At 39.7% G+C, this 144,179-nt stretch overlaps 1 protein-coding gene and 1 pseudogene across 1 annotated transcript; both read right to left on the bottom strand.

The window, feature by feature from the left end:
- Nucleotides 1-10,962: 10,962 nt before the first annotated feature.
- Nucleotides 10,963-13,225, bottom strand: LOC101829128 (annotated as a pseudogene).
- A 1,561-nt stretch (nt 13,226-14,786) lies between these two features.
- Nucleotides 14,787-73,046, bottom strand: LOC101827110 (fibronectin type III domain containing protein 3C1-like). The gene is made up of 26 exons (XM_040744319.1): nt 72,980-73,046; nt 71,976-72,091; nt 71,152-71,268; nt 70,737-70,812; nt 44,372-44,448; nt 42,477-42,756; nt 40,244-40,960; nt 38,815-38,870; nt 38,358-38,500; nt 35,957-36,016; nt 35,399-35,537; nt 34,830-34,883; nt 34,062-34,183; nt 33,803-33,977; nt 32,534-32,620; nt 32,186-32,324; nt 31,494-31,565; nt 30,782-30,900; nt 30,554-30,659; nt 30,034-30,140; nt 28,336-28,485; nt 20,639-20,913; nt 20,157-20,369; nt 19,466-19,632; nt 16,261-16,382; nt 14,787-15,522 (listed from the first exon to the last, which is right to left on the bottom strand). The coding sequence occupies exons 2-26, from the start codon at nt 72,051-72,053 to the stop codon at nt 15,187-15,189; spliced, it is 3,987 nt and encodes a 1,328-aa protein (XP_040600253.1). The 5' UTR covers nt 72,054-72,091; nt 72,980-73,046; the 3' UTR covers nt 14,787-15,186.
- Between the last annotated feature and the right edge of the window lie 71,133 nt (nt 73,047-144,179).

Here is a 144,179-nt window from a genome sequence, read left to right on the forward strand (position 1 = left end):
ATGGACATTTGATTTTTCGACAAAGAAGCTAAAATTATACAATGGAAAAAAGATAGCATCTTCAACAAATGGTGCTGGCATAACTGGGTATTGGCATGCAGAAGACTCCAGATAGATCCATGTCTATCGCCTTGCACAAAACGTAAGTCCAAATGGACCAAAGATCTCAACATAAATCCAGCCACGATGAAACTCTTAGAAGAGAAAGTTGGAGATACTCTTCAACAAATTGGTACAGGAGACCACTTCCTGAACACAACACCAGTAGCACAGTCACTGGGATCGACAATTAAGAAGCTTCTGTAAGGCAAAGGACACAGTTAACAAGACAAAAAGGCAGCCCACAGAATGGGAAAAGTTATTTACTAACCCCATATCTGACAGAGGGCTAATATCCAAAATTTACAAAGACCTGAAGAAGCAAGTCTCCAAAACACTAAAGGATCCAATTAAAAAGTGGGGTACAGAACTAAATAGAGACTTCTCAATAGTGGAGTCTAAAATGGCTGAGAGACTTGAGAAAGTGCTCAACATCCTTAGCCATCAGGGAAATGTAAATCAAAATGACTCTGAGATTTTACTCTTGTCAGAATGGCTAAAATCAAAAACACCAAGGACAATTTATGCTGGAGAGGATGTTTAGAGAGGGGAACACTCCTCCACTGCTGGTGGGAGTGCCAACTCGTACAGCCACTTTGGAAATCAGTATGGAGATTCCTCTGGAAAATGGGAATCAACATACCACAAGATCCAGCAATTTCACTCTTTGGCATATATCCAAAAGATGCAAATTTATACAACAAGGACGTCTGTTCCACTATGTTCATAGCAGCATTATTTGTAATAGCCAGAACGTGGAAGCAACCTAGATGCCCCTCAAATGAAGAGTGGATAGAGAAAATGTGGTACATTTATGAAATGGAGTACTATTCAGCAGAAAAAAAATAGAAACTTGAAATTGCAGGCAAATGGATGGCACTAGAAGAAACCATCCTGAGTGAGGTAACCCAGTCACAAAAAGACACACATGGTATGTACTCACTCATATATGGATTTTAGACATGGATCAAGGGATTTCCAGTCTGCAATCCCACTGACAGAGAGTCTGGGAAACAGGAAAGAACCTAAGAGAGATATGCATGGTACCCCAGAGAAGAGGAATGAGGCAAGATCTCCTGAATAGATTGGGAACACGGCGGGAGGTGGGGGAGAGTGGGAGCTGTGAAGAAGAGATGGGGAGAAGAGGAGGAGAGAGTAGGTCATGGGGGAGCAGGAATGTTGAGTTGGGGGAAGAATAGGGGGAGAACAGGGTGAGAAATACCATAATAGTGGGAGTCATAGGTTTGAAGTTAGATCTGGCACCAATGAGACCTCTAGTGATCTACAAGGATGACACCAACTGGCAAGCTAAGCAATAGTGGAGAAACTACCTTAAATGTGCATTCCTGATAATGAATTTGACGACTACCTTATATGCCATCCTAGAACCTTCTTCCAGTGACTGATGGAAGCAGAGGCAAACACTCACAGCTAAACCCTGAACTCAACTCCTGGAACCCAGTGACAGAGAGAGAGGAGTGATGAGCAAATTGGCAAAAAATGGGCTGGTGAAACCAGCAGAGACAGCTGACCTGAACAAGGGGGAGCTCTTGGACCCCAGACCGACAGCTGGGAGGCCAGCATGGGACTGATCCAGACCCTCTGAGTGTGAGAATCAGTGAGGAGGTCTGGGCAACCTGTGGGGCCCTGGGCAGTAGATCAGTATTTATCCCTGGCATACAAATGGACTTCGTGTGTCCATAACACAAAGATGGATGCTCTCTCAGCCTGGACTCTTGGGGGAGTGCCTGGACCCTGCCCTGAGTGGAATGACAGACTCTGGATATCCCCTATGTGGAAGGAAGTGACGATAGGGTGGGAGCCTGGGGGGATGATGGGAGGATGCGGGAGGAGGGGAGGGAGAGGGAGCTGGGATTGACATGTGAAGCAAGCTCTTTTCTAAAAAAATGTAATAAAAATAATGAAAAAAAGAATCTTAAAATTTTTTCTATTTTGTATCATTTATCTATATGTCTATTCTTATGCCATCATTGAAGTGTCCTGATCAGCATAGCATTATAATCATTTTTGTTGAGACAAGATCTCACTAAGTAGCTCTAGATAGCCTTAAACTTATGGAAACCCACCTGCGTGTGGTACCCAAGTTTTGCTTAAATCTTGTGCCACTAACAGCTGGCTGTAATCTCTTTTGAAATTAAAAATGTGTAATCCTAACTTATTATTTTCTTATATTGTTTTATCTATTCTTTTTTCTTTTGTCACTTATTTAAATTTTTTAAAAATTAAAAACAATTTTATTTTGTTTTCTCTATTCTTTATCAATCGTGTTTTCATTAAATTACAGGAGCAGGTTACATTCAAAAGTAGCATGCTGGTTATGGGGTAACTAACTGCTTTCTGATTAAATATGAGTCTTGACTCATAGGATAGATTTCCTGCTTGCCACTGTAGACCTTGTTAAAAGCTCATGACTAGGAAGATCATAGACTTTGTGAGAGAACCTAATGTTGCTGTTAAATGATCATGCTATTAGACTGCTTTCTAAGTACCCATATTTATACCCATCAATGTGTGTTGCTCTCAGATTTGGCCAGAGAAGTTCATTTTGCAGCATAGACTCCTAACTGAGAAATCGTCATGTATAATCAACTGTGAATGAAATGTGAGTGATCCCAATTCAGGGTTCAAGGAATATCTTGGAATACTGTGTGGAAAGAATGTAAGAGCTGGGAGATGGGGAGAGCTGTGAAAAGTTGACCTCTGGACAGGACATGGCCACTGCACACGCCTACATCAAATACATCAGTTGTGCCTACCTGTATAAGATCAAGCCAGTTAAAAACTTCATGCTTGTTAGGAGAGGGGGTCTCAAGTCCCTTCTCCTATCGGAAGTGCTGTTGACAGTTGATGGCTGTTGAGGAAGAGAGAGTTTCTTTTGGGTAATGTGGCTGCTGGTAGGTTGTGTACCTGACATCAGCTGGTGCCACATCCATGCACATATGGGGAACACTAATTGGACTCAAGGAGCTATTAATAACAAAAAAGGAAGACATGATGTTGTGTGTGAGAAGGGGTAGTGGCACTAGGAGGAATTTAAGGAAGGTTGTAGTGGATGAATATGATCAAAATACACTGTTTTAAATTTAATAAATAATTTTAGGCATGCTTTATGACCCAGAGTGTCGTACACTTTAGTGAATGCTCTGTCTGAGCTCATAAAAATATATATATATGTATATATATATATTCTACTGCTCTTAGTTAAAGGTATCAATTGTGATGAATTGGCTGGTGGTACAGGTGAGTTCAGCTATGCTACATCCTTTATTTTCTGTCTGCTCTATCTTAGTAAAGGGTATTGATATTTCCAGGTAGAATAGCAGATTTCTTTATCTTTCATAGCTATTTTGTTAATGTTTGTTTCATGTATTTTGAAACTCTATCTGTTGTTACAGGTATAGAAATTAAGGATAAAGGATTATTATTATGTAATATCCTTTTTTATTGTTGACAATTTTCCTTATCCTAAAGCCTTCATTGCCTAAAATATAGGTAGCTGCTCCTGCCTTCTGTATGACCTCTCTCTGTGTGTATCTCTTTACTTTTATCTATGTCTTCATATTTAAACTGGGGTCTTATAGACAATATACAGTTGGAACTTATTTTTAATGCTTTTTGCTAATCTCTTAACATATTAATATAGCTGTTGTTTTTTTTCATTGATAGGAAATATATGAACAGTTTATAAATCAAGTTTATCACATTAGAACATTCTGAATTTGAATAGTTATCCATACAGGTGAATTTTATTCATCATAATATTTTCTTCTTGCTTGTTAGTTTTTACTTGCCTGAAGTAGGCCCTAAATTTTCTTGGTCTTTACTGTCTGGGAACCTTTATTTCTCCTTCATTTGTAGAGAATAGCTTTACTTCACTGGGTAATAGTATTCTGAATTGGTATGGTTTTTGTTGTTTGGTACTGTGAAAAGCTTTGTCTATTCTCCTTATCTTTAGTTTCTGCCAAGAATTTTGATTTATGTGAACTGCGTATCTTTAAATGTTATTTTTCTTCATTCATTGATAGTCATTTGCCTTTGGAACTGGATTATAGAATGCTTTGGGATAGATTCAGTTAAGTTGAACCTAACTGGTGAGCTTTGACCTTCCTGTGTGGTTAGTTGTATGCTTATTTTGAAAATCCCTCCTCTTCTTGATTTGTTTTGTGCTGCCCTGGTTAGCTTGGAACACGAAGAGATCTGCCTGCCTCTGCCCCCTGAGTGTCGGGATTAAAGGTTCATGGCACCACTCTGGGACTCTTTTTAGGAAAAATTTATTTTTTACTTTATGCGTGTGGGTGTTCTGCCTACATGTGTATCTGGGCACCATGTGTGTGCCATGCTGAGGAGGCCAGAAGAGGACATGGGATCCTCTGAAACTGGAGCTAACAGATTGCTGTGAGCAGCCATGTGGGTCCTCTGGAAGAACAGCAAAAACATTGAGCCATCTCTCTCTTTGCCACCCCCTCATCATCTCTTTGACATCCTTGTTTCTCTTTCCTTCATAGCTGACTTTTGCTCTTCTAGTGCTGTCTCCAAGTTCCCATGTGCTTTCTACATTTCTCTTGGTTTTCTTTCACACCTATTATGTATTTCCAAGTAGTCAGTCTTAAAGCTTCCTCATTTTGTTTCCTGTTTAATCTGTTATACCACCTACACTTTCTATCATGTTTTAAATTTCATGCAGTATAAATTTCGGCTCAAGAACCTGGGTGTGGCAGTACATACCCCATCTATACTCTCAGCACTCAGGAGGTAGTAGCCAGTAGATTTTGAGTGATTTCTCAGCCTGGGCACAAATAACGAAAAATAAAAAATTGTCTCTGATTAAAAAATCACCCTGTCTAAGTTACTCCATTATTTTATTGGATTATTTTTCTATACTCTTGAAGTCTGTTGAGTTTCTCAAAAGTATCTGCTTTGAACTTTTTGGTATGAAGCTTTTCAGGCATGGGTTTTTATGTAGTCAATTTCTAGAGCCTTATTTTGATCTGTAAGTGGAGCACTGGTTCCTGAATGTACTTGGTGCTTGTTTGTGTACAACAGTGTGTTCAATGAAGTATGCGGCACCTTTAATAAATATTCACCATCTGATTTTGTCAATCCAGAAATAGCAGGCTGTTTTTTTGAGTCTGTGCTCATTTCTGCTACTTAACCACTAGAGGGCACCTCAAGCTTGGTTTCGTTGGTGCTTTGCTGAGAACAAACTGGGTGTCTAAGAATGGTAGTCTATGGAATCATGAGATTCGCAGGCAAATGGATGACACTAGAAGAAACCATCCTGAGTGAGGTAACACACTCACAAAAAGAGAAACATGGCATGTACTCTCTCATATATGGATTTTAGACATAGATCTGGGGAGTGCCAGCCTACAATCCCATGGCCAAAGAGTCTGGGAAACAGAAACTTCATTTAGTGGCTGATCGAAGAAGAGGCAGACTCCCTCGGTTAAGTACTGAGCTGAACTCAAGAAAGCCAGTAACAGAGAGGGAGGACTGATGATCAAAGAGATTAAGACTGGGCTGGTTTAACCCCCAGAAACAGTTGACCTGACAAAGGTTAACTCTTGAATCCCAGGCATCAACCTGGGAATCCAGCATGGGACTGATCAAGACCCCCTGAATCTGGGTGTCAGTGAGGAGGCCTAGGTAATCTATTGAGCCTTGGGCAGCAGATCAGTACCCATCCCAAGTATACACACAGACTTTGGACTCCCATCCAACAGGGTGAGGTGCACTCTCACCCTGAACTCTTGGGGAAGGGTCTAGGCCCTGCCCTATATGAAATGACAGACTATGGACACCCCCATGGAGGGCCTCACCCTCCCTGGGGGAATGAGGGGATAACGGGGGGGGGTTGGGTGGAGGGCACGGGAGGAGGGAGGGAAAGGGAGAGGGACCTGGAACTGACTTGTGAAGCAACCTTGTTTCTTATCTAAATTTAAACTGGAAAAAAAGAATGGTAGTCTATCCTTGCAAGCTTCCACTCGAGTAATGGTGAACCCTGATCCATCTTTTCTGAAAACTGGCCCATAGTCAGTCATTGCTTAAGGATTCTGCTTACTCCTGGACGTCACTGTGGAGAGCTAGTCCTCCACTCCGTGCAGTGAGTTGGCACTCACATTTGCTCTGTGTTTGGCTTATGCTCATATCTCTTAGAAGTCAGTCTCACCAAAGACTAGGTCCCTTCCAGGTGCTGGGCATGTCTCAAGGTTCCATCTATAAATGTTGTCCTGGGAGATAGGGGCATATGGGCTCTGTCAAGTACCAGGTCTCGGTGTAATGGCCCATGCACCTCAGTGGGTGGGATGCTCTCACTGTTCTTGTACCTGTGGTTGGGAGGGGGCTGGTGCAGGTGGTCCCTTAGCTACCAGGCTAGAGAGGCGCCAGATGCTCAGTTTGAGGATACAGGTCTGGGGTCAGTGGGTATGGGGCCCTGCTTATCATTGTGTTTCAAGTCTAAAGTCTGGACCTAATTCTCTTTCCCAAATGGAAGTGTCTTTAGCTGAGCTGCGTAGAGGAGGGGGGGGGGACACCGCATGCAACTCTTTCCTTTTGGCTTCTTTCAGTGTTTCTTTTTTCCCCTCAATATATGTTTTTATTTGAATTAGAAACATGAAAGCTTCACATGTCAATCCCAGCTCCTTCTTCCACCTCTTCTCCTTTGTCTCTCCACCAGCCCCTCTCCAGCCCCCCACCCAATCCCCATATCATTCCCCAGGGAGGGTGAGGCCCTCCTTGCGGGGATCTCCAGAGTCTGTCATTTCATCCAGGGCAGAACCTAGGCCCTTCCCCATGTGTCCAGGCTGAGAGAGCCTCCATCCATGTGGAATGGGCTCCCTAAGTTCATTCATACACCATGGTAAACATCTACTACTCAAGGCCCCAGAGATTTCTGAGGCCTCCTCACTGACACTACATTCATGGAGTCTGGATCAGTCCCCTATTGGCCTCTCAGCCATCAGTCTGGGGTTCAAGAGCTCCCCTTTGTCCAGTCAGCTGTCTTTGTGGGTTTCACCAGCACAGTCTTGATGCCTTTGCTTATCACTCCTCCCTCTCTACAACTGGGTTCCAGGAGATCAGTTCAGTGTTTAGCTGTGGGTATCTATCTGTTTGTGCTTCCATCAGTCACTGGATGAATGTTCTAGGATGGCATATAAGGTAGTCATCAACCTTATCATCAAGGAGGGGCTATTAATGTAGTCTCTCCACTATTGCTTAGTTTGACAGGTGTTGTTATCCTTGTAGATCTCTGGAAATCTCACTAGTGTCAACTCTCTCCTCAAACCTATAATGACTCAATCTATTATGGTATCTTTCATCCTACTCTCCTCCATTCTTACCTCGACTCAACCTTCCTGCTCCCCCATGCCTTCTTCTCCCCTCTTCTTCTCCTCCTCTCCTTTTCCTGGTTCCCTTTTCCCTCCCCCGATGTCCCCAATCTGCTCAGGAGATCTTGGCTCATTCCACTTCTCTTGGGGAATCATGCATCTCTGTTGGGAACCTCCCTGTTTCCCAGACTTACAGGCACTGGGATTGTAGGCTGACACTCCCCTGATCCATATCTAAAATCCATATATGAGTGAGTGTTTGTCTTTTTGTGACTGCGTTACCTCACTCAGGATGGTTTCTTCTAGTGCCATTCATTTGCCTGCAAATTTCAAGATTCCATTGCTTTTTTCCACTGAGTAGTACTCCATTGTGTAAATGTGCCACATTTTCCCTATCCACTTTTAAGTTGTGGGGCATCTAGGTTACTTCCAGGATCTAGCTATTACATATAACGCTGCTATGAACATAAAGGAACAGACATCCTTGTTGTGTGAATGGGTATCTTTTGGGTATATGCCTAAGAGTGGAATTGCTGGGTTTTGTGGTAGACAGACTCCCATTTTCCTGAGGAATCTCCATACTGATTTCCAAAATGGCTGTACAAGTTTGCACTGCCAGCCGCAATGGATGAATGTTCCCCTTTCTCCACATCCTCTCTATAATAAAGCTTGAAGTCAGGGATAGTGATGCCTCCAGATGTTGCTTTGTTGAGCAGGGTTGTCTTGGCTATCCTGGGTTTTTTGTTTTTCCACGAATGCTTCACATGTCAACCCCAGCTCCCTCTCCAACCCCTCCTCCCTTGTCTCTCCACCAGCCACCCAGCACCCCACCCAATCTCCACATCATTCCCCAGGGAGGGTGAGGCCCTCCTTGGAGGCATCTCCAAGGTCTGTCGTTTCATCCAGGGAAGGACCTAGGCCCTTCCCCATGTGTCCAGGCTGAGAGAGCATCCCTCTATTTAGAATGGGCTCCCAAAGATCATTATTTACTTTTTTATTAAATTACATTGATGGATTTTTGTATGTTGAACCATCCCTGCATTCCTGGAATGAACCCTACTTGATCATGGTGGATGAGTTTTCTGATGTGTTCTTGGATCTGATTTGCTAGTATTTTATTGAGTATTTTTGCATCCATGTTCATGAGGGATATTGGTCTGGAGTTCTCTTTCTTAGTTGTGTCTTGTGTGGCTTGGGAATCAATGTGATTAAAGCTTGGTAAAAAGAGTTTGGCAAAGACCCTTCTACTTCTATTGCATGGAATACTTTGAGAAGAGTTAGTATAATCTGTTCTTTGAATTTCTGGTAAAATTCTTCACTGAAGCCATCTGGGTCTGGACTTTTTTTGATTGGGAGACTTTTGATGACTGCTTCTATTTCCTTAGGTGTTAATAGGACTATTTAAATTGCTTATCTGTTCTTGATTTAATTTTGGTAAGTGGTATCTATCCAGAAAATTGTCCATTTCCTTTAAATTTTCAAATTTTGTGGAGTACACCTTTTCAAAATATGATCTGATGATTCTCTGGATTTCCTCACTGTCCGTTGTTATTCCTCTCTTTTCATTTCTGATTTTGTTAATTTGCATGTCCATATTCTGCGGTTTGGTAAGTTTGGATAAAGGTTTATCTATCTTGTTGATTTTCTCAAAGAACCAACTCTTTGTTACACTGATTCTTTGTATTGTTTTCCTAGTTTCTACTTTATTGATTTCAGCACTCAATTTAATTATTTCCTGGTGTCTGCTCCTCTGGGGTTAGTTTGCTTCCTTTTGTTCTAGAGCTTTCAGTTGTGCTGTTAATTCTCTAGTGTGACTATTCTCCAGTTTCTTCATGTGGGCACTTAGTGCTATGGACTTTCCTCTTAGCACTGCTTTCAAAGTGTCCCATAGGTTTGGGTATGTTGTGTCTTCATTCTCATCAAATTCTAGGAAGTCTTTAATTTCTTTTTTATTTCTTGTTTGACACAGGAGTGGGGCAATTGTGCATTATTCAATTTCCATGAGTTTGTATGCTTTCTGCAATTTGTGTTGTTGTTGAATTCTAACCTTAATGCATGATGGTCTGATAAGATACATGGAGTTATTCCAATTTTTTGTATCTGTTGAGGTTTGCTGTGTTGCTAAGTATGTGGTCGATTTTTGAGAAGGTTCCGTGTGGACCTGAGAAGAAGGTATATTCTTTTGTGTTTGGATGGCGTGTTCTGTAGATGTATGGTAAACCCAGTTGGGTCATAACTTCTATTAGGTCCTTCGTATCCTTGTTAAGTTTCTGTCTTGTGGTTCTGTCTAGTGGCGAGAGTGGGGTGTTGAAGTCTCCCACTAAAAATGTGTGAAGTTTTATATGTGCTTTGAGTTTTAGTAATGTTTCTTTTATGAATGTGGATGGCTTTGTATTTGGGTCATAGATGTTCAGAAATGAGATTTCATCTTGGTGGATTTCTCCTGTGATGAGTATGAAATGACCTCCTTCATCTCTTTTGATTGATTTTAGTTTGAAGTCTAATTTGTTAGATATTAGGATTGCTACCCTCCGCTTGTTTCTTGGGTCCCATTTGATTGGAAAATCTATTCCCAACCCTTAACTCTGAAATAAGGTCTGTCTTTGAGGCTGAGGTGTGTTTCTTGTATGCAGCAGAAGGATGGGTTCTGTCTTCGAATCCATTCTGATAAACTGTGTCTTTTTATGGGCGAGTTGAGACCATTAATATTGAGGGAAATTAATGAACATTGATAGCTCATTCTCATTTGTTTTGGAATGGTTGTTGTGGTTGGAATTGTATGTGGATTTCCACCCCTTTTTTCACCTGTTGGTAAAGTGGGATTATTTATTGCCTATGTATTTATGGTTGTAGCTAACTCCCTTGAGTTGGAGTTTTCCTTCCAAAATTTTCTGTAGGGCTGGGTTAGTGGATATGTATTGTTTAAATCTGATTTTGTCATGAAATATCTTGTTTTCTCCATCTATAGTGATTGAAAGCTTTGCTGGGTATAGTAGTCTTGAGTGGCATCCGTGGTCTCTTAATGTTGTTAGGATATCTATCCAGGACCTTCTGGCTTTCATAGTTTCCATGGAGAAGTCAGGTGTAATTCTGATAGGTTTGCCTTTATATTTTACTTGGCCTTTTCCCCTAGCTGCTCTTAATGTTCTTTCTTTATTCTGTATGTTTGGGGTCTTGATTATTATGTGTTGAAGGGATTTTTTGGTTCACTCTATTTGGTGTTCTGTAAGCTTCTTGAAGATTCATTAGCTTATCTTTCTTTAGGTTGGGAAAGTTTTCTTCTATGATTTTGTTGAATATGTGTTCTGCCCCTTTGAGGTGGGTTTCTTCACCTTCTTCTATACCTATTATTCTTTTTTTTTGCTGTTTCAAAAAGCTTTATTTTCATTTGGTCCAAGACCTGGGAGGGTCCCCAGGGCAGTTACAAAGCTTCCTAGTGTCTTGAGAGGTTCAGGTGAAGGTCCTGAGGTTGGCTGGTTCAGAGCAGAGGGAGCCCCTTGGAAGGTGAGGCCTCCTAATCATGCTTGAGAGTGAGCTGCTCAAAGAGATACTTGCCCAGAGCCGGCTGGTCCATGCCAGTCTGTGCTGGCTGGGGGCCAGCCAGCCTACAGATGTTTATCAGGTGGTTGCCCATTTTCTTGAGGAGCTTCACCTTCTCATCCAGGAAGCAAGTCACAGAGATGAGGATCTGTGGGACCAGAACCCAGGGAATGAAGATCCAAGAGGGCCTGGTTCATATTCTTCTCCAGGGCCAAGACAGCTTCCATGGTTTCCTGGGTTTTACCCCACTCATCTTGAGATGGTTTCTGCACATCCTGGAAGAGTGGGTGGCTCCCGCGGTCATTCTGAAAGTTGAGGAGATACTAGGCACCCTCGTGCTTCTCCTTGGCCAATTCATAGAAGAAGTGACCTACACCCTCCAGAGCCATGTCATTCCAATAAAAATAGTAGCCCAGAGAGAGGTAGGTGTAGGAAGCCTGCAGGTGCAGGTTGACCAGGCGGTTCATGGCAGCTTCCACTTTGGTGGAGTAATTCTGAGGAATCTGGGAGGCAATGGCTGATCCACTGTATGGAGCTAACCTCAAAGTGACAGTGCTGACTGGTCCTAGGAGCCGATGGCTTTGAGGAGATGGTCCCAAAGGCTGCTGCTGGAAGCTAAGAGAGAGGGAGTCCCCGGGTCTGTTTCCTCCAAACACTGTTGAAGCAAGACACAGATCCACGGGACCTCCAAAGCCGCTCCTATACCTATCATTATTAAGTTTGGTCTTTTCACGGTGTCCCATATTTCCTGGATATTTTGTCTTAGGGAATTGTTGGACTTAAATTTTTCTTTGACCAATGAATCTAATTATCCTAGTGTATCTTCAACACCTGAGATTCTCTCTTCCATCTCTTGTATTTTATTGGTTATGCTTTCATCTGTAGTACCTGACCGTTATCCCAGCTTTTCTATTTCCAGCATTCCTTCAGACTGTGTTTTTTGTTATTGTTTCTATTTCAGATTTCAGCCCTTGCACTGTTTGAATTGTTTCTTGCAATTTTTGCTTTGTTTTTTCTTCCATTTCTTGCATTTTGGATTGATTTTTCTTCCATCTCTTTAAGGGATTTTATCATATCCTCTTTGAGGGCCTCTATCATTTTCATGAAGTTGTTTTTAAAGTCATTCTCTTCTGGTTCATTTATGTTGGGGTGTTCCAGACTTGCTGGTGTACGGTCTCTGGATTCTGGCTGTGTCATATTGGTTTTTCTGTTGCTCCTTATGTTTTTATATTATCTCCTTCCCATCTGTTCTTGCAGTGGGTTCCAGAAGGTGCCTCTTCCTCTCCTGGTGGATGTGGGACCAGGGTTCCCTTCTGGTGGGTGTAGGCAAGTCCAATGTTCTGGTAGCTCTCCACTTCCTGGTCTCGTGGGTGGAGAAATGGACTAGGATGCTGGGGTGCTTTGGATCCCACTGGGATGGATGGGAGCCCCAGTGGTAGACCCCAGGCACAGGGGTGTGGCCTGGAGACAGGCCCTGCCTGATAGTCTTAGTCACGTGGGTGGAGCAGGAGATTTAGATGCTGGAGTGCGTTGGCTCCTGCGGCAGGGATGGAGCCACAGTGGCAGACACCAAGCACTGGCAGGCATCAGGAGCAGGAGACTAGGGTACCTTGGCTCCCACCACAGTGGCAGAGTCCAAGAACAGCCAGTGTTTCTTTTATAGACCAGCAACACTGAGGCTTTCCCTGATCCCGCTGGGAGCCTGTGCAAACAGATAGGTGCATGGATCACTGTTTAACTTAGTGCCTGCGTAGGAGATGATCACTGGACCATCTCACTCAGTTATCTTTCTGTGGACCCTGTAATGTAATTCACTATTTCATTTGAATACTTTCAATTGCTATTTCACTTTATTAACACTTAATAATTGCATATATATTAAGGGGTACAGTGTAATATTTTAACACATGTATGCATCATGCACTGATCAACCTATGTCATTCTATTTAACGCTTATGTTTTGAGCCTCCTTATTGGCCTGATTTTTATGCTTATAGCCTTTGAGCATCTGTCTTGTAATTCTTCATAATGTTATGATTATCCACTATTCTGTAGAACACTATGAACTATTACTTTTGTCTGACTTCCAATACCCCTTAACCAACCTCTGTCCAGGAGTTCAGTTCAGTGTTTAGCTGTGGGTGTCTGCCTCTGCTTCCATCAGTCGCTATCAGCAACAATTTCTTAATCAATGGGCACTTACTGCAAATAGTGCTGCAATACTGTTTAATAGTCATTTCTTCTGTAATGTATAATCTATTGCAAGAGTTTGGGAAATCAAGGATGTGGAACTGGATTTGTAGTAATTTTCCTATGGACCAACAGTTACTTGCTTATTGAAAAAATACTACCTGTCACATGATGGCAGTCACAGTGCTTACAGATGAGCAAGACTGAACCAATGTCTAACAAAATGTACTGGTACTTTTATAATATCATTTATATCACTTATCAGTGCCAAGTAAAAGGATATGTCAGAATATGAAAAAATTGTCAGTGATGGGCATCTTCATACTGAATTTAAATATGTAGTTTTAAAACATTAATAAAAGCATTTAAACATTTTCAGTGAGTGTGGTGTTTTGAAAGAAGATGGTCCCCAAAGGGAGTGGCACTATTAGGAGGTGTGGCTTTGTTGGAGTAGGTGTGGCCTTGTGGAGGAAGTGTGTCACTGTGGAGGCAGGCTTTGAGAACTCATATATGCTCAAGCCATTCCCAGGTCTCGGTTCACCTCCCATTGCCTCTGGATCAAGACGTAAGGACTCTCAGCTCCTGTTCCAGTACTATCTGCTTGATGCTGTGACCCACTGGGGTGATAATGGACTTCTGAATTGTGAGCCACCTCCGCAATTAAACGTTTTCCTTTATAAGAGTTACCATGGTCATGTTGTCTCTTCACAGCAATAGAAATCCTAATCAAAACAGTGAGGGTAGTAAGTTTCTTGATAGATTTTGAGAAAGCTCCTAGAGCTTGAACTGTGGGAACTGAGGTGAGATGCTTCATGTGTAACCAGAAATGGATGTAACTCCATCTATTGTGAAAGAAAACAATCATAATATGCTGTGTACACGTGCATATAGATGATTGTGTATGTACACAATGTTTGACAATACCAGTGAGAGGGGTGTATTTTAAGGAGCTTAAAGTGCTATAGAATGGTTCTCCATATCCTTATTCCCATTTTCCTATTTCATATTACAGCAAAAAGCTTCAAATTACTATTTCCCCACTATCAAAGCATGATGGCTAATCTTGGTTGTCAACATGGCTGCACCTAAACTCAGCTAAAATCCATGCTCCAGGGCATTCCTGTGAGGGATTTTCTTAATTAGATTATTTGAAGCAGAAAGACCCACCATACATCTGAGCCCCACTTCCTGGTGGTAGCCCACATCAAAGGACACAGAAGAAGGAAGTGTTGCTTTTTGACTGCTTTCCCTCACTCTCCCTGGCAAGTTCATCTATCCTGTTGCTATGGCAGCTATGAAATCCAACTTCTTCAGGATTCCAATGTAGTTTGAAAACCAGCAGCTCTCTAGGACTTCAGCACCAGAATGGGGCTGATGAGACATCCAGCCTTGTGTATGAAACAGCTAATGATTCTGATTCTTGGCCTTTCTGTTGTGAGAAAGTCATTGCTGGACTATCCGGAGCACATTGTGTCAGGCCCCTTTAGTATGTATATTCACACTGTCTATTCTATTCCTTTAGAGAACCCTGACTAAATACACAAAGTATTTATCAGGGTAAAAAACAATCGCTGGTTACATTATTTTGAGCAAATTAGAGAAGAAACATTTGGTATATATGTTTTATTGCTTCATATGGATGTTAACTGGACACATAGAAGTGATTTTTCTCATTTTGTTCCAAATAGAATTCCAAAACACTGCTATTATCTCATAGTCCCAGAATTTTGGAAAGGTTTGACTTGAAAAGATTAAGAAGGAAATAGTTTCAACAAAATGGCCTTTGCTTTGTATAATAATGTAATCTTTTGTTGAAAAATGATGGAATTCAAAGTACACCTATTTCCTTAAAAATCTTTTCTACTGTCACATTAAAAGCTCTTGGATAGTAAGGCAGTTCTTTTACCGTTATTAGTTTCTGTCAGTAAGCTTTATTTTGAAGTATTAGTTTAGATGTATCTAAAGTTTTCTAAGTTTGATGTGCTTTCCTACTTCCTAAAAGAATAGACTAGTTAATCAGGAAGTACTGAATTGCAACAGCACACAAAATGGCAATAAGTGCAAATCCTATCAGAAGGATTAGAACAAAGGTATCATCACTCATTTCTGTCTTGTACTTTTCATCTTTGTCATTGTGGTTGCCTTTTCCTTTGCCTCCACCGCCTTTGCCATGCCCGGACTGATGTTTGTAAGTTGAGAAGAGTGTGCTGGGGCTATATGGCCCCCAGAGCTCTTGCACACCATCAGAATTTTCATATTGGCGTCCGGCACAGACTTTGAAGCGATATCTTGAATTTGCAAGATAGTTGGAAAAGGAAAAGGTGGTGTTCGGTCCTTTGTAAATCTAAAGGAGAAAGGATCAAATGAAAATGATAGTTTCTTTATAATTAAAACTATATTGTATAGTTTTTACAACAAAAGTAAAATTTTACTCAATATTTTTAATGTTCTGAGGGTATTCAGGATTGATTAGATAATTTTGTTCAATAAAGCATAGCAAAATCCTATGACATTCAAGTTTAAGTACTTTATGTATGCATTTGAATCATGGCCTGTGGCCAGTGGAATCAAGAAATACTAAACAATTCAATGGTAATTAGCCAATTAAATGAATAAGCTAGTTTCTCCAAATAAAGATTATGTACATAAATCTTACCAATGAGATGAAACTTTGGGCTAAGATTTAGTTACCTTAAACACATTTAAAAACAACACACTCTCTGCCCAAAGCACTCACCTCAGCTGGACATAGAACTACACATTTTTTTTGAGACAGGGTTTCTCTGCTTAGCCCTGGTTGTCCTAGAACTCGCTCTGTAGACCAGGGTGGCCTAGAACTCAGAGATCTGACTGTCTTTACCTCCCAGTTGCTGGGATTAAAGACATGTGCCCCCGCACTAGCATACTTTTTAAAAACAAATAAACAAAAAACAAGGCCACATAGAGCCCAGGTAACCCTTAAATCTGCTATGTAGCCAAAGAGTACTTTGATCCTCCTGCATTTGCTCCTCAAGTGCTGAGGCTACAGACAAGTGCCACCGTGTCTGGAAGAATGTTAAAGACTAAATTTGAAAGAATATACCTGTTCAGGTTTCTTTCCAGTGATGACTTGAAGACAGTAAATGATGGGATCACCTTTAACTGGTTCCAAGGAATCCCATTTGATCTCACAACTGTTGTTATTCAGTGGATGCAATTTAGGTGCTGGAAAAGGCAAATTACATTTTAGAAGGTTCTGTTTTTTCTCTAAATTATGCTGAATACATTGAAATAACTCATAACCACACAGTCATTACAAGCACATGTAGACCTAATGTGAGAAATATGTAACCATACTTAAAAAGCTATTTATGTATCTTGAGAGATGGTTTCCCCATGTAGTTGTGATAGGCTTGAAACTTGCTACGAAGATTAGACTGGCCTTGAAGTCACAGATATTCACCTGCCTCTGCCCACCTTGGGCTGGCATTAAAGGTGCACACTACCATACCCAACAGAACTATAATTATTATTGAAATTACTTTTGTTATACCATCAGGCCTCATTACTGTAGCAAAACCCTAATGAAGCTATAAATTAATAATGCATGTTTAGATTTTCTATTTATATTCTATACATTTTAATTTTGTTTTTTCCTTCTAGAATTATCTGCATTGTGTTTATATGGTGTGTTGTACATTTAGAAACAATTTCTTCTTTTTTTCCGAAAGAGAGTTGCTCTGGCTGTCCTGGAACTCGCTTTGTTTACCAGACTGGTCTCGAACTCACTGAGATCCGCCTACCTCTGCCTCCTGATTGCTTGGGATTAAAGGTGTGTGCCACTACCACCTGGCTAGAAACATTTTCATATGGATAAGCAATTTTATTTTAGGAGTTCAGCAACTGTTTCAGGTAGGAAGGATCAGGCTATTTCATATCATTAGTCTCTACATTTTAATAAAATGAGGCTTAAATATCAGGAAAAGAAAGCATATTGTCATCAAAGACAATTTGAATGTGGTTCAGTTAACTTTACACTGGAGAAGAATGATTTCATATTAGTGATTGAACTTGGAGCCTAGAGAGATGGCTCAGTTAAGAGCACTGGCTGCTCTTTCAGAGGACCCAGGTTCAATTCTTCGCACCTACATGGCAGCTCACAGCTGTCTGTTATTTTGGTTCCAGGGGTCTGACACCCTCACGCAGACATACATGCAGGCAAAACACCAGTGTACATAAAATAATAAAAATAGTGATTCATCTCATGTGGGAAGATTAGATCAACCAAACATCACAACTGGGAGAGGAAAAATAATCCTCAGACCTGAGGTTCTGAGACCTGCGAACTTATACTCATAGTATAATACATAACATTTTATTATTCCGATTGTAACAGACCCTGAGACCTTAGCATGATTAACTCGATGATGGAAGTACATTCAGGCTGTAAAACTCAGCACATAGATAGCACCACTTGCCCCTAAAACAAAGACCTAATCCACCAAAGCCCATAGTTCTGGGAAAGTCTCTAAAGGCACTAACCTTACTTTTTGGCTTATGTAGTTCTGCTTCTGGCTACTGTTATTTTTAAATGAAAATTGTCAACCCAGGACATGGTTTTTGTGCTTAAAATTCACCCTGAGAAAGGCTCAGTGCTCCTATGGGACCCTAAACACCCAGTGTAGTTTTGGGTCCACTAATAAAGACTTTCTATTGGCTTAAACCCTGTTTGAGCAGTCTTCTCTGATGGATACCCCACGACACTGATAAGGAGAGTAAATTCATAGTTTTAGAAATAAACTTTTTAAAATTTGCATATTAGTTTAGCTTTAATCATTATAGCTATACCTGTCAACTGACAACTTTTTCCATAACATCATTTGAGAAAATAAAATGTGTAGCAATGAATGGATATGACCATGTGGGAGGCATGTGTTTTGTCTACATGTATGTGTGGGCACCCGTGTGTGTGCTTAGTGCTCACGGAGGTCTGAGTGGGCATCAGATTGCCTGGAACTGGAGATCTGGATGGTTGTGAACCACCAAGTGAATGCTGGGAACATAACCTGGGTCCTCTGAAAGAACAACAAGTACTTTTTGAGGCATCTCTTCAGCTCCATGTGATAGTGGTGGAATTAGATGATCTCTAAGATATTTGAAAACATTGATCGTGGAAGTCTTATTAATCCTTTTTATACAATGGTTCTTTGAGATATGGTTTCTCTATGTAGTCCTGGCTGTTCTGGAACTCTCTCTGTAGATAAGGCTTGCTTTGAATTCAGAGATCTGCCTGCCTCTGCTTCCCAAGTGCTGGGACTAAAGGTGTGTGCTGCCACCACCAGGCTTGAAGTCTTAATAAATCTTTCCATTGCTTCTTAAATATACAATTAAGCACTACTTTTTTGGTATTCTACTAGTGAATTTTAAAAATTACAACTGCTATTTTTTTTTGGTTTTTCGAGACAGGGCTTCTCTGTGGCTTTGGAGGCTGTCCTGTAACTAGCTCTTTTAGACCAGGCTAGTCTTGAACTCTCAGAGATCCTCCTGCCTCTGCTTCCGGAGTGCTGGGATTAAAGGCATGCGTCATGAACGCCCAGCCTACTACTGCTATTTTATAAGATATAGTTTAATTTAAAATTTAAATTATTTATTTGTTTTATCTATATGAATGCTTTGCCTGTATATATGTATGTCTGCATTGTGTGTGTGTGCCTGGTACCTGTGGAGGCCAGAAGAGGGTATTGGATCCCCTGGACTGTAGTTAGGGATGGCTGTGAGTTGTCATGTAGGCACTGGGAATCCAACTCTGGTCATCTGGAAGAGCATCCAGTGCTCCTAACCACTGAGCCTTCTCTCTAGCTCCAAGATTTAATTTAATCTTTAAAATCAGCAAACAAAGTAACAGGTTTCCTTACATCATATATTTTTAGTTTTGGTTAATTCCCCATTTGCTGTTCATCTCAATTTCTGGCTCTCTCTTTCAACTTGTACTCACTCCTCAACCTCCAGTATTTTACCTTCCACTTTAATATTATGTGTGTTTTATGCCCTCTCTATCCCCTTCCTTAGAGTCTCTTCCTAGTCTCATGATTTCTACTTTCCTCACCTCTACCCATAATTACTCTCACCTAAATAAACTTGTATAAAAATTTAGAAGCAAGAACTTTCATATGAGAGAGGGAGGACATGTGGCATTTTTCTGAGCCCTGTTGCTTCTCCTGATATAGTATTTTCTAATTACTGCTCAATTTTCAGTATGTGCTGAGGAAGCTTTAATAAAACATTCAGTGTCTGTGTGCATCATTTACCTTTAAGCGCAGCAGGTGGGGTTTTTGTTGTAGTGAAAGTGTAGACATCAGACTGTGGTCCCTCACCAGCTTCATTACATGCCTGGATTTTAAACTTGTACTGTGTATATTCACTCAATTTTTGCACTTTGTGAGTGAGATCAGGCCCATGGTAAATGGCAGAAAATCTGAGAGGAAAAAGATAAAGATTAGGGAAGCAATATTATAATCAATAGTTGAGCCCAAGAAAGTAAAAATAAGACAGAGAGGGAAAACAAACAAAAAGGCAAAAAAGAAATCAAGTCATAAGATCATATACTGTCAAGGCGCTGGGCTTTCTCCTTTTTTCTCATAACTTCTATTCTCTGGTACATACAATGCACTAGGTAAAGGAAAAAGAGGTTAGGAAGAAGGCTTAACCATGGACAACAATTGAAAGTATTATGTCTCACCCAGCAATGGGCTGTTTTCATGCCTACTTAGTTCACTGAAACTACTTCAGATTAAGGTGTGTGTGTGTGTGTGTGTGTGTGTGTGTGTGTGTGTCAGAGAGAGAGAGAGAGAGAGAGAGAGAGAGAGAGAGAGAGAGAGAGAGAGAGAGAGAGAGAGAGAGAGAGAGAGAGAGAGAGAGAGAGAGAGACCATGCCTGGAAAGATACAACAATTTAAACTGGCTTTAATTGCAGTATATGTTAAATGGTAAAAGTAGTTACCTGCCAGATCGGTCTTCCATTAATAAGTTGTAGCTTATGAGGTTGGCAAGTGACTTTTTGCTTGAGGCATTGCCCCATTTGAGCCTGAGACTTTGGTGTCCATAGACTACACAATCAAGCAGTGGAGGCTCTGGTGGTAGTGGTTTGGTTTTACTTCTTATTGGTGGGCTAAAGGGGCTTAGTCCGTAATGATTAATAGCTTGAATTCTGATTCTAATGGTAAAATAAATTAAAATTATTAATTTATATTTAGTAAAGGAAATACGTTTCTTTATATAAACTAACCCACTATATCTCTCTCTATAGAAGTACTATTATATTAGTTATAAGACAGGTTTCCAAGATGGAACTGTTACTGAAAATTATTGATGAGAACAGAAATGGCTCTTACTAATATTCAATTTCACCAGTGAAACAGAACTTTCTGCTCAAAATTCTCAAACTTCCTTCCATTGACCCAAAATAAGATATGAGTGATTTACCTGTATGTAGTATTAGGCTGTAGATTTTTTAGAATACACTCTGTTACTCTATCAACAGTCAAGATTTTTTTATCTCCATATTCGATGTTATATCCGGTGATTGGAGAGCCATGACAGTCTGGTTCCTCCCATTGGATAGCTATGCAAGATGATGACAATTTGGCAGGCACTTTGTCTTCAACTTCTTGTAACATTGGAACGATGGCGGGTACGGTTCCTGGTGTAGTTACTTTTCCAGTTCCTCCAAACATTCCAACCCCAACTATATTTACAGCCTTCAAAAAGGTATGCTTTGTTAGCAATTCTTCTTAATGATTTTCTGTGCATGAACCATTTCGTTGTATACTAACGTGCATCCTCAACTCATAGTCTAACAATTTGGTTCTACGTTGCAGAAACACATGCTGAGACTAGCAGACTGCGTCTTTAGAAAAGTAAAGAGTGCACATGGGGGAAAGTCAGGAATGTTAATATGCGTATTTTAGGAAAATTACACCCCACAAAACTCATCAACTGCATCACTAAGCTTTCCTCCATTCTCCATGCTTGAGTTTCTATCTCTGTTACATTCCCATTCAGTTTCACTAATCTTGAGAAAGTATTATTTTTCATTTTGAGATCATTATAAATGCATACACACATATATATGTACATATATGCATATATATACATACACATATATACATGTGTACATACATACATATATATATATATGTATCTACTTTCTTCTGGAGACAATATTTTCAAAAGTTACAGCTCAGTCCTACAACCAGGAAACCACCACTGATAAAAGCCACTGATGTTACTCAGAATTGTGGGCACTTATTTGTGTGTGTACTTAAGTTTTAGTCAGTAACCATGGCCACTTCAATTCAAAGAAGTTTATCACAGGATTCCATGTACTCCTCTTACAGTCACAGTATCGTCTTACTCTGTCCATCTTCTAACTTCTGGAAACACTAACTGCTAGCCATCATTACTACAATTTTGTTGTTTCCAGAATATTATATAAATTGAATAATGCAACACATAATTGAGGCAGGCTCGGTTTTTAGTTACTGCAATTCTCTGAAGCGCTCTCAGCTATTGTATATAGTAATACTTAGTTACTGAACTGTGTGACACAGTATAGATGTATCATAGTTTATTTAACCACATATCTGTTGAAAGATATCTGAGCTGGTTTTTAGTTTTTGACTCCTACAAATAAACATAAGATGATACTGTGATCTTTTCTGGAAAGGCTATAATTCTCACCAGTAAAGCATGAGTGACCAGTTTCCTTAAGTCTTTGATATCTTTTGGTGTTACTATTATTCCTCAGCTTAGACATTCTAAAATATAGGGAATGGAATTTCCTTGTGTATTTCTCTAATAGTAAAGGATGCTAAACATCTTTGCACGTGCTCATTTGCCATCTGTTTATTCTCTTCAGTTACTAATCTACAAACTCTCGAACAGAGTTATCTGAAATAACTCCTGAATTTTGAAAGTTCTTTATATATTTTAGGTGCTAGTCATTTGCAAGGTATGTATATCGCAAATATTATCTTTCAGCCTGCAGGTTCACCTTTCATGCTTTTTAGAGGGTAGAAAAGCAAAAGTTTTAAACGTTGAGCAGGTCAAATTTACCACTATTTAATTTTGTTGGCTAGCATAGTCTACAGATCAAGTTCCATGCCAGTCAGCTTTACACAAACAAAAAATGCTCCCCTAAAATAAAACAGAAAAAGAAAGAAAAGGACAATGGTGTGACTGGCTGAAAATAAGACCCAGTTATAAGTTGCTTACAAGAAACTCACTTTTCTTCCCCTGAGTTACACACCCTCTTTGTCCAACTCAGCAATATTTAAAAATTGAGTTTTTATTTTTTTTCCTTCTGGGAAAAGGGTATCACTGTCTAGCCTAGGCTACCCTGGAACTTGTGTTTCTCCTGCCTCCATCTCCCCAGTGTTGGGATTCTAACTACCATGTTCAGCTTTGCCTGCTTTCTTTTTCTTTTTTCCTTTTGGTAGCACTGAGCAGAGTTGAGTATGTAACCCAGGGTTCTTTCCTAGGCTAGGCAAGTGGCCTACCATTAAGGCTCACATAAGCCCTATGGTATTGTGATGGCTTAAATTTTACATGGAGTACATTTCAGATTATTTTAAGTTTGTACTTCACCACAAACTTTTAAATTACATATATTATAATTCTAGTTGTTCAGAAAAAAAATCCAGATCACTTCTAGTTGGTATATGGGAAATATTTATGCAAGAACTGGCTTTGAGGAACAAGACAGGCAGAGGGACACAGTTTCTAGGTGGAGCCAATTTGTTCTAAATTAAGATTCTATATAGGTTTTCTTAACTGTAATAACTGTCACTTAGAGAGCAAAAGCACGGCCATCTTATTTTGAAGCAATCCCGTTCCAACCTGAAGAGACCCCTTCTATTTAATTAAAGTAGTCACATTTCCCCTCCATTCCCTCTCTCAAGCTGCTCCTATGCTTCATTCCTTTCAAATCCATGGCCTCTGATTGTTTATTATTGTTACAAACACACACAAACACAGAAATGCAACGTGTGAATCTATTTAGTGTTGCATATATTATATACGTGTGTGTGTGTGTGTGTGTGTGTGTGTGTGTGTGTGTGTTTAACGGTGACAATTTGAGATTGCATGACCTATTTGGGATCTCATCCCTGGAGAAGATGAGATCCCCTCTCACAGCAGTCTTTAATTGCCTGTAGCTCTTCATCTAGGAGTGGGGCCTACGGGATTTCCCTCATTTATGTTGGCAAGTCAACTGGTGTCATTGTGCAGGTCTTGTTTAAGCAACCATATTAGCTCCTTTCATGCCACTCACAGTTTTCGATTTCCCCAAAGTCAATTCTTACACATCCTAGTTGGACACAGCATCTCATCTAACTGATAAGCTATTCTGCCCCACCAGAAAATGCCCAGCCCACTGTCTATCCTGTCACCTATAAAACCTAACCTGTCTAAGAGAAGCTGGTTCTAACATTCTCTTCTTCTGACAAGAGCCCTTAGGTTTTACTGAAATGTATTCTTGTCTTTTCTTGTTTATCTTTTTCTCAGGCACACAAGTTGTCCAAATAATTGCTGGACACCATCAACTGGTGCATACCTCCCTTAAATACACTTCTTCAGTATATTTCAATATACCAATACCCATTTTTCTCCTGTAGGGCTATGGAGACTCAAACACATCATCTTTTGCTTCCTTGTGTTGGACAGCCTCATTCCCAGTATACCTTCCTGCCAAATACTATTATCCTTGTAGCCCTTAAATCCAAGGATTCCTATCACTTCACATAGGGCCTTCACATGGGGCAAGTGTTCAGTTGTTCCCAGTACCCAGTGGTCCTTATCCCTTATTCCCTCCTTTTTCACCATTCCAACACCATCAAAAACTCTCTTCACTTTCTTAATCTCAAGGGTGTTTTCTTTACCATGGGCTTTTCACCTTTACCCCACAGCATCTGTAATCAGGTCTTAGTTCTTCTAGAGCAATTGCTGTAATTAGTTCCAACCTGTAGCCTACTTCTCTAAACAAACTGATGCCATATAGCAGAGTTGGCGCCTTATGTCTCTAACTTAGGCAACTTCTGTTCTCCACAGCCTGAAAACCATGTTCCATTAGTCTGTTTTTTTCCTGTCCTCTCCTCTATTTCCTCCTCTTGCCTCCAGCCTTGTCACGTCAGCTTTCTCTATCTTGCAGTCTCTGTACAGCTCTGCCCTCCAGTATCCCTGACACTCTGCTCCCAGCTACAGACTACACCCTTTTTTGTGACTCACACACACCTCACAATTACTCCAAGACAGTAGATGAGGCCCTTAAGGTTTTTCAGCAGCTCAGTACCACTCCCATTCCTGGGACCCTGGATAAGTTGATTGATGGTAGCACCCTCAAGGACTCCCTTGTTGTGTTCCCATTGTTGAGTGCTATCCTGAGAATCTTAACTGCTTCCATTTTCAGTGAGTGGAGGAGGCAAGCTTCCTCCTTCCTAAGACCACTCCTTAGCAGGCAGAGCTCACTGCACTCACCAGGGTCCTACCCTAAGCCTGGAACACTACAGTCATCATCTATAACTATAGCATCATTCATCCCATCTCCCAGAATTGCGTTAGAATTGCATTTCTTTTTTTTTTTTATGAGACAGGGTTTCTTTGTATTGTTTTGGAGGCTTTCGGTCCAGCCCAGCCTCGAACTCACAGAGATCTGCCTGCCTCTGCCTCCTGAGTGCTGGGATTAAAGGCATGCGCCACCACCACCCGGCAGAATTGCATTTCTTTACACCAAGGCCACCACCAGCATCAATGAGAGGCTTTTCTCCCTTCTCCTCAAAGCATCCATATTTCCTCAAAGGGATGCTATCATTTACTGCAAAGGCAGTCAGACACACAAAGACTTTGTCACCCTGTGGAATTGAATGGCCCATTTCTGGGTTGTCCTAGCAGTCTAGGGTCAGGATAATCCCCACTATCTCTTTCCTTTGCACCTCCTCTCCCCACCTCACCCCATCACACAGGCAGAAATTCAACCAGAGCTTGAATTTCAGGAGCCCTACTGCTACCTCACCAAAATATCCAGCTTAGTATACCTCAGCTGCATCGTGGAGGACAAGAAGGGCTGATGGCATCCTCTCTGATCCACTTCCCAATCTGTCCCTCCTCTTACTAGTCTCCCTCCCCCTCAGACAGGAGTCCTTACTTCCATAGCTTAACCAGATTGTCTTACTACCCACCAGCCACATGAAATCCCATAACTCCTCCATGTTCTCCTCATGTTGGACTATGTTCATCTGTTCCTGGTTGCAGGTAGGGCTTTCCTGTGCCACACCCACTTGCCTTTCCTCAACAGGGAAACTGCACCCCGCCAAGCAGAAAACCCCTGAAATTGATTTTGTGCATAGGATAGCTGGAGTTCAGCAATCAGGCCACTATAATTTCCAGAGATTTCTTACCTGCCTACAACCTCCTCAACATCCCTTCGGGAGGCCATACCAAAGGCCCTCTGCCTGGCTTTCCAAGTCACCCCTGGTGGCCTCTACTCCTCTTTCTATAACTACACCCTCAGTATGCTTGCTCCCTTCCACTGCATTAACCTCCCCTGTCTGTTTAAATTCAGGGTCTCTCTATGTAGTCCTGGCTGTCCTAGAACTCACTATGTAGACCAGGCTGCCACTGAACTCACAGAGATCCAGTTGCCTCTGCCTCCAGAGTGCTAGGATTAAACATGTGCTCTGCCAAGCCCAGCCAATCAACACCTTCAGTCTGGTGAACTCCTTAGACTATCCAAACTGCCAAACCTTAAAACAATCAGAGAACAAAGCCTGATCCCTCAGTTTCCAGGGAACAGGTCACTGTCCTGACTTTCTTTCCCCATGCCCTACTTTTCCCACCCCAGTCCTCCTCTGTCCCTCTCTAACTCCATCTCCACCTGATGTTTGATTCTTAAGCACATTTTCATTAAAATCCTAAAATCCAATACCTTCAACTTTACCTTGGAGGAGTCCCCTCCAGAATGTCAAGCCACCCCTGTGCAGTCTGTCACATTATTAGCTTTTGGGCACTACATTTCCCTTAGAGACACACATTCAATCACCAAATGCAGACATTCCCTCCAGATATCCTGCTTTGATCTTTCCCCTGCCTGGCATACACCATGGGCCTCTTCTGAATTTTCACCCAATCCCACATTTGCCTCCTCTTAATTGGATGGGCAAATGTACTGTTTCCTTTTTGTTCCTCACAAAGTCACTTCTCCCCTATGACGTACCCATGCTGGTCTCAGTCTCCATCAGGGTCTCTTAACAACCTTGGAGTCATGATGGAGTTGGGTAAGGGGAGCTCCATCCTGTGAGAAACTTTGCACTAGTTAAACCTTCTTTCTAAAGAAGTTTTAAAGAGCAACAACAATGTCACACATTAGCTCCTAACAATCCAAGACCAGAGCTGTTCCCTAGCTGCTGTAATCGTGAAGAACCGCCAGGCTTTCCCTGTCTTCTAGAGGCCACCCATGTGGCCTGTGTGTGCACTTCTGAATGAACAGAGCTATTTATTTACCAGTAAGTCATCTCTGGTAGAAATGGTGCACAAAGGTTAAAGGATAGTGGGCTGGAGAGGATGTTTGACAACTAAGAGCACTTGCTGCTCTTCCAGAAGCCCTGTTCCAGGGGATCTGCTGCCCTCTCTTCTGGCCTTTGTGGCTGCCAGGCATGTTTATAAAGTTAGATTAAAATAACTAAAGGAAGCCGGGCGTTGGTGGTGCACGCCTTTAATCCCAGCACTCGGAAGCCAGAGGCAGGCGGATCTCTGTGAGTTCGAGGCCAGCCTGATCTACGGAGTGAGTTCCAGGACAGCCTCCAAAACAATACCTAGAAACCCTGTCTCGAAAAACAAAACAAAACAAAAAAACAAAACAAAACAAAACAAAAAACCCAAACCAAACCAAACCAAACAACACTAGAGGATAGAACCATTGCTCTTCAGTAATTGTCATGATCATTCTGGGATTCCTCTTCCTCCCTTGTTCTATTAACCCTTTCCAGAAGTTTTTGGCTGACAGGATCGCCTCAACTTCTATTAGCAGAGTGAACTCACAAGAGTGCCTTAAAGCTGTCCTCCTCCTACATACCCTTCATTTCTAGGACCGTTGCCCCTCCCTAACAGGAAGTACCATCAGAGAATTGGTTGCCCAGTTTTCCTACCAAACCATAGAGCTTGAATTGTCTTGTCTTGACGACAGCTCCATTCTAACTTGTAGGACCCCTTTTCAAGAAACTAGCAGCTTCAGTTTCATGAAGTCAGACTTTAATTGAATATACCATTCCTGCAATCCTAGTTTATTCACTAACATCATCTCATCTATCCAACAAGACCATTCTGCTCATTCAGGACCCCCCCATCCCCTTTACAAGTCTGAGCCCTATAACAAACCTAGCCAGTAAAAGAAGTTCATTGTCTTATTCTCTTGACTTCTGATGAGAGTCTGTCCCGAGTTTATCTCAAAATAAATCTGTCCTTGCACTGGAGAAGCAGAGGCAGGCAGATTTCAGATATCTGAGTTTGCAGCCAGTCTGGTCAACAGAGCGAGTTTCAGGACATATAGGGCTACACAGAGAAACCCTGTCCTATCTTGAATAACCAAAACCAAAAGAAAAAAGAAAAAAGAAAAAGAAAAGAAAAGAGAAAGAAAGAAACTGATTGTATAGACCTGAATGGGTGTATTTGCTTGTTTTAGCCAGGGTCTCACTATATACTCCAGGCCAGCCTTAACCTTACTATGTATGCCAGGCTGACCTCACAATTGTAGTAATCCTCTTGCATCATGCTCCAAAATTCTGGGACTACATGCATATACTACAGGCCTGGCTGGAGTCAGTGTTTTTAATAAGCATTTTAGGTGATTGCTAAGTTCAGCGAAATTTGAAAACCACAGAAGTATAAAGGAAATACAGCAGATCAAGGTGGACTGGGAAGTACATGTAAGATCAAAATATGGGGGTTTGAATAACACAAGAAGGAACTCCAAATGCTATTGTTAAAGATAAGCAATACTCTTATAAATTCTTCTCTTCTTGACTTTAGTTTGGTCTTTACAATGGAAATGGCACTAGTATTATGTGTATGTGAAGTATAGGTAAACAGCTGTTGCATTTGTTTTATAGTGAAGGAAATGACAGCTCTACCTGGACTCTGCAAAAATATGTGGTTGCTGGAATGAGACCTTTAACTTCATAGCGCAAACAAGGGCCAGTGTAAATCAAATGCATGGAATCTTCAACTTGTCCCCACTGCAGTCGGTAATCTGTGATTTCGGCACCATTGCATTTAGGAATCTGAAAGATGAAATGCACACAGAAGTTCAATTCTTTTTCTGAGTGGTCATTATGTTAGATACTGTGGAGAGATATAACACATGAAAACTTGTAATCCATCAAGTGGTACAGGGAAGAGATGGGTAGAAACAAACACAGACAGGACACTATAATAACATAGAAGGCATAAGTTAAAGTAAGAAAAAGAACTTGCTAGTCTTACATGCCAGATGAATGAAAACAAATATATTAATATTGTTTAATATTCAGTTGGTTAGTGTGATAAATCACTAATCACATGCCTTAGTGACTTTGGCCATTATAAGTTAAAAATCAGCTCTTCCATGCATTATTAACAGACTAAGCCTGTTTTTTGTCAATGTTAAAAAAATCAAAACAAGCCACTGCTTGAGACTGGGGTAAAAAGAACAACCCAAACAAACATATATGCCTAAATAATTAGGTTGATTCCTATTTTTTAAAATAAACAGTATATCTGAAATATTTAAGTGACTCCCCTTCAAATATTTTTTAAGATTTATTTATTTATTATGTATGCAGTGTTCTGCCTGCATGTATGCCTGCAGGCCAGGAGAGGGCACCAGATCTCAATACAGATGGTTGTGAGCCACCATATGGTTTCTGGGAATTGAACTCAGGACCCCTGGAAGAGCAGTCAGTGCTCTTAACCTCTAAGCCATCTCTCCAGCCCTGATTCCTATTTTTAAGAATTTAATTGCTTTGGTAAGGAAGTCACGTGGTTGTTGAAAGTATATATTTTAAATCCTTAACATTCCTTGTGTACCACATTGTAGTCACGAGTTAGAGATAGAACCAGAGGATTTCCCAATGAATTTCTTTGAAGAATACTAAGTCCCGGGCTGGGGATATTGTTCAGAAGTAGATTTCTTACCTAGCATGTATGAAGCCCTGTGTTCAATCCTTAGCACAACAAAAAGTTAAACTTCTTATAAATTGATTTACCTTTGCTGCCTCTTGCATTAGCTTTAAAAATTCAATTGGTTACCCACTGATGGTCTATTTTGATTCCTGAATTTACAATTGAGATCTCAAGAGTAGATTATCAGATCCGTAGTCTTTATGATATCATTGGTATCAAGTCTTAGGTATGTTCTAGAAACCACAGTCTGATGGGTATGGGATCCTAATTCTAATCTATGATTCATTAGAGATTTCAGGTTTTTTCCCCCAAAATTTTCTAAGCCATTGACATGTTTGTGTAGCAGCAAAATTATAAGAAGTTGAATTGGTAACATACTTCCCAACTGACAATAACACAGGTTGAACCCTTGCAGGTTAGCACAGGTGTACCACACTGAGAAGGAGGGTGCCGGGCTGGTACAGTTCCACACTTCATTGAATGAGATCCAAGCTACAAATTAAACAAACATACAAATAAACAAACACATGCATGACTTCGCAGGCATGGTTACTCCTCACCTTGACAAGTGCAGTGCAAGCATGTATTCATTCAAAGTGAAATGAAGTACAGGCGGGTCACCTGGTTGTAGTCACACCTGTGGGTTCTTCAGGAATTAATTTACTTACCGCACATTTCTTTTCAGAACCAGGGCTCTCCTTTCTGTCATTCCGGGGGCCACTTGCTTTTTTGCCACGCACCACTGTTTCCAAGTTCCCATTAACAGCACGATTGTCTACAAAATACGTAAAATGCACTCAGTTCCCTCATTCCCAATTTAGTTATATTGATACTAGTGATTGAGCCCAGTCTTGTTTATACTAAGCACATACACTATCATTTAGCTCCACACCAAGTCCCTAGTTTTTAGGGATGGTACTTTAAAAAAATACGACATACCGTAGAGTGAGTTAAGAAAACTCTTTTAAAATGCTCAGAGACACAAAGCTTATTGTATCTTAAAACAACCTCATAATTTGACTCAAACATTAAAAGTTAGATTTCAATTATCAATAACTGGTTTGCTAAGAATTGTTCAATTTAGACTAAAAGGAAATTCTACTTGATAATATTAACACATGCACACAAATCAAAAGTCACGTGACAGGAAGCTTAGGTGCAGTTGTCAATCACATAAGGAAGCCTTACCAAGGAGAAAGTTGCTGCCTTTGCACTTGGTTTTACCATTTAAGGGCAGTGAACGAGAAGACTCAGGAGGCAGAGTAGGCGTCTTAATTGTCAATACATCAGAAGGCTAAGAGACACAGAATATTTTACTATTATGCTAAATTCAAGATCAGCTTTGGAAAACATTTATTAACATAACACTTTATTTCAGTCCTCAACTTGAGAACTTTCCCCTTTCTGTTTTCATACCTGGCTTTGGCCTACAGGTGAAGTACAAAAGACTCTCAGTTTATATGTGGTTCCTGGTTGGAGGTTATCATACAGAAATTCCTGGAGAGTGCCATTGTAGATTATCTTCCAGACATTTGCTGGAGGAAGAAGAACAAATTGGTTCATAAGTCACATAAATTTTATAAGTCCCATAATAATTAATGTATGCATGATATATGGTAACAAACAACCATTTTGGAAAATAATTTGATCCAATAATCTTTATTTTGGTGGGGGATGTTCAAGACAGGGTTTCTCTCTGTAGCATTGGCTGTCCTGGAACTAGGTCTGTAGACCAGGAAGAATTCACAGAGATCTGCCTGCCTCTGCTTCCCAAGTGCTGGGATTAAAGGTGTGTGCCACTACTGCCTGGCTAAATCCAATACTCTTTTTATGATTATTAAATTATTTTATTCCCAGTAGAACTAAACAAAAATGTAAAGGATAAGTTAATAATGATTTCTTATCAAAACTTGAAAGAATCAAATTACATTCTGGGATTTGATTTTATAGGTGTATATTATATTGCTTTTTCTGGTTCTGGTAATTGCACTCTAGTTACACAAGACACTACTATTAGGTGAAGCTAAGTCAAATTTTTTGCAGGGCAACCCTGTGCTATTTTTCATAACTTCTAGATGAGTATAAGATTATTTCAAAATAAAATATTTTAAAATTCATGTTGTCTTACCACCATCTGAGTTTTTACTGACTTCTAAACTGTAACTTGAAATGTGCATTCCACCATTATCTTTGGGGGAATCTAAAAAGAGAAATACATTATAAGTGATTCTTGAAAAAACTTGTGAGTCTTTCACTAAAATTTTATCTCATAAATTATAATTTCTCATAGAGAAAATATAACTATGGAACAATGATATATTTATATTGACATACTAATAACAATCTCAAAACATAAGATAAGCTACATACATTTGATATCACTCATCAAGCATTTAGATAGTATTTCAAAGTTCTTGGGAAGAAACTAAAATTATAAGAATGTGTGGAATAATTTTCATTTATCTGGTTTAGAGGCAATCAATCTGTATAAATAAAATTTCTGGTTAACATGACATTTATCTATGACACAGACTTCTTACTATAGTACCTCTGTTGGATATAATTTTACTTGGAAGAAGGTTATTTAAGGATCCATATAAAACTCAAAAGTTTGTTTATATGTGACTAATTAGGCTAGCAATAAGAAATTCAATGGCAAATTAGAAAAAATAATAGGGTTTACAACTAAGCTCATTATTATGGCAGAATATTTCACATGCAAATGAGAATATTTTAATAAGTTTAGGGAAATTGCAGAAAGATTTCTTCTCAGTAGTAAATATGGAGAGAACAAAGTTTAGAAATAGAAGAATTATTTACCCCAACCAATTTTTACTTGATGTGCATGGATTGTTCCCACTACATATGGTTTTTGAGGGTATCCAGGCTTGGCTGGACAAGTAGAATATTTTACTTCTCCACTGGAGTTGCTTCTTCCTTCTAGATTGTAGGCAAAAATCTGTATAAAAGAGGATATTGTGTTGAACACTGGAAATAAATATCTGGTTTGAAAATGTGTAGTGTGTCAGCTGAGTGAGAATTTCCAAGAATTAAATACAAAGTGAAGTTTCATTTTAAAGAAAAAAACCCAGCAATCAGTTTCTTTTTCTGGTGAAGAGTTTAATCTTATGTGAAAAACAACACCAATTTATAAATCATGACACATACCCGAAACTTGTATGCAGTATTTCTCTGAAGGTTTCTTACGGTGCAGGAGAGGTCTTCTCCATTGTATTTAGGTTTAAACCCCAACCCCTGAAAATGGAGGACAGTGAATTCAGGAATGAAGCCTAGGTTCTAGGCCTAGCTTCAACTTACTGTCTACCTGAATGGTTTTGAGAAAGTTCCTTAGTCTTTCTGAACCCAAAGGGTCTACACCAGGTCCTCTGCATATATATTATGCTGTTAGCTTGGTGTTTTTGTGAGACTCCTAACAGTGGGAGTGGGTGTGTCTCTGACTCTTGCCTGCTTTTGGGATTTTTTTTTTTGCTCCTATTGGGTCGCCTTGTCCAGCCTTGATATGAAGGCTTTTGCCCTGTCTTATTGTATACTCTTTTGTTGTGTTTGGTTGTTGTCTCTTGTAGGCCTGCTCCTTTCTGAAGGAAAATGGAGGGGGAGTAGATCTGGGAGAGAGGTATGTGGGGGGCTGGGGCTGGAAGGAGTGGAGCTATGGTCAGCATGAAAGAAGAATCTATTTTCAATAAAAACGGAGATAATTTTTATTTTCAAAGGTTCCATTTTTAAAGATGTAATGACATAGTATATGTAGAACCAACTAGCCTATTAATTAACAACCCAGAACATGTCTTAATGTTATCTATTTTTTTTAAAATTTGGTAACATGTACATAGTAATTTGTGGCTACTTTTTCTTTTCTTTTTTTTTTGAGACAAGGTTTCTCCGTATTGTTTTGTAGGTTGTCCTGGAACTTGTTCTGTAGACCAGGCTGGCCTTGAACTCACAGAGATCTACCTATCTCTGCCTCCTGAGTACTGAAATTAAGGACGTGTGCCACCAACATCCGGCTTTGTGGCTGCTTTTTAAATGACTATCTCTTTGACAGAGATTTGAAAATTCCAAATGGAATGAAATAGTTGCCCATGCACATGAGGAAACTGAGATGAAGAAAGGACAGCTTGGCATAACTTGTTAAGGTGCTGAAAGGTTTGCGGGACTACAGAAAGTCATCCAGAACAGGCCTGGAGCTGAAGATGCTAACAGACTTCTTTGGCTAGAGACGGAGTGGAGCACAGAGGCACTGCTCTTGCATTAGCTAGCTGCAGGATGAGGGGGGCCTATGCAGACTTGCCCAACAGTTGCTCTGAACCTGGACTCAAGGTTGTTCTTTTTCTTTTTCTAAATGAGAAGTGAGTGCAAAAAGAAGTATTGAAAGATGAAGCTAAAGATCATAGTACAAAGAAAAAGAAAGAAACTTACAGATCTTGGTTCCTCCATCTCTAGTACATAAGTAAGAGTGTCATTTGGATTTGGGTTTGTTGGGGCACACCATTCTAGCGACAAACTGTAGACTCCTGCTTCTTTCAACTTAGGTGGCAGCGGTGCTGGAGGTGTGTTTCCTGATGTATAGAAGACCGCTATTTCACTGAAGTTACTAAAAATAGGTTAAAATGGGAGCGTCAGTTTCAGGAACTCATGGCAGTATAGAGCTTTCAATAGTGAAAATTAGTCAGTGTACCTGAAGCCGAAGTTATTTTTGGCAGCTAATCTGAATGAATACTTCGTGGAAGCCGTCAGTTTAAAAATTTTGTGCTGTTTCATGGGACCACTGTAGCAACTTTTGAACTCTTCACCTTTACCCTTGACAATGCACACAAAATATTAGAATATTTAAAAATACTTAATTTAACAATACATACGCATTAATCTTTCACAATCAGGTGATTTTTTAAAGGTAACTGTGCATCAGGTCTAAGCCAGATGGTGTCCCAGTGCTGAGAGGGGACTGCTTACAAAGAGAAATTTAATTTTCTCCCACAGAGTTTTACTGGATACACAAACCATACAAGGGTAAGTCCAATGCCCAGCCATAGTTGGCTAATACAAAATGAACTCAACGGTAATTTTGGAGGGTTTTTAGTGACTCATAATGCTTTGTGGGGACATTAAAAACAACCTATAGGTCTTTTCTTATATATTATGGTTTCTGTTTTGTGTCTTTATGAGATTTCTGTGTGTGAAAATGTGTGTGTCTCTGTGCCTATAGGTGTTTCTTTTTCTTTGGCTCTTTTTTCTGTTCATTTGTTTGTTTTGTCCTATTCAGATTTGTTTGTTTTAATTTTACCTTATTTTTCTTCTTTCTTTTTTTAGATGCCTGTTTTCTAAAGGGAGAGAACAAGAAAGGGGTGTGGATTTGCATGGGGAAGGAGATCTGGAGTTGAGGGAGGGGAAAAACTTATCTGCATATATTATATAAAAATATTTTAATAAAAAATAAATTACATACCTCATCCCATTCCAAAAGAAAGCTGCTTATTTTGGATCCATTGTCATTAGAACCCTGAAAGATCAGAATGGTAAAATTATGATGTGTTATTTTTACATACATACATATTTATGTACATATGTGTATACATTTAAAGTCATATAAATTACTGCAAACATATCTTGTTTTCATGGCAATTCAAATTTAAGGTTAAAACACATGGTTTCCAGTCTACAAGACACACACTGATTCTGTACTTTATGTTTTCAGACTGCATAAAAGGAAGGAAATTAAAATTCATACCTAAGGAAATGGAGAAGTAGATTTATTGGTAACTGTGATGACTAACATCAAAATGTAAGTTCTGGAAAGGGACAGTTGACTTTTTATTAATTACCTAAGTTATATTGACTTTTTATTAATTACCTAAGTTATATTGACATTTCTCAATTCACTTGGCAGGACCTCTTAGATAGAAGAGAAAGACGAATAAGTTAGATGGAGCATGCATAACCTGTCTTTAGAACTCAGGATACAGGAGAGTATTTTAAAGTCACATCTCTGAGATGCTTTTGTCAAAAAATCCTTACTTTCCACTGTAGATTCAGGCTGTTCTTGGTTCTGCTAATTAGTTTGGGTGCAAGTGGAGGGTCTGGTTCACAGCCAGGTGTTGTGAAGCTAACTGCTTCAGACACACTTCTGTGTTCTCCGTCTCTTATGGTTGTAACTCTGAAAGGGTAACAGCGATTGTTGTAAGCTTTCAAGTACTGAATTGCAAGAGTGCATTTCTAGACGCATTTCTTTGCTGTTCTTTTATTAACATATATTGATTATACATAGTAATGGTTTTAAGCATGACATTTCATATATGATCACACTCCCTTCTTCCCTATTATGCTCTTTTGCTCCCTTCCTACTCCCACTGACCCCTTTTTTCTTCGTAAATAGTTCCTCACTTTCTACTTTCCTGGCTTTTCTTTTCTAATGAGTTTAACTAGGATTGCTTGCCTGAGTATGGAGGTGGGGTTATTTGAAGTGGCAGGTAGAGGCACTTTGCAGATAAATAGCTAGGCTGACTTCAGGAATTCTAAGTACTAAACTCATATAGGTTAAGGAGACTCGGTAGGTGTGTAGGATAGAGTTCTTACCTTAAAAAGTAGACTGTGCAGGGCTGTAGGTCATGTAGCGCCATAGTAACTTCTTTACCACTACGAAGATAACCTTTGTTTATATGGGATCTCACGTATATTTAACAGCTAAGTAAGCAGTCCTAGTCTCATAATAACTGGTAAAGAACCACAATTTTCCTTGAAGTTTGAATAACTTTAAATCACTTTATATCTGTGCAAAATAATGTTATTAGTAGGCTATAGCTTCCTGTGAGAAGCAGCAGTGCCTCGCTAAGCAGACCACGTTTCTGAGGGATGTGATCCGGAAGGTATGTGGTTTTTACTAGCTAGTGGACAGACCACAGAGCTTCTCTAAGTTTCTATGGCAGGTGCTCAAGTTCAGAAAGTGGGGATGTCCATCTGCACATCTGCACCAAGAAGAAGCTGGAGGAGTTTAGCAACGTGCTGGTAGTCATCAAGAAAGTGGCCACTAAGAATGACCAAGTTTGTCCTGTCCCTTGCATCAATACATCTTTATACCAAACATCAAAAATCATAATACTAACTCAAAACAATTAATTTGCATTTATTACTGTATGCACTTAATCAAAATAGTACAGATTTACTTTTAAGTAGCTCATTTAAAAGAATGTAGATACCAAAAATCTTCAAAGAACACCATGTCTCAAGCAATTCATTCATTCAGTTTCAGAGGGATGTTTCTGAGATGGGACCCTATCTGACCACAGGAACAGAGGGCTTATTCCTGAAACTATGTCTTCCTGAGCAAACACCTAAGTCTATTTCACCACACCATGGAATTCCTAAAAAGACCCCTCTAAAACCAGAAAGGATTACTACTTCTAAGCAAAGGCTAGTTAAAAGTCTTTAAGGGTAATCAGAGGTGTAAGCAAAGAGGTAACCTCCTCTTGCAGTGGCCCCTCCTCTTCCCCCTCCTTTCCCTCCCAATGTTGAAAGCTAAGTTCTATTTCTTTTTAAACTAGTGATGTGTGTAAAGTGCATGACATGCCAGAAAAAGATTTCCATGCAAGTTAATTGTGCATTTCCCTGTCTCCTACCCAGTATATATGATTGTGGGCTATGATTCTTATATATATATATATATATATATATATATATATATATATATTTTTTTTTTAATTTAAATTAGAAACAAAGTTGCTTCACATGTCAATTCCAGGTCCCTCTCCCTTTCTCTCCCCTCCTCCCACGCCCTCCCACCAACCCCCCCCAACATCCCCTCATTTCCCCAGGGAGGGTGAGGCCCTCCATGGGGGTGTCCATAGTCTGTCATTTCATATAGGGCAGGGCCTAGACCCTTCCCCAAGAGTTCAGGGTGAGAGTGCATCTCTCATTGTTGGATGGGTGCCCAAAGTCCATTTGTATACCCGGGATAAATACTGATCTACTACACAAGGCTCAATAGATTACCTAGGCCTCCTCACTGACACCCACATTCAGGGAGTCTTGATCAGTCCCATGCTGGATTCCCAGGCATCAGTCTGGGATTCAAGAGCTAACCCTTGTCAGGTCAGCTGTTTCTGGGGTTTAAACCAGCCCAGTCTTAACCCCTTTGCTCATCAGTCCTCCCTCTCTGTCACTGGATTTCTTGAGTTCAGCTCAGTGTTTAGCTGTGGGAGTCTGCCTCTGCTTCTGTGATTCTTAAATCTCATAACTTTATCTGCTAGTTATCAAATAAATAAATTTTACTTTGAGTATCTAGCCCAAAACGAAAAATTCTAGAAAATAAAGTTGTCGGGTATGGTTTTCAAAGTATTGTATACCGTTTCTTGTTTATTTTCTGCCTAAACTGAACAGTGGGTGTAAGATTGTCTTTCCCTTTATTTGAATGTCTTTCCTTCTTTGTTTTTCTCTGCTTACATCTTCATCCAGGCTGACTGCTGTTCAGAACATCTGGGTGTGTGCATGCTATCTTCTACTGTATTCTCCCTAGTCCTGGATTTATCTTTCGATGAACTTATCCTGCTATTGTCACAACATCTTTTTTATAACCACCTCGCAGAATTTAATTCCTAGCAGGGTTCACATCTTGAATTCCCACTGCAATGTAAAATATCTCTCTTGTTTATATAAAGACACCATCACATTTCCTAAAATGAACCAAGTGAAAAATGAGGAGGAATTAGAGGTTTGTTTTTTTATTCTCCTTAAGATCAAATTTGTCTAATAGGAAGCCTGCAGCCGAAAATGGATGAGCTGCTATCTAAATAACATACTGTGATCTAATGAACTTTGTGAATTGATTTGGGAACCTACTACTAGAAAACTACCCCAGTCAAAAAGAAGAATTTTGGAAAAAACCTGAAGAATTTAGCCTAGGTATAAGTTGGGTCATAATGACTATATGTTTATACAGTATACTTGAACTGAATAATGAGAAATAATTAAAAAGACTTACGTATAAATGTTTTTATAGATTCCATTTTTACCATTGCTAGACAGTGCCAATTCAAATGTCACAGGAGAATTAATATGGTCACTGTTTTCAGTACTGTTCCGATTCCATGAAACAGTAGCAGATCGTGTTTGGATGTCAGAAACCTAAAATAATGAAAATGCAGGGAGTATACTTAAAAATCATAATCTGTAATTTTGAATACAGTATTTTCTTAAGTCTTGTTTGATATTAGGTGCAATTATCATAATAGGTGCTGAGATACTGTGATTAAAAAAATTAGTCATTAATTTTTTAAAATGATGCTGCATTGGATATTATTGCATTGCTGAAGAAGTTCATGAAAATTTTAATGCTGTAAATGTTTCAAATGCATCCTCTACTAAAGAAAAATAAAAGTGAATTTTCAGGGTTCAAACAGAAAAGGTTAAATCATGAAATCATCACTTTTGTTACTTACCACAGGTTTTTCAATGTTGAAACAGCATGGTTGCGTTCTGTACTCTGTATTGTATTCTAAAAGTAAGAAAAAAAACCCACCTCAAACAAAATAATATATTGGCAAAAACAAGAGAAAAAAGTTAGATGTATTATCACTCTACAAACACATCAGCACAATGAAAACTACTAAGACCTAGTGGCAACTTACATAACACACTTAAAACAGAACCTGGTGAAAATGTGTATTAAACTCTAGCAGGATATTTACAAAATTCCTCAACTTAAATAAAATCAGACGAATTAAGTAGGATTGAAACTTGCAATGTTTCATTAGAAGACAACTAAAAAAATTTCAAGGACATGCAAATTTTATAAGAAGATATATATTTTAATGTGTGTATTTGTGTGTGTTGCTGGAAACTTAATCCAGAACCTTTGGTATATTACACAAGCACTCTACCACCAAGATGCGTTCTAACACTTTTCATGCTTTTAAAAGGCAGCCTAACTATGAGTTTGCATACACCATTTGGCCTTGAAAAGTAGAATGAGAGTTCTGTCATTTGCTACAACATATATAAAGTCAAAGGACATTATACTAAATGAAATAAGCCAAGCACAGAAAAACAAATACATCATGTTCTCACTTATATATAAAATTTAGAAAAGTTCAAAGAAATATTACCAGGAGTGGGGTAGAAGTTAGAGAATGGGTTATTGCTGAACAAAGGGAATAACATTTCATATGGGAGAAATAGGTTTTGAGAGCTACTGCATGGCAGGGTGACTCTGGTTAATATAAGGTATATTTCAGTATAACATACATGCATTTCAAATGTTTCAACATAAAAAACCTGGTTGGTAAGTGAGATGACAGATGTTAGTTACACCTACTAATTTCACATATTTATATATATTATATAAGTGTGTCAAAATGTAACACTGTAATTTATAAATGTATGTTTATTATTTGTCAACCAATAATAAGTTAGAAACACATGGAGGTACAAGTACAATGAGGTTAAGAGTAAGCAGAAGCAGAGAATGGCACGTTAATATTTAAAGTGGACTGGCGAGGTGACATTGGAAAATAATGGTGCTTTCCACCAAGCAGTATGACATGAGTTTGATCCGGGGACCTGTATGCTTGAAACGAGAAAACAAACACCCACAAGTTTCCCTCTGATCTCCCTCATTCACATACTACACAGACTAAATAAATAATTATGTATAATAGAAATTTATTTAACAATGCATTGAGAGTTCAAAATATTTGACTTGAGTACTCATTGGCAACAAAACTGGATTCCTGGGTCCACTGATCTCCCTTGTTCACATACATAGAGTAAATAATTATGTGTAGTAGAAATTTATTTAAAAATGCATTGTGAGTCCAAAAAAATTGACTTGAGTACTCATTGGCAACAGAACAGGATTCCTGGGTTTACCTTTTAGGGCTGCATTTGACGACTGTTTCTTCTTTTGTTTTCCACCTGACATCTGCTTATTGTCTCCACCTCCCATATTATTCTCTCTCTTTCCATGATTATTTTCAGTATAAACCCTGGTATTGCTGGAAATGCTGGCAGCACCAGAAGGTCTGAGAGCATTATTAATTGAAGAGGGGATATGAGTATTTTTAGAGATTAAAGCATTGTGAGTACTCTCGGAAATACCGCTTGGAGTACTATCAGTATTTGATGATTTTTGAGTTCCATTAGAGGTGACTGGATTATGACTAATTCTGGAAGAGCCTGGAGCATTATTAATGGTGTCAGAGCAAAGAGTAGTGTTTGATGTAGAAGTATTAGGGACATGATCAGAGGAACTAGCGATTTTGTCAGTAGTGTTAATGTCTGGAAGACTGTCAGCAATGTAGTTTTTTGGAGTATTGTCGATAGCGCAAGTGCTTAAGATGGTATTCAGAGAGCAAGTGCTTGAAGTATTGTTATCAATGTCAATGCCTGGAGTGTAAGGATACAGAATACTAGAATTAGATGACATGTCAATGGTTTTGTTCAGAAGCAAAGGAGTGTCATTAAACATGGAGCTAGTCTTAAGTTCACCAAATTGGCGATCTCTTATTTTCTTCTTGGAATATTCTCCCATTTTAACAGTCCTTTCATCAAATTGGTTATAATTTACTCTTCCATGAGGATAGGTTTCTAAAAAAGATAATGTGATGATAATGTTTAGTAATTATAATAATCATATTCTCTCAAGTTCTTCTACTTAACCATCAAAATAACACTGATAAATAATGCTTTACTTATTTTTTACCTTACTTCAATCTGGATATTTGGTATTCATGCATATGTTTTATGCATATGTATTTATGATATTCTGACAGGTATGGAAAATATGAGCAAATACAGTATTTTCCTATTTAGTAACTTCACTTTCCAATCTTAAAATCTTATGATTTTGATGATAATCCTCCAGTGCCTTTTTGTTTTGTTTTGTTTTGTTTTGTTTTTCTTGTTTTTTTTTGGTTTTTCGAGACAGGGTTTCTCTGTATTGTTTTGGAGGCTGTCCTGGGAACTCACTCTGTAGACCATGCTGGCCTCGAACTCACAGAGATCCACCTGCCTCTGCCTCCCTAGAGCTGGGATTAAAGGCGTGTGTCACCAACGCCCAGCCCTCCAGTGTCTTTTATATTCCCAATAGATAGAATTAAATTATGATTTTCCAATCTGATTTTATAGACCAGTCAGGAAAAATTTGTACCACAAATTACATGCTACATAGAAGCAAAATAAATATTTATAAAAATAGAGTTTAATGAGTATTTTACTTAAGACATAAACTTTAGGCATTATAAGCATTTTATCTAGGGACTATCATCAGCTCTAAGATGTATACATGATATATAATCATTCATGAAAATATTATTATCTTCTACCTTCTCTACTTTTAATGAACTGAAAATATTTCATTTTTTCCACTTTTAGAAAATTTTGTTTCGAATGGCACATATTCATTGTATTGTAGTGATGGGTTCCATAAAACAATTTTCATACAACTATATCGTGTACTTTGCCCATATTTACCACCTTACCTTCCTAGTTCTTCCCCCTCCCACAACTGCTCTTGTCTATTTTTTGAGATGGTCCTTCTTTTTCTCCTCCTCCTCCACCTCTGCCTGCATTTCTCCTTGAGAAAAAATTACACACATCCTAGGCAGGCCTCAAACTCCAGCAAAGGATGACCTCTAACTTCTGATTCTCCTGCTTCCACCTCCAGAATGATGACATTCTAGGCATGCGCCACCATGTCTAGTTTTATGTGGTCTCAGAGATGAACCCCAGGTCTTTGTGCATGATAGGCAAGTACTCTATTAGCTGAACAATATTCTCAATTCCCAGATAGTCTTGCATTTATGTCCATGTCACATCTATATTTGTATCTCAATGACAATGTTTTGCATTTAAGAAAGGAGTATACTGGGGTTGGGGAGATGACACAATAGTTAAGAGCACTTTGTACTCTTTCAGACGATCTGAATTTAATTCCCAGAAACTACACAACAGCTTACAATTGCCTGTTAACTCCAGTCCCAGAGAATCTGATGCCCTCTACTGGTTTCCGCACACACCCCCACGGTGCACAGGCACACATGCAGGCAAACACTTAGTACAACTAAAAACAAAGAAAATCTCAAAAGAAGAAAGGGTACACTACCATGATGCTCCTGGTACATAAATGTTGCTGGTGGTGGTAGCAGTGGCGGTGGTGGCAGCGGTGCAGGAGGTGGCATCTGCTGTGGAACAAGTTCTTGCATGTAAGGTAATGGAAATTCCCCTTGAACTGGGGGATACATAAGTTGAGGGGCCTGTGGGTATGTGAACTGTGGTGCTGCTATGAAGGGTGACAGTTGATGCACAGGAGCACTCAGGGGCATGTTGTGGTCAAGTGTCTGGGGCACAATGATAATTTTCTGAATTCCATTTTCTTCCACAACCTAAAACAGAAGACAGGTCATATGTACATATGAAAATCCATAGAAATCATTATGTTTTAGATTTCTGTTAATTTGGAAATCTAAAGCATTAAAGGCCAATAATCAAGAAGGCAAGATCATTCTTCTTTTTCCCCAGGTATTTTGATGTTATTTGAGACAAGGTCTCACTAGGAAGTCTCTGGAACTCATTGTGTAGACCAGGCTGACTTCAAACTCACAGAGATCCACCTGCCTCTTCTGCCTCCTGAGTACTGGGATTGAAAGTATATGTATCACCATGTTTGATTGTAAGTAGCTTTTTTAAAAAAGAGGTTATTTCTGACATATGTCATAACCTTAAAGAGTACCATATAATTTAAATGTACCTTTACTAATCTTTACTTTCTCAATGCTTCACAACTGGAAAATACTGTGACTTTCTTAAGAACATTTTTAAAATTTCTTGTTTTCCTTCTTTTTATTATATCACAGTAGATTTTTCCTATTCTGAGCTTTCTATTTTTATTTATCAATACACATTTAAAGACTTTTCTCTATAGCTATATAATTATCACCACACCCTCTTTTTGAGACAGGGTCTCACTATGTAGCTCTGATTGTTATGGAACTCACTATGTAGACCAGGCTGACCTCGAACTCACAGAGATCTGCCTGCCTTTTCCTTCCCCCAGTGCTGGGATTAAAAGCGTGCACCACCACCCAGCTCTATTTTCCTAATTGTTTGCTTAGTTTTATAGTGCTCTATTATTTGCACATATTGTACAGTCACTTAATTTATAGGCTTCAGGTTCATTTTCAAACCTTTGTGATTATAAACAGCACTGTAAGAAATATTATATATTTGATATATAATTCCAAAGTTGTAAAAGTGTGTCTGTCTGATAAAGACTTTATTTATTAAAGAATTTAAAGTGAGATCGCTGAGTGCAAGCACATGTGCACTAATATTTTTATTAGTTATTTCCTTACAAGTAATTTTGTTAAGAATTGAAGTACATTATACTAACTTGTTTGGCATGTTCTGCATGTGCACCACTATTCAATATACACAACCAAATAAGTTATGAAGACAAAGGCTATGAAGTAGGATAACAGGACGTCTTCTCAAGTACTATATTTCCAGGGCCATTGCATATTTTCTTAATCTCAATTGGAGTGCTATCTGCCTGCTCATTTTAAGTGCACAATAAATATTTGAGGATGTTCTTAAAAGTTTTCTTTGGTCTTTAAGAATGAAACACTTCTGAGTTGAAAATACTATGCGATTTTAAAGACTAAAGATTATAGATTATCAGACGCCACTACTGTAAGAATTGTAATGGTACTTAAGGTGGATTAACAAGCTCTACAAAGCAATGGAAATTATTAAATATTACATGATATAAATTCAGTAAACAAGCATCATTTATGAAGCAATCTAAGGGAGGTTTGGCTAATGACAATCGCTTGAAATAATTGCAGTTAAAAGTTTAGTTAAATGAAAATTTTAGAGAAAATTACAACAGTAAATTAAATAAATACACATTTCTGAAAATCTATTATCATACAGTGACATAGTAAAAATACTAAATGATAATAAAGTACTAGATACCAAACAAAAACCACATTAGCATACCTGAGATATGTAACCAGGAGGAAGGTATATGGGTGGCAAATTACCGGTTGGTGCTACCAGAGGTACTTCTGCAGGTCCTAAGAGAATTATTAATGAATATTAAACAAGTTCATTACAGAATCCAGTTAACTTTGCATAGTGAAAATCAGCACTGAGCTTCAACAATAGCAATTTTAAAGGATATTGTCACACATTCACAAAGCCTATTGCCAAAGTATAGATGAATCACTGAAAATTCATTTCAACAAATGGAATATAATCAAGGGATAAAATGAGTATAGGCTAAAATATATACTATAAAATATTGGCAAGTTCACTGCAAATGAAAATGAACTATTGGCTTTCTGTTAGTGGTCTCTCAGCGTGGTTGTATTACCTAAAGTTATACTCTGTGTCATAAAATAATTTCTTGCAGTGACATTACCTAATAAAATGAAATAAATTTTATTTTAGGGTTTCCTTCGAATAATATTAAAGTATATAATGTGTGTGTGTGTGTGTGAGTGTGTGTGTGTGTGTAGCAACAATTAATGAAAAAAGAGGCCTGTAAGAGAGCAAGGAGGGGTACATGGGATAGTTTGGAAGGAGGAAAGGGTAGGGGGTAATGATGTAATTTATCATAATATCAAATAAAAGAAACAATTAGGCTGGGCATTGGTGGCGCACGCCTTTAATCCCAGCACTCGGGAGGCAGAGGCAGGCGGATCTCTGTGAGTTCGAGGCTGGGCTGGACCGACAGCCTCCAAAACAATACAGAGAAACCCTGTCTCGTAAAACAAAACAAAACACAACAAAACAAAGCAAAAAAGAAACAATTAGAAAATTGAAACAGGGGCCTGGAGGGATGGCTCAGTGATTAAGAACACTGGCTGATCTTCCAGAGAAACTGGATTCAATTCCCAGCTTCCACATGGTGACTCACAATCATTTGTTAACTCCAGTTCCAGGACATCTGATACTCTCTCTGGACTCTACAAGCACTGCACACACATGGTGCACCGGCATGCATGCAGGTAAAACTCTCATACACATAAAATAAAATAATAAATCTTCAAAAATATTACAATGAACAGGTCTTAGGAATTACCCAATATAGAGAGGGTTTAGTATTATTCATACAATGTTGCACTTTTATACCACACATTCTCAATATATCTCAAACATACCTTTGCATAGCAGCTAAAAGATACAGTACAGATACTTACATGTCATCATTCTTTGGGTTATTTGCAATTATTATAAGTAATATTAAGTCTAAGAATACATGAGTTTTTAAGGTTCTATGATGGTAATTTGTGAGTTCATGATGAGCATTCCATATCAACCATTTAAAACATATTGTTAGATGATATTTTCAGAAATTCTGGAGACACAGGTGCAGAGACAAAAAAGCCAACAAGATAGAAACAGAAATCCCTATACTTTCAAAATCAGACTGACTAATCAGAACTTCACTTCAGATTTGAGATGTCTCAGATAAACATTGAGACTACTTCTTCTTAAAATGATTTAGTTTATTTTGTGTATATGAGTGTTTATCTGCATTTATGTATGTGAACCATGTGTTTGCATGGTGCCTGTAGAGTCCATAAAAGGGTGTTGGATCCACTGACGTTGGAGTTACAAATGGTTGTGGGCTGCCTTGTGACTGCTATGAAATAAACCGGGGTCCTCTGCAAGAGCAAACAGACCTCTTTGACTCCTTAGAAAGAGCATAATTTCTGATGAATCTTACTCCAAATGGTCAGTCTCAAGAAAGAAAATAGGTGCTATGAAATTTACTACTTAACAAAAGAGTTGGATGCTGACTAGCCTATCCAGATATGGACCCATACAAGTGGTGTGAAATAAGACCAAATGACTTTCCTTTAAAAGAACTCGCATTCTCTTCCAAGGGGTGATTCTTTCCCTGAGCATTTTCTTGCCGTGTTTCTGTCTTTGCAGCATATTTTATTTTAGATATTTTTTTGGTAATTTCCCTTATGTATACACTGTATCTTGGTCATATATATGCCCCCCTGTACTATTTCCCTCCAGCTCTCCTTACCCTTCCAACATATCTCCCATTTCCATTTTCATCTTATTTTTAAAACTATAACCAAGTAAGTTCAGTTAGTGCTGCTGGTGTGTGTGTGTGTGTGTGTGTGTGTGTGTGTGTGTGTGTGTGTGTGTGTGTGTGGTTCCAGCCACCGAGGCATGGGCAATCTATCAATGGAAGCCTTCCCACAAAAAGAAGTGACCCTCCCTCAATAGCCATCACCTGCCATTAGCTCCTCAGCTAGGGGTGGGGCATGGAAGCTGGAATTTAACTCTCTTGATCTTGTGTCAGTCTTATGCAATAACCACAGCTGCTGAGTTCCTGTGTACAGCAGCCATGTCACGTCCAGAGGCCAGCCTTTCACAGCACTCCTCTCCATCCTGTGGCTCTTATGTTCTTTCTGATCCTACTTCCAAGATACTCCCTGAGCCTTTTTTTTGTGTACATGCATGCACGTGTGTGTGTGTGTGTGTGTGTGTTGACATGGCTGCTCTGTCTACCACAGAACAGTTACAATTGTTAATTCTAGCACTTTGAAGAGTTATGAGTCTGCATCACCACTACCCTCTTCAGTAAGAAGCTTCTTTGGCTCAGAGCGGCACAAGTCTGTCACTCTCTGGAGTTAGAGAGTTTAGTGTATTTAAATGAATATTTCCTTGTCTGTTGTGTCTGGTAAATACTTTTACCCTGGTGCCTTTGGCTCGCCACTGTTGTTTTTGATACATTTTGGTGGCTGGAAGAACACTGTCTTATTGCCTCTTTTGGTGATTATGGTAGTTAGCCAAGTAGGCTTAGACTGTTTTCAGAGAGATCCAAAGGCTTCTGAGCTCACTAGTATTACTCATCAAGGCGTTAGTTTGGGTCCCTTGCAGAAAGGCTTCTGGAAGTCTCAGGCTAAAGCTATTCTTTGGTGGGAACTGAAGGCAGTGGAGAGGAGGAAAGTCCATTACAAGTCTGCAAGGCTAAGGAGCCATTGTCAACATGTGGTATGGCTGGCAGCCTGTCAAGAAGGAATTCACATGTCCTGTGAGGAGTCCTACTTTTTTGCCTATCTCCTTTTCTCTGTCCCAATGTTTGCTGCTGCTTTCCAAAATGGGACAGAGTAACCTGGTTGCTATCTTCTCCAGGACCATGAGAACTCTCCTTTCCCTCACAACTGTTTTTTTTTCTTTTAAAGATTTAGTTATTTATTATGTATACCGTGTTCTGGTGCATGTAGTTGTGCAGGCCAGAAGAGGGCACCAGATCTCACTACAGATGAAACCATCCCAGAAACCATTTAATTGAACTCAGGACCTCTGGAAGAGCAGCTAGTGTTCTTAACCACTGAGCCATCTCTCCAGCCTCTCTCACAACTGTTTTATGGTTAATTTTGGTCTGTAAGATTTCCTCTCAAGGTTAATCTAGCCCGACTAACTGAAAGGGTATGGTTCTAGAGTGAAACTGTTCCACCTCTGTAAGCAGGAAGGTTCTCTATTCTCAGAGGATGCCCCAGCTTAGAACACACTTCAGACAGGTCAGTACAGTGAAACTGAATCTCACCTATGATAACAGGGAAAGCCCACTGCCCTCAAGAAATACTTTCTGGGTGAACACTGCAACTCTGGTCAGACACCCCTATATTCTCTGTGACTTCCCCTGGGATGTAGTCTCAGAAACTGGTCCCACTCTTAGAAAAAAAATCCTTATTTTCCTTTGTAACAAAATTTGGTCCTTACACCCACTCCCAGATCAAGAGTGCTTGTCATCTCATTGCATATGAAGCTATAACTACATCCTACAGTTAGATCTATTTTGTTGTAATTTATGAAAGACTCTGAGGTTCCTTATATCCAAGTGTTCATGGCTGTGCCACATGATCTCCAGTTGTGAGAGCTACCCTATGTGCCTTAATAGGTTCTCCTACATTATTATGTGACCTCTAAACTTAGTCCTGGGTGATATCCTTGGTAAATTTTCACTTGTGATCACTCAAGTCTCTGCTCAGTCTATGGTTAGTTAGGTCAGGGTTGTGATGAAGTGCCTGATATGTAGCACCACTGGTCATATTAAGCCACTGAATTAGAAACTAGGCTGGGGGAGGATTTTCTAATCCTGTCTATTAGAGGGAAGTTTGAAAGGGACCATTATCAAACTAAATAACTACAACATTTTGTTGGAGATAACACCAGGATGCTTCCAAGAACCCTACTTGCTTTCAGTCTAGAAATATACTGATCTGGCAGCATGTCAGAAATCCAAGCCATGCTAGCTGTACATTTTACAAGTCAAATCTCTCCAGGTACTAGATAAAAGCTTAAAGGAATTCTAATCTCTTGCTTCACTTTGTTAGACATGGCCTTCAAGATCTTAACCATAAGGAGACCTAGAAAATCAAGGAAGCATACTATAAGAGTAAAGAGGAGCAATGTCAGTCCATGGCTGCCACAATTGTCTATTACCTGCTCATATCAGGAAACCCTATGGCTCTATCTGCTAGCCACCATGTTCTGACACAAGGAACTAGCTCATTTATAGGCCACAGGACTTTTTCATGTTATTGCAGTTGCTAGCTTCCCCCAGGACATGTCCAATCTACAAAGTATAGGCCAATGGGAGGCAAGACAGTCCCCCTCTTCCTTGTGAGGGAAGGCCAATTTCCACCCAAAGTACCCATATTCAGATCAAAGCTGAAAAAAAGCCCATGATTTTGTGAGAGAACAAGAGCATGACTCAGAGGTAGCCTCCATTCCAGCCTCAGCTCCTCCTGTCATTAAATTCCAGTTTGAATAGCCCTGTCTTCTTGTGACTAGCAGTTTTAATTTCCCATAGTCAGCTTCCTGCACATCTTAATTGAATCATGACTATTACTTGCCCAACCTGACCTCAGCACCTTTCCCAGCTCTGATAAAACCATAGCCTGTAAGAGAAGTTTGCTCTCTCACCTTCAAAGATGAGAGACCTCCTTAGGTTTATTTCAAAACAAAAGTGTCCACACAGCTGTCAATCTACCTCCTCAGAGTCAGTATCTTCTTGCATCCCAGGAAGCAGATGACAGTAGTAGTACCTTTTCCTGGGCTCAATCCTGGGCTTTCACCCCATTCTACTTCATTCCCTTCTTTCAGCCTTGCCCTCAGATTGCAAAGATAGTTGTCAACTTTGTAGGCAAATGTGGTCCTTGTCAGGAGGTTACTCCTGGCTGGACACCCCAAACCATCTGCACCCCCTCTGGGTACTGGGTAATTCACTTAGCTGGATGTCTCTTCTCTCTCTCTCTCTCTCTCTCTCTCTCTCTCTCTCTCTCTCTCTCTCTCTCTCTCTCTCTCTCTCTATTCTTCCCTCTCCCCCCTCTCTCCTTTTTGTTCCCCTCCCCTCTCTCCATCACTTCCTTTCATATTCCCTTCTTTAGCAGCTCTGGCACTGTGGAGGCATCTTTCTCTGTTCTTGTAGTGTTGAGCTACCCCTTCTGTCTGCTTCTATTCCAAGGTGACTAGAAGATTACCTGGGGGTACTGCCCAGATTGAGAGGTCAAGGAATTACTACTGGGAAGGATGCAATTTCTTTTTCTTACCTCTCCAGGAGTTGTCCCACAGGTGAGTTACATCTTGACAGGGACACTGGGCTGGGGTCATCAGAACATCCTGGGCTCTCCTCACTACCATGGGTTTCTAAATTTCCCTCAAACACCTTCAACATCTCCTTTGAAGTGTCTTTTGCCTAACCTCTCTAAACTGGGTCTTGGGAATGAAATCTAATCCAGTAAATGACCTGGCACCAATATAAATTGGACAACGTCTCTCTGTGGTCTGAATGGAACATATGACTTGACAAATTCTCAGGGACATTGATCACTTTAGGACTAGAACCAGAAAGTGTCAGGAAGCTCTCTATGTACAAGCTTTCTGCCTGCTTGGTGGCTTTTCCTGTGTCAATCCTGTTCCCCTACCCAAATTCTCCTCTTGAAAGAGACTACTCCTTTCATCTCCCTTGGAGATTCCAGCTGTAGAGCTGCTGCTGATTGCACTCCCAAACCATCTCCCACTTGGTACCTCAACCTACTGCTCTTGAGCCCAGTGCCTGGCTCATTGAGTGTTGCCACAAGGTAAACAAGTGGAGAATACTTCTGTTGGTCAACTCCTTTACACTGCCCTCCCAACTAGAAGAGCTTACTTCCTGCTACTGGCATGAAAAACCAACCCAAGATTCCACATATAATACTCCATTCATTTGTTCTTTCTAGACCTAACTCTTATACACTCATTTCTCATCTTACCCCACTGTCCATTTCCTTTGCTAGAAAGGGACTTGCTTTATAAACTTGAATCTGTTGTAAGTCTCTCTTGGCTATCAAATTATCCTCAATTTATCCTTCTGTGCTAGGCCACACCTGAGGGTGACTCTTTACCATCCATCAGTCCTGCTTTTGTCTCTAAAGTCAGCCCTATTGTATAGGACACAAGCCATCTGACAATTGCCCAACACCATCACATGGTGCTCATTTCCCTCAGATATCCTTCATGATTTATTTCAATTCTGCAGTACCCATTTTCCCTGCACCCTGGCGGGGAAACCCATCACCTTTTACCTCCTTGTGAATATCCCCATGCCCACAAACTCCACCAACAACATGCCCATCCTCACTGTTTGAAAGTACAATGTTTCTACCATCTTGTACAAGACTTGCCAGGTCAACTATCCCTTAGTTCCCATCCACTCACGTATTCCTCAACCTTCTACTGTTTTCTCTCTGGTCCCCCAGAAATCAACTCCCTTATCAGTCATGGACTCAATGTTGCCTTCTTCACCATTATCCTCTAGCCAAATCTTGGACCTTTCTCCTTTCATTTGGCCGGACCCCGAGTCCAACTTCTCCCAGCAACTTACCTGGATTGTTTTCTGCAGGGATTCTGTGATGGCTCCTACCACTTTGGAAAAGTTCTTCAATGGCGCTCAGATCTTCTTCTTTCTTCTCTCCTCTCTCTCTCTTTGACTCTCCCTCTTTCTCCTCCCAAATATCCCCCTCTTCCCACAACATTCTACTCCAAGACATAATAGACCTGCTGTGGAATCGATTCCTGTTCCTAAGACAGAGAATTCAGTTTTCTGTCTCAGAGGCTGCTTGCAGCTGTAGCTCTCCAATGGTGCTAGTCTCTCCCAACCCTTTTATGCTGTATCCAAAGATGATCTCATTGTCACCTGGTTTTCAGTCCAGAAACACATAAAGGTTTTGTCACCCTGAAACAGGCCCTCAGGAACTCCTGCCCTTGGGCTCCCCAACCCCTTCTGACCTTTCTCTACCTTTACCTCTGTAGTGCTCGTAACCAGGCCTTAGTTCTTCTAGCCCAACCAGTAGGAGACTTGTTCAGACCTGTTGCCTATTTCTCTAAACAACTGAACTGTATGTCAAAGCTGACCTCCTATGCCACCAAGTTCTAAAAACTGCCATTCTGTTCATCCCTAGGGTCTTCAAATTTACCTTCCTTCAAACTGTTTTCTCCTCCCACCCATTGTGCTACATGAGTATCCATCTTTCACTCTCCTCCACTTCCTCTTTTTGTACCCAGTCTTGTTATACTGCCCTTTCCCAATTTGCAGTTTCTCTTCAGCCCTCTTCAGCCCTGCCATCCACTCAACCCTAGCCACTCTGCTCCCAAATGCAGACACCATGCTTCTTGTGGTCAGAATACTTCACAATTACTCTAAGATATCAGATGAGGCACTTAAGGTTTTTCACCACCTCCCATTCCTGGACCTTTGGATTGGTTCATTGATGGTAGTTTTCTCAAGGAACCCCCTTATTCTGCTACTTATGACATCTATTGTTATCTTAAGTGGTACCGTGATGATCTTGACTACTTCCTCCAGCATGTGGCAGAGGCAAGTTCTCTCCTTTTTCAGACTACTTTTCAGCAGGCAGAGCTCATCGCACTTACTAGGGTCCTAAATCTGGCTTGATATACCACAGTTAGCATCTACACTCTAAATATATCTATGACATCATTCATCCAAACTCTAAAACTCGGAGAGTGTAGTGTTTTCTTACTTCCAAGGGCACCTTGTCATTAACAGGAAAACTATGCCCTGTCTAGTTGAAGCAACCCCATTACTGAAAGGTGCTACCTTGGGGGAAATGACTGCCTAACCCTGGGTCTGTTAGCTGACTAGGGGCTAAGATGCGCCCCACTATCTTTCCCCTTTGACTATATTACTTATCTTCTCTCTTTTTCAAGCATTTCTTGCCATACCAGTGGAACACCTCAGATCCACTAAGCTAATCTCTGAGAACTCTACTGATATATTAATAAACTAGTACTTTCTTCCCCAACTGAAAAACCTTTCCTTCCTCCAAAAGAATCACTCCTACTTTCCAGGCCCAACACTTGCCCCTCTGAAATGTCCTAGAACATGTTCATCTCACTACTCTTATGAAAGAGTACTTACAGGATCTCTGCAAACAGTGTACCATCTCCCCAAGGGTCTCTCCATGAGCTACTATTAGGCCTCCACCTTTCCCAACTCATCTACTTGTGGTGCAACTCATGCCTCCCATAGGACACACCAATTACTTCATGGTAGTAGTTGTAGTTGACACTTTAAAAGATTGGGTAGAGGCTTTCCCCACTTCTAGCAAACATACTTTCATTGTGGCCTCTAGGCTACTAAGTGAAATCATTGCTCATTTAGGGGTACAGGTCTTCCATTTAATTTGGCAAAGGCTTTGAATTAGTTTATCAAATAACTCAGTGGATCAGCTGTGCCCTAAACATTTCTGGAAGTTTCTACATTCCTTATCATATCCAGTCCTTTGGAAAAGAAGAGATGGTGAATGGCATCTTCAAAACAATCTAGTCTGCTTCTTGCTTCAACTACATAAGGACTGGATGTCTTTCCTGCCCCTAGCATTCCTTAAACTTCCTAAAGTTCCTTATAACCCCCTCAAGCTCAGTCTTTCTGAGTTAATGTATAGATACTTCCTTTTGCCACATAGCCTTCTAGTTTGAACCCATCAAAAGACCCTCCTACTTTACTGAGTAACTCTATATTTCAGTTTCTTAAGACCTTTCTATGTCTTTTACTAATTCCCATGCTCCCACTCCTGTCTCGAATCCATTAGACTACTCCTTGCTCTTCCTACCTTGAGATCTTGTTTTGATTCTTGCTTCAGGGAACCCTCTAAAGCCCATATGGGAGAGCCCACACAGGCTCATTTTAAGCACCCCTACAACATTAAAGATTCTTCCCATTTGTACCACTTCTCCTCAATAAGGAAGGATCCATCTGACCATGGGGACCTAAATACACTAATTACTAAATAATCTTCCACCTGCAAAAAACCTACCTTGATGTGTCTGATACGTATCCTAGAGGATATGGACTAATACATCCTCTCCAGTCTACCACCTAATCCTCCCCTACTCTTTCTTCTCCCTCCCCCTCTCAGACAGAGGTCTGAGTCCTTACCTGATACCTAAACAAGACTGTCTCACTATCAGTCTCCTGAAGTCCTTTAATGATGCCATCCACTCCTCTCATTGGGTCTGCCTTCACTTGCCTCATGTAGCCAAGGCTTTCTGACACCTATCACTGCCTAGTTCTTTCTAAAAGCAGGACTCCACCATGCCTGACAGGACACTTATTAATCTGAGTACACACATGGGGATGGATGGAATGAAGGCGAAGATTTCTATAAATACAACACCATAATTATAATTAATTTCTAGAGATTTACTTGCCTATAACTTCCTCAGTGTGTCTTCATTGGCAGTAATAAAAAGGCCTTTGCCTAAGGGGTTATGACTTGGCAGATGAAACCCACAGAAACAGCTGACTTGAACAATGGTGAGCTCATAGACTCCAGACTGATAGCTGAGAGGCCAGCATGGGACTGATCCAGACCCCTTGCACTTGGGTGTCAGTAAGGAGGCCTCAGCATCTTTTGGGGCCTCAGGCAATATATCAGCATTCAGCCCTGTCATCCAGATGGACTTTGGGAGCTCATTCCACATGGAGGGACACATGGGGGAGGGCCTAGGCCCTGCCCTAGAACATATGACAGACTTTTGAGATCCCCCATGAAGGGCCTCACCCTCCTTGGAGAGTGGAATGGGGATTGGAGGAGGGGTTGGGGGAGGGTTGAAGGGGGGGCGAGAGAGGAGGGGAGGGAGAGGGAGCTGGGTTTGACGTGTGAAGCTAACTTGTTTCTGGTTTAAATTAAAAAATTAAAAAAGGCCTTTGCCTGACCTACTAAGGTTCCCTATGCAACTCCTGACCACTATCCTCCATTTCCTTGGTTGTTGGCAGCTTGTAACCTGATCTTTGCAACCTTACCCTAACCATTCTTGGCCCAAACTCACTACATTAACATACCTTTCCTTGCTTAATCTGAAGAACTCCTTAGAACAAATGAACCACCCACCAATAATCAATCAGAAACCAAAATCCAGATCTGTTGACTGCCAGGAAAGACATACGCTTTCTGATCCTTTCTTTGTGTCTTATTTTCCCACCCTCTAGTCCTCTTTTATACTTTTCTCCCCCAATACAGCTACACCTGTTATTAAATTCATATCCATAATTTCTCTGAAATCCTGTCCTTAAAAATATTTTCAACTCAACTTGGGAGGTGTCTCCTCCAGACTGTCCTGCCACCCCTTCATAGCCTGTCACAACCCTAGCCTTCGGACACTCCGTCTCCCTCTGGCACACTCATTCTTAACACCAAATGTGGACACTAAGGGAAGCTCTTCCAGATATCCTGCTTTGACCTTTCCACTGCCTGGCATACACCACTGGAATCTTTTGGATTTGCAGCTCTCAGGCATACATGTGTCTTCCTGTTAATTGTACATGGGTACAATTACTTTCCACTGCTCCACAATCTCACTCTTTCCTCCTGACACACAAATCCCAAACCATATCTTGACCTCTGTTAGGAAATACTGGACTGTGAAGATGATATTTTTCCTAGTAATCTTAGGGGTTCTGATGAAAGTGGGACTGAGGACCTCCATCCTGTGAGTAAACTTTCACCAGTTAACACTTCTTTTCAAACAAATATTTGAGTCTCAATGGTGTTGTACGTCAGCTCTTGGCAATTCAAGATCAGATCTGTTTGTTCCCTAGCTGCTGTTCCCATGCAGAATTTTAGTATCCTGGAGGCCACCCATAGGGGTGTGTGTGAACTTCTGAATGAACAGTGCTACTTCTTTATCAGTAAGCCAGCTCTGACAGAGATGGAGCACAAAGGTTAAGGGATAGAGTCACTGTAATTCTGCAGGACCCCCAACTCATAGTTGGCATCTTCATTGTCCTGGCTGCTTCCTTTTTCTGCCTCTTTCATCATGATCATCCTGTGACTCCTCTGCCTCCCTTGCTTACTAACCTCTTCCAGAAATTCTGGTTCACAGGATCACTTTAATTTCCCCTAGCAGAGTGAACTCATAAGGATACCTCAAAGCTGTCCTCTTCTTTCAGACTCTTCTTCCTAGGACCCATTGCCCCTCCCTAGCAGGAAGTACTATTACAGACTTGGCTGTACTGTCTTTCCACTGAGCCTGAACTGAGTGACAAGGTTAATGATCATTTTGTCTTGAAAGCAGTCCCATTTCTTCTGTGCTGATGCTGTCAACTGAGAACTGAAGGTACCCAGGATCCTTTGCTCTGACAGCATCTGAGTCTACAGAACACAGGGTAATTGTGATGGTATATGACAAGGCCATGCCCTTTCTTTTGGATAAAACTGTAATTGCCTAATTCTGTTCTAATTGACTGTCACAGAACAACTACAGGAATTTCTTTCCCTTTTGCTGATGTGAGAGGACAACCTGAGATTCTACCCATCCCACTCTTATTTACCTTCTTCTTCCAGGACCTCATCCCTATGCACTCATTTCTTGTCTAACCCTCCAGTCCCTCTTGCTTACTAGGTAGGGACTTACTCCATAAGCCTGGAGCCTGTCAAATTATCCTCTCATGCTAGGCTGCAGCTGATAGAGATCCCCATTCATTCCTTGAACTTAACTCTGGCTCCTAGGGTGACACCATTGTATGAGTCATAAAGTTTGTTCAGTATTACCCAATACCACCAATTGTCTCACATGTCCCCCACTAACCCTTCTGAATATATTTTGACAACCCAATACCCATTCTTCTCTTTGGGGCTATGGGTATCAACCCCATCATTTTTCATTTCCTTGTTTCTGTTAGTACCATTTCTCAGAACTCCCTCCAAAGAATGCCTGTCCTCACAGTCTGGAAACCCAAGGGTTCCTAATAATTGTGAGCCCATTCACCTAGTAGTCATCAACCCTTAGCCTCTCCTTTCTCAAATCTCCCCTTATCACCACTTGACAGTCTTGGACATTCAGGGTTGTTTCTTCACCATTGACTTCCACCTCAAGTCCTGTGACATTTTACCTGACTCATGACTCAAATTTCTTCCAACAACTTACCTTGACTGTCCTCCCTCAGGGATACTTAGTGTTCACTATTTTGTACAAACTTTACCAAAAGCCCCCTTTCTCCCCACCAACACCCTTCTTCAAGACATACAAGACCTGCTCCTGTACTTCCTCCTCTATCAATTGATTCCTGAAATCCGTAACCTCCTCAATTTCCTAGCCAACCTTAGATATCAAGTCTCTAGATAGAAGACTCAGATCATTCAATTCCAGAGCCCCCATTTGGGTGTGAAAGTCACCCCCATACCCTGCCCAATTTCCACTTCCTAGAAGGAGGATATCAGTCCAATTCCTTTCTCTAATACTAAGAAGGATCTTCTTTTATTTTTAGGTCTCATAAGCTACTGCCGGTTGTGTCCCCATCATTGCTATTATCTCAGAACTCTTTTATACTTCAAATGGTGGCATCACTGATCACTGATCACTTGATTTCTACTCTATAAATACATAACGACTTTACAATCCTAAAGCTGGATCTTCTTGGACTTCCTGCTCTTAGGTTACAACATATTTTGGCATTTCCAAATTTACGTCTTCAGTGCATAAAAACAGGTCTTAGTTCTTCTAAATGCAGTAATTAGTTCCAATATGTAGCCTATATCTCTAAACAAACTAAAATTCCATATAGCAGAGTTGGCGTCTTATGTCTCTAACTTAGACAACTTCTGTTCTCCACAGCCTGCAAACCATGTTCCATTAGTCTGTTTTTTTCCTGTCCTCTCCTCTATTTCCTCCTCTTGCCTCCAGCCTTGTCACGTCAGCTTTCTCTATCCTGCAGTCTCTGTACAGCTCTGCCCTCCAGTATCCCTGACACTCTGCTCCCAGCTACAGACTACACCCTTTTTTGTGACTCACACACACCTCACAATTACTCCAAGACAGTAGATGAGGCCCTTAAGGTTTTTCAGCAGCTCAGTACCACTCCCATTCCTGGGACCCTGGATAAGTTGATTGATGGTAGCACCCTCAAGGACTCCCTTGTTGTGTTCCCATTGTTGAGTGCTATCCTGAGAATCTTAACTGCTTCCATTCTCAGGGAGTGGAGGAGGCAAGCTTCCTCCTTCCTAAGACCACTCCTTAGCAGGTAGAGCTCACTGCACTCACCAGGGTCCTACCCTAAGCCTGGAACATTACAGTCATCATCTATAACTATAGCATCATTCATCCCATCTCCCAGAATTGCGTTAGAATTGCATTTCTGTACACCAAGGCCACCACCAGCATCAATGAGAGGCTTTTCTCCCTTCTCCTCAAAGCATCCATATTTCCCCAAAGGGATGTTATCATTCACTGCAAAGGCAGTCAGACACACAAAGACTTTGTCACCCTGTGGAATTGAATGGCCCATTTCTGGGTTGTCCTAGCAGTCTAGGGTCAGGATAATCCCCACTATCTCTTTCCTTTGCACCTCCTCCCCCACCTCACCCCATCACACAGGCAGAAATTCAACCAGAGCTTGAATTTCAGGAGCCCTACTGCTACCTCACCAAAAGATCCAGCTTAGTATACCTCAGCTGCATCGTGGAGGACAAGAAGGGCTGATGGCATCCTCTCTGATCCACTTCCCAATCTGTCCCTCCTCTTACTAGTCTCCCTCCCCCTCAGACAGGAGTCCTTACTTCCATAGCTTAACCAGATTGTCTTACTACCCAGCAGCCATGTGAAATCCCATAACTCCTCCATGTTCTCCTCATGTTGGATTATGTTCATCTGTTCCTGGTTGCAGGTAGGGCTATCCTGTGCTACACCTGCTTGTTTTTCCTCTACAGGGAAACTGCACCCCACCAAGCAGAAAACCCCTGAAATTGATTTTGTGCATAGGATGGCTTCATCAATAAGGCCACCATAATTAATTTCCAGAGATTTCTTACCTGCCTACAACCTCCTCAACATCCCTTCAGGAGGCCATACCATAGGCCCTTTGCTTGGCCTTCCAAGTCACCCCTGGTGGCCTCTACACCTTTCTCTGCAAACTGAAACATGGGCCTCTGTGCCATACACACTGTGAATGTGTAGGTGGAGGATAGCATGAGACGGATAGTCAGGAGACCCATCTTGACACTAGAGAGCAAACCCCTTCACTCACTGGCCTTCACTGAGATATTTGGATGACTAAATGATTCACACATTCTATCTGCTTTGTTTCATCTGTCAAAAAGCCCCTGTCTGCCCTTGCATTTCCTTTCTCCACAGCCTTCACTCCTCTCTGTGTAACTGCAATTTAAGTACACTTTCCCCCTCTACCATGCCAACACACCTCTTTCTCTTCAGTCTGGTCAACTCCTCAGACTAACTGAACTGTCCACTTCTAAGCAATCAGAGAGCAAAGCTGGTCCCTTGGCTTCCTGGGAAGTGGTCACCATCCTAACTTCCTTTCTCCATGCCCTACTTTCCCCATCCCCTAGTCCTTCTCTAGTCCTCCCCAACTTCATCTTCACTGGATGTTTGAGTCCTAACCATAATTTCTCCAAAATCCTAAAATTCTAAAATCCAATACCTTAAACTCAACCTTGGAGGTGTCCCCTTCAAACTTTAATGCCACCCCTATGCAGCGTGTCACAACTCTAGTCTTTGGACACTCCATCTCCCTCTGGCACACTCACTTTAACACCAAAATAGGAACACTCAGGCAAACTCTTCCAGATACTCTGATCTGACCTTTCCCCTGCCTGGCATAGACCACGGACCTCTTGTGGTTTTGTGGCTCCCAGGCCTGTGTGTATATCCATTGATTATTGAACACATGAACACTCTTACATTCCATTCCTGTAACCCACAATCTTGCTCTACTCTTCTGATGCACCCATTCCAATCTACATTTTGACCTCTGTCAAGACACACCTGACTGTACAGATGATCCTCTCCCTAGCAACCTTGGGAGTCACAATCTCTTGAGTAACATCTCAGGAACAAGTCAAAGGTGTCCTCCACCTTCAGGCCCTTCATTTCCGTGACTGATCGCCTTCTGCAGAAAACATAGCAAGAGTAATGCTACCCAATCTTCCTTTGTATTCGTACACCCTGATTTAAGAGTATCACTTGGAGGCCACTGGACTCCAGTCCCCTCCTAACTATAAACTACATTCCAGCTTGAACGCCACTTCTTCCTGTGATTACATTCCAGCTTAACCAGCCTTCTTGTGACCAGTAGTTTCAATTACCCATAGTCAACTTCCTCAAACCAACACCACTAATATCATCCCTGGACATCCTAGTTTAATAATGCTTACAACCTGGTACAACCTGATCTCACTTGCTTCTTCGACTCTGATAAAAATTCTAGCCTGTAAGCAAAGTTTGCTCAATTCTTTCTCTGATGAGATCCCTTCTCAGAGTTATTTAGACACAGCCTTCTCCCTACCACTGTATGCTTACCTCTTTTCGTCTTCTGCTTTCTTCCTAGACTATGAGGATACCAGTAAGAAAAGAGATACTTCTCTCCTTAAGGAATGATGAGGCCCTGTGGTGGATTGAACAAGAATGCCTCCATGGGCTTACATATTTGAATATTTGTTTCCCAGTTGGTGGTTTGTTAGGAATGATTAGGAGGTGTGGTCTAGGAGTAGCTGTGGCTTTGTTGGAGGAGTTGTATCACTGGGGTAGGGTTTTGAGGTTTCAAAAGCCCAAGCCCGGCCCAGTCTCTCTCTCTGCCTCCACTATTGGGAATTTAAGCTCCCAGCTACTGCTCCACTGTTATGCCTGCATGTTTGATGCCATGTTCCTCACCATGATGGCCATCGACTCACTCTTTGAAACCATCAGCAAGCTGCAAATTAAATTAGATTTATTTTATAAGTTGCCTTGGTTATAGTGTCTTGAAACTATTACTGTGAAACAGTAATAGACTAAGACAGACCCTAAGGTTATACAGAATTTTGTCTTCTCCGTCTTTGTAGATGAGCCTTTAGCAACTCTAGAACTAGCAAAGATGAAAATAATTTATCAGTAAGAATGTGAAATTTTGTGTCTTTTGGTTTTTTGAGACAGAGTCTTTCAAGATAGTCTTTACTGTCCTGGAACTCACTCTGTAGACCAGGCTGGCCTCAAAATCACAGAGATCCTAATGCCTCTGCCTCATGAGTTCTGAGATTTAAGGTGTGAGGGCTACTTCTGCCTGGCTGAAATTTTGTGTCTTGACCACCTTCTCAGGTTTGAGATTTTGGGCTCAGGTTCTCCTCACTGGTGTTAATGGAAAGACTGCTTTATAAACTTTTAAACTTGTATGAAAGGCAAACAACTTTTCACTCATCTTTTCCTGTTCCCCCTGTCCTGGAGTGATCTGTTGTTGTCTGGGGCCTCAAAGGTCCTCCATATATTCTCCAAAGTAGATGTTTACACCATATAAGAAGTTCCACCCAAAGTCTGGGATACCTCCATTCTTGTGTATTCCCTAATAGCCACTTCTATCATAGTAGTCTTAAGAATCCTAATGGCTTTTCTGGAACACTCCAATATCTTTAAAATATGAAGTAGGGAAAGACTTATAGCCTCTCATTGATAAATTCTGGGCTACTAGGCTACCTGCTACACCCTTGTAACTCTTCATGCCATGCCCCCGTGCCATGCCCCTGTCTGGGCAGTAAAGAAGTCAAATGGGTACTACAGAAAAGTCCAAGATTTGAGCACTATGGAAGAGGCTGTGGTTCTGATTTGTGCCATGATTTCAAACCCTTACATTCCCATAGAACAGACACCCTCTATAATATCTTCTGGTTCCCAGTGTTAGACTTTAAGGATGCTTTCTTTTGTATTCTTATCTACCCAAATTCTCAGCTCCCACAGACATTAGAATGTCAGGATCCCTCCACCCAAGTTACTCAGCAGTCTTACCTCGGGGCTTTTGGGACAGCCCTATCTTTCAGGTCTCTACAGAGACCTTTCATCTTTTAATTTTCTCCCTAGGAGTAGCCTCTTCCACTATGTGGATAGTAATCTGTAACTCAGAAAAATTCAGTTCAGATCAAAACGCTGTCCTAACTCTTCAAAAAATGTCTCCATGTGGCTATAAGGCTTCTCTTTCCAAGGCCCAGATCTCCCAAATAAGGGTCAACTAATTGTGACTTCTACTCAGCAAAGTAGTCTTTCCAGTTACTGCAACAATCTTGTTTTAAATATGTGCACTCTAGCCACAAAACAGTCAAGGACCTTCTTAGGATTTTACAGAATCTGGATTTCCCAGTGTGACCTGATAGCTAAACTTCTCTATGGAGATTTGAGGGAACCAGAGGTGGGACCATTAGATTGGATCTCTGAAATGACATGAACCCTAGATTTTATAAAGCAGACACTTGCCTCTTAACTAGAATTAGCTGTGACAGATCTTACAAAAGCTTTTTTCTTCGTATGTGCACAAACAAAATGGAGTAGCAGTGGGAGTTTCAACAAAGACTTTGGGACCTTTCAGTGCCCAACTGCTTATCTTTCCAATCCTGGTCGCATAGAGCTGCTGGCCTTACCTCAGGGCATTGGCACCCATGACACTCTTAGTTTAGAAGACCTCTCAATTAACCCTGTGCCAGAGCATGATGAGTCACACACCACACTAGAGTCTCTAAAATCTCACCTTAAGAGTTTCCCATTGGGAATCAGCTAGAACCAGCAAGTACCAGACTGTTCTATTATAAACTGCAGAGATTACTGTAAAACAGTGGCAAACAAATCCTCATCCATTACTCCCAAAACCTAAGCCTGACAACCTTCTACAGCATACCTGTGTGGAAATAATTGACTTTATCTACAATGCTAGACTGGATCTACAGGATTCTTGTCTTTCTCATCTGGAGGAGACATGGTTCAAGTAGAGCAGTAGCTTTACGGAGGCAGGATAACAAGCTTTCAGGGTATGTAGTAGGGAGTCTCACAGATGTTACAGAATCTCAGACCCTTACAGATATTCCAGAACTGATGGTCCTCACTAAGGTTCTCTAGCTGGGAGCAGAGAGGAGATGACTTTTACATGGATTTTTGCCTATGCTTTCTTTGTAATTAATATTCATGAAGGGCATGAAGAGAAAGGGGCCTCCTCACTCTTCAGAATGTCCCCATTAAACATGTCCCTAAGAAGCCATCTGACTTCTAACTCAGCTGACCTTTATACAAGGTAAGGCCCATCAAAAAGACTATTATCTACATAGTGAGACCCTGCGTCAAAAAAAAGACCACTCAGACATTTCTTAGGGAAACCACTGAGCAGAACGATAGGTTTAATGGGCAGCATGGCTTCCCATCCAGGCTGCCTTAGCTCCCAATCTCATTCTCTCACATCCACAGGATACCCCCAGAAGACTGAAGAGGCTTTATCAGGGCTTTACAAGGAAATCCAGAGTTACAAGTCCACCCCAAATCTTTTACTTGAAGGATCTCCCTGATGAAAGATCTTTAAGAATTTTCATCAGTCTACATATTCAGTGGCTAAAGCCTTTATTTTCCAATTGAGGCTCTGTTCACAGGCATAGCAATACCTTGGGATCCATGTCTAAAGCTTGTCTTTCTTGCTGTTAGACCAATTCTGAGGTACCTGATGCTTCTGTTTTTATACACCATCCAGCATAGAAGAACTATTCTGGGGTTTGGATTGGCAAATATGTTTCACTTGCATGCCCCCCATGCAAGAGATTCAAATATCTACTAGTTAGTGGTGTCTTTCCACCAGATGGCTAAAACATTTCCCATTAAAACAGACAGGGTCTTAGTGGCAGGTAGCCACTATCCTCATAGAGAACATTATTCTTTGCTTTGGGTTCATTCAATCTCTATAATACTGTAAAGGCCCAATTTTCATTTTCAATATGACCCAGAGTAGGTGGGGAGGTGGAGAGTATCTGGGAGAAGTTGGGAGTGGAGAAAATGTCATCAGAATATATTGCATGAAAAAATTGCACTTTAAACTCTAATAAATTGCTCTTAAGCAATCTTATTTTACATACCAATCCCAGTTCCCTCTTCCTTGCCTTCTCCTCCTCCTCCCTCCCCCCCATTCCACCCCCATCCACTCCTCAGAGAGGGTGAGGCCTCCCATGGGGGATCACCAATGTGTGTCACATCATTTGGAGCAGGACCAAGGCCCTCCTCTCTGTATCTAGGCTCAGTGAGATATCCCTCCATAGGGAATGGGCTCCAAAAAGCCAGTTCTTGCAGTAGGCCATACCATATTTTTAAAAGATATCTTGAAGTTGTTTGGAGCAGATATTATCAAGTGTTACTCATATCACCAAAAGTAGCCAGTCTATAATGCCTATTTCACATGGCTTCATCTGTTCAGAGTGAACATTGTTCCAGCCCTAGAAACTCAAAAGGGCTGCTCCCATGAGCCTCTTAGAGGTCTCTGGTTCATCTTATATTAAGACCCATGTGAAACAGATCCTTAATGCCCTTTAGGTCCCAAAGAGTATCTAGGTCTCGCTCTCTTGCTTTTCTGGATTCTGTGATATCATTTTACAAGTTCTTTCCTCATATTCCCTTGTTATTCCTTCTACAAGACCCAACTCAGGATATTTTTCCTTCAGAGATATTTGTGTGTATGTGTGTATGTATGTATGTGTGTATGTATGTATGTATGTATGTATGTATGTATGTATTTTATGTGTGTGAATGATATATGTATGTGTAAGTGCAGGGATGTCTGAGTGGAAACCGAAGACAACTTCAGAAGTCAGTTCTTTCCTTGTTCGTGGGGTCTGGGAACTAAACTCAGGTACTCAAGTTTGAATGGCAAGAATTTTTTCCTGCAGAGCCATCTTGTGGTCTTTAGTGAGATTTCTTGTTTTTCCTATTTTTTAAATTTAAACTAGAAACAAGCTTGTTTTACATGTCAAACCCAGTTCCCTCTCCCTCCTCTTCTCCCCTGCCCCACACCGACCCCCTGTCCCATCTTCTTTCCCATAGGTAGGGTGAGGCCTTCCATGGGGATCTTCAAAGTCTGTCATATCATTTAGAGCAGGGCCTAGACCCTCCCCCATGTGTCTAGGCTGAGAGAGTATCCCTCTATGTGGATTGGGCTCCCAAAGTCCCTTTGTGTACTGGGGATAAATACTGATCCACTGATAGAGGCCCCATAGATTAACCAGACCTCCAAACTGACAACCATGTTCAGGGGGTCTGAATCAAGTCTGTGCTGGTTTCCCAGCTGCCAGTCTGGGGTCCATGAGCTCCCCCTTGTTCAGGTCAGCTATTTCTGAGGGCTTCTCCAGCCTGGTCTTGACCCCTTTACTCATCACTCCTTAGGAAGATTTCTTAAACTATTCTTAGACTGAAGTTACCACTTAACCTTGATGCATGCCCTCCATCTTTAATCCCTTCTTTCATGCTTCAACTTTCTTCTTTTAAAATGACCTAACCTTTTACTTTTCCATCTAATCATCACCATGTGCTGTAATTCCTCAGTAGCCTTATTCCCATGTAGAAGTTATGTTGTCTTATTGTCTTCTGGATAATTCATCTGATACCTGTACCAATGCCTTCACTGCTTCTGACATCCAGGTTACTCCTTTCAATCAGCCCCTCCAAGTATCCTCTTCTGGAATCTCTTGACCTATAAGGGCTTTTCAGCTGATTCCTTTCCTAGTGGGATGAGTCATTATGGCAGGTAGAGGTACCAGAATAAGAACACTCACAATGGCTTCTTATGTTTAGCATACTTGGCCAAATTATCCTACGGGACTAGACTACATCTCAGCATCCCCCAAGGTCCTTTAGGATCAGTATAATTTTCCAAAGGCCTCATGTGTAGCATTGCTTACAGTAGTCCAAGGAGTACCTGCCTGATCCTGGGACAGAAATGTCATGTATATGCTATTCAACTATGGATGGTACAAGATAAAGTTAAAAGACTAAAAGAGCAGGCAACTGATTTTTTTTTTTTTGGTTTTTATGAGACAGGGTTTCTCTGTATTGTTTTGGAGGCTGTCGGTCCAGCCTAGCCTCGAACTCACAGAGATCCGCCTGCCTCTGCCTCCCGGGTGCTGGGATTAAAGGCGTGTGCCACCACCGCCCGGCCAGGCAACTGATTTAAGGTAGATAATCTCTGAGGGATTGCTTCTATGGAAGGACACAGAGACTAGCAATTACTGATGTAACTCCTCTCTCTCTCTCTCTCTCTCTCTCTCTCTCTCTTCCCTCCCTCCTCCCTGTCTCCCTTCCTCCTCCCTCCTTTCCTCCCACCTCAGTCTTTACTTAAACTTCTGGTATGATTGATATTTTCCATATTAAAGGCCATTGACTTGCCGTGGCAGTATTGCAGGGTCATTACCATTACCATTATCATTGACATCAGTGCCCATCTTCCTCAGTCAATGACTTTTCAATCTCCAAGTTGATATTACAGTTAGGCCTTCAACCTCTTAAGGTAGTCATTCCCTCCTTCCCTTCCAACATGCCTCTTAAACTTTCTATGCAATGTCCATGATCTTAAAACACTATGGCATATCAGCAATATAAATAATATATAATAATTTATAATACATCTGACAGAGGGTTGATCTCAGAAAATTTACAAAGAACTCAAGAAGCAAGTCTCCAAAACACCAAAGGATCCAATTAAAAAGTGGGCTACAGAATTAATAGAGAATTTTCTTTTTTTAATTTATTTTTCAGTTTAAATTTAGATTAGAAACAAGGTTGCTTCACAAGTCAGTTCCAGGTCCCTCTCCCTTTCCCTCCCCTCCTCCCGTGCCCTCCCCCCAACCCTCCCCCCCCCGTTATCCCCTCATTTCCCCAGGGAGGGTGAGGCCCTCCATGGGGGTGTCCATAGTCTGTCATTTCATATAGGGCAGGGCCTAGACCCTTCCCCAAGAGTTCAGGGTGAGAGTGCACCTCACATTGTTCTATGGGAGTCCAAAGTCCATGTGTATACTCGGGATGAGTACTGATCTACTGCCCAAGGCTCAATAGATTACCTGGGCCTCCTCACTGGAGAATGTTCAATAGAGGAGTCTAAAATGGCTGAGAGGCACTTGAGAAAGTGCTCAACATCCTTAGCCATCAGGGAAATGGAAATCAAAACAACTCTGAGATACCATCTCACTCCTGTCAGAATGGCTAAAATCCAAAACACTGATGACAATTTACGCTGGAGAGGATGTAGTAAAAGGGGAACACTCCTCCATTGCTGGTGGGAGTGCCAACTTGTTCAGCCACTTTGGAAATCAGTATGGAGATTCCTCAGAAAATGGGAATAAACCTACCACGAGACCCAGCAACTCCACTCTTAGGCATATATCCAAAAGATGCCCATTCATACAACAAGGATGTCTGTTCCACTATGTTCATAGCAGCATTGTGTTGGGGAAGTCCTGTGCCTTTGTCATTAAAGAATAAAGCACTGTCTGGCCAATAGGGAATCTAGATAGGAGGGACTAGGAGTCCAGAAGGACTCTGGGTAGGAGAAACACAAGAGAGTCGAGATGTAACGCCATTGGGGTAGGAAGCCCGGAAACCTCTCCGGTAAGAGACATACTTAGATTAACAATTATGGGGTAATTACTTAAGTCAGAGCTAGCCAGTAAGAAACAAGCAAGGCCAACAGCTTCATAATTAATATGGCCTCCTGTGTGTTTATTTGGGACTGATGCGGATCTAGAACCAGGCTGGCGGAAAGGCTTCTCTCAAGGAAAAAGCTTCTCTTTACAGCATTATTTGTAATAGCCAGAACTTGGAAGCAACCTAGATGCCCCTCAACCAAAGAGTGGATAGAGAAAATGTGATACATTTACACAATGGAGTACTATTCAGCAGAAAAAAAACAATGGAATCCTGAGATCTGCAGGCAAATGGATGACACTAGAAGAAACCATCCTGAGTGAGGTAACACAGTCACAAAAAGAGAAACATGGCTGAGTGAGGTAACACAGTCACAAAAAGAGAAACATGGCATGTACTCTCTCATATATGGATTTTAAACATAGATCTGGGGAGTGCCAGCCTACAATCCCATGGCCAGAGAGTCTGTGAAACAGACCGTTCTTTCAGTGGCTGATGGAAGAAGAGGCAGACTCCCATGGCTATGAACTGAGCTGAACTCAAGAAAGCCAGTAACAGAGAGGGAGGACTGATGACCAAGGGGATTAAGAACAGCTAACCTGACAAGGGTTAACTCTTGAATCCCAGGCATCAACCTGGGAATCCAGCATGGGACTGATCAAGACCCCCTGAAGGTGGGTGTCAGTGAGGAGGCCTAGGTAATCTATTGAGCCTTGGGCAGTAGATCAGTATTTATCCCAAGTATACACATGGACTTTGGGCACCCATCCAACAATGAGAGATACACTCTCACCCTGAACTCTTGGGGGGAGGGTCTAGGCCCTGTCCTGTATGAAATGACAGACTATGGACACCCCCAAGGAGGGCCTCACCCTCCCTGGGGAAATGAGGGGATATTGGGGGGTTGGGGGGGCATGGGAGGAGGGGAGGGAAACAGAGAGGGACCTGGAAGTGACTTGTGAAGCAACCTTGTTTCCAATTTAAATTTAAAAATAAATAATAACAAAATTTATAATATAAAATTTTAACCCTTCTGAGCTCTGAAGATGATCTTTGCCCCTAGTTAATGAACTTACCTTAATGCTTTATTGGGGGACAAATTTCGAGATAAAATGACTAAAAGTAAAAGCAAAACCCCCACATTTTTAACAACCAGCCCCTCACTAGTTGAATCCTGACCACAGTACCTTGTGAAGCCTTATACAAATACTTAAAGCCTAATAATCTTATTTTTTTGAGACAGTGTCTTTCTATTTAGCCCTGGGTGTCCTGGAACTCTCTATGTAGACAAGTCTAGCTTTGAACTCACAGAGATCCTCCTGTCTCTGCCTCCTGAGTGCAGGAATTAAAGGCATGACTATATCCTGTTTTAAAGTCTAACAATTCTTTTTTGAAGACAGAGTTTGTTTGTGTAGCCATGGCTGTCTTGGAACTCACTTTGTAGACCAGGCTGGCCTTGAACTCACAGAGATTTGCCTGCCCCTGGCCCCCAAGTGCTGGAATTAAAGGCATGTGACACCACCACCTTGCCAAGAAGCCTTATAACTTGTAAAGCTCCAAGATGCCTTATTCCAAATGGCCAACCCCCAACAATTGGTGCTATACGTTTTTCTCCTGAACACCATCGTGAGATACTTGGTCATGTATCCAAATACAGACCCACACAAATAGCACATGAGGTAAGACTAAGTAACTTTCTTTAACTGTATAAAAGTATCCCATTCTCTGTCAGGGAGTGATTTTCTGTTACAAACTGCTCACTGTGTGTCTATTTTCAATTTAATCCATCTCTTCTACATCTATTCTGGCCTGATAAGTACATTTTCTGGGCCTCTGATTTTTTACTATCATTCCTGGCACAGCAGTATAGATCGAAATCACCTTAGAATATAAAACTACTAGCATAAAACAAAATCATTTTAATTAAAAATAGATAATACTAAGCCTATGACTATAAAGCAATATACTTTATTATCGGCTATTTGATATTGAAATCATGTTTTTATACATAATAAAATGTGTATGCATAATTAAAATACACATGAAATTACTATATACAATATATGTGTGTTCTCTCTCCTGGACATTATTATTACTAAGTATCTAATGCAATGATGGTGCATTCTAGGATTAAAGAAATATCTGTTGGAAATGTGAAAGAATGAGCTCTCAGAAGGCTAAAATGGATCAATTTAACACTTGTACATTTATGATACATATTTATATAAAATTTATCTAATTTTGTTGCTATAGATTGTACGGATTGGTGGTTAACAGGAGATGTTACCTTTTAACAATATGCTTTAAAAATTAGAATGTATATATGTCTTTGAAGATTTATAAGCAGTTAATCATTCCTGGAAGGAAGGGGTTCACAAGGCCCCACACCCCCATGAAGAATTATTGGCAGTTAATGGTGGTTGGAAGAGGCAGACATCTTCAGTGGTGTACCCATTCCTAAAATGCCCACACTCCTATACAATATCCTTCATCCATGCTCATGCAAGAGACCCTAAAAAACTTGATTCATCACCAAAACCAAGCAGCTACATCCAAGAAAACAGAAGAGAGACTAGATGGGAAAAGGAAGGGCATCAGTTGATGGGGAGGAAAAGAGGGCAATGGAGGTATGATCACAATACATTATGTACATACATGAACTAACAAACTGTGTATGTTCTTATCTTTTTAAAATAGGAGAAATGCATGTGATGACATTGTCTTTGAGTAATTTATGTTTCATTCTGTTCATGAGTTATACTGAGCTTTATAAATTCAATAAACTTGAATTAAAATTTGATCAGAATATAGCCACTATAATTCAGATTTTGCAAATATATTATAGATAGAGCTCTATAAAAAGCAGCTTACATGTCCAGATATTTCAGCTTGCCTTTTTGTGGCCTTATATTTTGATGCGAACATTAGAAGTATATGAAGATATTTTCATTGCCTTTTGATATTCTCCAGTCTGGCAAACATGTCAAACATCTCAACAGACATAAATAGCTCTCTGTATTAACCTGTAGTACATTAACTGCTTCAAAGATTTTACTATTGAATTAAAATCATTAGCACAGGTCATATTATAAGGTAAGTGTTAAATTCCCATATTTAAGTCAAGTAATATTATAGGTAGCAATCACTATCTACAATGTCTGGACTTCTTTGAACGAAATTCTTCAATTAACTTGCTTTCATGTTTTAAAAGTTAGTTTTGAAGACTTCTAGAAAAAATAGCTAGATTAGCTCTTGTGCTATTGATGCTAAGGCCCTGTGAAGAGCATTTTAGGAGTATTCTGTCTCACAAATGGTAGGAGATATTACTGAATTGTTAGTAATTTTACAACAATATTTAGGCTCACTCACTGTGATTGTAAGATAACACACATCTAATTCTACTTTAACAAACCTTGAATGTGCTGAACCGACCCATCATCTGCTTTTATGGTAAGGACCTCTCCCGGGTTAACTTGAATGAATACAATCTAGAAATAGATAATTATTTAATGACATACTTTTTGTAAATCTATGGAAAAAGTCATTATCCTTTTGAATAATATTCAGAACCCCTAATTATGGGGATTTCAAAATGCTCAAGGAGAAGAGTACAATTGGGTCAATGGGCACTTAGGAGAAACTCAATACCCCTTAGTAAGAGCAGGTCACTTCCCCCACCCAAGTAAAGCTTAATGAAGGTCATAGAAAATAGGTGCATTGAGGTGAAAAGACATTATTCTCCTCTGCATCTGCCCCCAGAACAAAACCTCTACAAACAAACAAATCCCAGCAAGTAAAATTTATCTGAAGGTAAAAGTCAGACATACTTGAGGCCAGTATTGGGGACAAGAAGGCCAGGTGTTATATATCTTGGGTTGAATCATGGTCTGTGAATAATGAGAATATGTTGCCATGGCATTGGGGTCCAGAATCCAATTCTCCATCTGAAAAATGTGATGTTGATTACAAACCATTTTATTTTTGTCATTTTTAGAAATAAAGCTTATCATACACCAATAATAAAAATGAGCATCATTTTGACATCTTCATGCAAGCATATATCTGAATAATTTCTGTCCATGTTGTTTTGCTAAAGTATCATCTTTGCTTTTTTAATTCAAGAGACAAAAAGTCTGTCATCCTTTTGCATTATATATTAAGTTAGGCCTTCTACTGAATCTATTAAAGTGGAAAATGCAAAATTTGAAGTACATTTTTTCCTTCTAGAAACCAGTCTTACTCATAGAAGTCATTGCTATTCAGATACAATACTTTCAAATATTAGATAAGTGAACTATTAACTTAATGAGACCCAACATTTTAAAAGATATACCCTATGAAATTGTAGGTAGTAGAAACTTTACAATATAGGTCTAGGCCTTTTAAGTTGTGCAAAAGAGTTTTTAAAAAGCAGCTCAAAAGAATTTTTAAAAAGCAGCTAAATTAATTCAAAAAGATATTTTATGTAGGAAAATCTAGTGTTGAATGTCTTAAGTGATTTTCAAAAGGTTTACAAGGAAAATAACCAATGCTGAAAAGACAAAAAAACAAAACAATGACAATAAGAAAAAAGACTTTCCAAGTGATAAATAGTCTAAATGAAGACCAAACCAGTTAGAGTGCAAATAAAAAGGAGCAAAATTTTTCTTACAGGATACATGGGATCTCCATTGGTAATTGGCACTGGTGGATGTATTTCAGCTAGAATAGGTGCAAATTGATGTTCCATTGAGTCTAAAAGGACTGTCTTTCACATTAATTGATACTCTAAAATAAAGAAACAAACAAACAGAAACTTACAGATTAAATGTAGTCAGAATCGTGTTTTTAAATGACAAAACAGACAATATACTTCTGAAAAAATCCATCTTAATTTTCCTTTCTACCAATGTTTGACTTAAGCAGAATTATGTTTTTTCCCATGATAATTAAATTTTTTTTAAAATTTAGGTTAGAAACAAGCTTGTTTCACATGTCAATCCCAGCTCCCTCTCCACTCTCTCCTCCCCCTCTCCCTGCCAGGTCCCCCAGCCCCCCACCCAATCTCCACTCTGATCACCAAGGAGGTTGAGGCCCTCCATGGTGGATCTCCAGTGACTGTCATTTGCCTTGGGTAGTATTTATCCCTGGCGTACAAATAGACTTTGAGTGCCCATGCCACAATGTGGGATACTCTCTCAGCAAGCAGAATTATGTTAAGATATCATTTAAAGTAATCATTGATCTTCATAAATGACAGAACCAAGTATGGTGTTGGTGGTCTCTGCTTGATTGTTTTCTCTTCATTCATGTGAAGACAAAGATAACTCATTAAACAACATAAATAAAAGTTTAGTTAAACAACTCATTGACTATTTGATCCGCTTACACCCAGCTCAAATGACTATTTCCAATTTATGACATTAATTACAAATAATATTTTATATTGTAAAGATAGCTTTAAGAACTAATTAGTTCCCATTAATTATGTTAGAAAAACAGAAATTTTCAGTAACTGTCTTGGACACTAAGCCTAACAGATCAAACCTAATGTAAACATTTAAAACCAAACATTTAAACTTGTATTTCTTTCCTGATTGAAATATTTAATCTATTGATGACACTGAACAACAAAACAAACAGTTAAGCAAAAACCAGAAAGGAAAATGTGATTACTTTTAAGCTAGAGAGTGAAGATGCTCAAGAGAGAACCTCTCTGGAGTGAGGCAAGTCTTGAAATGAGGGTTTTGGAACACAGCACTTTAGGAAAAGAACACTTCTATGTCATAATTTGTCGACATCATTTCCTTTGCAAGTTTTTAAAGGGCTCTTAGGAGATTTATTTTTGAATATTGTTTCCCCACAAAGTAGAGATAAATGTTTGAAAAGAAAACACTTTTGGAGTCATGAAGAAGTCTGGATTGTTTCTAGCAGGGAAAAACACACATTTGTTTAGGTTTGAGGGACAGTGAATAGTTACCTCTTTAAGAGCTTTCAAATGTGCCCCCGCTCTGGAATGCCAAGCAACTTTTATTATTCTAAATCTCTCTTTAGTAATCAAGGTATTGGCTTAATTTAGGGAAAAACTCATTGTTCTGTGGTCTATTCTGATGGCTGGGTTGGTCAACTTAAAATATTATTTTAAAGCAGACTATGCCTCCACCCCTCTCCTATCTCTCTTTCCCTCCTTTCTCTCCTCTCTCCTTCTTTCCTTTCCTCCCCTCCCTACCTCCTCTTTCCCCTCTCCCCCTTTTCTCCTTTCCTTTCCCTCTCCTCTCTCTCCTTAATTTCTTTTCTTCCCCTCTCCTCTGACATTCATTCCTTCTCTTCCTTTTCACTCCATATTGTACTAAATTTCATCAAAACTTCCAATAATTTGTGTATAAGTCATTATGAATTGATATCATTTACTATGTCACCACTGCTAGAATCTGTTGACTTGTGGATGCCATCCGTATGCCAACAGATTCACAGTGGACAGACTGAAGGAATACAAATTGTCAACGGAGTTTTACTTGTTCCTAAATTATAATTGGTATCAGCTTCTCTAAAATAGAAACATCTGAAAATTCTTTCCCCATAACAAACATATGGGATTCAGTTCCCTTTTCGGACTTTTAAACCTTTAAGTCTTCTAGGCTAAGTTCCCTATATTATGTAAGGGATCCAATTCCCTTTTACAGCATGGGTAATGACCTGTATTTTTCCCGTATAACTTGATCATTAATTTCATAATTAAAAAATTAACTGTTAAACACTTTTAGATCTTCAGTTTCTTAAAGATATTATGACTATTTAGGGGCTGGAGAGATGGCTCAGAGGTTAAGAGCACTGGCTGTTCTTCCAGAGGACCTCGGTTCAATTCACAACACCCACATGGCAGCTCCAACCTTCTGTAACTCCAGATCCAAGTGATCCAATGCCCTCTTCTAGCCTCCATGGGCACTAGGCAAGCATATAGTGTACAGATAGACATATAGGTAAAATATTCACACACATAAAATAAAATAATGCTATTAAAATTTTTAAGACACTATGACTATTTACATAACCACTGCCAAAATTTAAGCATAACAATAACACCACAGTTATTTTAATGAAGAAACACTTATCCTTTTGAGCATACACAATAAAATGTCAACAATCAAACTGTAAAAGTTCTAGGACTGAATTTTCACAGTTATATCAGTATAATTACAAACACAAGTGGACTAAATGAATGAGAACACACACTTTCCTATCAACAACTTTAGTTTAACAACTGCTTTAAATACAGCTTTCATCCATTAGGTACAAGTAAGATAAATAAGTACACAATGAAGGACAATTTGACAAAGGCTTGGTTGTCAATGATTTTTTTCTAGTGTAGAGAATTTCTACGGTTGCTTCATTAAATACCTCTCATCCAGCATAATCTATTTTCCACCTCATTAAGTAGGTCAGTTAACTACTCTATAAGGTGAAGTACCTTTTTCAATGAAGCTTTAATAGTTTTGCTTTTCAAAAGTCTCCTGAAAAAATTTTCAAGCTTCCATTTTTCTGTTCTATTTTCCTCACAAAATTTACTATTATTCTGCTACTACTTTGTACTGTAATTGGCCTATGAATGTAATGTGTTAACTGAAACAGCTCTAAAGAAGAAAAATGCTGTGTCAGAAAAAGCACAAAAATAGTGAGTGGCATTTGTGTAACTACAAACTCCCTGAAACTCATTTCAATAAATTTACTACATGTGAACAAAATTCATTAACTGTGGCCTAAATAAAGAATTACAAAGCACAGAGGAACAACATGCTTTTCAGAAGGAGAAAAGGCTTTAGAAATTGATAAGAAAATGTTAAAGTAGACACATTCAGGCTTCTTAGCTGTTTTTATACTTTTAATTTCAAAATTCATGAATTTTCAGACTCAGAAGTTCAGAAACTGTTACATTTAAAAAGTGCTGAAGCCCTATTACATGTTGTAATACAGGATTTTCTTTTTGCTTCTTACTACATAAATGTTGATGCTAAACTACGTAACTAGACAAATTTACCATAAGCATCAAATGCAGCAAAGGGACGATCCCAAGGAAACACTCTGCCTTGGTAATTGCTACAGTTTAATTCAATAAATGGTCTGATATAAACATTCACTCTTATTCTGTTGTAAAAAAATAAAGATATTTAAAATAGGCAGCTTTGGTATCTGAATCTGTGTCTGCTCCAACAACCGAAATGCTTCGGAAGTCACTTACAAACATGTTATACTAGGCCATGTGTGAGTAATTTCAAAAGAAATACATGAACCTTAGACATTATTTCCAATTTTTGTTGAAAGCAGAAAAATATATCTTACTGTGTAACCTGATTAGGAACTGGTGCTTGTAAATACTGGTTGCTATGATTGGAAATTTTTAAAGATAGTTTTAGAATTTTTCTTGACCTAGGTTTGCAGTTTAAATTTATCTTTTAACTTTATATAAAGCGCACTTTGAATTTCTTTGCTATCCATATTAATTATGCAAGGAATTGGTAGGGCTTATTCAATCTTAGTGAATGAGAACAGGTGGTGCTAGTATTTTAGTATTTTTGTTTTATGTCAGAGAAGGTAGGATGCATTGTTTTATAGCAATGTCTGATGGTCAAAAGGCCTGGGGTCAAATTCTTGCTTTGCCCCTTATTAGGCAAGTTCTGCTTTGTTTGTATTCTATACTGCTGAGTACTTAACAGGCACTTTAGAAATGCTGAATGAAGGCTGGACATTTTCAACTACAAATGCCCTACTTTAGTGGGAAATCACTGGAAAACAGTCACAATTACAAAGTATTCCAAATTAAATGCTATATTTCCAAAGAAAAGAGCGTTTGCTAAACAACACAGTTTAATATATAAATGAATTATTACTTTGAGGATCATTGGTTTTCCCTGTAATAACATGGACAGATGTGCAAGCTTCAAGTTAAAAATAAAAAAATACCAATTTATAGATAAAACCATTTCTGTAACAATCACTCAAGCCATCTGTTAATTTAAGTAGCTAATATCAGAGAAATCTATTTTATTGTAATCAAAACAGCAAAGTTCTCTAACATTACCTACTGAAAGTGCATTCCGACTATATTTTTCTCATGAATACAACAGCTGAATCAGGAAACCGACTCTGAAGATGGCAACTTTGGGAGTGATGAAAAATTGCAAATATTTTTTAGGTTTTCACCAAATAAGGGGCACAAAGAGGTCATTCAACATCAGATGACAAAGTTGGAGCTTACTTCCAGGCTCCTTTCAAGTCAACCCTAGTCCCTGTTTCAAAAGACCAGTTTAGGGTTGGAGGGATAGCTCAGCCATTAAAGGCTAGGCTCACAACCAAAAATACAAGAGTCAAAAGACCAGTTTAGTTCTGAAGCTGAGGTTAAAGTCTACACCCAGTATAAGGCAATGTTTACTAGATAGCATCGCTTAAATGTCCCCATTTAAAAAATACATTGCATTTTGATTGATGCATCATATTTATACAACGTATTTATATTTATGAGTTACAACAGGATGCTTTGATTCATGTAGCAAATCAACTCACAGGAACTAGCATGCCCATTGCTTTAAACTTTTACAATTTCTTTATGATGAGTACACTCATATTCTTCCTATTTTGAGATACCTATTATTTTATACAACATATTATTTTGCTACAAATGACTTCTCAGAGAATTGCAGGTTTAATCAAAGAAAACAAACAATAAGGGGTTGGGGAGATGGCTCTGTGGGTAAGGTGCCTGGAACACAAGCATGACGACCTGAGATCAGAGTCACAGCTCCCATGTGAAAGCAGGTGCAGAAGTACATACTTAGGGCCCCAGAACTCTGAGGATGAGCAGGTGGATCCCTGGGGCTTGCTGACTAACCAGTTTATCAGTTAGGAAGCTGCAGGTTCAATCACAGAACCCGTCTAAAAAATAAGGTGGAGAGAGATTGAGAGAGTTACATCGCCCTTTGGTCTCCACATGCACCTTATTGTGTATGAAGGCACCTACATACACTCATGTACACATACCTATACCTATACATCACACATACATACACACCCACACACTCACAAGAAGACAAACATTAAAAATAGCTGAAACGGAAATAATAGTAGCAGAAAGTGCTTAGTTCCTTCAGTACATGCTAAGCACCATTCTAAGCATATTAACACAGAAACTCATCTAATCCTTACAATAGCACATGAAGTAGGCTTTGTATTATACTGTATTATGTACTGAGTGTCTAGCATGTGATTGTCATATGCCTGCTGTTGTGTGGAACCAGGGAAATACACAGTATTTTCTATTGCCATCCACCTGTCTGCCTGGAAGTTTCAAGGCTTAAATTCTTTTGAGAAAGGATATTTAGTTGTGTTCTTCCTTGGCTGCCTCCTCCTGTTACTCTCTTGTTCCTCCTTCTTTGCAGTGCTGAGGGTCAAAGCCAGGGTCTTGCACATATTGAGCAAGTGGTCTAACACTGAGCTACATTCCCAGCTCAGACAAAGGGCGCTTAGAAATTAGACAAGATAACACAGTGTAAGAATGCCATGACTTCTTAGTTTTGTTCTGCCCACATAATCTGGTGGTCAAAACAGAATTGACTTAAGATCAGTTTCTTTCCAGTCTATCTTCTAACTCAATTTACCTTGCAACCTATTTTCTATCTATCATCTATCTATCTATCTATCTATCTATCTATCTATCTATCTATCTTCTATCTATATTTATTACATGATACTGTATAGTCTTAAATTTGGATTTCACTTTTGTATAATTCCCATTAAAATTTCTTTTCAATCTGCAGGTCTCAGAGGTGAAAATACTGTATCCTCATGTATTAATAAAGAGTAATGCTGGTAATACGTCTAAAACAGAGTATTAAATTTACAAATGAATGTGCATGTGGCAAATAAATACCATCTACTTGCTTGCCTAAAAGACTCTTTTTTAATTAAAAGCATAATTTATTTATTCTAGTTTATTTATATGAGTGTTTTGCCTCTGTGTATGTATGTGCACTGCATGTGTGCCTAGCACCCACAGAGGTAAGAAGATGGGGCAGATTGCCAAAACTGGAGTTTTGGATGGTTGTGAGCCCGCATGTAGGCGATAGGAACTGAACCTAGGTCCTCTGTAAGCACAAATGCTCTTAACTGCTGAGTTATCTCTCCAGCCCTAGTTAGAAGTTCCTTAAGAATTCCATGTCTTATGGCTTTTGCATTCATGAAGTCAGAGCAGCCAGTGGTTGGGAGGGACTCATTAGACCCCACTCATAGTAAGGAGCTATTGGCAGTTGAGAGTTGCTGCTGGAGGGGAAGACAGTTTTCTTTGCCTGTGTGTCCACTGGCCACTGGTTGACCCAAACTCATGTGCTTCCTGGCAGTACTGATTTGGATTCAGTGTGTTATAAAACAAAAGAAAAGAAAGAACATCATAAAGTGTAGGCGGGGACTGGGGACGGTTAGAGTAGAGCAGGGGTTGGTTATGATAAAAATACATTGCATACAAGTATGAAATCCCCCAAGAATAAAACAATATTAAAAAAGAATTCTAGTGTCTTACTACTCTTTCAGTACACTTTAACTTGATTCATTTTCCCCTTTAAGTACTAGCATTCAAAATTCAAGAAAGATTTTTAACTTTCTGGGGATACTATTTTGTGGTACTACTTATAAGTTTCCAGATTAATGAGCCTACACATATTTAGCACAAACCTATTTGTTAAATGGGGTCACTTGTATAAAACAAAATGCTAAACTGAGTACAGCAAAACATTAAAATACATAATAATGACAACTTCCAGAATTAGTAAGAAAAGGGAGAGATCAACAGGGCTTGAAATGAACTACATAGTTATATTAGGAAATCTCAAAGATCTCTTATTATCTTGTAAATGTTTAATTAAGTTAGTCTACATAGGCATATGAAATATATTTATTAAAACATAGTTTGATTAAAAATATACAGACTATACACTGTAGAAGAAATGACAAAACACAGGGATATTAAATGGTCTAACCTTTCATATACTGAAATCAGAGGAGATATTTCAACCCCATGAATTGTAGCTTATAGTTAAAACTCTCATCTTAAATTTCTTCTCTCATAAAATTAGAAACTATTATCAAGTATTCATCTGATTCTGTGATAGTAATTACATAAATGTTCACTAAAGTCCCCAGTGGAATCTACAGAAATACTTGGAGAATGTGGAAAATCAATGAAAGATGATCGAGCCAGACATAGGCCAGATATACATATACATGTACCCCTGTCCTGACAAACGTATACACACACCACCACCACCAGCAGCAGCAGCACCGCTATCTCCACCACCACTATTGCAAAGTTTTCCAAAATTGCTTAGCTCTAGAAACACATATTTATAACATTTGAATAATTATGGCTTAGCCAGTAAGCTATATAAAAATATATTTTGTGAAAAAGCACATAATTAGGTTGAAAAATAAGATAATATCAATGAAATGTTTCCCTAAAATGGGCACAAGAGGTAGTATTGGAGAATAAATAGTTAAAATTTGAAATTACTACATTGTAGGGGATGGAAACTTTTAAAAGTTGGAAATGTAGACTTTGGGCATGACAGTGCACTCCTGTACTACTGGCACTCAGGGTGCTGAGACAGGGTATCATGTCTGAAAACCAGCCTTAACTGTACAGTGAGACTTTGTTTCAAGGGAAATAAGGGACTTAATATGTTATTATTATTTTACATGGATGGAAACGAAAATTAAAGGTAATGCTCAATGTTATGTCTAATAATTTCTGCATAGAATACATTTGGAAAAGATAGTGATTACAAATTTAAGAATCACTGAAGAGCATCACATAAATCAGTTGTTAACCAGCAGACACAACACTTGAGTAGATTATAGTGCTTTTCAGTAAAATGCAGAGAAACAACACTTCAGATGAAATAGAAAAATGATTTGAAACCTCAGTGCCTAAATATTTTAGGAATGCATAAACACTGATTTTTAAAGCTAGAATTTTCGGGTAGAGAGATAAAGAATGGCAGTGGTGCATGTCTGTAATCCCAGCTATACCAGAGGTTGAGGAAGAATGATTACAGGTTTGAGGGCAGCACGGCAAAAAAAAAACTCTACATATAACTTCTTCGAAACACCAAACAACCCCCAACAAAAAACAAATAAAAAGAAAAATAAACTAAAGAACTTCCAAACAAATAAAAAACTAACATGTATCCATCAGCAACTAGTAGTTTTCTGTGCATATACATATACACAGAAAACAGATTGGACATAAATATATTTGAACTTTACCAGTGGCTGACTCTGATGGATGGTGTGATAAGTGGCTTGTATTTTTAAAAAATTATTTAACTTTTAAAATTTAAACACAGGCATAAAAGGAGAAAAGGAGAGCGAAAACCTATGATCAATGTGCATCTCTACAACATGTATTGAAATACCAAAATCAAGATCCCTCCTGGTACTTTTCCATCCCCCATCCATGAGTATGTGTGTTGTGGAGAGGAAACTCAAGGTTGAAGTAATGATTTTAAAGACAAATATAAATAAGAATTGAAACATCACTCAAGTAGATGAGCATATATGGTTTTTATACAAAATGCCTAGGAAAATAGCATATATGTAAACTTGAGAGGCTAGACAAATATTTAAAATATTGATCAATTTTGTGTTATTAATGAAAACCAAAGATGTATGAAATGCCAGTCTGGTCACTACCAGATATGGACTATGGGAATGGATGGTAATTGGGCTGTCTTAGAATGACTTTTTAACTCCAAACTTTCTTCATTAAGAAATATTTATGTTATATTTTAAAGATAATGCCTCCGATAGAAGCCAAAACTACAAATGCCATCCATAATTGAGAAATTATGTTTAGCTTTGGCAATGGTCAGTGAGGTCATATGTTATATGTGTCCTTCCTGGACAGACACAAGATTCAGGATTTAAATGTTGACTCCTTTTGACAAAATAAATGATATTTTTTGGTAAAAGCATTTTGAAGAATTAAGATGTTACAAATCATTAGAGTAAGATCTCTCTATGAAAATATTTTATTTCGTCAGATACTCTTATTTAAAATTATTTTAACATCAAAACCCCACCGAATTCCCTATACGAAGAGCACAACCTTTCTTATCATAGAACAAAATGTTATCATTAAAAGGTTGATTTTCAAATGTCACTTATTCTTTAATTTTTGATAATCTACTTAATTTATGCTCTCAATTTATCATTAAGCATCAAATTATGCTGGGTATCAAAAAGTGTGACCAAAATATAATATCTTAAATTATACATTTCAAAAATCTGAACTTTTACATAGTTAAATTACTTTTAATTGTTGAATCTTTTAAGCCGAAAAGTGACTCACTTTATCAAAGTAATAAAGAGAATGTTTAAAAAGGTTAAATCTGTCTTTTAGCTTCCATAATTCACTAGTGTAATTACAAGAGAATGAGAATTTGTGATAAATCTGTTTTCATTTTGAGGTGAAAATATTGGAGATAGTGTCAAACTTGAATTCTAAATCACAGCAAAACAAAGGAAAGCAAAGAAAACTGAATGAACACACAAACACAAATCTTCTATTGAGTGAAGATTTCAGAGTCCGTGGAAGCTCGAACGTCTAAGCAGAAGATCATTATAAATATACTTTTCTTCAAGTATTTCCAGAATAAATTTCAGTATGAACTGAAATTGCAATTTATAGCACAGTTCCAATATAACAGAAAGAAAATTGAGGTTTCGTTTTCCTGGTCAATTTAATTTTACTGGAATAGAGCACAAGGAGTTTTGCCTAGAGCTTTAAACTGGATTTGAGGTCTTAGGACGTCAGGGTTGTATTAGTGGGCAGAGAGCAATTTAAAATAAGAGGTGATACTGGTTTTACAATCAGGGCTTCAAGGGCGTAATAAGTCAGTGCAGTAAAGGTACTTACTTACTCTTCTGCTAAAATCTGGCACTCAGCAGTGATGAGCTGCATGGAGCCACATCGGTCTGGAAAGATTTCAACACAGGCTTGCTTTGAGGTGGACACAAGAACAGGTGGAAAAAGTTCACCTAAGGCTATGCTTTACAATTCTGCCATTCAGGTTTCTACTTACTGTTGGATGAAAAAGTCGTTATTAGGAACTTCTCAAATAAAAATATTCGAAGGAGACAAACTAGCTTTAATTTGCCACTATTTGTTAACAGTTTATGCCTTGATGAGTGATTAAAGTTAACATGTATTCCAGTTGTGGAGAAATACATGAGCACACGTTTTTGAGAACTAATTTTTCTGTTCTTTCCAGAACAACAACAACAACAACAACAACAACAACAAAAGGTAACAACAAATAAATTGTGATGGTCATTTACAAAAATAAACCATGAAGGTTCCCTGGTATTTCGGTTACTCACTCTATAAGGCACAGCTATTACTTTAAGAGTCATATTTCAAGTATATTCATTATGTGGAATGTCAAAGGAGGGGGTGGAGTGCGCCAGAGCCCGGCAATGCACAGGGAACATTGGTACTGGGAACTTGGTGCGCAGAGTCCAGCCCTGAGGTAGTAAAAAGGTTGATTTCCCTGCGTCAGATGTTGAAGTTTTGAATCAATGTTTAAGTTTCTTGATCCCCTTTAATCTGTTACAATACTGAGAAAATACTTACTAATTTCTTAAATGAATTCAGCATCAACACAAACCTTTGAAAATAATTTGTTCTTTCGTTAAACAGACAAAATTCGGGATGACAAATTTCCAACTATATGTACCACCGGGAAGGAGCCAGACAACTTGATTCTGAGTATTTCACCAGGCACCCTATTCAAGCTAGCAAACAGTCAAGCAAGCAAGCAAATAAGCAATAATAGCAACAATAATAAAATAGGTAGGAAACACAAGGACATTGCCAGTTAGTTTACTTTTAAGCTTTGGAAAAGTTGATATCCTCGAAGATAACGATACTCTCAAGGCGCGATACAAATATTGCAGATATAAAACAAAACAAAACACTAATTAGTTCCAAACAATCTCTCCACCCTAAGCCATAAATACTTATCCCTTAGGTGGCTAAATAAATGATGCCCAACGCAGGGCAATCCTCTTGTGTACATTCCTCAAGGAATCTAAATTTCTCCCCTCAATAAAGTAAGCACCTAGTTCACTTACCAGCCAATGTATAATGAAAAAGAAACGGAAAAAAAGAAGTACTGGATAGAATTAGACAAGATTTTCTGCAAAGCGTTCACAGAGAGAAGGAGCTCCTAATTCTGTGACTAATTGCACATAGAAAAGTATAGTTCCTTCACAGTCAAGGAGCATAGCTAAGCAGATACTAAAAATGCTTCTTCAAAAGCGTCACTCTTCATTCAGGTACTTCTCGATCTGATTTCTGATAGTAAGAGAATCAGCTACAGCGGTCAATTCAAGATTAAGAAAGATAAAAGGCTGAACTGGAAAACAGTCACAAATACAAAGACAAGCAGGGTACGCTAAGCGAAGAAAGACAGAGTTGGCGGGACCTATGGGGCCGACCGCCGGACGTAAGGCACTGGTGAGCGTTTGAAGGTCCATGCGGCACCAATGGCTGGCGGGACCATTCCTTTTACATGGTCTGAAAGCCCAGATGTAGGAGGAACTTTTGGTGTCCTCTTCGCCCTCCCCCCACTCCCGATCCCAAACTCAGAAACTCTTCCCTCCAAAAATATCCCCTCACCTCCTTGAGCCGGCCCCAGCAGCCTTGTAACCCTATCCATCAGCATCCCAGCAATAGGCACATCCAGCCTCTGGCCTGCTGGCCCCTCCTTTCCCCGCCCCCTCGCCCCTCCCCGCCCCCTCGCCCCTCCCTCGTCGCCTCGTGCTCCTTGGTCCATCCGGTCACCACCGCACGGTCCGTGTCCCCTTCGGCGCGCACCGGGCTGCTCACGCCCCCTTGGCGGGGTGGCCGGTCTAGTCTCCAAAGACGCCAACAGCCGTTGTGGGGGAGAAGAAAGGCACAAAGTTAGGAGCTACAGCAGCAGCTGTGCGGAGCCCAAAGACTGGGAGGGGAGGGGTGAGAAAAAAAGTGACAGGAAAAGAAAAACAAGAGTAGCTGCCGGCCCGCGCCCCCCGCTGTCGACGCAGCAGGGTCACAGGCCCACGGCCCCAGGAGGGTACAAACAGACTAACCAGGCCACCAGGTCAGGGGAAAAGGGAGGGAGGGGGCGGGGACTGGCCGTGGCTCCTTGACCGCCCCTCTCACCCGGTGCTGACAAAGATCCCATTCTTTCCTATTATCCCGGTTGGGTCTTCTCTGTCCTTTAAGCCCCTGAGCTTTCCCGAAAGCCCTGGACGTCATTGCTATAGTGTGCAAGCAACAAGTTATTTCAGGAACAACTGGGAGTGGTGGTCTGAGCACTCCTAGATTTCAATGTCTGAAGTCTGCGAGGGGCACAGAACAACCTCTGCTTCTGAGCTCTGGGCAGAGCGAAGTGAGGCCAAGTGAATGCCAGGCTGGGTGCAAGGGAGCTTCCTGAAAGACTTGCCACCTCTACCCCACTTCATCCCTAGGGAAGGACTACTAGGCACCAAACTTTGTCTACTTGTTCTTCTCTTGTCCCTTTGGCATTCTTCACTAGGTCTCTTAATCTGAGCCTAAGAACTCACGAGTGACTGTGCAGTGACTCTCATTTTCTTGGCCAAGGTCTGTCTGTTGAGAGAGGTTCCCATTCCCAAATCTAGATAGTTTTGAGCCTACTGAGACTCTGCAGGCAGTCCTTAGCCTTTCCCAGATCTGTCCCGCACAGCTGCCAGCCTCTGTAGCCTGGCTTTCTGAATGGGGGTTAAAACTCATCGATGGACATCAAAGGACGTCGACTCAGTGCATGTCTCCCCCTCACCCCCCAAGCCCGGGAATGGAAAGCCATTGCTCCGAGTTCTTTCATATGAGGGCCTTTTACCTCTTTGTATACTACGCTATTCACTCATTTGCGCAATCGTGGGACCGGCCAACCTTTTCTTCCGCTCTCTTGAGAGATTAGCACTCCCAATTTGCAAACCTATCTCCTTGGCCATTTTATTGTGTGGATTCTGTTTCGTAAGGGTCTGTGGCAGCTGCGGTCCCAAAGTGAAAGGGTCCAGAAGAGGAAATTGCTGAATCATAGGATTGGACACAAGCATTCTCTAACAAAAGGATTTGTGAGGGGAAAGGGCAGGGGGACTTATAAAATACTATAACTCACAAAGAACGGTGTGGCCAGGCTCCCCTTCTCGGGCCAACGTCCACCCCCATCCCTGTCATCTCCAATAAGAGGATTTGAAAATTTCCCTAGCCTGGCTTGGGCCAGAGTAAACAAACTGTCCTTAAGAGTTGTAGAGATGCTAATGTCTGACAGGAGATAAGTGCCAGGAGCCCAGATTGGGATATGGTGATTCTCAGAGAGAAGTTCAGTCAATTCAATTCAGTTCAGCTGCCTTGTATTTTAGAGCTGTTTGATGCTAGCATCAGACGGAAAGGGATACATTCCTCACTTCCTAAACTGAGGCAGTCTGGGGGACTGGGAGACTATGTGTGGGAGTAGCAAGGATTGAAGGCATCACACAAGCAAGACGACTCTGTGGAATGGAGTGGGAACTACCTGTCTCAGACCAAGGTAAGACTAGTGCAAAAAGAGACAAGGAACACTAAAGAACAAAGTGAGCTCCCAGAGAGTTGGTGGAACCTCAAAATTAGGAACTGCAAGCTAGCAGGGAAGTTAATGTGATCTTCAGATTTAAGTTCTCATAGGAACCAATCTACAAGACCCAGGGGGCAGAAACAAAAAGTGACTGGAAGAGACTGAACAGGCTAATGATTTGAAAGAAAATGACTTGACTGCTGTGTCTTAGAGGATAGAATGTGGGAATCATTAAATCATTGGAATATCTCACTGACGGGAGTGGGAGTAGCAAAGGCCAGTGGGTGAAGGGGCTTGGTCTCCAGTGGCAGGACGGGTCTCCTGACTATCAGCACTGTGCTGTCTCCCCTTGCACATTCACAGGGTGTAGGGCCCAGAGGCCCACGTTTCAATTCGGAGCACTTCAGTGTGCCTGGTTGAGGACTGGGGAGGGATGCCACAGTTGAAAGAAGAAATTTTGAAGGGCTAGTGCCATGTCTTACTAACATTTCTATCCCTTTCATGATCTAGTTTAACTGACTCAGTAGTAAAAAGAAATTCCGCTTAGTGGCTCATTGAGTGTTGTTTTTATCAGTATATGTGACCTGAGACAATTTCTTTGTACATGCATTTGAAAGCTCATAGAGAGACAGATAGATTATTCACCAGGACTTACTACTTAAAGGAATGTATTCTGGGTCTGGGCCACCAAGAAACAGAGAATTTAAAAAAGTGGTATGTAGAGATCATATACTGGAAATACCCTTGGCAAAGCTTAGTAGCCAAGTTGAGCCTAAGTAACTCAATAGCCAAAAACTCTTAGAGGCCGGCAGTACTCAATCTTAGCAAATAGTGACACCCTACAAATAGATGCACATACCTCTCTTTAATAGGACTTGGGTTGGACTTCTGGAAATGCGAGCCTTATTCCAAACAATTTTATAAACAGCAACTTTACCGACAGGAAATGTGTGGCAAATGAGAATTAAAGAATGCTCCCAAATTACTATCAAAGTACAGAATAAAAAAATAAGGTAGTTCTTAAGTGTAAACATGCATCTAAAGAACAAATGAGCATTGCTTAGCCTTTCTTTTTTCTTTCTTTTTTTTAAATTTGGTTTTTTGAGACAGGGTTTCTCTGTGTAACAGTTTTGGCTGTTCAGGGACTCAATTTGTAGATCAGTCTGGTTTTGAACTCACAGAAATTCTCCTGCTTCTGGATTAAAGGCGTGTGCCACTACTGGCTTTTTATTTCCTTTGTTCTAAAGCATGTGTAACAACTTTTTGGCTTTGTTTTTGAGACAAAGTCATACACTGTAAACCAGTGTGGCCTGGAATTTACTAGGCAGCCCAGGCTCGCAATGAACTCTCCATAATCCTCCCGCCTCTACCTCTAGAGTGGTAGGATTACAAGATGTGAGCCTATGCTAGACTTTCAACAGCTTGTTAAGATTTTCACTGCAGCAGTGTAGTTACTGCAAAAGGGAACAAAGCCATGGTAAAGATGTGTCAGGTTGAATCTGGAGGAGACTTCATGTAGCAGATTTAATACAAATTGTTATTTGTGACAACTAAATTCAGGGATTTTACCGCCCTTAACAGTAGTTGCTTTAAAAAAACATATCATAATCCAATCTATATTTGAAAGTATTTATAGCCCAATGTCAGGCAATTTATAAAGGAATATGAAAATTACAAACTGAAATTATTCTTATTTTTTTAAACTGGGAAGAATTTTTCTAATTTTATTGAGGTATAAAGACAATAAAATTTTGTATTTATTATTTTCATTGCTGCTATAGATTACTTGAATTCACAACTTAAAAGAGAAGAACAGACTTATTTTAGTTCATGGTTTCAGGAGACTCAGTCCTTTATGTGTAGAGAGTATGGTCCAACAGACTAATTGCCATACTAATTGATATTATGATGGTCCATAAGGAGGAGGGAAGGAGGTAAGGGAGAGAGAATGAGTATGAGAGTGGATGGACATGAATATTTGAGTATGTGCTAGCCAGCTTTCTCTTTCATTCCCTTTCATTCCAATTGGGCCTGAGGACCTGTAGATTGATGCTATCCATAGGGAGGGTATATCTTCTCCGGAAATGGCTTCACATTCATTCTTAAAAGTGTGCTTTACTAATTTCCCAGGCACTTCTTAAACTTACTAAGTTGATGAATTACGATTATCTATGGAAAATTATATGTCTTTGAGGTGTATAATGCAATCTTTTCACATTCCTATATACTGTAAAGACATTCACAATACCCTCACATGGTTACCATTTGTGTGACCATGGTGAGTGTGTAAATATTACAAGTACGTAATAAATCATTAATTACAGTCACCATGCCATGGGTTAGAATTCCCCAGAATTTATTCATTTTATAACTGAAACATTGTAATCCTTTATCATTATTTCTCTGTTACCTTATCCTTGATCTGCTAACCTCAATTCTACTCAGCATTTATGAGTTTCATTTTTGAAAATCCACATGCCAGTGAGATCCCTAGGAAGCATTTGTCTTTCTGGGTCTGAATAATATTTCATGACTTGCATTTAATATACACATGTAATAGCAATTCTCTTTACCTGTTAACTGATAGGTTGTTTCCATGTCTTGGCTATTGTGACTAATTTTGCGATGATCTTGGGAGTGCAGATGTCTTCATGAGGTGCTAATTTCGTTTCCTTTGGACATACTCCTGGAAGTAGGTTTCCTGGATCATATCTTATTTCTATTTTTAGTGTCTTGAGTAACTTCTATGCTTATTTTCCATGATGTGTTAATTTACCTTGCCACCAACAATTATAAGGTTTCCTATTTCTCCACATGACTGCTAGCACTTGTTGTCTTTTGACTTTTGATAATAGCCATACTAATAGATGTGACATGGTGTTGCATTGTGGCCTTAATTTGCTTTCCTGTGATGATGAGTAATGCTAGTTCATTTATGTGCCTATTGGCCATTTATGTGTTTTCTTTGAAAAATATCCAAAGTCTTCCACCTATTTTTTATAACTGGGCTATTGGTACTTTAATATATATATATAATTTAAAATTAAATATTTGTTATGAGTTGTAATGTATTTTGGATATTAGCTCAGTATTGGATACATGATTTGAAAATACTTTTTCCTATGTTATCTATTGCCTTTTAATATTGTTGATTGTATACTGTACAGAATGTTTTTAGTTTGTCGTAATCTTACTTATCTCCTTATGCCTTTTTTTGCCGTGCTTCTAGTGTCATATCCAAAGGATCACTGCTAACCCTAATGCTATGGATCTTATCTTCGAGTTTTTCATACAAATTCAAGTCTTAGGTATTTAAAAATTAATCTTTGTTTACAGTGTAAGATAAAGATCTAATGCCATGTTTTGCTTATTGTTGGTTTTTTTTGCAAGATTTGATCCCTTTCATGTTTTTCATATCTATATAAAAATCTTTCTGGTTTGTGATGGTATAATTTTAGTTGTGGGATTGGCATACATGGTCTTTATTATATTTTGAAGCATTCTTCTACGTAATTTAAGAGTTTCAATAAAAGGCATTGTGTTTGTCAAAAGCTTTTATCCACCTATTGAAATGTTCAGATGTTTTTGCCCTTCATTCTGTTAATATGTGTCTTGTTCATGAATTTGCATATGTTGAACCATTCTTTCATCCTTGAGATGGATCTCAGTTGATCGTAATGAACGATTTTTTAAATGTACTATTGGATTCGATTTGCTTATATTTTGCTGGGTATTTTCCTATTTGTGTTAATCAGAGAGACTGCTGTTTAATTTTCCTTACTTGAAGTGTCTTTATCTGGTACTGCCCTCATAAAATTAGTTCAGAAGTGTTCCTCCTCCTCATTTTTCTTTGGAACAGTTTGAGAAGGAATGATATTAATTAATTTAGACATGTTTATAGAGTTATCGTTTCTTCTTTGTTACTGCAGCTAAATATTTATAATTTTTCTTGATATTTTAAAGGAAACAACTTTTGGTTTTAATCATTTTCTGTTTCTTGTTTCCAGTTTCATTGATTTTGCTTAGTTTTTGCTATTCTGTTCCTTTGGATTTAACTTACTATTCTTCTTTACTCATTTCCTAAGGTAGACTCTTAGGTGATGAATTTTAGCTCTTTGTATTTTTAACAGATTAATTCAACTCTATACATTTTTTCTGTCAACACCATTTTTGCTGTATTTGACAAATTTTGATAATTGGCTTTTCATGGTATATGCCTAGTCTTATTGCAACTTGTTATGCCATGTTTGGTTGGTATCACTGGGAGGCCTGCTCTTTTCTGAAGGGAAATCAAGGAGGAATGCATATGGGGGAGAGGGAAGTTGGGGAAATCTGGGGGAGAGGGGAGGTGGCAGTTAGGAAGAGTACAGGCAGGGGAGGCTGCCTTTGGGATGTATTGTATGAGAGAAGAATAAGTTTAAAAAAGTATATATTTGGCAATTTTAGGTCATAATTCTAGTAATGATTTGTATTTTAATATCATGATGATCTGGTAATGTGCATTTTTAAATTCTGTTACTATTTTAAACTTTTTACAATCTGGTATCTTGAATGTTCTGAATGAGTTGGAGGAATGTGTATTCTGAAGTTGGATGAAGTAAAGTGGGTGTACATGTGCAACGTAACTCGTTGAATAATGATGTTGTTAAACTAATTGTCTGATTACTTAATATTTCTGTTTTTCGGTATAGAGTGCTCCAAAAATAACTATGAATTCTCCTTTCAGTTGCCTCAGATATTTTGATGGTAGATTATTAGGTGTAAAAAAGTTAACGTTTGCCTTCTTGGCATATTGACGACGTTGTCATTATATAATGCCTTCTGAATGCAGGGATATAGGCATATGACTATGTCCTGTTTTAAAGACTAATAATTCTTAAGGATCCATGGTGCCTTATTGTAAATGGTCAACCCCCAACAACTGGTGCTATACAGTTTACTGCTTAACAAGATTATGAGATGCTTGCTTATGTACCCAAATATAAACCCACACAAATGACACATGAGGTAAGACTAAGTAACTTTCTTTAACTGTATAAAAGAATCCCATTCCTTTCAGGGGGTGATTTTCTCTGTTACCAACTGCCCACTGATTCTCTACTTCTGCCGATTTAATCAATCTTTCTTGTACCAATTGTGGCCTGGTAAGTACACTTTAAACTCCTTATGACTTTAAACTTGCTTCCTCTGGAAATAATATAACTAATATTCTCCTTTTATCTGTAGTTTCTTTTACAATAGTTTTATGTATTCCTTGATAACTGCAGTCCAAAAACAGTAAATTGAAAATTCCACAAAGAAATATTTTAGGAGTTTTAATTACATGTTCTTAGCAATGTGATGCTACTTGCAATGTCTTGTTCTGTCCTGCCTAGGATATGAATCATCTCTTTGTCCAGTGTATCTACACTCTATATGCTACTTGCCCATTAGTCATTTAGTATATGTTTTATTTCTCAGATTGTTGTGGCATTGTGCTTGTGTACAAGTGACCTTTATTTTGCTTAGTTATGGCTCCAAAGCACAGAAGTAATGATGTTGTCTTGCCATTCCAGTATGTCAAATAGAAGCTGTGAAGTGGTTGTTTCCTTTCAATGAATAGGTAAAAGGTCTTGACTTAACGAGGAAAGTGAATTGTTGTATGCTTAATTTGCGGGGATCTATAGTAAGTTATTGTTATTAATCTACTATTATGTCTAACTCATAACAGTAAACTTTATCATAGGTGTGTATGTATAGGAAGAAATTTAGAATATATAGTGTTTGGTACAACTGGTTTAGGTACCCAGGTAGGGTCTTGAATTATAACCTCTGAAGATTAGGAGGGGACTGTAATATTATTGCATCCTGTTGGCTAGGGTAAGCAAATGTATTAGTTAGAATTCCACCACCATGATGAATACCTGAGAAAAGTAATTTAAAGGGAAAATGCTTTGGTTTCTTCATTTTGGTACACAGCCTCAGTGGTTTCTTTCTATCATGGTGGGAAGGGTATGGCAGAGGGCAGCTCACAGAAGGAATGCTTGATTTTAGGCCTTCAGCATGTGGATGCTGTCACCCACTTTCATGGTGGGTCCTCTCTTAATTTACTTGCACTCACAGACATAACCAGAGGGGTGCTTTACTAATCTCTGAAGAACTTCTCAGTATGGTCATGATAATCAAGAATAGTTATCACGCATTCAGAATATTTTCTCCATTAATTTAGGTATTCTTCAAGAGAGGTTCTTACTATGTAGCCCTAGCTGACCAAGAGCTCTCTATGTAGACCAGGCTGGCCTCAAATTCACAGAGATCTGTTTGCCTCTGCCATCCATTTGGGTGCTATTTTGAAAGGTGAGTGCTATCACACCCAGCTTCCATTAATTTATTTTTATTTTATTATTTTAATTTTAAATAGCTTCTTTTACATGTCAATCCCAGTTCCCTCCCCCTCCCCTTCTCCCACACTCCCCCACCATCTCCCCCAGTCTCCCACACTATCACCACTTCCTTCCACATAGGGGATATTTAGAGTCTGTCATTTAACTCAGGGCAGGGGCCAGGCACTCCCCTAAGAGTCCAGGCTGAGAGAGCATCCCTCTTTGTGTTATGGACACATGAAGTCCGTTTGTATGCCAGGGATAAACACTGATCCAATGCCCAGGGTCCCATAGGTTGCCCAGGCCTCCTCACTGACTCTCACACTCAGGGGGTCTGGATGAGTCCCATGCTGGCCTCCCAGCTGTCGGTCTGGGGTCCAAGAGCTCTCCCCTGTTCACATCAGCTGTCTCTGCTGGTTTCACCAGCCCATTCTTCGCCAATTTGCTCATTGCTCCTCTCTCTCTGTCACTGGGTTCCATGGGTTCAGTTCAGTGTTGAACTGTGGGTGTTTGCTTCTGCTTCCATCAGTCCCTGGATGAAGGCTCCAGGATGGTTATAGACATCAAGTTCATTATCAGGAATGGGCATTCAAGGTGGTCTCTCCACTATTGCTTAGCTTGCCAGTTGGTGCCATCCCTTTAGATCACTAGAGGTCTCACTGGTGCCAGATCTGTCTTCTAATCTATGATTCCCTCTTCCCCCTATTCTACCCCCCCACTCAACCTTCCTGTTTCCCCATGACCTACTCTCTCTTCCTCTTTTCCCCCTCTCTTCTTCCCAGATCCCACTCCCCCCCCTCGCCGTGTTCCCAATCTGTTCAGAAGATCTTGCCTCATTCCTTTTCTCTGGGGGTACCATGCATATCTCTCTTAGGTTCTTTCCTGTTTCCCAGACTCTCTATCAGTGGAATTGCAGACTGGCACTATCCTGATCCATGTCTAAAATACATACATGAGTGAGTACATACCATGTTTGTCTTTTTGTGATTGGGTTACCTCACTCAGGATGGTTTCTTCTAGTGCCATCCATTTACCTGCAAATTTCAAGATTCCATTGTTTTTTTTTCTGCTGAGTAGTACTCCATTGTGTAAATGTACCACATTTTCTCTATCCATTCTTCAGTTGAGGGGCATCTAGGTTGCTTTCAGGTTCTGGCTATTATAAATAATGCTGCTATGAACATAGTGGAACAGATGTCCTTGTTGTATGAATTTGCACCTTTTGGATATATGCCTAATGTGGAATTGCTGGGTCTTGTGGTAGATTGCTTTCCATTTTCCTGAGGTATCTCCATACTGATTTTCAAAGTGGCTGCACAAGTTGGCACTCCCACCAGCAGTGGAGGAGTGCTCCCCTCTCTAAACATCCTCTCCAGAACAAATTGTCTTTGGTGTTTTTGATTTTAGCCATTATGACAGGAGTAAGATGGTATCTCAAAGTTGTTTTGATTTGCATTTCCCTGATGGCTAAGGATGCTGAGCAATTTCTTAAGTGTCTCTTGGCCAGTTTAGCCTCCTGTATTGAGAATTTTCTATCTCGTTCTGTACCCCACCTTTTAATTGGATCCTTTGGTGTTTTGGAGACTTGCTTCTTGAGTTCTTTGTAAATTTTGGAGATTAGCCCTCTGTCAGATGTGGGGTTAGTGAATATCTTTTCCCATTCTGTGGGCTGCATTTTTGTCTTGTTGACTGTGTCCTTTGCCTTACAGAAGCTTCTCAGTTTCAGGAGGTCCCATTTGTTAATTGTCTATCTCAGTGTCTGTGCCACTGGTGTAATATTCAGGAAGTGGTCTCCTGTACCAACTCATTGAAGAGTATCTCCCACTTTCTCTTCTAAGAGTTTCAGTGTGGTTGGATTTATGTTGAGATCTTTGATCCATTTGGACTTAAGTTTTGTACAAAACAATAGACATGGATCTATCTGCAGTCTTCTGCATGCCAATACCCAGTTATGCCAGCACCATTTGTTGAAGATGCTTTTTTCCATTGTATAATTTTAGCTTCTTTGTCAAAAATCAAGTGTTCATAGGTGTGTGGGTTAAATCAGTGTTTTCAAGTCAGTTTCATTTGTCTACCTGTCTATTTTTGTGCCAATACCAAGCTGTTTTCAGGACTATAGCTCTATATTAGAGCTTGAAGTCAGGTATGGTGATGCGTCCTGAAGTTCCTTTATTGTATAGTGTTGGTTTGGCTATCCTGGGTCCATATAAAGTTGATTATTTTTCTTTCAAGATCTGTGAAGAATTGTGCTGGTATTTTGATAGGGATTTCATCGAATCTGTAGACTGTTTTTGGCAAGATTGCCATTTTTATTATGTTGATCCTACCAATCCAAGAGCATAGGAGATCTTTCCATTTTCTGGTATACTCTTTGATTTCTTTCTTTAAAGACTCAAAGTTCTTGATATACAGGTCTTTCACTTCCTTGGTTAATATTATCCCCAGATATTTGATGCTGTTTGTGGCTATTGTAAAGGGTGATGTTTCTCTGATTTCTTTCTCAGCCAGGTTATCATCTGTATATAATAGGGCCATTGATTTTTTTTTAGTTAACCATGTATCCTGCCACTTTGCTGAAGGTCTTTATCAGTTCTAGGACTTTCCTTGTGGAGTTTTTTGGGCCACTTGTGTAAACTATCATATCATCTGCAAATAGTGAAAGTTTGACTTCTTCTTTTCCTATTTGTATCCCCTTGATCTCCTTTTGTTGAAAGTGTGTATTTCCGTATAGATAAGATTGTTCTTGTACTCACTATGTTTCCTATGCTGGTCTGGGGTTCATGACTCTTGCTTTTCTGCCTCTTGAGCACTCTTGGAGGTCAGGGGTATTACAATCAATAAGAACCAATAGAAAAACATTCCTCCTTATCTTAGGGTTTCTATTGCTGTGAAGAGACACCCTGACCACAGTAACTCTTATAAAGAAACACATTTTTTATTTTTAGAACAATCTTATTTTGCATATCAATCCCAGTTTCCTCTCCTTTCCACCCTCCTGTTCCCCCCACATTCTTCTAACCCCACCCCCATCCACTCCTTAGAGAGGATGAAATCTCCCATGGGAAATAGTCTGTCACATTACTTGAGGCAGGAAAACATTTAATTGTGCTGGCTTGATTACAGTTCACAGGTTCAGTCCATTATCATCATGGTGTGACATGGTGCTGGAGAAGGAGCTGAGAATCCTATACCTTGCAGGTAACAGGAAGTAGTCTGACATACTGAGAATATATGAGATCTCAAAACCTACCTCCAAAGTAACACTCTTCCTCCAACAATATCATTCCTACTCCAACAAGGCCATACCTTCTAAAAGTGCCATTCCCTTTGGGGGCCACTTTCTTTCAAATCACCCCAGCCCTAGAACAGGAATTATACACAGTTGTGAATTGCCAGATACGGATGCTGGGAATCAAACTCTGATCCTTTGCAGTAGCAGTATATGCTCTTAACTGAGCTGAATCTTGATGGGGATGCCCTTCTGTATGCTGTGAATATATGTTTCTCTGATTGGTTGATGAATAAAACTGTTTCCGCCAGTGGACAGGCAGGATTTAGCCAGGTTGGAAATCCAAACAGGGATAGAGAAAGGTAGTAGCTGGAGTTAAGGCGATGCCTTGTTCCTACCAAGGAAGCAAGAGATTTGAGCATCACCAGTAGCTAAGAACACATAGAGATACACAGATTAACAGAAATGAGTTAAAAAATTAAGAAAGAGCTGGCTAATAAGAAGCCTGAGCCATTGGCCAAACAGTTTATAGTTAATATAAGCCTGTGAATGTTTATTTGGGACTAAACAGAAGCAGGACAGGGTGAGACAGAAACTTCCCTTTGCAGAACATCCATCTCAGAGATATATTCTTGTTAAAGTGCATGAATATTACACTTTTGTGGTACTCTGGATCAAACCCTTGGCCTCACATATGCCAAGCCAGTATTCTAACACAGCTGTACCCGTGATTCTACCTGTTTTATGTCTAGTAGTTGTTCTACAGTTTTTGGTCATTTTGTTGTTTTTTTTCCTAGTCCTTCTATCTTTCATTTGGTTTTGACATTTCTAATAAGATACCTTCAAGCCGGCAGATTCTTTCCATAGCCATGTCCAGTCTACTAATAAACACTGCTGTTTTAGTTTCATTCTGTTGCTTTGATAAATACCATGACCAAAAGCAACTTGCAGGAGGGATGTGTTTATTTGGCTTATAGTTTTTGGTTATAATTCTTTAAGGGAAATCAGAGCAGGAACTTAGGGCAGGAACCATTGAGGAAATCTGCTTGTTGGCTTGCTATCTGGTTCATGCTCAGCTAACTTTCTTATACAGCTCAGGACTGCCTTCATAGGGATGGTGATACCTCCAGTGGGCTGGGCCCCTCCAAATTCATCGCCAATCAAGTTAACTTCTTAGGCATGACCACAGACCATTCTGATTTGGGCAATTTCTTAATTGAGATTCCCCCTTCCCAAAGGACACTACATTCTGTCAGGTTGACAATAAAAATTGACGAGCACAACATCAAAGACATTCTTTCATTTTTACTAGGATTTTTCTTTTCTATTGATTCTTTCTAGATTCACATCTCGTTGCTTACCATTCTCATATGTTCTTGCATGCTGTCTGTCACTTTCATTCATTAGAGACCTTATAATATTAATTATAGTTATACTAAATTCCTAATAATTCCAGCACTTGGTATGCAGAGACAGGTCAATCTCTGTGAGTTTGAGGCTAGACTAGTCTATGTAGAAGTTCAGGTCAACTAGGGCTACATGATAAGACTCTATCTATCTCAAAATATTTTTTGTAATACAGTAAACCATTTTTTTGCTATATCTAAGCCTGTTTTATAAGACTGGTTTTTGTCTTTTAGTGTGTCATTTTAGAAAATTTACTTAATCTACACAATGAACCATATGATATGAAGTTATTTGGGTTTATAGTAGTAAGGCGTGTGGTCAGAGGTGGAGATTTTTATGCGAGTAGGCTTTTCTTTACATGGATAGTCAGATCCATCTGAATTCTCATCGTTCTTTATTCCTAGATTATTTCGGCTCTGATAAAAAGACAGCCGCTTAGTTGCTAGTTAAATAGTTTCATATGAAAGCTTGCTTTATTAAGAAGAATAGACTGCTCCGATGCATTTAAAAGTGATTAATACCAACTTCTCTCTGATTGAAGCAATAAATAAAAATCTCAATCAAAACAACAACATAAAACTATGTGTGGCACCTCCTCCATGGGAATTTTATGCTTTAGACTTCTCCATGCTGGGCTCTGGCCCCTTATTGGCTACAGTACAGATTTTTTTTACCTCAGTACTTACTGGTACCTGTGAAAATGTGTGCTTGTGTTTCTACTGTGTAAAGTTTTGATTATCCGAATTGTCAGTTTCTCCAGTTTTAGGAACAGTGGTTTGCCTTGTGACCTCCACCTGGGTGCTGGATCTAAGAACTGGTAACTTTTCAGTTCAGTATTTTCCTTGTTAGAATGTAATGGTAGCTTCTAGGTTCTAATTTGTTGAATCCAGAAGTATCTATAATAGTCTTCCATTTAAACAAAAGTTTTTCTATTGTGTATAATTAAAGTATTTGATGTGACGTTACAAAATGTAGGCAGATGACAAACTGTTTACTTCACCGAGGCTTAGTAACACATCTACCCATGTTTTGTTTTTATTACAGGGACTGCTAACCTCCGGCAGGAATCCCCAGGGTAGGATAGTTTTATTAACATTGGTCCTCAACTTGTACAACAGGGCTCTAGACTTGTTAGTTATATGGATCTGCCATGTTAAAACTTCTGAGTTGACTCTTGCCATTTCCTTCCATCCCCCCTCAGAAAGAAAAAAATGAATACAATCTAAAACACAAGTAAAATTTAGTATGTTTCTTGATACCTTTTTATTTCTTATATGTAAGTTTTAATAGTTTCTTTGATATTTCTTATTTGATTTCTTTCGTTGTTAAAGACAGTTTAGCTAAGAGTTTGATAATATTGTGTCTTTTCAAAAACAACGTCAGACTTCTTGATTATTTTTATTTTGTATTTATTTCTGATTTGATCTTTGTGGTTTCCTTTATCTTGCTAACCTTGTGTTCAATTTGTTCTTCTTCTAATTCCTTGAGTTTGAAACATTAGCTATTTATTTGATAGCTTTCTTCTTTCTTAGTGGAGGTGTTTATCAATGTTCACCCTCCTCTTCATACTGCTTTGATTACATCCTGCACATTCTGGTATATTACATTTCACTTTTGTTTGTCTGCATGTATTTTATACTTTGTTTTGATTTATTCTTTATTTCAATAATTTTTTAAATATTTTCAATATATTTGTGAATTTGGGGGTTTCTCATGTTAATAATTTCTAGCTTCATATTGTTGTGTATCTTTTCCATTATAAATCTGAAAATTAACATACATATAGCCTGGAGAATATCCTCTGTGCACTTCAGAGAAACATATATTCTTCAGAACAACATGTTGTATAGAAAGTTTTGTGTATATTTCTTAAGTCCTTTTGGTTTATAGTGTAGTTCAAACATGCTGTTCATTGGGTGATTTTCTGTTTAAAAGTTTTGTTCTTTGTTGACAGTGAATATTGAAGTTTGCTATTATTGTCTTGTGCATGTATACCTCCACAACTGTCAATATTTGTCTATTTAAGTGCTCCAATATTGGATGCATATGTAATATATGTACTTGATATAATCTTGCTGAATTGTCATTTTTATACTAATACAATTAATTTACTTGTCTCTTCTTACATTGATTATTTGCTAAAGTAAGACATTCTTTCTCTCTTTTTGTATCTATGTATATGGAATATCTTTATCAATTCCTCCTTCTCAAGTCTGTAAGTGACTAATTCTAAAATTAGATAGTATGTAGTGGGAACTTGTCTTCATTTATGTTCGCCTGTCTATACATTTATTGTTTTTTCTGGTGTGGGGAGATTGGTGGTTTTGAGACAGGTTTTCTCTTTAACACTCTTGGTCTGTTCTTTGTAGACCAGGCTGGCCTTGAACTCACAGAGATATGTCTGCTTTCTGCCTCTGGATTGCTGGAATTAAAGGTATGCACTGTCATTTATCATTTTTTAAAAAGGGAGTTTCTCAGGCTATCCACGATTTCGTCTCATGTCTCTCTCCAGAGTACAGTCTGTATCTTTTGATTGTAGATATTAATCCATTTGTGTTTGAAATAATTATTGATAGATAAAAGTTGTTAGCAGAACTTTTGTCTCAATTTTGGTCCATTTTTGCCATTTTCCTTTGTATTTGTTGAATTTTAATACCTCTATTGCATATTTATTTTTCTTTCATTTTTTTAACCAGACAGGCTTTTTGTTATGTATCCCATACTAGTTTGAAACTCATAATCTTCCTGCCTCAGCTTCCTGAGGCCTGAGGTTACAGGTGCATGTCATCATGTCTATCTGCAGTTTCCTATAGTGATGACTATTCTTGGTTGTCACCTTAAGTACATCTGGAATGAACTAAAATAGGGTACACTAATGAGGAATGTTTAGTTAATTGGTTCATTTAAGGTAGGAAGACCCACTTTAAATTTGTATAACTTGAGGTGAGAAGACCCACTTTTAATCTGGGCCACACCTTCTCCTGGCAGCCTATGTAAAGGACAAGAAGGAAGCACTTGCACTTTGCCAGATTGTCCTCACAGGCAAGTTCACCCCTACACTGGTGCTAGAGCCTACTTCTTTTGGATTTAAACATATGCTGAGGACTAGCTGACATGTTCAGTCTCATGGACTGAACAACTACTGGATTCTTGGACTTTCCATTGGGAGACACGCAATTATTGTACTAGCTGGACCACAGCCTGTAAGCTACTCTGAGAAATTCCAACCCAATATGTACATGTCTATCAGTTGTGTTTCTCTAGAGAACCATGACTAATACAGTGGTTATATGGTGATTAAATAAAACTTAGATATAAATTTCTACTTAAGCTAGTAATAACTTCGATAATATACCAAATTTATATTTTACTTCATCTGATAATTTATATGGTAAACATTGTCAAATTTTAACTTATATAGTAATTTTTTCTATATTTTTATTTAAAGGAATGAGAATTTCTTACGTGAATATTGTTTTTATGTAATTTCTACCCCCTCCTCTCCCCACTGCACTGTAACCCTGAAACTCCTTCAGTGTCTCTCCAATTCATTACCTCCACTTCTTCAGTTTCTCTCTCTCTCTCTCTCTCTCTCTCTCTCTCTCTCTCTCTCTCTCTCTCTCTCTCTCTCTCACACACACACACACACACCACACACACATATATAAAGCCTGCTGGATCCATCTGGTGTTGTTTATATGTATTTTGTTTAAGGCTGACCATTTGGCACTGGATAACTTGTCATAGGGCTCATTCTTACAGAAGACTGATTCTTCCTCTCTCAGCATCCATTGCTTATAGCTCTTCATCTAGGGGCCTTGTGAGAATACCAACATTCATTGTAGCATACTAACTGGTATTGTTGTGCAGGTTTTGATTAGGTGACTACACTATTGATATTTCATGGGTGCAGCTTTTCGGTCATATGTAAAAGACATTATCTCTGGCTCTAACAGTCTTTATGTCCCGTCTTCCATGATGTTTCCTGAGACTTAGATGTAGGGGTTGTGTTGTAGATATATCAATTGGGATTGGTCACTCCATAGTCAGTTATTTTCTGCATTTTGACCAGTTGTGGATCCTGTAATGTTCTCCATCTTCTGGATAAAGTTTCTTTGAAGAGGAACAAGAGCTACACTTTTTGGGGGCATAAGGATAAGTATGCCCACTGGTTTAGGAAGGTGACAATAGAAGGTTCTCCCCTAGTGTTCATGACCTCATCAGCCTTTGGTAGTTGACTAGGTTTACAGTAATAGGTATAATTTTCCTCTTGCTGAACTGGCTTAAGTCTGCTGAAACAGCTGTTGGTTATCCTCAGACAACTTTTGATTGGTGTCTAGAAAAGCTACTAATTTTTGTGTTTTCATATTTTGCCTCTTTGCTAAATTTGTTGATCATTTCTATAAGTTTTTTATATAACTTTTGTGATCTGTATAATATCATATAATTTTTAAATAGGAATAATTTGACTTCCTTTCCCATTTCCCTCCCTTTAATTTCTTTCTCTTATCTAATTGCCACAGCTAGCGCTTTAATCACCATATTGAAAACGAATGAAGATAGTGAATAACCTTGTCTCATTACTGATTTTAATGGAGTTGCTTAGAGTTTTTGTTCATTTAGGATGGTGTCAGCTGTGGGCTTGCCATATATTGTCTTTAATATGTTCAGGTATATTTCCTCCATTCCTATTCTTTCTAGGATCTTTATCATGAAGGCATATTTGATTTTACCAAAATTTCAGAATCCATTGAGATGATCATGTGATTTTGTCTTTAAACTCATTTATATGATCTATTGCATTTATTAACTTGCATATCTGGGATAAAGCCGACTTGATCATGATGGGTGATCTTTATTTTATTTGTAAATTTAAATTAGAAACAAGGCTGCTTCGCATGTCAATTCCAGGTCTCTCTTCTTTTCTCTCCCCTCCTCCCATGCACTCCCACCAACCCCTCCAATATCCCCTCATTTCCTCAGGGAGGGTGAGGCCCTGATGGGTGATCTTTTTTATATATATGTTTGTATTTGACTTTGAGTATTCTACTGAGGAGTTTTTCATCTATTTTCATCAGGGATATTGGCCTATATTTTTCTTTTTTTGTAGTGTCACTCCTTGGTTTTGTTATTAGAATTACACTGTCTCTGTAGGAGTAGTTTGGAAGTTTTCTTTCTGTTTATATGTTTTGAAACAATTTAAGAGATATTAGTTACAGTTCTTCTTTGAAAGTCTGTAGAATTCTGCTGTGAATCCATGTTTTTTGTTTGCTTGTTTTTGTCAGAAGGCTTTTTATCACTGTTTCAATTTCCTTGTTCGTTATGGGTTTCTTTATGTTGGTGTTCTCTTCTTGGTTTAATTTTGGTGGTTTGGATGAATCTAGAAATCCATCCATAATGGAATACAGGTTTTTACACTACTATCTTAAATATTTTGAATTTCTGTGGTGTCTGTTGTAAAGTTTAAATTTTCCCTGTTCATCTCTGACTCTGCTAATTTGGGTCTTTCTTTCTTTCGGTTAGCTGGGCTGAGTCTTTGTTAATCTTATTTGTATTCTCAAAGAACCAGCTCTTAATACTTTCTGTGTTGTTTTCTTTGTTTCTATTATTTCATTAGTTAATGTTCTGATTCTTATTATTACTTTCCATTTACTGCTTACTTCTTGGTTCTATTCTCCTTGAATACATATTTCACCATCTTTTCACTTTTAAGGTGGTACCTCTCTTTAAAGCTAAAATGAATTTCTTGTCAACATCGAACACTCATATCCCTTTTGGTTAGGAGTTGAGACTGTTGATACTTAGTTACTATTGATGGATTGTGTCAGCTGCAGTCACTCTGTTACTTATGTTTGTCATCTTACTCCTATTTTGTTTTCTTTCTATAGCCTCTCAGTTATGCTTTTACCTTTCATCAGTTCAGAGTATTTCTTCCAGTAATTTCTGTAGGACTGGTTTGGTGGACATGAATTATTTTACCTTGCTTATAGCATCAACATTTATCTTTGTCCATCAACCAATTTGATCCTGGTATATTCTTTTTCTTTTTGGTTTTCCGAGACAGGATTTCTCTGTATTATTTTGGAGGCTGTCCTGGAACTCGTTCTGTAGACCAGGCTGGCATCGAACTCACAGAGATCTGCCTGCCTCTGCCTCCCGAGTGCTGGGATTAAAGGCTTGTGCCACCAACGCCCGGCTTATTTTTCTTAATGTATTTTAGATTTCGGCTGGCAAGGTTTTAATTTTTTCATTATTTATTTACTTATTTATTATTTTTTGATAATTTTGTATATATGTAGCATATTTTTGTTATTTCACTCCCATTATCCTTTATTGTCCTCTTTCTATTCCTACAAGTCTTCTTCCCAACAATTTTCATATCACTTTTGTTTTTTTTATTTAAATTAGAAGCAAGCCTGCTTCATATGTCAATTCCAGCTCCCTCTCCCTCCCCTCCTCCTCCGCATCCTCACCAGCCCCCCATTCCATCTTCCCTTGGCTCTCCCGGGTGGGTGAGGGACTCCATGGGTGATCCCCAAAGTCTGTCATATTATCCCGGGCAGGGCCCAGGCCCTCCCCCATGTGTCCAGGCTGAGAGCATATCCCTCCACGTGGAATGGGCTCCCAAAGTCCATTCATATGCCAGGGATAAATAGTGTTCCACTACCAGAAGCCCCATAAATTGCCGAGGCCTCCTTACTGATATCCACATTCCGGGAGTCTGGATCAGTTCCATGCTGGCCTCAGCCATCAGTCTGGGGTCCATGAGCTTCCGCTTGTTCAGGTCAGCTGCTTCTGTGGGTTTCACCAGCCCAGTGTTGACTCCCTTGTCCATCACTCCTCACTCTCTGCAACTGGGTTCCAGGAGTTCAATTCAGTGTTTAGTTGTGGGTGTCTGCCTCTGCTTCTATCAGCCACTGGATGAAGGCTCTAGGATGGCATATAGGGCAGTTATCAATCTCATTACAGGGGAAAGGCATTTAAGGTAGCCTCTCCACTATTGCTTAGATTGCCAGTTGGTGTTATTCTTGTAGATCTCTGGAAGTCTCCCTAGTGCCAGATCTCTCCTCAAACCTATAATGGCTCCCTCTATTATGGTATCTCTCATCCTGCTCGCCTCTATTATTCCCCTGACTCAAACTTCCTGCTCCCCCATTTCTTCCTCTCCCCTCTTCTTCTCCTCCTCTCCTTCTCCCAGCTCCCCCACGCTCCCAATCTTCTCAGGAGATCCTATCTCCTTCCCCTTCTCCAGGGTACCATGTATGCCTCTCTTAGGGTTCTCACTGTTACCCAGCCTCTCTGGCGGTGTGGATTGTAGGCTGACAATCCCCTGATCCATGTCTAAAATCCATATATGAGTGAGTACATACCATGTTTGTCTTTTTTGTGACTGGGTTACTTCACTCAGGATGGTTTCTTGTAGTGCCATCCATTTGAATGTGAATTTCAAGACTCCATTGGTTTTTTTTCTGCTGAGTAGTACTTCATTGTGTAAATGTACCACATTTTCTCCATCCACTCTTCAGTGAAGGAGTATCTAGGTTGCTTCCAGGTTCTGGCTATTACAAGTAATGTTGCAATGAACATAGTTGCACAGATGTCCTTGTTGTATGAATGCACATCTTTTGGGTATATGCCTAAGAGTGGAATTGCTGGATCTTGTGGTAGACCGATTGCCCATTTTTGTTTTTGTAACCGTGCTTATTATCCTGGCATGCGAATGGACAGCTTAACTGTGGCTACATCATTGTAGAAAATGCCTCTCCATGTTCAGCAACTGTTAACTTCTAAAAGCTTCTCAGGGAGGGGTGGCAACTCAGGAAGCCCTCCCCAAGCGACTGTTAATTGCAATACCTCCTCAGGCATGTGTGGAACCTCATTGGCCACTTCCCAGCGACTCTTAACAGCCAAAAGCTTCTCGGTGAGGGGTGGGACCTCATGAGCCCCTCCACAATACAACAACTGTTAATAGCCAATAGTTCTTCAGAGGTGGGTGAAGTCTTATATTCCTCTTCTTCAGAAAATGTTAACTTCGAATAGTATCACAGGTAGGGGTGGGAATTCATGAACCTCCTTCTCTAACAATGACTAACTGCCAATAACTCTTTAGGGAAGAGGTCCCCTCTCATTTATGGTGGAATAGTGATAGCCCAGTCTTTGCATTGGTTGTGTTCAGGGAACCAGAGCTATTGGTTTCCAAAATTTTAAAACAAACCAAACCAAAACACCAAAGCCATTGTATTAGGCTGGAGTTGGCTCAGCAGTTAAGAGCACTGATTGTTCTTTCAGGGGTCCTGGGTGCGATTCCTAACACTCACATGATGTTAGAACAATCATCTAGAACTCCAGTTTCAGGGGATTCTGTTCCCACTTCCAGCATTTGCAGCCCTGCAGGCAGGTGGTGCACAGACAAGCATGCAGGCAAAATATCCAGAATATACACAATACAAAATTTAAGATTGCATTACATTTTATTTACTTGTGTGCCAGCATGCATGCTCATGCACATTCCATGGCACACATGTGGAGGGCAGAGAACAATTTGCAGGAAACTATTCTCTCTTTCAATCATGTAGGTCTCAGGGATCAAACTCAGGTTGTCAGTCTCGGTGACATGTGTCTTTACAAATTAAAGAGATCTTTAACAAGCAAGAAACTGAAGCATCAAAGGACTCGCCAGGTTCACTGCTGAATTCTGCCAGAACTTTAAAGACATTTTATATGCGTAGGCTTATATTTTGGGAAGGTTCTGCTGCTACAGTTTTACATATGCCTTTTTCAAAAGGTTTTTAGTGTTCATTACCCCTCCCCACATTCCCTCCTCTGCCCTGCCCTCCCATCCCCCAACATAGTTAACCCTTCTTGTTCCATTATTCCCCTTTCCTCTTTTTTTTATCACTGCATTCTATCTTCCCTCCCTTGAAAGCTCTCTCCCCATGGCCCCTTTCTAATTACCTGACCTCTGTGGTTATTCCAAATAAAATACACAAATCCAAAGGTTCAAAGCTAACATCCACAAATGACAGAAAGCATGTGACATCTGTCTTTCTAGGCCTGTGTTATGTCACTCAGAATGATTGTTTCCAGCTCTAGCCATTTACCTGTGAATTTCATGATTTCATTTTTCTTTAAAGTAAACTGTGTTTATCTTTAGGAAATGCAAATTCAAGTACTATGGGTAAATGAGTTACTGCGTCTGCAATGAACATTTAAATGGTTCAGAACATAAACACTTTCCCTAGAATTATTACAGATAATAGGCAACCTCTTCATTAGAGAAAAGCAACAAATGCATAAGGAATTCAGAGTTTAAAGAGACACAATTTGGCAAATACTCTAATAAAACTGTTTTGATAAGAATCATCAAAAGATATTAAATATAGGAGAGATGGGTGTGACAAGGAATAGAAGTAACATGGCCTGAAATTTCCTTCTCACAAGTTAGGAACCACAAAAGGAAAACGGTAACTGCATAGGGGTGAAAGTGGACCCCATCAAACACGTGACCCAGATTAGCATCATCACTAAGAGGGGACATGCTGTGCATGTGGATGTGATGCTTAGCGAACAGCACTTGATGTTATTCCCACCCATACTGCACAATGCAGCCGCGAGGCACAGCAGAAAATATCCGACTATTCTCTAGCTCCCCTCTATTTTTCCAGTGCCTGAGAATTTAAAAAGACATTAAACAGCACAGCACTCTTGCCACATCAGAGCCCTGCAGGTATCATGCAATCCTGGCTTGGATCCCACTGCTGATAAGAAATCGAACTGATGAAACTGGAACACAGACTGGCAGCCAGACAAAACTGTTACACCAAGGTTCAGCCCCTGAGTTCCTAAACATACATGGGTGCAATCTTGCACGTATTCTTTTTAATTTTTTATTTTAGAAGCTCTCTTATTTGCATATCCATCCCCATTCCCTCACCCTCCCATCCTCTCATGCTTCCCACCGAACCTCCAGCCCACCCCCATCCACTCACCAGGGATAGTGAGGCCCTCCACAGGGGACCATCAAAGTTCATCACATCATTTGGGAGAGGGCCTGGGCTGCAATGGTATCCATCCATAGGGAATGGGCTCCCAAAGTCCATTTGTGCTCTAGGGATAAACACTGACTCCACCGTTAGAGGTCCCATAGATTTCCCTGGCCTCCTAGCTGCCACACACATTCAGAGCACTTGGTTTGGCCCAATGCTGGTTCCCCAGCTTTATCTAATAGGGTCTCTGTGCTCTCACCAGGTCAGGTCAACTGTTTCTGCGGGTTTCTTCAGCATTGTCTTGGCTCCTTTGTTCATCCCTCCTCCCTCTCTGCAACTGGATTCCAGGAGTATGGCTCAGTGTTTAGCTGTGGGTAATTGTTTCTGCTTCAATCAGCTACTGAATGAAGGCTCTAGGAATGGTAACCAAGGTATTCATCAATTTCATTATAGGGAAAGGTCATCAAAGGCAGCCTCTCCATTACTGCCTAGATTATTAGTTGAGGTCATCCCTGTGGATTCTCTAACATTTCCCCTGTGCCAGACCTCTCTACAAACCTATACTGGCTCCCTCTATCAAGGCATCTTTTTTTCTTGCCCACCTCTATTCCTTCCCTGTCTCTGTCCTCCTGTTCTCCCCCTTCTCTCCCTCTCCTCTTCCCACATCCCTCCTCCCCCCATGCTCCCAATTTGCTCAGGGGTTCTTGTCCCTCTCCCCTTATTTGGGAGACCAGGAGCTCTTATTTTGGGGTCCTTCTTGTTTTCTAGTTTCTCTGGTGGTGTGGATTGTAGGATGGTAATCCTTTGCTATATATCTAAAATCTATATGTAAGTGAGTACATACCATGTTTGTCTTTTTGTGACTGGGTTACCTCGCTCAGGATGGCTTCTTCTAGTGCCATCCATTTGCCTACAAATTTCAAGATTCCATTGTTTCTTCCCCACTGAGTAGTACTCCACTGTGTAAATGTACCACATTTTCTCTGTCCATTCTTCAGTTGAGGGGCATCTAGGATGTTTCCAGATTCTGGCTATTACAAACAACAGTGCTGTGAACATAGTTGAACATATGTCCTTGTTGTATGAATGTGCATTCTTTGGGTATATGCCCAAGAGAGAATTGTTGGATCTTGAGATAGACTGATTTCCATTTTCCTGAGGAATCTCCATACTGATTTACGAGTTGGCACTCCCACCAGCAGTGGAAGAGTGTTCCCCTCTCTCCACATCCTCTCCAGCATAAATCGTCATCAGTGTTTTGGATTTTAGCCATTCTGACAGGAGTAAGATGAAATCTCAGAGTTGTTTTGATTTGCATTTCCCTGATGGCTAAGGATGTTGAGCAATTTCTTAAGTGTCTTTCAGACATTTTAGACTCCTTTATTGAGAATTCTCTATGTAGTTCAGTAGCCCACTTTTTAATTGGAACCTTTGGTGTTTTGGAGACTTGCTTCTTGAGTTCTTTGTCTATTTAGAAGTCAGCCTTCTTTCAGATGTGGGGTTGGTGAAGATCTTTTCCCATTCTGTGGGCTGACTTTTTGTCTTGTTGACTGTGTCCTTTGCCTTACAGAAGCATCTCAGTTTCAGGAGGTCCCATGTATTAGTTGTTGATCTCAATGTCTGTGCTACTGGTGTTATGTTCAGGAAGCGGTCTCCTGTACCCTTACACTTATTCTTATGAATGACGTGTATAGTAGTAAAGGTAAAGGGTACGATCCTTGCACTCGTTCAAAATTGTTCAAAGAAAAATAAATTTAAAAAAGAAAAATGACGCAGTGAATGCAGCAAACATTTCACAAAGAAGTCAAAACAAAGATTAGATCTTTAACCTAAAATTCCAGAAATATCAAATACCTAAATGCTTGACATTAGTATGTTCCCCTGGTTAAGAGAGCTGGTAGCTAAAAGACTGATGTAGTCCACACAAGGATGAAAAGGGTTAAGTCTCTTCTGAGAGGTAATAGCAGTAGACTTGTTAAGGTTTTCCCATGGATGCACAAACTTCTGCACACACATATAGATACCTCTATCATTGGATGTTGATATATGCTGTAGATTTTCATCACTTTTAGACTTTGCCAAAACATACTCTTGGTGTTGAATCTACTACCTTGTTTTGCCATATACCTTGTTTTTTTGCTTCCTTTTAGAAAATATTTTATGTTCATGTTCTGTTTAGAACTTTTTCATCTAGCAGCTATTTCTACTCAGTTGATGAGTCATAATCTTGATATTCATCATTGTAAAGCCTATTAATCCTGACATTCTCTTCTGAGGTATAATAGAGAAGTCTCTGAGGCACTGGGCCTACTCATGCCAGGAAGCTACTCAAGGTAGACATAAGAGGTGAGACATGTAAGTTCTGGCCCAGATGACCCTGAGAAATGCACCTTACTCAAAAGGAATCAAACTAATTTTTAATGGACCCGTGCCTGACTGGCTCCTATTATGAATTTCATGTTATGCATTTGGTTCTGAGCACCAAACTGATTAAAGCATGGGGATGATATTTTTTTGTCCTCAGAGATACAAATGTTATTATTATTATTTTTATTATTTTAATTTTAAATAGCTTGCTTCACATGTAAATCCCATTTCCTTCTCTCTCCCTTCCTCCCGCACCCCTTCTCCATCCCCCCTAGCCGCCCACCCTATCCCCACTTCTTTCCACATAGGGGATATCCAGAGTCTGTTATTTCACTCAGGCCAGGGTCCAGGCACTCCCCTAAGAGTCCAGGCTGAGAGAGCATCCCTCTTTGTGTTATGGGCACACGAAGTTTATTTGTATGCCAGGGATAAATACTGATCTACTGCCTAGGGCCCCATCGGGTTGCCCAGGCCTCCTCACTGACTCTCACACATCAGCCCCATGCTGGCCTCCCAGCTGTCCGTCAGGGGTCCAAGAGCTCCCCCCCTTGTTGTGATCAGCTGTCTCTTCTGGTTTCGCCTGCCCATTCTTTGCCAATTTGCTCATCGCACCTTTCTCTCTGTCACTGGGTTCCATGGGTTCAGTTCAGTGTTTAGCTGTGGGTGTTTGCCTCTGCTTCCATCAGTCACTGGATGAAGGTTCTAGGATGGCATTTAAGGTAGTCTCTCCACTATTGCTTAGCTTGCTAGTTGGTGTCATCCTTGTAGATCTCTAGAGGTCTCACTGGTCCCAGATCTCTCTTCAAACCTATGACTCTCTCTATTATGGTATTTCTCATCCTGTTCTCCCCCATTCTACCCCCCACTCAACCTTTTTGTTCCCCCATGACCTACTCTCTCCTCTTCTTCTCCCTCTCTTTTCTTCCCAGCTCTCACTCCCCCCCACCCCCAGCCGTGTTCCCAATCTGTTCAGGAGATCTTGCCTCATTCCTCTTCCCTGGGGTACCATGCATATCTCTCTTAGATTCTTTCCTGTTTCCCAGACACTGTGTCAGTATAATTGCAGACTGGCACTATCGTGATCCATGTCTAACATCCATACATGAGTGAGTACATACCATGTTTGTATTTTTGTGACTGGGTTACCTTGCTCAGGATGGTTTCTTCTAGTGCCATCCATTTGACTGCGAATTTCAAGATTCCATTGTTTTTTTCTGCTGAGTAGTACTCCATTGTGTAAATGTACCACGTTTTCTCTATCCACTCTTCAGTTGAGGGGCATCTAGGTTGCTTCCAGGTTCTGGCTATTGCAAATAATGCTGCTAAGAACATAGTGGAACAGATGTTCTTGTTCTATGAATTTGCACCTTTTGGATATATGCCTAAGCGTGGAATTGCTGGGTTTTGTGGTAGATTGATTTCCATTTTCCTGAGGAATCTCCATACTGATTTCCAAAGTAGCTGTATGAGTTGGCACTCCCACCAGCAGTGGAAGAGTGTTCCCCTCTCTCCACATCCTCTCCAGCATAAATTTTCTTCGGTGTTTTGGATTTTAGCCATTCTGACAGGAGTAAGATGATATCTCAGAGTTGTTTTGATTTGCATTTCCCTGATGGCTAAGGATGTTGCACAATTTCTCAAGTGTCTCTCAGACATTTTAGACTCCACTATTGAGAATTCTCTAAGTAGTTCTGTAGCCCACTTTTTAATTGGATTCTTTGGTGTTTTGGAGATTTTCTTCTTGAGCTCTTTGTAAATTTTGGAGATCAGCCCTCTGTCAGATGTGGGGTTGGTGAATATCTTTCCCCATTCTGTGGGCTGCCTTTTTGTCTTGTTGACTGTGTCCTTTGCCTTACAGAAGCTTCTCAGTTTCAGGAGGTCCCATTTCTTAATTGTCGATCTCAGTGTCTGTGCTACTGGTGTTATGCTCAGGAAGCAGTCTCCACTACCAATTCATTGAAGAATATCTTCCACTTTCTCTTCTAAGAGTTTCAGTGTGGTTGGATTTATATTGAAGTCTTTGGTCCATTTGGACTTACGTTTTGTGCAAGGCGGTAGACCTGGATCTATCTGGAGTCTTCTGCATGCCAATATCCAGTTATGTCAGCACCATTTTTTGAAGATGCTTTCTTTTATCCATTGTATAATTTTAGCTTCTTTGTTAGAAATCAAGTATTTATAGGTATGTGGGTTAAAATCAGTCTTTTCAATTCGATTCCATTTGTCTACCTGTCTATTTTTGTGTCAATACCAAGCTGTTTCAGGACTATAGCTATGTAATAGAGCTTGAAGTCAGGGATGCCGATGCCTTCTGAAGTTCCTTTATTGTATAGGGTTGCTTTGGCTATGCTGGGTCTTTTGTTTTTCCATATAAAGTTGATTATTGTCCTTTAAAGGTCTGTGAAGAATTGTGCCAGAATTTTGATAGAGATTTCATTGCATCTGTAGACTGTTTTTGGCAAGATTGCCATTTTTATTATGTTGATCCTACCAATCCAAGAGCATGTGAGATCTTTCCATTTTCTTGTATACTCTTTAGTTTCTTTCTTTAAAGACTCAAAGTTCTTGATATACAGGTCTTTCACTTCCTTGGTTAACATTATCCCCAGATATTTGATGCTGTTTATGGCTATTGTAAAGGGTGATGTTTCTCTGATTTCTTTCTCAGCCAGGTTATCATCTGTATATAATAGGGCTACTGATTTTTTTGAGTTAACCTTGTATCTTGCCACTTTGCTGAAGGGGCTTATCAGGTCTAGGAGTTCCCTTGCAGAGTTTTTCGGGTCACTTGTGTAAACTATCATATCATCTGCACATAGTGAAAGCTTGACTTCTTTCTTTCCTATTTGTCTGCCCTTGATCTCCTTTTGTTGTCTTATTGCTCTAGCTAGAACTTCAAGTACAACATTGTAGATATATGGAGGGAGTGGGCAGCCTTGTCTTGTTCCTGATTTTAGAGGAATTGCATTGAGTTTCTCTCCATTTATTTTGATGTTAGCTGTTGGTTTACTGTATATTGCTTTTATTATGTTCAGGTATGTTCCCGTTATCCCTGATCTCTCTAAGACCTTTATCATGAAGGGGTGTTGGATTTTGTCAAAGTATTTTTTTTCAGCATCTAGTGAGATGATCATGTGGTTTTTCCTTTGCAGTTTGTTTATATGGTGGATTACATTGATAGGTTTTCTAATGTTGAACCATCCCTGCATTCCTGGGATGAATCCTACTTGATCATGGTGGATGATTTTTCTGATGTGTTCTTGAATCCAATTTGCTAGTATTTATTGAGTATTTTTGCATCGATGTTTATGAGGGAAATTGGTCTATCATCCTCTTTCTTTGTTGTGTCTTTGTGTGGCTTGGGTACCAAGGTAATTGTAGACTCATAAAAAGAGTTTGGCAGTGAGCCTCCTGCTTTTATTGTGTGAAACACTGAAAAGTATTGGAATTAGGTCTTCTTTGAATTTCTGTTAGAATTCTGCACTAAAGCCATCTGGGCCTTGACTTTTTTGGTTGGGAGAGTTTTGATGATTGCTTCTATTTCATTTAGGGTTATAGGTTTGTTTAGATTGTTTATCCGTTCTTGATTTAGTTTTGGAAAGTGTTATTTATCCAGGAAATTGTTCATTTTCTTTAAATTTTCGAATTTTGTGGAGTACAGGTTTTCAAAGTATGCCCTGATGATTCTCTCGATTTCTTCAGTGCCGTTGTTATGTCCACCTTTTCATTTCTGATTTTGTTAATTAGCATGCTCTCTCTCTGCCTTTTGGTTAGTTTGTACAAAGGTTTGCCTATCTTGTTGATTTTCTCAAAGAACCAACTCTTCGTTACTTTGATTCTTTGTATCATTTTCCTGGTTTTGCCTTGATTGATTTCAGACCTCAATTTGATTATTTCCTGGCGTTTACTCCTCCTGGGTGAATTTGCTTCTTTTTGTTCTAGAGCATTCAGTTGTGCTATTAGTTTTCTAGTGTAACTGTTCTCCAGTTTCTTCTTGTGGGCACTTAGTGCTATGAACTTTCCTCTCAGCACTGCATTCAGAGTGTCCCATAAGTTTTGGTATGTTGTGTCTTCATTCTCACTGAATTCCATGAAGTCTTTAATTTCCTTTTTTTATTTCTTCCTTTACTCAGGGATGGTGCAATTGTGCGTTGTTCAACTTCCATGAGTTTGTAGGGTTTCTTCGACTTGTGTTATTGTTGAATTCTAATTTTAATGCATGGCGGTCTGATAAGATATACGGGGTTATTCCATTTTTTTTGTATCTGTGGAGGTTTGCTATGTTTCCTATTATGTGTTCTATTGTAGAGAAGGGTCCATGTGGTGCCGAGAAGAAGGCATATCCCTTTGTGTTTGGGTGGAATATTCTATAGATGTCTGTTAAACCCAGTTGGGTCATAACTTCTATTAGTTCTTTTGTTTCTTTGTTAAGTTTCTGTCTGGAGTTCCTGTCTAGTGGTGAGAGCGGAGTGTTGAAGTCTCCTACTACTAGTGTGTGAGATTTTATATGTGATTTGAGCTTTAGTAATGTTTTTTTCACGAATGTGGGTGCTTTGTATTTGGGGCATAGATGATCAGAATTGAGACTTCATCTTGATGGACTTTTCCTTTGATGAATATGAAATGTCCTTCTTAATCTCTTTTGATTGATTTAATTTGAAGTCTAATTTGTTAGATATTAGGATTGTTACACCAGCTTGTTTCTCGGGTCCACTTGATTGGAAAATCTTTTCCCAATCCTTTACTCTGAGGTAACGTCTGTCTTTGATATTGAGATCTGTTTCTTGTATGCAGCAGAAGGATCGGTTCTGTCTTGGTATCCATTCTGTTAGCCTGTGCCTTTTTATAGGCAAGTTGAGACCATTGACACTGAGTGATATTAATGACCTCTGATTGATGATTCTTGTTTGTTTTTGATTTATTGGTAGTGGTGTTATTGTGTTTAGGTTCTCCTCCCTTTTTATTTTGGTGTTTGGTAAAGTGGGATTATCTGTTGTCTATATCTTTGTGAGTGTAGTTATCTTCATTGGGTCTAAGTTTTCCTTCCAGCACTTTCTGTAGGGCTGGATTTGTGGATATGTATTGTTTAAATCTGGCTTTGTCATGGAATATTTTGTTTTCTCCATCTATGGTAATTGAAAGCTTTGCTGGATATAGTAGTCTGGGCTGGCATCCTTGTTCCCTAAATGTTTGTAGGACATCTGTCCAGGATCTTCCTGCTTTAATAGTTTCCATTGAGAAGTCAGGTGTAATTCAGATAGGTCTGCCTTTATATGTTACTTGGCCTTTTTCTTTAGCCGCTCTTAATATTTTCTCTTTATTCTGTGGGTTTGGTGTTTTGATTGGTATGTGGTGAGGGGACTTCTTTTTCTGGTCCAGCCTATTTGGTGTTCTGTAAGATTCTTGTATTTTCATAGGCATATCCTTCTTTAGGTTAGGGAAGGTCTCTGCTATGTTTTTTTTTTGTTGAATGTGTTTTCTGTACCTTTGAAATGCATTTCTTCTTCTTTTTTACTTAGCATTCTCAGGTTTGGCTTCTTCACGGTGTCCCATATTTCCTGGATATTTTGTGTTACGGATTTGTTGGTTTTGAGATTTTCTTTTGTTGATGACTGTATATCCTCTAATGAGTCTTCAACACCTGAGATTCTCTCTTCTATCTCTTGTATTCTATTGGTGATACTTGCATCTGTAGTTCCTGATCATTTACCCAGCTTTTCTATTTCCAGCATCCCCTCATTCTGCGTTTTCTTTATTTTTTTCTATTTCAGCTTTCAATCCTTCAACTGTTTTGAGTTGTTTCCTTCATTTGTTTGGTTGTTTTTCTTGGTACTCTTTAGATTCTTTGAGAGATTTGTTTATTTCTTGAATTTTTTGATTTGTCTTTTCCTCCATTTCATGTATTTTTGTTTGTTTTTTCTTCTATTTCTTTAAGGGATTTCCTCATTTCCTCTTTGAGTGTCTCTATCATCTTCATAAAATAATTTTTAAGGTCTGTCTCCTCTGCTTTGTCTATGTCTTGTTTTTTAGGTCTTGCTGGCCTTGGCTCTCTAGATTCTGGTGGAGACATGTTGGTCTTTCTATTGCTGAGTGAGTTCTTATTCTATCTTCTTTACATCTCTTCTTCCAGTGGGTGCAGTTGGGGTCTTTCTGTCTCCACTGGTCTCCTTCATTCCTGAAGCTGAAGCTGGGCACACTGGAGGGTGGAGTCTGGAAGGGCTTATGTCTTTTCTGTGTGGGCTGACCCTCTTTATGCCAGGAGCGGGCCACCAGAAGATTGATGGTGTGGGTGGTGGGCAGGGGAGGGGGTCACCTGGGACTGGGCGTACAGGTTTGAGGAGAGCTGTGGTTTGGGTCTATGAGGACTGATGTCTTTCCTGTGTGGGCAGGTCCTCTCAATGCCTGGAGCAGCCTCTGGTAGATTTTGGGAGTGGGTGATGGGTGGGGGAGGGGTCCCAGGAGCACCCAAGCTCACCTGAAGCTGCACACACCAGAGGGTGGGGTCTGGAAGGACTGATCACAGATGTTATTTTTTGTATTCTGCATATTCCTTGTGATGTTACTTCAATATATAAATAACAATGTGTCCTATGGAAACACTGACTAATCGTATCAATAAAATGGGGTTAGAACTTTGGATGTAGTCTCTATTCATTTCAAGATAATAAAAATGCGACACTAGGTTTTCATTATCATTAGCACTTGACCTGTTATCCAGGGCATTGTGCTTAAAGATTTTTCAGGCAGAAACAGGGGATACCTTTTCAGTTTCCTCATGGGGTACAGCATTTAAAAGTATAATGCCCAAACCTAAGAATGCACTATAAGAAAAATATTCACTTGAAAACTTAAATAGTCTCCCAGCAGTCTACACTGCTTGTCAGAGGGAGGGGGAGAAAAAGAGGGGGAATGAGAGAGGAAGGGAGCGAGAGTAGGAGAGATGAGAGTGGGAACAGAGGTAGAGAGGAAGAAGAAAGGAAGAGAGAGGGAGAAGGAGGGAGAGAGGGAGAAAGAGGGGAGCATGGGAAGAGAGCAAGAGCCAAGCATTCTTTCTGGGCAGATGGAGAGGTTTATTTTTCCTGTGCTTTTCTGTTCTTTTTTTAAAGTTTGTTTCCTGATTACAAGAGATCTTTTTAAAAAATAGAGATTTATTTTCATTAAATAAGAACCTAGGCAGAAACTGGCATGGACAAACACTGTTCTCTGGGCAATTTCTTGACAATTTGAATTTAAGATAATGTGGATAATACGTGTTTCTTTGAAATCTGGTTTACTCATTTGGACTAATGAGTGCTTCTTGGGTTCTTGTTCACATGTCAAAGGAATTGGCACTTTAACTTCAACTACAAATCTTAAAGAAAATAATTCAACTTGTCTTTAATATGGGTTTGTACTAATTACTGTGGAACTATTCAGTAATAGTAGCCTCAACATTTAAATAGCTCATGAAACAGCAATTAATTAAGGGGCTGTTGATTCTAAGAACTGTGACATTTTTGAAGAATGGGGGGAGGAATTCTAAGTGTGGATGTCAAGTTCAGAGTAAAGCATAATTAATTTCACATACACAGTATCTCTATGTAAAACACATGGATCAGACAAGAACTGTAAGGACAATGTTAAATATAACATGAATACATTGCTCAGGAACATCTTTCTCTGAAAATTTCCCACTTATTCTAGTAGCACCGGCAGTAATGAGAACCTGGCTGGTACACAGAACATTTACAAATTCCCCAAGTGGAGACCTTATCCTTTCCATGTGGATGAAATCTTGCTTTTTTTGAGCCAAACTTTTTTTGTTCCGTGTTCCCTTCCGCCTTTTGTGGTGTTCTTTGCATCATGTTTCCATGTATCTGGAGTGATGATGGAACCAGGTTCCCTCTCAATCTATCGCATGCCTTCCTCCCACAGTCTATTTGCTCAGCCCCAGAAGCAGCAGCAACCACAAAACCAATTCCACTTCTCTTAACAGCCAAATAATATTCCACTGTGTAAATATTCCACATGTTTATTATTCCTTCAAGAGTTGATGAGCATCTAAGCTCTTTCTATTTCCTGGTAAGTGAGGACACAGGAAAACAGAAACTCTAGTTTGCCTGATGAGCACAGACACAGAGATTCTCAATAAAATAGTTGCCGACTGGGCTGCATCTTTCTGTTTCATATGCTTGGAATTTGGTACCAGGGACTGTAAAGGGAAGCCTTTTCCTTGAGAGAAGCCTTCCCGACAGCCTGGTTCTAGAGCCGCATCAGTCCCAAATAAACACACAGGAGGCTATATTAATTATGAAGCTGTTGGCCTTGCTTGTTTCTTACTGGCTAGCTCTGACTTAAGTAATTACCCCATAATTGTTAATCTAAGTATTTCTCTTACCGGAGAATAGTTCCGGGCTTCCTACCCCATGGTGTTACATCTTGACTCTCTGTGTTTCTCCTTCCCAGAGTTCTCCTGGACTCCTAGTCCCACCTATCTTGGTTCCCTATTGGCCCAACAGTGCTTTATTGACATATACATAGGACTTCCCCCATCAAGGGACACCACACTGTTTTACTTTTTTGTGCTCTCCTGTGTTTCTCTGCTGTGATGTGCACATTTGTTGTAATCATATCTCCTCCGATTTTGTGGTCCCAGTGAGCAGCCTTCACTTGAGCACTCAGTCCTCAGTACTACTCAGAATAAAGTTAAACACTGTAATAGCAGCAATGCTGAAGCAAACAATATATAGATAGACACTCTAAATTGATTACAGCAAGCTCTGATGCACCAGTGATCGCAGAAGAGAAAATGGAAAAAAATAATGTAAAGGCTGGAGAGATGACTCATTGGTTAAGAGAACTAGCTGCTCTTCCAGAGGACCTGTGATTGGACCCCAGCATCCATGCCAGGTAACTCACAGCTGCCTGCTACTCCAACTATAGGGGATCTGACTCAATGTTCTGTATTCTTTGGGCACCTACACACACACACACACACACACACACACACTTTAAAAAATAAATATTTGAAAAATTATGTACAATAATTTATAAAGTGAAGTATTAGCTAAAGCAAAAATAAAAGAATAATGAGATGCTTTAAGGAAAAAGGCAAGGGGAAATGAATATATAACCCAGTATAAATGAAAAAGAGGCAGGTAGAAAATAGGTGAAGAATTCTGAGAAGAGAGAGATTAAAGAGGAAGAGATAAAGAACACAGAAAAATAAAGAAATATACAGGCAAATTACATAAACTTCAAAGGAAAAACCTGTAAACTGCCTTTGAAAATAAAATTAAAATGTCTATAAAGACTAGAATAAAAGTAAAAACATACAATAGGGAGGAAAAACCCTAAATTGACAATAAAACAATTCTAAACACAGAAAGAATTCCTCAGAGTAGCTTCTTTCTGTCTTCTCCGATAGTGGAGCTTGTTAGTTGCAAGGGCTGGTCAATGTATACTGGGCTATCTTCTGATTAGTCCTAAAATACAGACATTCTTAGGGACACAACCACCAGTTTTATGATAGATCTCTTATGCTTATTCTTTCTATGCAACTGAACATTTGTGTTCTTTGCCCAATATTTCCCCATTAGCCTCTTTTCTCTCCCACCTTTGATGGATACCATTCTTAAGTTTACATGTTCAGCTACTTTAGACTTACTGAAGCCATGCCATGTGTGTCTTTCTGTTCTTATTGTATTCCATTTAATAATAATTTACTTTTAGTTGTAGTGTTGCAAATGACAATATGTCTTCCCTTTTAAATAATGAATAGTATTCTACAGATTGTATTTTCTTTGAATATTCATCTATCAGTAGATATATAGGTTACTTCTGTTTCTAGGTTTGTGTAAGTACAATGAGCATGGACATATAGCTCTCTTTCAAACATACTGATTAATTCTGTTTGGCTGTAGATACTCAGTAGTGGAAATTTCTGTGATATCTGGAAGTCTTGGTTTAATAGTTTCAATAATTCTCATGCTGTTTTACATATTGGATGTACTCATTTACATTCTCATCAATACTGTGCAGGGTTTAGGTTTACATTTCCTACACATCTTTTTCAGCACTTGCTTTTAATTGTTATAGTCTCTTGATGAACTGAGTTCCTTAATGGCTTCTATGATTTATTTTACAGGTTTGGAATTAAAGTCTCCTTTATCCATTATAAACATGTCTATCTTGCTGCTTTCTTTTGTTTGCCATTACTATGAGACTTCATTTTTTAATCTCCTTGAATGTGAATTGAAGGCAGTTCTTGCAGATTGCATGCAGTTGTGACCTTTTAACAGCAACCTATTCAGCCACTTCAGGTCTTTTAATTGGAGAACTTAATTCACTTAGATTCAAGTCAACAACTGTCAGTTTGTTAATTATTCTCTGGTTGTTTTGTGGATGCATTTTAAACTCTTTTGGTGTTTTCTTTAGAAGATTTGATTAAAAGTTTTCTAGAGTTGTAGGCTTTGATATCTTTGTTTCAAAAATCTATTACAGATTTTTACTTAATATTTACCATAATGTTTGAAAAATATAGGCATAAGAGAACATTGCAAGCTCATAATAACTACTTTGGCAGCATAAAATTTACATGGTTACTCCATTTTCTTATTTAAAATCTTTGATGTAATAATTTACCTCATTTTATTGTGTATGTTTTAAATTTAGTTTAGTTATTTTAGTAGTTCTAAGTTTAAATCTTCTTGCTAAAGATAAGCAATTTATGCGAATTTGACTGTGTATTTACTTTTACCAGTGAATTTTATATTTTATATACTCCCAAGTTATTAATTGGCATCCTGTAGCCGTTTGAACAACCCTGCTTAGCATGGCTTTGTAACACTGATCTTACAGTGATGAGCTTCCTCAGTTTTTGCTTCTATGAGGAAGTCTTTGTCTCCCCTTTTATATCTAAAGGACAGATTTGTTAAGTACAGAACTTTTGGGTTGAAGGTATTTCCTGTGGTACTTTGATGTATCATTGCATTCTGTTTTGTCCTGTAATGTAACTGTTGAAAAAATTACTGGCATTTTGCTGGAACATAATTATGTTATTTGACTCTTTTTTTGGAGAATAATTTAAATTTATTACATATATATTCATGAATTTTGATGAAAGCATTCTGTTTTACATGCTTTCATTTTTTTCTTTATTTTATTACTTTAATTTTAAATAGCATGTCAATCCCAGTTCCCTCTCCCTCCCCTCCTCCTGCAATTCTTTTTTGATTTTTTAAATTTAAGTTAGAAATGAGCTAGTTTTGCATATCAATCCCAGTTCCCTCTCCCATCCCTCCTCCCCTGCCCCCCACCAACATCCTATCCCATTCCCTTTCTGCTTTCCAGGGAGGGTGAGGCCTTCAATGTGGGATCTTCAAAGTCTGTCATATCATTTGGGGTAGGGACTAGGCCCTTCCCCATGTGTCTAGGCTGAGAGAGTATCTCTCTATGTGGAATGGACTCCCAAAGTCCATTTGTATATAGGGATAAATACCGATCTACTACCAGAGGCCCCATAGATTTCCCAGGCCTCCTAACTAACACCCATGTTCAGGGGGTCTGAATCAGTCCTATGCTGGTTTGCTAGCCTGCAGTCTGGGATCCATGAGCTCCCCCTTGTTCAGGTCAGCTGTTTCTGTGAGTTTCTCCAGCCTGGTCTTGACCCCTTTGCTCATCACTCCTCCGTAGTTCGGTTCAGTGTTTAGCTGTGGGTGCCTGCTTCTGATTCCATCAGATACTGGATGAAAGCTCTAGGATGGCATATAAGGTAGTCATCAATCTCATTATCAGGGAAGGGCATTTAAAGTAGCCTCTCCACTATTGCTTAGATAGTTAGTTGGGAGTTACCTTTGTAGATCTCTTGACAGCTCCTTAGTGCCAGATTTCTCTTTAAACCTATAAACCTCTATTATTGTATTTCTTTTCTTGCTCTTCTCTATTCTTTCCCTGACTAAATCTTTCTGCTCACTCAGGTCCTCCTCTCCCCTCCTCTTCTTCCTTTCTCTTTCTCCTAACTCCCTCTCTCCTCACCCCATGCTCTCAATTAGCTCAGGAGATCTTGTCCCTTTCTCCTTATCCAGGGGACCATGTAAGTCTCTCTTAGGGTCCTCCTTGCTTCCTAGCTTCTCTGGTGGAGTGGATTATAGGCTGGTAATCCTTTGCTCTATGTCTAATTTCCATTTATGAGTAAGTACATACCATGTTTGTCTTTTTGTGACTGGGTTACCTCACTCAGCATGGTTTATTCTTGTTTTGGATTTGTTGTTGTTGTTGGTATTGTGTGTGGATTCCCACCCCTTTATTCTTTTGGCTGTTGGTAAAATGGGATTATCTACTGCCTATGTTTTGTGGTTGTAGTTAACTTCCTTGGGTTGAAGTTTTCCTTCCTGGACCTTCTGTAGGGATGGATTAGTGGATATGTATTGCTTAAATCTGGTTTTGTTTTGGAATATCTTGTTTTCTCCATCTATAGTGATTGAAAACTTTGGTGAGTATAGTAGTCTGGGCTGGCATCCATGGTCTCTTAGTGTTGGTAGAATATCTACCTGGACCTTCTGGCTTTCAGAGTTTCCATGGAGAAATCAGGTGTAATTATGACAGGTTTGCCTTTATATGTTACTTTTTTCGTTTGCTGCTCTTAATATTCTTTCTTTATTCTGTATGTTTGGGGTTTTGATTATTATGTGGCAAGGGGACTTATTTTGTGTTCTGTAAGCTTCTTGTACTTTCACTGGCATGTCTTTCTTTAGGTTGGGAAAGTTTTCTTCTATGATTTTATTGAATATGCTCTCTGCACCTTTGAGTTGGGTTTCTTCACCTTCTTCTATACCTATTACTGTTAGGTTTGGTTTTTTCATGGTGTCCCATAATTCCTGGATATTTTGTGTTAGGGATTTGTTGGGCTTCAGATTTTCTTTGGTCAATGAATCCATTTCTCCTAGTGTTTCTTCAATGCCTGAGATTCTCTCTTCCATCTCTTGTATTCTGTTGGTTATTCTTGCATCTGTAATTCCTGATCATTTACCCAGCTTTTCTATTTCAACATTCCCTAAGACTTTTTAAAAAAAATTTCTCTATGTCAGCGCCCAAACCTTGCGCTGTTTGAATTGTTTCTTGTAATTTTTGGTTTGTCTTTTCCTCCTTTCTTGATTTTTTTGTTTTTTCTTCCATTTCTTTAAGGGATTTTTCTCATTACCTCTTTGATGGTCTCTATCATTTTCATAAAGTTGTTTTTAGGGTTGTTCTCTTCTTTTTCATCTGTGTTGGGATGTTCAGTTCTTGCTGGTGTGGAGTACATAGACTCTGGTGGTGTCATATTGATTTTTCTGTTGTTGACTGTTCTTATAATGTCATCTTCTCATCCCCTCTTCCAGTGGGTACAGGTGGGGTCTCTCTCTCTCCAGGAGGGTGCAGGACCAAGGTTCGCTTCCTGTGGGTGCCCAGCAGATCCAATACTCTGATGGCGCTCCTCTTACGGTGGGTTAAGAGAGAACTAACACTTACAGTCTCTGGGTGCTCTGGTCTGCTGGAATGGATTCCCCATTGCGTAGTCCCTAGGCCTCAGTAAGCTCCAGCAGTGCACCGGCCATGTTTTCATAAAAAAATAGAATTCCATAGTTTCTTCAAGCAGTATTATTTTTTGTGATAGTCTTGATTTCTCTTTTTAGTAATTGTGTCTTTCAAAGCTTTTTTTAATATATTTTATTTTCCAGTTTAAATTTAGATAAGAAACAAGGTTGCTTCACAAGTCAGTTCCAGGTCCCTCTCCCATTCCCTCCCCTCTTCCCGTGCCCTCCCCCCAACCCCCCCTCCCGTTATCCCCTCATTCCCCCAGGGAGGGTGAGGTCCTCCATGGGGGTGTCCATAGTCTGTCATTTCATATAGGGCAGGTCCTAGACCCTTCTCCAAGAGTTCAGGGTGAGAGTGCACCTCACATTGTTCTATGGGAGTCCAAAGTCTGTGTGTATACTTGGGATGGGTACTGATCTGCTGCCCAAGGTTCAATAGATTACCTAGGCCTCCTCATTGACACCCAGATTCAGGGGGTCTTGATCAGTCCCATGCTGGATTCCTGTTATTTGACTCTTTTCTCCTCCTGATTTCTTGTTTTGATCATGTCTAATTGGTTTCAAAATATTCTTTATTCTTTCCCTTTTCTCTTTAACTGCATTTTAAAATAATTTATCTTCAAATTTAGATTCTTACCTCTGAATGACTCTGCTACTGATGCCATTCCATTTATGTTATTTCACTTTCTAGTCACATTATTTTTTTATTTAAAAAATATTTTCAGTCACTGAAATCTCTCATTTTGCTAATTACTGATTTCCCGATCTTTGTGAATTGTTTCTTGAAATTCACTGGAGTTCCTAAAAACATTTCTTTTTGAGGGGCTGGAGATTAGGCTCAGTGGTTAAGAGCACTTGCTGTTCTCACAGAAGACCAAGAATTGGTTCCCAGCACCTATATGATGGCTATGGTAGTTAGAAGGTAATTGACCCTCATAAATGAATAGGGAGTGGCACTATTAGGAGGTGTGGCTTTGTTGGAGTAGATGTGGCATTGTTGGAGTAAGTGTGTAACTGGGGGGTGGGCTTTGTGGTGTCCTTTGCTCAAGCTTCCTTAAGTGTGACACTCAGACTACTTCCTGTTTTCTACAGGTCAAAATGTAAGACTCTGTTACTTCTCCAGCACCATGTGTGCCTGCATGTCACCATGTCACACCATGATGATAGTGAACTAACCCTCTGAAAATGTAAGCCACCCCAATGCCATGTTTTCCTTTATAAGAGTTGCCATGGTTATAATGTTTCTTCACAACAATAGAAACCCTAACTAAGATGAACTGTCTAGATGGACTTAAGACCTGCTAAATGGAAAGGAAGTCATGTCTGGTGTTGTAAACTTAGACAACTACCTGTAGTTAGTCAAGTCATGGACTCTTGGAGAATTTACTATTTCCACCAATTTCCTAAGCTAATATAGTTCCCAATTGTATTGTAAATATTTATTTCACAGCCCACTCACAGATAAGTATAGTTCTTAGCCTTTATCAAAGAAGCTTCTTTTTTTAAGTATATGGGGGAAATTATAATGAGTCAAAATGCAGGGAACAACTGATCATGTGTTTCCCAGTCCTAATTATATACCTACAATAGCCCCTATACCCAAGAGTTAGGGAACATCATGGAAGAGGAGTCAGAAAGATCTTAATAGCCAGAGGATCAGGTTGTCTGTTGTGAGATAGCATCTTCTTGTATATGATAGGGTGGCTGCACCTATGAAATCTCAAAAATACAATTACCTAAACAAGATCTTCTTTTTTTGGGTTTTTACGAGACAGGGTTTCTCTGTATTGTTTTGGAGGCTATCGGTCCAGCCTGGCCTCGAACTCACAGAGATCCGCCTGCCTCTGCCTCCCGAGTGCTGGGATTAAAGGTGTGCGCCACCACCGCCCGGCCTAAACAAGATCTTCTTAACAACACTAACAATTAATGTGCCAACATGGATGGAGTAAATCTTACAAGGCTCTAACCCTAGATGAAGAGCTACAGGCAACTAATGGCTGCGGGGAGAGAGAGAGAGAGAGAGAGAGAGAGAGAGAGAGAGAGAGAGAGAGAGAGAGAATTAGTCTTTTCTAGGGAATACCTCCCTTATAGGTTATCCAATTCCCAACAGTCAGACCTAAACACATACATAGGAGCAATGCCAAGTCAGCTCAGCAGCCTGTAGTTTTGCATGTGTGTGTGTGTGTGCGTGTGCGTGTGTGCACATTTAGAGAAGGAGAGGTCATAAATTTGAGAGGAAGTGGAGAACAGTTGGGGAGAGGGAAGAATGGAAATGATGTAAACACAGTATCTATGTACAGATTTCTTAAAAAATTAAATAATAAAAATTATAGTTTCAAGTTGCTGAACATTGCTCAGTGGTTAGGAATATGCACTCCTCTTGCACTGTGTTATTTTAGGAGTCTCATACACTTCCCTGACAAATAACTCAAATGTGGTATATCACAGAGATTTTCATTTACTAATTTATGTCTTCCAGGAGAAACATTTTTCATTCATGAAGGATACATCTCTTAAATCTGTTTTCTTTAAATGATGTTGTGCATTATCTTACAAAGAAGTGGGTTTGCAAAAGGCTTTCCATATATTCTTGGTTTTAGTAAACCTATCACCCACTCTCTTATCTCCTTGTTAAACTGTGGTATTTCCCTTTCTAATTTCTTTATTCTTCTCATTTTTACATCTTGACTGCAGTTTCCCCTTTCTCTTCTCCTTCCAGTTGCCCCCTCCTCACATTCCCTCTCCTCTAGATCCACTCATCCTCATTTCTCTTCAGGAAAGGGCAGGACTCCCAGGGGTATCAACCAAACATGCAATATCAAGTTGCAACAAGACTAGGCACCTCCTTTCATATTAAGGCTAGAGGGTGCAATCCATTAGGAGGAAATGGTCCCCAAAGCATGCAAAGGAGTCAAAGACAGCCCCACTCCCACTGTTAGGAATTCCACAAAACCACCAAGCTACTCAACCATAACATATATCCAAAGGACCTACGTTAGACCTATGCAGGCTCCCTGATTGTCAGTTCAGTTTCTGTGATCCTTTATGAGTCCTGGTTACTTGATTCTGTGGGCTGTTTTCTTGTGGTGTCTTTGACCCTTCTAGTTCCTACAATCCTTCCTTCTCTTCCACAAGATTCAACAAACTCCCCATAATGTTTGACTGTAGGTCTCTGTGTCTGCTCATATCAGTTGCTGGATAGAGCCTCTCTGATGACCATTATGCTAGGCTCCAGTCTAGAAGTATAGTAGAGTATCATTAGCTATCATTTCATTGACCTTTTTTCCTGCCGGTTGTGTTTGGTTCTTTATTAGGTCTCTGGGCTTTTCAGCCTCCATTCCCCTCTCCCTCCTGTCCTCCCACTCCCCCCACCATATCCCCATACCATCCCCATCTACTCCTCAGGGAGGGTGAGGCCTCCAATGGGGGATCATCAAAGTCTGTTACATCATTTGGGGCAGGACTGAGGCCACCACCCTGTATCTGGGCTGAGAGAGTATCCTTCCATAGGGAATGGGCTCTCAAAGCCTATTCATGCACTAGGGATAAATACTCGTTCCACCACCAGCAGTCCCATAGACTGCCCAGGTCCCCCAATTGACATCCACATTCAGGGGCCTTGTTCAGTATTATGAAGGTTCCTCAGCTGTCAGTCCAGTGTCAGTGAGCTTCCACTTGCTCAGGTCAGCTGTTTCTGTGGGTTTCCCCACCATGGCCTTGGCCCCTTTGATCATCATCATCACTGTTCCCTTTCTACAATTGGATTCCAGGAGTTTGGCTCAGTGCTTAGCTGTGAATCTCTGATTCTGCTTCCATCAGCTACTGGATTAAGGCTCTATGATAGCATTTAAGGAAGTCAACAATCTTATTATAGGGGAAGGGTATTTAAGGTACCTTTTCCACTATTGCTTAGATTCCTAGTTGGGGTCAGCCTTGTGGATTCCTGGGAATTTCCCTGGTGCCAGGTTTCTTGTTAACCCCATAATGGCTCCCTCTATCAAGATATCTTTTTTCTTGCTCCCCCTCTCTGTCCTTCCCTCAATTCAACCTTCCTGATCCCTCATATTCTTCTCCCCCTCCCTTTCTTCCCTCCTCTCTCTTCTACCTCCCTCCCCTCCCCCATGTTCCCAATTTACTCAGTAGATCTTGTCCCTTTCCCTTTCTTGGGGGGGGGTCCATGTATGTCTCTATAAGGGGCCTCATTGTTTCCTAGCTTCTCTGGGGTTGTGGATTGTATGCTGGTTATCCTTTGCTTTATGTTTAATATCTACTTATGAGTGAGTACATACCATGTTGTCTCTCTGTGTCTGAATTACCTCACTCAGGATGTTTTTTTCTAGTTCCATCCATTTGCCTGTGAATTTTAAGATGTCATTGTTTTTACTGCTGTGTAGCAGACTAATACTCCATTGTGTATATGTACCACATTTTCTTTATCCATTCTTTAGTTGATAAGTGTCTAGGTTGCTTCCAGGTTCTGACTATTACAAATAATGCTGCTATGAACATAGTTGAACAATATCTTTGTGGTATGAGTGTACATCCTTTGGATATTTGCTCAAGAGTGGTATTGCTGAGTCTTGAGATATATCAATTCCCAATTTTCTGAGAAACTGCCATACTGACTTCCAAAGTGTCTGTACAAGTTTGCACTCCCATTAGCAATGGATGATTGTTCCCCTTACTTCACATCCTCTCCAGCATAAGCTTTCATTAATTTCTTTTTGATCTTAGCCATTTTGACAGGTATAAAATGGTATCTCAGAGTTGTTTTTGATTTGCATTTCCCTGATGGCTAAGGGAATCCCTTAAGTGTCTTTCAGCTATATGAGATTTCTCTGTTGAGAATTCTCTACTTAGATCGGTATCTCAATTTTTTTTTTGGTTTTACGAGACAGGGTTTCTCTGTATTGTTTTGGAGGGTGTCGGTCCAGCCCGGTCTTGAACTCACAGAGATCCATCTGCCTCTGCCTCCCGAGTGCTGGGATTAAAGGCATGTGCCACCACCGCCCGGCTGTACCTCACTTTTTAATTGTATTGTTTGGTGTTCTGGTGGCTAGCTTCTTGAGTTCATTTTATATTTTGGAAATCAGTCCTCTGTCAGATGTGGGGTTGATGAATATCTTTTCCCATTCTGTGGGCTGCCATTTTCTCTTGTTGATTGTATCTTTTGCCTTACAGAAACTTCTCAGTTTCAGGAGGTCCCATTTATTAATTGTCAGTCTGAGTATCTGTGCTACTGGTGCTATGTTCAGGAAGTGGTCTCCTGTGCTGATGCGTTCAAGGGTACTTCCCACTTTCTCTTCTAAGACGTTCAGTGTGGCCGGATTTATGTTGAGGTCTCTGATCCACTTCAACTTAAGTTTTGTGCAACCATCCAAAACCATCAAGCTCTTCCTTCTATATGTTGCTATTGGTCATGATATTTTATCACATCAACAAAAGAGTGACTAGTAGAGTCATGTAGAGGGCAAAGTTTAGGGTCTTATGAAGCCTTTCCCTGACCATGGGTTCAGCTTTGTGTTTGAGAATAACATTCTAGATGTCTTAGTGTATGCCATAGCTTTAGAAATTCCTCTTTCCTTGTGATGCTTTCTTTTTAAACCTCTTTGCCTCCAGGATTTCACTTCTGCATCTGACTTGTCCATGATTGTTTTCTCCTACTCCAGTCACTAAGCCCAATTATTTTGCCTTCAAATAATTTTGACTGGGGTTCTACAGGAAACCACCTCAGTTCTGGATTATTTCATGTCAGTGGAAATAAATAAGCTTCCTACTAGTACTTGAGGTAGCTGCCAGACAATTAAAACATATGTAAGTGTGATTCTTATCATGGATGAGATTTGCTGTCTTCATGGCTTCCAGGAAGTTATGGGACAGAGGAAGGTAAACATTGGCCACAGTGTTCTCTTATTACATGTAGAAAAGTTTTAAACTCTCCTGAGACTGCTGTAGTATTTTTTTACTAGATTCCAGAGTTCTGTAAAAGTTGATCATGATAGTTTTGCTATATTATTGTAATTTTTTCATTCTGAGTGATGAGAGAAGACAGAAATTGATTTTTTGACTGTTTTATTTATTTTTAAATTTTTACATAAAAAATTTAAAAATTTTCATGTGTGTGTGTGTGTGTGTATTTTCTGGTGTGCCCTTGAAAGCAGGCTTGCATTTTGAGGTCAGAGGCTAACTTGCTGGAATCAGTTCTCTACTCCCATCATGTGGGATCTGGGGATCAAACTCAGGTCATCAGCCTTGGTGGCAAGCACCAAGCTGTTGAGCGATTTTGCTGACTAGTTTTTATGTCAACTTGATGCAAGCCAGAGTCATTTTGGAATAGGGAACTTCAACTGAGAAACTGTCCCACCAGAGTGGCCTGTGGGCAAACCTGTGGGGCAGTTTCTTAACTGATTACTGATGTAGGAGGGCTCAGCTCACTATAGAAAACAGGCTGAACAAGGCCAGTAAGATGGCCTTGTCATCAGCTGCCTCCAGGTCTCTGCCTGTTTGGGTTCCTGTCCTGACAGCCTTTGATGATGAACTGTGATGTGGAAGCATAATCCAAATAAACTGGTTCTCTCTAAGTTGCTTTTGGTCATGGTAATCAATAGAAACTGTAACTAAGACATCTCACCAGCTTATGACTCTGATTTTTAATGATATCACCTCAACTTAAAAGTTTACTATTTGTGTAATATTACTATTTAACTGAAGGTTGCTTGGTTTATTCTTCTACATACGGTTTTCATGAAGGGTAAACTATATTAGAGAAAAAATTTTAAAATGCCCAGAATAAGGAGGCAGAAGAAGATAAGTAATATCCTCTAAGAGTTGTCACATTGTTGCATCAATCTGAATAGTTATTCATACATCAAACCACCTTTACAAGAGCTAAGGAATTCATTGAAAGGGCCATAATTTGTGGGATTAGGATGAAACTACTAAAACGACAGATGTATTGAAGAAGCCAGGAATTTAAAAAATTGATTATATTTGCATTCTCCAAAATCCTATTAGTGGAGAGATACCTCCCGCTTTTCAAGGAAAGGGGAAATCAATCCAGATCTTAGACTAGACTTGCTACAGCAAAACAAGCCCTCTGATTATTTGGGGATCAGGACAGGCATCAAAGCTAGCAAAATATTGTATATTGTTATTCAGTGATGGATTTACTGTGGTGAGGTCATCTACCACATGGAAAAATAAAGCCTCTACATCCACACCAGAGTTTGTAGATGGAGCCTCCATATCTGAACTGGCCCTAGAGAACTCCATGCTACTGGGATGCACTTGAGTTTCAGTATGGTTCTCTTTTCATCCTTGGAATGGGTATAGGATACTATTTCTCTTCAATTGTTGGAAGGTATTACTCAGCCATTTTAAGGTATCTGTAATGACAAAAATCACATGTGACACAATTTAATGTCATCCCCAGTGACCAAGGAACTATTTCCAACATATACTTCCCAACTTGAGGCAGGCAACACATATGGACTCATGTATTACTTTGTGTTGCCGTCAGCTGGAACATGGGTCTTGATGCAGTCCTGAGATTACAGGGGACTTTGAAATTATAAGATTGAGGCGCAATCCTGATTAGTGTTAATTTTGATAGTGGAAGGACTGGCGTTACCTATATCACATCAATCTCAGACAGGACAGCAAGCCCCTATTCTCTGTATTTAGGGCATTTTAGAAAGTTCAGGACTTGGCCTTGGAATTCAGTGTGGGGCTAGTGAATGATAAATTCTAACAAATATCATTAACCAGTGCCTGCAAATGGAACAACTTTGCAGGTAGTCGTAGAAGTGACCTCATACTAGCAAGCATCCACTGTAGTTGACTATAGAGATCGTAGATCATAATTCTATCTGAGCAGTCAACAAAGCATAACAATGTGGGCTATGATTTTAACTCGGGGCTGTACTCATCAAACTTGGATTCAAGGCTGGCATAATGTTGCAATGGTATTCACAGGCATAGTACAGAAACCTGCAGCTTCTTGCCCACTGACCAGTGGCTGCAATTAAGGTATCAGGGCCCATGTTGCCCAAAAAAGATGCCTGTTGGGGGTCTCTTTCCCTATTTATATACTCTACCAGATAATCAAGAATATCACACTAATTGTGGATTTGGAATGAAGCATATGATCCAGCTATTTTACTCCAGGCCAAATGCTCAGAGAACTCTGTACTCGACCACAGAGATATTTACTCCCCATGTTTATTGACACCCTTTTCACTGTAGCAAAGAATTGGAATTAACCTAGTTGTCCATCAGCACTGAATGGATAATGGCAATTTGTTCCATATCAAAAATAGAAATTAATCTGCCATTAATCCTAGTTCCCAGGGGCAGAGACATGCAGATCTCTGAGTTCAAGGCAAGGCTAGTCTATATAACAAGTTCTAGGCAGCCAGAGTTACATAGAGAGAACTTGTCAGGACACGCACATGCACGCATGTGTGTGCGTGTGCGCGCGCGCGCACACACACACACACACACACACACACACATATGCAGAGAGATAGAGAGGGGGGAGAAAAATGAAGTTAGCTTGTTTGATCAGAGGCCATACTGGCTGCCAGAAATCCACCACCACCAAATAAACAGGAATTGACAATCATTGGTCATTGATCTCTCTCAATATCAGTGGAATTCAATTCCCCAATGAAAAGACAGAGATTATCAGAATGGATGGGAAAACAGGATTCATCCTTCCATTTCATTCAAGAAATATTTTAACATCAAAGGTAGACATTACCTAGAGTAAATGGTTGGAAAATGATTTTCCAAGCAAATGGACCTAAGAAGCAAGCTGTGTAGATGTTCTAGTAGGTAACAGAATAAATTTCAAACCAAAGTTAACCAAAAGGTATTGGTAAATACACTTCATACTCATCAACAGATAAATCCACCAAGAAGACATTTCAATTTTTTTTAATTTTTATTTTTAAATTTAAATTTAAATTAGAAACAAGGTTGCTTCACATGTCAATCCCAGGTCCCTCTAGGTTTCCCTCCCCTCCTCCCATGCCCTCCTACCAACCCCCCCACACCCCCTCATTTCCCCAGGGTGGGAAAGGCCCTCGATGGGGATGTCCATAGTTTGTCATTTCACCCAGGGCAGAGCCTAGACCCTCCCCCAAGAGTCCAGGGTGAGTGTGCATCTCTCATTGTTGGATGGGCACCCAAAGTCAATTTGTATGCCACGGATAAATACTGATCTACTACCCAAGCCCCAATAGATTGCCTAGGCATCCGCACTGACACCCACATTCAGGGGGTCTTGATCAGTCCCATGCTGGATTCTCAGCCATCAGTCTGGGATTCAAGAGCTAACCCTTGTCAGGTCACCTGTTTCTGGGGGTTAAACCATCCCAGTCTTAACCCCTTTGGTCATCAGTCCTCCCTCTCTGTCACAGGATTCCTTGAGTTCAGCTTAGTGTTTAGCTGTGGGAGTCTGCCTCTGCTTCCATCAGCCATTGGGTGAAAGTTCTGTTTCCCAGACTCTCTGGCTGTGGGATTGTAGGGTGGCACTCCCCAGATCTATGTCTAAAATCCATATATGAGAGAGTACATACCATGTTTGTCTTTTTGTGACTGGGTTGCCTCACTCAGGATGGTTTTTTCTAGTGCCATCCATTTGCCTGCAAATTTCAGGACTCCATTGTTTTATTCTGCTGGATAGTACTCCATTGTGTAAATGTACCACATTTTCTCTATCCACTCTTCAGTTGAGGGGCATCTAGGCTGCTTCCAAGTTCTGGCTATTACAAATAATGCTGCTATGAACATAGTGGAACAGATGTCCTTGTTATATGAATGTGCATTTTTTTGGATATATGCGTGAGAGTGGAATTGCTGGGTCTTGTGGTAGATTGATTCCCATTTTCCTGAGGAATCTCCATACTGATTTCCAAAGTGGCTGTATGAGATGGCACTCCAACCAGCAGTGGAGGAGTGTTCTCCTTTCTCCACAACCTCCCTAGCATAAACTGTCCTTGGTGTTTTTGATTTTAGAAATTCTGACAGGAGTAAAGTGGTATCTCAGAGTTGTTTGATTTGCATTTCCCGGATGGTTAAGGATGTTGAGCCCTTTCTCAAGTGCCTCTCAGCCATTTTAGACTCCTCTATTGAGAATTCTCTATGTAGTTCTGTAGCCCACTTTTTAATTGGATCCTTTGGTGTTTTGGAGACTTGCTTCTTGAGTTTTTTTTTTGTAAATTTTGGAAATCAGCCCTCTGCTAGATGTGGGATTAGTGAATATCTTTTCCCATTCTGTGGGCTGCCTTTTTGTCCTGTTGACTGTGTCTTTTTCATTACAGAAGCTTCTCAGTTTCAGGAGGTCCCATGTATTAATTGTTGACCTCACTGTCTGTGCTACTTGTGTTATGTTCAAGAAGCAGTCTCCTGTCTCAATTCGTTCAAGTGTACCACCCACTTTCTCTTCTAAGTGTTTAAGTGTGGCTGGATTTATGTTGAGGTCTTTGATCCATTTTATGCATGGCAATAGACATGGATCTCTCTGTATTCTTCTACATGCCAGCATCCAGTTATGCCAGCACCATTTGTTGAAGATGCTTTCTTTTATCCATTGTATATTTTTAGCTTCTTTGTCAAAGATCAGATGTTCATACATGTATGGGTTAATATCAGGGTGTTCAATTTGATTCCCTTGGTCTACCTGTCTATTTTTGTGCCAATACTAAGCTGTTTTCAGAACTATAGCTCTATAATAGAGCTTGAAGTCAGGGATGGTGATATTTACAGATGTTGCTGTGTTGAATAAGGCTGTTTTGGTTATTCTGGGTCTTTTGTTTTTCCATACAAAACTGATTATTTTTCTTCCAATGTCTGTGAAGAATTGTGCTGGGATTTTAATGGGGATTGCATTGAATCTGTAGATTGCTTTTGGCAGGACTGGCATTTTTACTACATTGATCCTACCTATCCAAGACCATGGGAGATCTTTCCATTTTCTGAGGGCTTCTTTAATTTCTTTCTTTAAAGACTCAAAGTTCTTGCAATACAGGTCTTTCACTTGTTTAATTAGTGTTACCCTGAGGTATTTTATGTTGTTTGTAGCAATTGTAAAGGGCAATGTTTCTCTGATTTCTTTCTCAGCCCTTTTATCATCTGTATATAGTAGGGCTACTGATTTTCTTGAGTTGATCTTGTATCCTACCACTTTGCTGAAAGTATTTATCATCTGTAGGAGTTCCCTGGTAGAGTTTTTTGGATCACTTATGTAAACTATCATATCATCTGCAAATAGTGAAAGTTTGACCTCTTCCTTTCCAATATGTATCCCCTTGATCTCCTTTTGTTGTCGTATTGCTCTTTCTAGAACTTCAAGTACAATATTGAAAAGGTATGGAGAGAGTGGAAAGCCTTGTCTTCTTCCTGATTTTAGCAGAATCAGCTGTATATAGCTTTTATTATGTTTAGGTTTGTTCCTGTTATCCCGGATCTCTCCAAGACCTTTATCATGAAGAGGTGTTGGATTTTCTCAAAGGCTTTGTCTGCATCTAGTGAGATGATATCGTGATTTTTGTTTCCAAGCTTGTTTATATGGTGGATTACATTAATGGATTTTCATATGTTGAACCATCCCTGCATCCCTGGGATGAAACCTACTTGATTGTGGTGAATGATTGTTTTGATGTGTTCTTGGATCCGATTTGCCAGTATGTTATTGAGTATTTTTGCATCAATGTTCATGAGGGATATTGGTCTGAAGTTCTCTTTCTTAGATGTGTCTTTGTGTGTCTTTGGTATCAAGGTTATTGAAGCCTCGTAGAAAGAGTTTGGCAAAGACCCTTCCCCTTCTACTGTGTGGAATACTTTGAGAAGAATTGGTATAAGCTGCTCTTTGAATTTCTGGTAGAATTCTGCACTGAGGCCATCTGGACGTGGGTTTTTTTTGGTTGGGAGACTTTTGATGACTGCTTCTATTTCCATAGGGTTTATGAGTCTATTTAAATTGCTTATCTGTTCTTGATTTAATTTTGGCAATTGATAGCTATCCAGAAAACTGTCCATTTCCCTTAAATTTTTGAATTTTGTGGAGTACAGGTTTTCAAAGTATGGCCCGATGATTCTCTGAATTTCCTGAGAGTATGTTGTTATGCCCCCCTTTTCATTTCTGATTTTGTTAATTTGTATGTTGACATCCAGCCGTTTGGTAAGTTTGGACAAAGGTTTGTCTATCTTGTTGATTTTCTCAAAGAACCAAATCTTCGTTGCATTGATTCTTTGCATTGTTTTCCTAGATTCAGTTTGATTATTTCCTGGCATCTACTCCTCCTGGGTGAGTTTGCTTCTTTGTGTTCTAGAGCTTTCAGCTGTGCTGTTAATTCTCTAGTGTAGCTATTCTCCAGTTTCTTCATGTGGACACTTAGTGCTATGAACTTTCCTCTTAGCACTGCTTTCAAAGTGTCCCATAGGTTTGGGTATGTTGTGTCTTCATTGTCATTGAATTCTAGGAAGTATTTAATTTCTTTTTTTATTTCTTCTTTGACCCAGGAATGGCACAATTGTGCATTATTCAATTTCTATGAGTTTGTAGGGTTTCTGCAATTTGTGTTGTTGTTGAATTCTTATTTTAATGCATGGTGGTCTGATAAGATGCATGGAGTTATTCCAATTGTTTTGTACCTGTTAAGGCAATGCCAAGTATGTGGTTGATTTTTGAGAAGGTTCCATGTGGTGCTGAGAAGCAGGTACATTCTTCTATATTTGGATGAAATGTTCTATACATGTCTGTTAATACCAATTGGGTCATAACTTCTATTAGCTTCTTTGTTAAGTTCTGTCTGGTATTCCTGTCTAGCTGTGAGAGTGGGGTGTTGAAGTCTTCCACTATAAGTGTGTGGGGATTTATATGTAATTTGAGTTTAAGTAATGTTTCTTTTATGAACGTGGATGCCTTTGTATTTGGGGCATAGATGCTCAGAATTGAAACTTCTTCTTGGTGGATTTCTCCTGTGATGAGTATGTAATGACCTCCTTCATCTCTTTTGATTGTTTTTATTTTAAACTCTAATTTGTTAGATATTAAGATTTCTACCCCCACTTCTTTCTTGGGTCCATTTGATTAGAAAAATCAAACCTTAACTCTGAGGTAATGTCTGTCTTTGAGGCTGAGGTGTATTTCTTATATGCAGCAGAAGGAAGGATTCTGTCTTCGAATCCATTCTGTTAGCCTGTGTCTTTTTTATGGGTGAGTTAAGACCATTAATATTGAGGGATATTAGTGATCCTTGATTGCTCATTCTTCTTTGGTTTGGATTGGTTGTTGCTTGTGGAATTATGTGTGGAATTCCACCCCTATTTTCTTTTGACTGTTGGTATGTTGGGATTATCTAATGCCTATGTTTTTCTGGTTGTAGTTAACTTGCTTGGGTTGGAGTTTTCCTTCCAGAACTTTTTGTAGGGCTTGGTTAGTGGAAATGTATTACTCGAATCTAGTTTTGTCATGGAATATCTTGTTTTCTCCATCTATAGTGATTAAGAGCTTTGCCGGGAATAGTAGTCTGGGCTGGCATCCATGGTCTCATAGTGTTGGTAGAATATCTATCTAGGACCTTCTGGCTTTCAGAGTTTACATGGAGAAGTCAGGTGTAATTCTGATAGGTTTGCCTTTATATGTTACTTGGCCTTTTTCCTTAGCTGCTCTTAATATTCTTTCTTTATTCTGTATATTTGGGGTCTTGATTATTGTGTGGCGAGGGAACTTTTTTGTGGTCCACTCTATTTGGTGTTCTGTAAGCTTCTTGTACCTTCATTGGCATGTCTTTCTTTAGGTTGGGAAAGTTTTCTTCTATGATTTTGTTGAATACATTTTCTGCCCCTTTGAGGTTGTTTTCGTCACCTTCTTCTATACCTATTATTCTTAGGTTTGTTTTTTTCACGGTGTCCCATATTTACTGGATGTTTTGTGTATGGATTTGTTAGAGTTAAGATTTTCTTTGGTTGATGAATCAATTTCTCCTAGTGTATCTCAACACCTGAGATTCTCTCTTCCATCTCGTGTACTCTGTTGATTATGCTTGCATCTGTAGTACCTGATTGTTTGCCCAACTTCTCTATTTCCAGCCTTCCTTCTGATTGTGTTTTTTTATTGTCTCTATTTCAGTTTTCAACCCTTTCACTGTTTGAATTGTTTCTTGCAATTTTTTCTTGCAATTTTTGGTTTGTTTTTTCTTCCATTTGTTGCATTTTTTGGTTTGCTTCTTCTGCCATTTCTTGCATTTTTGGTTTGTTTTCTTCCATTTCTCTTAGGGATTTCCCTATATCCTCTCCTAGGACCTGTATAATTTTCATGAAGTTGTTTTTAAGATCATTCTCTTCTGCTTCATTTGCATTGGAATTTTGGAGTTTTGCTGGTGTGGAGTCTCTAGAATCTGGCTGTTACTTATTTCTTTTTCTGTTGCTGTGTGTGTTTTTGTATTGTCTCTTTCCCATCCCTTCTTCTAGTGGGTGCAGAAAGAGCCCCTTACTGGTCTGGTGGTTAGTAGACCAGATTTCCCTTTCGGTGGGTGCAAGCAAGTCCAATACTCTGGTAGTTCTCCTCTTCCTGATCCTAGTCCTCGTCCCATGGGTGGAGAAGAAGACCGGGAATCTGGAGTGCCTTGGCTCCCACCTGGAAGGGAGACTCAGTGGCAGTCTCCAGGCACTGGAGCAGGGGCCCAGAGACAGCCCCCTAATTGCCTGGTCATATGGGTGGAGAAGAAGACAGGGAAACTGGAATGCATAGGCTCATGTTGGGAGGGGAGGCTCACTGGAGGTCTGCAGGCACTGGTCCAGTGGGTGGAGAAGACCAGGAAACTGGGGTGCGTAGGCTCCCACTGGGAGGGGAGGCTCTGTAGCAGTCCCCAGGCACTGACATTTCAATTCTTAACCTTTATGCCCCAAACCCAAGAGCACCCACATTTGTAAAGAAAACACTACTAAAGCTTAAGTCACACACTGACCCTCACACATTAATAGTAAGAGTCTTAATTCACCTGTTTGATTGCTCTTGCTTTTTCTTGGATTTCCTTGCTTTCTTTAAGAGATTGGTTGATTTCTTGCATTTTTTGGTTTGTGTTTTCCTCCATCTCTTCTATTTTTTTGTTTGACTTTTCTTTCATTTTTTATGGGAGTTTCTCATTTCCTCTTTAAGGGCCTCTATCATCTTCATAAAGTTATTTTTAAGGTAATTTTCTTCTGCTTCATCTGCATTGGGATGTTCAGGTCTTACTGATGTAGAACCCCTAGAATCTGGTGGCATCATATTACTCTTTATGTTGTTGAATGTGTTCTTATACTGTCATCTTCCCATCCCTTCCTCTAGTGGGTACAGGTGAGGTCTCTCCCAGTGGGTGCGGGCCCAAGGCTCTGATGGCAGCAGACACAGTGCTGAATAGCTTGTGCTCTCCCCTGGTCTCTGGGGATTCAGTGGGCAGGAAAGGGTGATGTGCCCAGGTCAAGGGCCTCCAAAGAGATGGGGAAGGGGGCAGGAGAAGGCCCAGTGGTCACCTCTCCCTGTGGGTGCAGGACCAAGGCTCTGATGGTGGTAAATGCGATAGTGGGAGACTTCAATACCCTCTCACCAATAGACATTTTATCTATCCAAAAACAAAACAGAGAAATACTGGATCTAACAGATGTTCTAAATCAAATGGACCTACCATATCTACAGAACATTTCAGCCAAACACAAAAGAATATACTTCTTCTTCTTCTCAACACTCTATGGAGCTTTTCCAAAATTGATCACATGCTCAGTCACAAAGCAAGTCTTAAAATATCTAAGAAAATTGAAATAAACCCTGCCATCCTATCAGACTACCATGGATTAAAGTTGGATTTCATCAACAATAGAAACAACAGAGAACATACAAACTCACATAAACTGAACAACTCTTTACTGAATGACTACTGGGTTAAGCCACAAATAAAGAAATTAATGACTTCCTAGAATTCAATGAAAATAAATGCACAACAAACCCAAAATTATGGGGCACAAGGAAAGCCGTGCTAAGAGGAAAGTTCATATCACTAAGTGCTTTCATAAAGAAATTGGAGAGAACTTATACCATCAGCTTAACAGCACACCTGGAAACTCTAGAACAAGAAGAATCAAATACACCCAAGGAGAGAATATGGCATGAGATAATCAAATTGAGGACTGAAATAAATAAAATAGAAACAAAGAGAACAATACAAAGAATCGATGAAACAAACAGTTGGTTCTTTGAAAAAAATCAACAAGATAGACAAACCCTTATAAATACTAACTAAAAGACAAAAAGAGAGAGATAATATCCAAATTAACAAAATCAGAAATGAAAATGGGGATATAACAACTTTGAGGAAATCCAAAGAATCATTAGGTCATACTTTAAAAACCTATACCCACAAAATTTGAAAATCTAAAAGAAATGGGTAGTTTTTTTGAAAGATACCACCTACCAAAGTTAAATCAGTATAATATGAGCAATTTAAATAAACCTGTAACCTCTAAGGAAATAGAAACACTCACTAAACTCCCCTCCCCAAAAGCCCAGGGCCTGATAGTTTTAGCACAGAATTCTACCAGGCTTTCAAAGAATTGTCATCAATACTCTTCAATTTTTCCACAAAATAGAAATGGAAGAAACATTGCCAAATTCACATTTTGAGGTTATAGTTGCCCTGATATCCAAACCACAAAAAGATTCAACAAGGAAGGAGAATCACAGAGCAATTTCCATTATAAACATAGATGTAAAATATTTAATAAAATATAAACAATCCCCTTTAATCCCAGCACTCGGGAGGCAGAGGCAGGCGGATCTCTGTGAGTTTGAGGCCAGGCTGGACCGACAGCCTCCAAAACAATACAGAGAAACCCTGTCTGGTAAAACCAAATATATATAGCCACGAACACAGGAAAAAGATTATCCACCATGAGCAAGCAGGTTTCATCCTAGAAATGCAGGGATAGTTCAACTATGAAAATCTGTCAATGTAATCCACCATATAAATAAACTGAAAGAAAAAACACATGATCATCTTATTAGATGCTTAAAAAGCCTTTGACAAAATCCAATACCCCTTCATGATAAAGGTTTTGGCAAGATCAGGGATACAAGGAACATACCTAAATAAAATAAAGACAAGTAACAGCAAGCCTATAAACCAACACCAAATTGAATGGAGAGAAACTCAAAGAAATCCCACTAAAATCAGGAATAAGCAAGACTGTCCATTCTCTTCATATCTTTTCAATAATGTACTTGAAGTTACATCTAGATCAATAAGACAACTAAAGGAGGGTAAGAGGATACAAATTTGAAAGGAGGAAGCCAAACTTTCAATATTTGTGGATGAAATGACAGTATACATAAATGACCCCAAAATTTTTATTGGGGAACTCCTACAAATGATAAACACCTTCAGCCAAGTGACTGTATACAAGATGAACTAAAAAAGATACTATTTCACAACTTTGAGATACCATCTTACTCCTGTCAGAATGGCTAAAATCAAAAACACCAAAGACAATTTATGCTGGAGAGTATGTGGAGAGAGGGAAACACTCTTCCACTGCTGGTGGGAGTGCCAACTCGTACAGCCACTTTGGAAATCAGTATAGAGATTCCTCAGGAAAATGGGAATCAATGAACCACAAGACACAGCAATTCCACTCTTAGACATATACACAAAAGATGCACATTAATATAACAAGGACATCTGTTCCACTATGTTCATAGCAGCATTATTTGTAATAGACAGAACCTGGAAGCAACCTAGATGCCCCTCAACTGAAGAGTGGATAGAGAAAATGTGGTACATTTACACAATGGAGTTCTACTCAGCAGAAAAAAACAATGGAATCTTGAAATTTGCAGGCAAATGGATGGCACTAGAAGAAACCATCTTGAATGAGGTAACCCAGTCACAAAAAGACAAACATGGTATGCACTCACTCATATATGGATTTTAGACATGGTTCAGGGAAGTGCTAGTCTGCAATTCCACTGATAGAGAGAAAGAACCTAAGAGAGATATACATGGTACCCCAGAGAAGAGGAATGAGGCAAGATCTTCTGAACAGATTGGGAACACAGCAAGGGGTGGGGGGGGAGTGGGAGCTGGGAAGAAGAGAGAGGGAGAAGAGGAAGAGAGAGTAGGTCATGGGGGGACAGGAAGGTTGAGTGGGGGGTATAATAGGGGGAAGAGGGAGTCATAGGTTAGAAGACAGATCTGGCACCAGTGAGACCTCTAGTGATCTAAAGGGTTAACACCAACTGGCAAGCTAAGTAATAGTGGAGAGACCACCTTGAATGCCCATTCCTGATAATGAACTTGATGTCTATAGCCATCCTAGAACCTTCATCCAGTGACTGATGGAAGCAGAGGCAAACACCCACAGCTAAACACTGAACTGAATCCATGGAACCTAGTGACAGAGAGAGAGGAGCGATGAGCAAATTGGCAAAGAATGGGCAGGCCAAACCAGCAGACACAGCTGATCTGAACAAGGGGGAGCTCTTGGACTCCAGACCGACAGCTGGGAGTCCAGCATGGGACTGATCCAGACCTCCTGAGTGTGAGAGTCAGTGAGGAGGCCTGGGCAACCTATGGGGCCCTGGGCAGTGGATCAGTGTTTATCTCTGGCATACAAACGGACTTCGTGTGTCCATAACACAAAGAGGGATGCTCTCTCAGCCTGGACTCTTGGGGCGTGCCTGGACCCTGCCCTGAGTGAAACAACAAACTCTAGATATCCCCTATGTGGAAGGTAGTGTCGATAGGGTGGGAGGCTGGGGGGGGATGGTGGAGGGTGGGGGAGGAGGGGAGGGAGAGGGAACTGGGATTGACATGTGAAACAAGCTATTTAAAATTAAAGTAATAAAAAAGATACAATTTAAACTAAAAAAATCAGTAGCTCTCCTATATACAAATGACAAACCAAGAAAGAGATCAGGGAAACAACACCCTTCACAATAGCCACGTGTAATATAAAGTATCTTTGGGTAACTCTAACCAAGCAAGTGTGAAAGACTTGCAAGACAAAACTTTCAAGGGGAAGAAATTGAAGAAGGTGTCAGAAGATGGAAAGATCTCCCATGCTCATGGATAAGTAACACAAACATATTAAAATATCTATCTTACCAAAAGCAATCTGCAGATTTATTACATTCCCCATCAAAATTCCAGCAAAATTATTTACAAACCTTGGAAGAACAACACCCAACTTCATATGGAAAAATAAAATAGCCAGGATAGCTAAAATATTCCTGAACAATAAAAGAACTTCCGCAGGTATCACCATCCTGGATTTCCAGCTGTACTACAGGGTTATAGTAATAAAAACTGCATGGTATTGGCATAGAAACAGACATGTTGACCAATGGAATGAAATAGAAGACTCAGAAGTAAATTCACACATCTATGGGTACCTGACTTGATAAAGTAGCCAGAAATACACTCTGGAAAAAGAAAACATACTCACCAAATGGTGCTATTCAAACAGAATGTCTGCATGTAGAATAATTCAAATAGATCCACATATATCACCCTGAACAAAACTCAAGTCTAAGTGGATCAAAGTCCTCAACATAAATCCAGACACACTGAATCTGATAGAATAGAAAGTGAGGAACAGCCTTGAACGCATTGGCATGGGAGAAGACTTTCTGAGAACACTGTTATCACACACTGAGATTCACATTTAATAAATGGGACCTCTTGAAACCTAAAAGCCTCTGTAAGGCAAAGAACACAGTCAACGGGACAAGATGAGAAAAGATTTTCACCAACTGCCCGTCAGATAGAGGGCTAATATCCAAAATATATGGAGAACTCAAGAAACTAGACATTACCAAACCAAACAATCCAATTAAAAATGAGGTACATATCTAAACAGAATTCTCACTAGATTAATTTCAAATGGCTGAGAAACAATTAAAGAAATGTTCAATATCCTTAGCCATCAGGGAAATGCAAATCAAAAGGACTTTGATATTCCACTTTACACCTGTCAGAATGGCTAAGTTCAAACACAAGTGACAGCTCATGCTGTTGAGGATGTGGAGCAAGGGGAACACTGCTACATTGTTGGGGAGAGTGCAAACTTGAAAAACCACTTTGGGCATCATTATGGCAGTTTCTCTGAAAATTGAGAATCAATATACCTCAATACTCAGATATAGCACTCTTGGACATATATTCAAAAGGCCCTCCATCCTACCACAAGGATACTTGCTCAACTATGTTCATAGTGGCTTTATTCATAATATCCAGAAACTGAGAACAACCTAGATGTCCCTCAACTATATAATAGATAATGAAAATGTGGTACATTTACACAATGGAGATAGCTAGAATTGGGGGTAGTGTGGGTGCATATTGCACTGGAAACTGACTGGAATTTATGAGGGTGACACTAGTGAGGACACTTAGTAATAGAGAATACAGAGTCTGAACTGACTGTTTTCTGTAACCAGGCAAGGCCTACTGCATTGGGGCTGGGACACTAGCCACAAAACCTTTAACTTAGAGTCTGCCCTGCCTGCAAGATGTGCTGTGCTGGAGTAAAGGTGGAGCAGAACTTGTGAGAGTAGCCAAACAATAGCTTTCCCAGCTTAACACCCACACCAGGAGAGGGAACCCATGCTGGGTGCTGTCTGGTTTACTAGGAACAGTAGCCTGGGTAGCCCAGGGACTTAAGGGTAGAACCAAACATGACTGGCAAAAATATCAATGAAGATATTCCTAATGATATTATACTATACTTATAGATCAATGCCTAGCCCAGTTGTCATGAGTGGCTTCTGCTGGCAGCAGATGGGAGTGTATGTAAAGACCCACAGCTAAACATTAGGCAGACAGAGAACCCAGGGTGGAGGTCTCCATTGATTCCCTTCCCTTAGTACTTGGGTAACCCTGTAGAAGATGGTGACTAGGAATTATGGGAGCCAGGGCGTCTAACACACTTAGAAGATCAAGGCCTGCAGAATCAACTAAGCAGGGCTCATAGGGGCTCACAGAGATTGAAGCGGCAATCGTGGAGTATGCATGGGTCTGTTCTAGGTCCTTTGCATATTTGTTGTGGTTTTTGACTTCATGTTTTCGTGGGAGTCCTGAGAGTGGGAGAAGGGGTGACTTTGACTCCTTTTCATGCTTTTGGGCCCCCTTTCTCCTACTGGGATCCCTTGCCCATCCTGATGTGATGGTTTTTGCCTAGTCTTATTCTATATTGTTGCCCCAAATTTGCTTGATATTGCTGGGAGGCCTGCTCTTTTCTGGGGTGCAGAGTTGATCTGGGGATAGAGGCG

This window comes from Mesocricetus auratus, unplaced genomic scaffold (assembly GCF_017639785.1).
Source record: "Mesocricetus auratus isolate SY011 unplaced genomic scaffold, BCM_Maur_2.0 Super-Scaffold_100003, whole genome shotgun sequence".
Taxonomy (NCBI): domain Eukaryota; kingdom Metazoa; phylum Chordata; class Mammalia; order Rodentia; family Cricetidae; genus Mesocricetus; species Mesocricetus auratus.

What these genes read in the sequence shown, in the direction of transcription:
- LOC101827110 (XM_040744319.1), bottom strand. Translation starts at nt 72,053, where the DNA reads ATGGAACATCAATTTGCACCTATTCTAGCTGAAATACATCCACCAGTG. An exon ending in CTCCTGGTTACATATCTCAG is followed by an intron (nt 42,757 to 44,371) that starts GTATGCTAATGT and finishes CTTCTGTTTTAG; the next exon opens with GTTGTGGAAGAAAATGGAAT. An exon ending in AAAAATAACTTCGGCTTCAG is followed by an intron (nt 33,978 to 34,061) that starts GTACACTGACTA and finishes ACCTATTTTTAG; the next exon opens with TAACTTCAGTGAAATAGCGG.